This window comes from Mercenaria mercenaria, chromosome 1 (assembly GCF_021730395.1).
Source record: "Mercenaria mercenaria strain notata chromosome 1, MADL_Memer_1, whole genome shotgun sequence".
In the NCBI taxonomy this organism is placed as follows: Eukaryota; Metazoa; Mollusca; class Bivalvia; order Venerida; family Veneridae; genus Mercenaria; species Mercenaria mercenaria.
This window is the reverse complement of record NC_069361.1, coordinates 87,505,564-87,649,742: the sequence shown is the minus strand read 5'-3', so window position 1 is coordinate 87,649,742 and position 144,179 is coordinate 87,505,564. Positions and strand designations below refer to the sequence as shown.

Here is a 144,179-nt window from a genome sequence, read left to right as displayed (position 1 = left end):
TACTTCATTTATTCAGAGTAGTTTGCATGCTATACAAAGAACCAAAGGCAATATCTTCGAAATTGTTTTTACACTCAAACTAGATGACCTTGGGCAACATGTCGAGCCCGCCAGGTGTCAAAAGGACTAACAGCACCAAGTTTTGACCTTTGACCTCTAAGTATAACTTTGACCTTTGAGGTAGGGGTCTGGGAGTTGCACGCGACACTGTCTCATTGAGGCAAACATTTATGCCAAATAGAAAGATTGCATTATGCATGACAAAGTTACAACCCGGACAAGATCTGACATGACCTTTGACCTCCAACTGTGACCTAGCTTAACCTTTGAGATAGGAATCTGGGGTTTGCGCAGGACACTCCGTCTCACTGAGGTTAACATTCAAAGCTGAAACAGCAAATGACAATATCATAATGCTGACAAAAATGTAAAAAGGACCTTGAACCAAAAGGTTAACATTCCTAAAAATACCTTTCATTATATGATTTAAAATATTCAAGAAAGCCAAGAAACTGCGAGCTGGCTGCCAACCCTAACTTTACCCTCATCTTTTCACTTATTTTTATGTTTGTATTTTTTGGAGAGCAAGGTTGAGGGGGGGGGGGGGGGGGGTAGTGGATTCCGAATGCTGCAAACAGAAGGGTGTCCCCACCGCTAAACGTTTTGATTTTTAATGTACTAACTTTACTCTGATCACAATTTTAAATTGATATGTATATACACACGTATTAATGTTAAATTGCTGTATATACCAGTGAAATGTTGCACAATCTAAAGCATACACCTCTTATATTAGAAAGCAAAACACTACTATGTAATCCAGGCAACAATAGTAACAAACATATTTCTGTCTTAGATCCAATATAGATAGGGAAAAGTTTTGTTGCTATAAAGGAAAACATAAGTCTGGTGGGGCGGTAAAGGAGAAAAAAATATTAAACAATTAAAATGATACAAAATACAAATCCAAATAAACAAAATATTCCAATTCCAATTCTTTGTTTCCGCCAGCGCTTCCTGAATTGAATTCCGATGTAACGGTGTAACATTAAATTTTGACCCCGTTGAAAATTGACCCCATGCCAACATTTCAACTTTAAATTTTGATCAAAAAGTCGTTGTAGACCTGATCAGTCGTTAAATTTTGATCAGTAATGGGGTCATCTTTTAATGGTTAGTTAAATGTAAGTTAAAAACGTCGATAATCGTCTGTTAGTAGTAGAGAAACACACTGGAAAGAACCAGAAACTGTCGCAGGCTTGCTGGATAGCTTCTTCAAAAAATAATTTCACAAGGCCGAGCCCGGGCTCAAACTGACAACTTTGCCGAGGTAGGCGAGATCATCTATATGTTTGACAGGGAACTGTTAACGAAAGTTTAAGACAATGATTTTCGACAGGTGGTTGGGTGAGGCACATCGAGACATCACCTTTCCCGATCATAACAAGATATTTATAAGGAATATGTCTGTGAATTATAGTGATATCTCTGTAACACAAAGAGATGTTTTTTTTTACGTTGTAAAGATGTCTCTATGCGTCCTTATGCCAGGTTCGAAAATTTTTTTTATCTCATAATTAAGATTTCATTTTACAAATTTGTATAATCTACTGTTTTAATTCATTTACTATAGAATGTACAAATATAGCTTTTGGACATCTCTTATAATTCTGTATAAAAGGACCACATGCTTTGAATGGTTTTATATGGTGTGTATAAATTACTACAAATTTACCTGTACCCGTTAAGAAGATCTTTCCCGTTTGATGCTTTGCCCGCGTTTCAATTTGAACAACTTCAAACAAAAACAGCAATAGTTTGATATTGCCACAATACATACGTCACAGTTACTCTTGTAGGCCAATATAAAAATTAGTTGTGTGTTTTAATTTATGTGTTGGTTTCTAATCATATTCAACATTTCTATTGAACTTAAATTAACATTGTGCAGTGGGGTGGACGTGTTTTGCATTTTGCTGCTTTTTAGGCGAGGAAAATGCTGTTTGCAGTTCAAAATGGCGTTATTTGTTTACCTCTTGACCTAACAGAGGACAACACATTTTGAAGTGGTAAGTGTGTTTCAAACGATGACGCCCAGTCGGTGGCCATATAATTTATCTTCACTCGGCTTTTAGTCTTACATGTTTATCGTTGTTTGTTAAAAAGTTATTGAAGGTACAGTGCCAGTTTATAGTGACGAAAAAATCGTAGCCGTGCATGAAAAAGCAATTCCTGTACAAAACGAACTGTTTACGGGACTTTTATTGATTTGTACATATACATAAATTTATACTCCAATTTAAGATTTTTATCTGCTACTTCTAAAACCTTCCATTGCAAAAATATGTTGGTACAAGCAACAAAAGTAAGTTTTTCAATCCAATATAAAGATTGTCAATTAGAAATATTTAAGTCATATGTATAATACCAAAGAGCTATAAAACGAATAATTTATAGTTCTTTGATAATACTAACTCTAACGTGATTCTCACCGATACCAGTGAAAGCAACAAAAATATTATGCATTTCTCTAGACTTTTCGTACATATTTAATACCTCATATTGAAGATCAGTTAACTACTGTCGCCTGGTTTCACAGATAATTTCCAGAGTGTTTTTTTCTGAACTTCTCTATTGTATATCTTCAGGAATAATGTATCAATTTATGTCCCTGATATTTTCTAACAAGACCACTGACGTCATCTTTTCAAGAATGCGCAAAATGACGTGCCTGATTTAAATTAATTCAAATTTAGTTTTTCTTCTATTGCTGAATATAATGAAATGATAAAAAGAATTAAGTTGCTATTTCATAGCATTCTTTCATTAGACGAATGTTTTCGATATAAGCTCTCCTATACATGTCATACGCATAGTTACAGTATATGTGCGTGCTCACTGTCCAACAAGGGGCCTCCGTGGCCAAGTGATTAAGGTCACTGACTTCGAATCACTTGCCATACACCAATGTAGGTTCGAGCCTCACTCAGAGCGTTGAATTCTCGTATAATTTTATCGTAGATCTAGACTGGATGTGTTCCAAATCATAGTGTACTTTATATGAGTTTAGGGGCCTTAAATAATTAAAAGCCAGGGTGTTAGTTTTAGAAAATGTGTGCGTATTAGTGGTGGTATACTTAAATTTGCAAATGGCGTCAAGGCGGGTAGGTGAAGTTACTCTTAATGGAAAAAAAATGGTCAGTTAGAGTGACCTCCCCTTAACTTTGCAAATGCCGTCTGGGCGGGTAGGGGAAGGAACTCTTAATGGAATAAACCAAGGTCGGTTAGAATGACCTCCCCTTAACTTTGCAAATGCCGTTAAGGCGGATAGGGGAAGTAACACTTAATTTTAAAAGAAAACGTCGGTTACAGTGACCTCTCCTTAATTTTGCAAATGCCGTCAAGGCGGGTAGGGGAAGCAATTCTTAAAAGAAAAAAAAACAAGGTCGGTTAGAGTGACCTCCCCTTAATTATGCAAATGGCGTCAAGGCGGGTAGGGGAAGTAACTTTTAATGGAAAAAAGCAAAGGTCGGTTAGAGTGACCTCCCTTTGACTTTGCAAATAGCGTCAAGGTGGGTAGGGGAAGTAACTCTTAATGGAATAAAACCAAGGTCGGTTTGAGTGACCGCCCTTTGATTTTGCAAATGGCGTCAATACGGGTAGGGGAAGTAACTCTTAATGGAAAAAAGACAGGTCGGTTAGTGGCCTCCTCTTAATTTTGCAAATGGCGTGAAGGCGGGTAGGGGAAGTACCTCTTAATAGAAAAAACCAAGGTCGATTACAGTGACCTCCCCTTAATTTTGCAAATGGCGTGAAGGCGGGTAGGGGAAGTAACTCTTAATGGAATAAAACCAAGGTCGGTTAGAGTGACCTCCCTTTGATTTTGCAAATGGCGTCAAGGTGGGTAGGGGAAGTAACTTTTAATGGAAAAAAGCCAAGGTCGGTTAGAGTGACCTCCCTTTGATATTGCAAATGCCGTCAAGGCGGGTAGGGGAAGTAACTCTTAAAAGAAAAAAAAGCCAAGGTCGGTTAGAGTGACCTCCCCTTAATAATGCAAATGGCGTCAAGGCGGGTAGGGGAAGTAACTTTTAATGGAAAAAAACCAAGGTCGGTTAGAGTGACCTCCCTTTGATTTTGCAAATGGCGTCAACGTGGGTAGGGGAAGTAACTCTTATTGAAAAAAAAACAAGGTCGGTAAGAGTGACCTCCCCTTAATTTTGCAAATGGCGTCAAGGTGGGTAGGGGGAGTAACTCTTAATGGAAAAAAAAAAAAACCAAGGTCGGTTACAGTGACCTGCCCTTAATTTTGCAAATGGCGTCAATGCAGGTAGGGGAAGTAACTCTTAATGGAAAAATACCAATGTCGGTTACAGTGACCTCCCCTTTATTTTGCAAATAACGTCAAGGTGGGTAGGGGAAGTAACTCTTATTAAAAAAAACAGGTCGGTAAGAGTGACCTCCCCTTAATAATGCAAATGGCGTCAAGGCGGGTAGGGGAAGTAACTTTTAATGGAAAAAAGCCAAGGTCGGTTAGAGTGACCTCCCTTTGATTTTGCAAATGGCGTCAAGGCAGGTAAGGGAAGTAACTCTTAATGGAATAAAACCAAGGTCGGTTAGAGTGACCTCCCTTTGATCTTGCAAATGGCGTCAAAGCGGGTAGGGGAAGTAACTCTGATTAAAAAAACAGGTCGGTAAGAGTGACCTCCCCTTAATAATGCAAATGGCGTCAAGGCGGGTAGGGGAAGTTACTCTTAATGGAAAAAAAAACATGGTTGGTTAGAATGACCTCTCCTGAATTTTGCAAATGGCGTCAAGGTGGGTAGGGGAAGTAACTCTTAATGGAATAAAACCAAGGTCGGTTAGAGTGACCTCCCTTTGATTTTGCAAATGGCGTCAATGCTGGTAGGGGAGGTAACTATTAATGGAAAAAAATGAAGGTCGGTTACAGTGACCTCCCCTTAATTTTGCAAATGGCGTCATCGCGGGTAGGGGAAGTAACTCTTAATGGAAAAAAAACCCAAGGTCAGTTAGAGTGACCTCCCCTTAATTTTGCAAATGGCGTCAACGCGGGTAGGGGAAGACACTCTTAATGGAAAAAAAACCAAGGTAGGTTACAGTGACCTCCCCTTAATTTTGCAAATGGCGTCAACGCGGGTAGGGGAAATAACTCTTAATGGAAAAAACCCAAGGTCAGTTAGAGTGACCTCCCCTTAATTTTGCAAATGGCGTCAACGCGGGTAGGGGAAGTAACTCTTAATGGAAAAAAAACCAAGGTAGGTTACAGTGACCTCCCCTTAATTTTTGCAAATGGCGTCAACGCGGGTAGGGGAAATAACTCTTAATGGAAAAAACCCAAGGTCAGTTAGAGTGACCTCCCCTTAATTTTGCAAATGGCGTCAACGCGGGTAGGGGAAGTAACTCTTAATGGAAAAAAACCAAGGAAGGTAACAGTGACCTCCCCTTAATTTTGCAAATGGCGTCAACGCGGGTAGGGGAAGTAACTCTTAATGGAAAAAACCAAGGTCGGTTACAGTGACCTCCCCTTAATTTTGCAAATAGCGTCAACGCAGGTAGGGGAAGTAACTCTTAATGAAAAAAACCAAGGTCGGTTACAGTGATCTCCCCTTAATTTTGCAAATGGCGTCAAGATTGGTAGGGGAAGTAACTTTTAATTGAAAAAAGCCAAGGTCGGTTAGAGTGACCTCCCTTTGATTTTGCAAATGGCGTCAAGATTGGTAGGGGAAGTAACTTTTAATGGAAAAAAAGCCAAGCTCGGTTAGACTGACGTCCCTTTGATTTTGCAAATGGCGTCAAGGCAGGTAGGGGAAGTAACTCTTATTGAAAAAAAACAGGTTGGTAAGAGTGATCTCCCTTAATAATGCAAATGGCGTCAAGGCGGGTAGGGGAAGTAACTCTTAATGGAAAAAAACAAAGTCGGTTACTGTGACCTCCCCTTAATTTTGCAAATGGCGTCAAGGTTGGTAGGGGAAGTAACTCTTAATTGAAAAAAACCAAGGTCGGTTAGAGTGACCTCCCTTTGATTTTGCAAATGGCGTCAAGGTGGGTAGGGGAAGTAACTCTGATTAAAAAAAAAAAGGCCGGTTACAGTGACCTCCCCTTAATTTTGCAAATGGCGTCAACGCGGGTAGGGGAAGTAACTCTTAATGGAAAAAAAAACCAAGGTCGGTTACAGTGACCTCCCCTTAATTTTGCAAATGGCGTCAACGCGGGTAGGGGAAGTAAGTCTTAATGAAAAAAAAACAAGGTCGGTTACAGTGACCTCCCCTTAATTTTGCAAATGGCGTGAAGGCGGGTAGGGGAAGTAAGTCTTAATGGAATAAAACCAAGGTCGGTTAGAGTGACCTCCCTTTGATTTTGCAAATGGCGTCAAGATAGGTAGGGGAAGTAACTTTTAATGGAAAAAAGCCAAGGTCGGTTAGAGTGACCTCCCTTTGATTTTGCAAATGGCGTCAAGGCAGGTAGGGGAAGTAACTCTTATTGAAAAAAAACAGGTCGGTAAGAGTGACCTCCCTTAATAATGCAAATGGCGTCAAGGCGGGTAGGGGAAGTAACTTAATGGAAAAAAAACAAGGTAGGTTAGAGTGACCTCCCCTTAATTTTGCAAATGGCGTCAAGGTGGGTAGGGAAAGTAACTTTTAATGGAAAAAAATCCAAGGTCGGTTAGAGTGACCTCCCTTTGATTTTGCAAATGGCGTCAAGGCAGGTAGGGGAAGTAACTCTTAATGGATAAAAACAAGGTCGGTTACAGGGACCTCCCTTTAATTTTGCAAATGGCGTCAAGGTGGGTAGGGAATTTAACTCTTATTGAAAAAAAAAACAGGTCGGTAAGAGTGACCTCCCTTTAGTTTTGCAAATGGCATCAAGGTGGGTAGGGGAAGTAACTCTTAATGGAAAAAAACCAAGGTTGGTTAGAATGACCTCCCCTGAATTTTGCAAATGGCGTCAAGGTGGGTAGGGAAGTTACTCTTAATGGATAAAAACCAAGGTCGGTTAGTGACCTCCCTTTGATTTTGCAAATGGCGTCAATGTGGGTAGGGGAAGTAACTCTTAATGGAAAAAAAGACAGGTCGGTTGGTGTCCTCCCCTTAATTTTGCAAATGGCGTGAAGGCGGTTAGGGGAAGTAACTCTTAATGGAAAAAAGAAACCAAGGTCGGTTACAGTGACCTCCCCTTCATTTTGCGAATGGCGTCAACGCGGGTAGGGGAAGTAACTTAATGGAAAAAAGCCAAGGTCGGTTAGAGTGACCTCCCCTTAATTTTGCAAATGGCGTGAAGGCGGGTAGGTGAAATAACTCTTAATGAAAAAAAGGTCTGTTAGTGACCTCCCCTTAATTTTGCAAATGGCGTCAAGGTGGGTAGGGGAAGTAACTTAATGGAAAAAGCCAAGGTCGGTTACAGTGACCTCCCCTTAATTTTGCAAAAAGCGTCATGGGGGTTAAGGAAGTAACCTTTGATGGAGAAAAGGTCGTTGACCTCCCCTTAATTTTGCAAACGGCGACAGAGTGGTAGGGGAAGTAATTTCTAATAAAAAAAACAGGTTTTGCAAATCAAGGGGATAGGGAAAGTAACTTTGCATGGAAAAAGAGGTGTTAGTGCAACCTCCCATTTAGGAATAGCGTCTATTGGGTAAGGGAAGTAATTTTGGATGAAAAGTGTAAGTCAGTTAACCTCCCCTTTTATGGGAATAGATGTAACAGTATCTCCCCCATGATTTTGCAAATGCAGTACAACAAATTCCCTACAAATTACTAGGGGGTAAATAAAGAAGTTGTGGATAGAAAAGGTCGATATATATATCTTGATTGAAAAAGTAGGTTATGTAACCTTTCGTTTATAATGCACATGGTGTCAAAGGGGTAGGGCAAGTTCATATAAATGGAGGTATTTGCAGATGGCACCACTATGGGAAGGGTAAGTAATTGGATGACAGCGGACGAGTCGGGGTAATCTGACAGTACAAGGTAACAATTGTAACCTGCATTTAACAAATGGCGTCAATGAAAGAAAGGTAACTATTGATGACAAAGCGCTAGTTGTTAAGGATACTCTTCTCTTTACATGTATTTTGCAAATGACAAGGAAGTATGACCAATTGAGCACACCTGCATTTTGCAAATGGTATGAAGGAAATAAACCTATTAAAGGAAAGGAACATCAATAATCAATGCAACTGTATGTCCTATTTTATTTAAACAAAATAAACAACACAACTATATAGTATTTTATTCATTTCACAAGCTGCAATAAATAGCACATGTAGTCACAAATGACATTGTAAAGTATAACTAGAACTGTCACAGGAGTGACTCATACCCCCACCATACGGTCTTGTCACAGAAGAATGGCAACCATAAGGAATCTTAAAAATACTTTGGAGTACTTAATCCTGGGCTTCCACATATAAGTAATACTAGTATAATACTAGTATAGTAATACTAGTAAATATATTAAATCTCTAATATTAGAGATACACTAAAAGTGAATACAAAAGTGTCTTACCGACCCATGTTACCACGAAAATGTTTACTTTTTACATAGGACTTATAATAAAAAAAGTTAGAAAAATACCTAAAATATTGAAAATCTAAAAATAGGATTTCTAAAAATAGACTTATTCCTGGAATTTAAGGGGAAGAAACTCAGTACAAAGGATAAAAAAGGTTACTTCCCTTTGGCTCTAAGCCAATCAGAATGAGATATAGTGAAAATACATCAAAATTAACCTTAAATTCTAGGTAAAAGGGGACACAATTCAAGAAAAATAGTATCAGAGTTATGCACCTTGTGTCATATGATGTGGGTGATGAGGTGGAACATCTGTTTTAAGTCTGAATCAAATCCATTCAGTAGTAATTGAGATATAGTGAAAATACATCAAAATTAACCTTAAATTCTAAGTAAAAAGGGGCATAATTCATGAAAAATTGGTGTCAGAGTTATGCACCTTGTGTCACATGATGTGGGTGATGAGGTGGAACATCTATTTTAAGTTCGAATCAAATCCATTTTGTAATAATTGAGATATAGTGAAAATACATCAAAATCAACCTTAAATTTAAAGTAAAAGGGGACATAATTCATAAAAAATTTATGTCAGAGTTAAGCACCTTATGTCACATCATCTGGGTGATGAGGTGGAACAACTATTTTAAGTTTGAATCAAATCCATTTAGTAATAACTGAGATATAGTGAAAATACAACAAAATTAACCTTAAATTCTAAGTAAAAGGGGACATAATTCATGAAAACTTGGTGTCAGAGTTATGCACCTTGTGTCACATGATGTGGGCACATGATGTGGGTGATGAGGTGGAACATCTATCATAAGTTTGAATCAAATCCATTCAGTAGTAACTGAGATAAAGTGAAAATACATCAAAATCAACCTTAAATTCTAGGTAAAAAGGGGCATAATTCATAAAAAAATTGGTGTCAGAGTTATGCACCTTATGTCACATGATGTGGGTGATGAGGTGGAACATCTATTTTCAGTTTGAATCAAATCCATTTAGTAATAACTGAGATATAGTGAAAATACAACAAAATTAACTTTAAATTCTAAGTAAAAGGGGACATAATTCATGAAAACTTGGCGTCAAGAGTTATGCACCTTGTGTCACATGATGTGGGTGATAAGATGGAACATGTATTTTAAGTTTGAATCAAATCCATCTGGTAGTAACTGAGATAATAGATTTCGGGACGCGACGGGACGGGACGCGACGGGACGCGACAAAACTGACTCCTATATACCCCCCTCAAACATGTTTGGTGGGGGTATAATCATAATAAAAATATTCAATCTGAAGAATATTTTTAAAATTTAATACATTTACAATAAAATCATTGCTTTAAACTATGCTTTCACTAAAAACGTAACACTCCGTCAGAAAAAAATGTAATCGAAGGAATATATACAAAGTTTTGACTGTCATGAAACAACCAACAAGCAGAACTAGAACTGACATATAAGTGACGAATACCACCACAATACGGTCTTGTCACAGAAGAATGGCAATCATAAGAAAGTCATGGCCAAAAGAAGGTGCAATTTAAATCGAACTTGACCTGTATTTTATGATGTTACACCTGTGTACCAAAACCATTTATATCTGTCAAGAATATATGTTAAAAAATATCAAATTATAAGAGAGGTACAGATAAAGTGTATGAAAACACTATATAAGTATAATTCTAACCAAAAACGGGGGCATAATTCAGGAAATATTGGTACAAGAGTTATGCACCTTGTGTCATAAAATGTGGGTGATGATGTGGAACAACTACTTCAAGTTTGAATCAAATGCATTCCGTAATAACTGAGATATAGTGAAAATGCATCAAAATTGTATTTTATGATGTTAAACCTGTGTACCAAAAACATTTAAATCTGTCAAGAACTGTCACTGTAGTGTTTTATGACTCCAATGGTGGATAAATGTTGCAGAATAGCTTGAGTCTGTGTTAAAAATATCAAATTATAAGAGAGGTACAGATAATGTGTATCAAAACATGAAATAAGTAAAAATTTTACCAAAAAGGGGGCATAATTCTGGAAATATTGGTGCAAGGGTTATGCACCTTGTGTCATATAATGTGGGTGATGATGTGGAACGACTATTTTAAGTTTGAAAATGCATCAAAATTAACCTTAAATCCTAAGTAAAAGGGGACATAATTCATGAAAAATTTGTATCACATAATGTGGTTGATAAGGTGGAACATCTATTTTAAGTTTGAATCAAATCCATTTAGTAATAACTGAGAGTGAGCGTATAAAAACTTTAACCTTAAATTCTAGGTAAAAATGGAGTGATGGAGTGGAGGTGGGTGGGGGGGGGGGGAGGGGTGCATAAGTTATGAAATATTGGTGCAAGAGTTATGGACTTTGTGTCATATGATATGGGTGATGATGTTAAACAACTAGTTTAAGTTTGAATCAAATCCATTAAGTAATAAAACCCTTCTAGGCACAGAAGTTATGGATCAAAAACCAAATATCTGACCTTTGACCTTGAATTGTGACCTTTGGCCATCAGGCATAGGTGATGTGTTCAACATGTCATCTGGTCTTGAGGAATAATAGTGTGAAGTTAAATTTCTTCACGGGAATATCTTTGGAACATAAAACAAAAAATATCTAACAACAGTTAAAATGTTTTCAGTCCTAGGTTGTGTAACCTTACTTTTAAGCCGTACCTCCTCAAAATATGGATGTTTGTTACCTACTACTGCTGTAAAAATATATAGAAACGGGGCATGTGTTGGTTTCCGTATAAGATCGAAAATTCTTTCACCGAATAAACTGAAAACTGGTGTTCCCGAGTGAAAGTTAATTCGGCAGTACGTGAAAGTTGATTCATTATTATTATTATTATTGATATTATCATTATTATTATACCAGATTTATATATGTATATATGTATCGCATGTTCATTTTTATTCTTAATTTTTTATTAATTGAAAAACATATCTATTATCATTATCATCATCATCATCATTATTATTATTATTATTATTATTATACCAGATTTATATATGTATATATGTATTGCACGCTCATTTTAATTCTTAATTTTTAACTAATTGAAAAGCTCATCGCTTATTTTGTACCGCTTTATTATCTTGCAGAGTTAAAATAAATTTATCTCATGTTATCTTATTCAACCGCGCTGAGACCTGTGCTATGCGTAACGTCACGCTATATTTCATGACGGCACAATGCTGTTGGAAAAAGGTTAAATATGTCTACGCGATATACATGTTTCTTTTAGATTTTAATAGTTTGGCGTGTATTATTTTAGTGTTTTTGTAAGCAGTAGTATACATCTTTTTTTCTATTTGAAGCAAATTTCCAGTCCTTACATACAATTCATATCCTTTTGCGTTCAAGTGTTGTTCCGTACTAGTGAAAAAATCATATTTGGATTTCTCTCCGTTTGAAACAATGAGTTTATCATGTTATAATCTAACGTTATATTCCAGTAATTATTTAAAGCGAGGACTAAAAACCTAAAAGTTTGCCAACAATTCTACTAAATATTTGATCAGCTAATCTTTCTACCCATCGTTCTTAAAGATTTACCAGTTTAACACATTGTTTGATCTACTGATAATAGACAGAGTTGTTTTAAAAGTCATTTTAGCCCCACGAGTTAATGTTAGTGCATAAAGTTAGGTGTCGATTATGAGTTATACCAAACAGTGTAAAATTCAGTGAACAAGAAATGAGGCTAAAATTACTTAATACCAACCAGACAAAGTGCAGTAGAAAGTGTGTTTGAATAAATAAAAGAGCTATGATTTTATCGCTACATATTATAGTTTTATTAAATTTCTTGCCAAGTTTTCAGATATTGTTGAAATAAAACGATAGGTTATACCCTGATAAACCCACTGTTTCAGAAGTAAGAAATCCAAATACAGTATTCACTTGCACGCAACATCAATTTAACGCGAAAGAATATGAATTATAACGTTGCGCGTTGGGTGAGATGTTATATTTGTTAAATGTGTACAATTTAGTAAACATATATTTAATTGCATAATATAAAATTTCTTTGATTTATAGTACACATATATTTAATTGCATAATATAGTACACTTATATTTAATTGCATAATATAGAATTTCTTTGATTTATAGTACACTTATATTTAATTGCATAATATAAAATTTCTTTGATTTATAGTACACATATATTTAATTGCATAATATAAAATTTCTTTGATTTATAGTACACTTATATTTAATTGCACAATATAAAATTTCTTTGATTTATAGTACACATATATTTAATTGCACAATATAAAATTTCTTTGATTTATAGTACACTTATATTTAATTGCACAATATAAAATTTCTTTGATTTATAGTACACATATATTTAATTGCATACATAATATAAAATGTCTTTGATTTATAGTACACTTATATTTAATTGCATACTATAAAATTTCTTTGATTTATAGTACACATATATTTAACTGCATGATATAAAATTTCTTTGATTAATAGTACACATATATTTAATTGTATATTATAAAATTTCTTTGATTTATAGTAAAATCGATTATTTTTCACGCTTGAACACTAGAGTTTACATTTTCGCGAGATGTATTTAGAATGATTTGATCGATCTTACACTGAAACAAACAAGTATCTCCCGTCCTAAAATCAATTATTACATGGCAGTCTGAAAGACAGCTAAAACCCCCGTCACTGATATGGATAGTGAAAGGGTAACTTGAACCTTTGACCTTGCGCTGTGGCCTTAACCTTGAAATGACATGACTGACATGAATTCTGCACTTCATCTTGAGTTGATCATTTGACCAAAGTTTCATGAAAATCCTTCAAGGGGTTTAGGAGATACAGAGCTCAAACCTTTGACCTTGAGTTGTGACCTTGACCTTGAGTTGACATAGCTGAATCATGAGTTTTTGATGTGGTAATCATTTGGCCCAAGTTTAATGAAAATCCTTCAAGGGGTTTAGGAGGTACAAAGTGGACACAAAATGGAAGACTCAAACCTTTATGAACTTGACCTTGAGCCGGCATGGCTAACTCATATGTTCTGCACATCATCTTGATGAGGTGATCATTTGACCCAGGGTTCATGAAAGTCCTTCAAGGGGTTTAGGAGATACTGAGCGGACACAAAATGGAAGGCTCAAACCTTTGATCCTAAGTTGTGGCCTTGACCTTGAGCCAACATGGCTGACTCATGAGTTCTACACATCGTCTTGAGGAAGTGATAATTTGACCAAAGTTTCATGAAAATCTTTCAAGGGGTTTAGGAGATACAAAGCGGACACAAAATGGAAGGCTCAAACATTTAACCCTAAGTTGTGACCTTGTCCTTGAGCCGGCATGGCTGACTTATAAGTTCTGCACATCCTCTTGATGAGGTGATTATTTGACCTGAGTTTTATAAAATTCCTTCAAGAGGTTTAGGAGATAAAGAACGGACACGAAATGGAAGGCTAAAACCTTTGACCTTGAGTTGTGACCTTGACCTTGAGCCGACATGGCAAACTCATAAGTTCTGCACATCGTCTTGATGTGATCATCTGACCCAAGTTTCATGAAAATCCTTCAAGTGGTTTAGGAGATATGGACCGGACACGAAAGTGTTACGGACGGGCAGATTCCTATACCCTCCCCCCACCCCCAATAAAGCAAATGTTACACACTTATGACACTTACACCTGATCAACTAAGGCTATCACTGAAGTCGATTAATACCCCCAGACCTCACTTTGATAAAGGGAAAGTAAAATGTTGTCATCATGACTTTTGATTTTTAGGTGTGACCTTGACCTTGGACCTAGTGATCTGAGTTAATTGTGTCTGCTCGACTATAAGAAAAATGTTTAACAAGATATTGTTATTATTATAAGTAAGTGTGGGAGATCGAAAAGGAGTTTTTTATCCTTCTTATGGAGTGGGCGGGGGTTAGGGGCGAGGGTAAAGGTTCGGTGAAATGGGGTGGAGGAGGTAGGTAAGACAGCGGAGTAGGGGAGTTGATGGAAACATGAAAATGAAAAGATTTAATATATGTTTTTGTATGGAACGCATTTTTGGGTGGGTGTCGGGAGGAACGTAGATGAAGTGTGGGTATAGCTAAAAAGGATAGGACATGAGGGATACCAGTTCTAGGAAACGTTATGAGATATAAGTCAAATTGAGAAATGTGCCACAAGACTTTAACCAACACTGTTACAAAATCTGACCCCAGTAACCTTGACCTTTGAGCAACCTGACCCTAAACAAAAAGATTTCTGCCACGTTTTAAGATCAATCCTTATGTGAGGTTATATTTTGAAATTGAGAAGCTTATCATGAAACTTTAACCAGCACTATCACAATATTTAAGACAGTGACTTCGACATTTAGGATACTTGTTCCTAAACTAATACATGTAGATGTCTTTCCCTTACCAAGACCAACACTTATGTGAAGTTTGATGTTAATAAGGGCAGTAGTAAGAAGATTTATAGTGACACTGAGAAGCTTGTCCTAAAATTTTAACTTTCAATGCAACGGTGACAGTGACACAGACGCCAAGGCAAGTACAGTAATCCTCCTTATTCTTCAAACAGTCAAGCTAAATATTTTCAAAGCCGTTTAGACAATATTGAGCGGACATGAAGCTAAGCTATTTGACCTTTGACCTCCACGAGTAACCTTGACCTTGGGCCTTGTGACCTAGATTGAGCGTTCTGTACATCATCTTGATGTGGTTTATAATTTATGTCAGTTTTATGAAAATCATCCCAGCGGCCATGGTGGACAAATGAACGGAAGGACGGATAGACTGGACATGCGTGACTCCAACATAGCCCAATATACTTTGTACGTTGGGGTATAATTATATACATGTTAGCTTATGCCTAATTTGTTTAACTATGCTTTTGTCATGGAGGCTGTAGTGGTGTCATGCTGTATGCTTGTGCCAGGTATGTCGTGGATCTATCATACTTGGTTCTTTCTTCTGCATATATTTCTCACTAGAGTGTTTGAAATCAGTCTGAAAATGATGACAAATAATTAGGATAAAAATACTTCAAGATGTAACTTAAAGGAAAAATAAATTTAAACCGAATTTTCCTTTTTTCTTTCTTCTTAGAATATCTGAAGAACTTTTCCCATCCCCCCTTTCCTTTACAGGAAAAAAAACCCTTGCCAAACCCTGTAAAGGAACAGCCCCGGGCTCGCCTATTTTGTGCTCATAGTCCCAACGGGGAAACATCTGGGGAAAGCGGGACTGCACGGGATTTTTTAAAATATTTCCAATGGGGGGATGTGGGTATTGCACAATAGCTTGGGGCCCTGGGGGCCAAAATTCAAGTGATAAAAAAAAACCGATAAATTGTATCAAAACACTAAAAAATTTTAAAATTTAAAAACCCCCCCCCCCCCCCCCCCAAAAAGGGGGATAATTATAAAAATTGGTGCAAGGGTTTCCCCTTGGGGGTCATTAGGGTTTGGGTTGTTTTTGGGGTTTTAAAAGGGTCGCCCCGGGACAAAATTTGGGGTCATTTTGGCGTTTTTCCCCCCAGCTTTTGATGGTGGGGGAAAGGGCCCCCGGGGCCCCCCCGTCCCTTAAATTCATTGAGGGGGCCCCTGGGGGGGGAAAAAAACCCAACTGACCTTCCTAAGCCAACGGGAAATGTTTTTCCCTCACATAAAGGGAAATTCGACGCCCCGAGTAAAGGCTCGAACCCCCCTCGATGAGGGCAAGGGGATTTTTTCAGCGACCCTTAAACCCAAATGGGGCCAACGGGGGCCCCCGTATAATGGGGGTGTTTAGGTGTTAATTATTTTAAAGTTTTAATAAAATTTTTTTAGTAAAAAACGGAAAAGGGGTAAATTTGTACCAAAACTTTAAACCCCTAAAATTCTAAGTAAAAGGGGGGAAATAATTCATGAAATTTTCCTGGTTTTGGGTTTTAATGCCCCTTGTGCCCTACGATGTCGATAAATAAGGTAGACAAACTATTTTAAGTTTAAATCAAACCCCCTTTAGTAATAACGGAGATAGATTGATATGCCCAAAATTTTAACCTAAATTTTTCTAATAAAGGGGGGGTTTAATTCTTAAATATTGGTCCCCCAAAATTTGGACCTTGTTTCTATGATTTTGGAGATTATGGGGGACAACGGCTTTCAGTCTGAATCAAATCCATGAAGAAATTTGTTTAAAGATATATTTGAAAGTGCTCAAAATTTTAATTTCCTAAATAAGGGGGATAATTCATGAAATTTTGGTGTGGGGAGTTATGGCCTTGGGCCATTTGATGTGGGGTGAAAATGGGGGATAACTATTTTTAAGTTTTGAAACAAATCCATCATGTATTTACATTTGAAAAAAGAAAAGGGGGATGAAGTGTAAAAAAAATTTTAACCAAAGGGGTGGGGACGGGGAAGGGCCCGACCCGGGGGTTGAGTAGGTTTAGCTCTCAGAAATACTTGGGTATAGGCCGAGCAAAAAGTGGGGATAGGATTTTTGGCAAAAGCCCAGCATTAAAAACCCACAAACAATTTGACAAAAAGTAAGCAAAACAACTAGTCACAAGTGTGCCCCCTCCCCCCTGGCGTCCCCTTTTAAAGTTTTTCTAGTTTCACTAAAAAGGCCCTCTTCGTTGTAATTATTTGGCAAGCGCCTTTGTCAAATTTTTTTCTTTTTTTAAACCCGAAATTTTTTTAAAAGAGCCTGCAAAAATTTCAACAAAAGGGCGGAAAAAATAAATTTAAACCAAACGCCAAAACTATAACCCCCCCCAATTTCCCGGCAAGGGAAAATAAACAAAAAGCTTCTGAGGACAGCAACGTTTTATCTCTTAAACAGCGTTATCACTAAAGCCAAGTACATTTTCGTAAGGGGGTCGCATTTTTCTAAAAACGATTTTAAAATTTGGGGTCTGCTATTTCTGACAAAAAACCTTTTTTGGAATCAAAAAAAAAATTTAATTTAAAAACCTTTTTTGGTAAAAGTCCCCCAAGGCCCATTTGTTTTAAGTTTTTTAAAAATCAACCAGCTTTTCATACCCCTATTTATTATGGGAAAAGTGACCACCCCCCAGGGCCCGCCTTTTTTTAATTAAAAGGGAAAAAAATTTGAAAATCTTTTTAGAGAGTACTTTAAGGACATTTGTGGGGAAACTTCTTTCAAAACCCAAAACCAGGGGTTTTTGGGGGTTTGGTTTGAAGTTTAAATTCAAATTGTTAACTCGGGTTTCCTAGGGAAACCCTTTTAAACCATTTTGGAAAGGACTAATAAAGAAACACCCAGGTCAATTTAAACCTCAAAACCCAAATTTAGGGGTTTTTGGAGAAAAACTTTTCCTTTTCTTTAGCGGGCCCCGGTTTTAGAACCATGACCTTCCGAAAGCCGCTGGATGGCTCCCCTCACATAAAAATTCCAAACCCCCCGATTTAAGCCAAACCCAAACCCTCGGGGTTTCCCCAAAACTGGGACAATAAAATGCTAAAAAAAACCCAATCCAAAAAATCCAAACCCAAAATGCACACCCACTTGATTTTGTGACGTTCCCAAAGTTTGTTTGAATTGATATAAAGGTACAAAAATTAAAACATTTTTTGTGAAATAAAAAAAAAAAAAAAATAAAAAAATAATGGGCAAAAAAAGTCCGACTATAATTAGCCACGAAACCTTCAGGGGTTTAAAAATCAAGTTGTTTTAAAGGGGGGGGGTATATAATACACATTTACAAATGGTAATACTGAATTTTAAAAACGGGGGCTCGCCAAAAAAACTTTATGGACTTAAAAATGGGGGAGGGGGGAAAAACGATAAAAAACCCGCCATGTTAAATTTTTAATTGTACCAATTTTTGTTTGAATTTAAGGAAAAATTTGTACAAGGGGTTGAATGCTAAAACCCTTTTTAGCTGTTTTTGGGAAAATTCCAAAAAAAAAAAGATGTCCATTGGTGACAAATCCCCCAAAGCGGGCCCAAAAATTTCCACAGCTGTTTTCCCAAAAAAAAAATCCAACCCTTTTTTGTGACCTTAAACCAAAAAAGGGGCCCCTCGGTCATAAGTTGGAAAAACATTTTTTCAATAGGGTTTTAACTTTTTGTTAAAACCCCTTGAAAAGGGCAGAGTTAGGGACCGACAAAACTCATTTGACTTCTAATTGCCCCTTGACCTTGGACTGGGGGGTCGGGGTTTTTGCACATGACACCCTCTTTTTTTAAAAGGGAACTTTTATGCCAATTAATTTAAAAATCTTTTCATAAATTTGGCAAATTTTAGGGAAACGGACAAAAAACAGACTATTTTAAACCCTTTTGACCTCTAATGTGACCGGGTCTTGAATTTTGGGTTCTGGGTTTTCCCTCTTTGGCACTCATCCCCCATTTGGTAAACTTTTTGGGCCAAAGAATTTCAAAATCCCTTCGAAATGGCAGAGTTATGGACCGGACCCCAAAAACATCCCCCGGTTTAACCTTTGCCCTTGAAAGTGCCCCTTGACCTTGGAGCTGGGGGTTTGGGGGTTTTGGGCCATGCCCAGGGTCCGTCCCCTTAAAGGGAAAAAACTTTATGCCAATTTCTTTCAAAATCCCTTCAGGGAGGGATTTACCCCCGGGAACAAGAATTTCCCGGGACCCAAGAAAGGGGACGGCGGACAAACAGTGCGTTTTTTAATATGCCCACCTTCGTGGGCTTTAAAAAGGGAAAGCATAGTATAGACAACATAAAAGCCCTAAAAAGGGCCCGGTGGGTGTTTAATGCTGTTTAATCCCTGGGCTTCATCTAAATTGGGTACACAGGTACAAGGTAGTTTGTCTTTGGAAGCCCAAAAAAAGTTTCATTTGTTTCGAAGGGAACTCCCGGAGGAGAAAAATTTTAAAAAAGTGGGACATACGGACAGTTCAAATTATATCTGCCCCCCGGGGTTTCTTCGACAGGGGGGGCAAAAGAAAAATTACAAAAACGATGAGGCATTTTTTTGACGATTAGTCCCCGGGAAACCTTTGATGTGATGTTTTGGGTTTGAGCCACAAATGAGTTTAAACTTTAACCCAAGAGCTTTTTCGAACAGCGCGCTCCACTTTCGGGATTTGAAGAAAAAGGGAAATATATTCTCAAAAAGAGACCTCTACTTTAAAAAAAAAGGATAAAAGGGGCCAAAATTTGGGGGTCAAAAACCCAAAAAATTTAGAGTTTTTTGGGATTTTTTACCACACATGCAGTTTATGATGGTAAAAATTTTTTTGGAGTTTCACGCCCTTATAAAAATGTAGTATCAAAGTTTTTCCCCAAAAACGAAGATTGTAAAAAAATTTTTAAAAGTATAAAGGGGTTTAATTTTGGAAAAAAAATACAATCAGAGTTAGGGGGTTGTTCCCCACTCTTGCAATGATAATGATAAAGACACTTTTCCCAAGTTTAAAGCCCTTTATCTTATATTGTTTTTTACAGTAACATCAAAAAAAGCAAAAGGATTTGCCAAAAAAAATAGTATAAAAGGGTCATAATTCTGAAAAAAATTAAAATTAAGTTATGGGGATTGTAAACCCCCATTTTTAAAAAAATTTTTTTAAATTTTAAAACCCTTTTATCTTTTAAAAAAACCCAAAAGATATTCTATAAACAAAGCTTTAAAAAAAAATTTAACATAAAATTTTTTTCCCCAAAAAAAAACACTGTCCTTAATTTTGGGAAATAAGGGGCCCCCCCCTGCCATACTTTGTTTTTTTATGTTGGACAATGTTTGTGTGAACTTACGAAAGATATAAGCAATAGTAACACGAAAATAACAGGGAAAAAAAAAGGGTTTCCTAAAAATTTTTTAAACCCTTTAAAAAAAAACCTAAGTATCAACCCTTGATGCCCTTTGATTTGGGTATTAGGGGCCCAGTCCTTTGGCCCTATTTTGGGTTTTTTCCTGGGACAATTTTTTAATGAAATTTTTTACAGTAAATATAAGCAGATTTCCAAAAAATTACGGAAAAAAGGTTGCCAAAAAAAACTTTGACCTTAAAAAAAAACTTAAGTATAAAAAAACTTGGGTCCTTGCCCTTGGGGGTTTTAAGGGGCCCAGCCCCTGCACCAACTTTTTTTGTATGCTGGACAATGGTATGTAAAGTTACAGTAAGATATAAGAATAGAAACCCAAAAGATATTACAGAAAAACAAAGGTTCCCAAAAAAATTTTAACCTTTAAAAAATAATTAATTTAAAAAATTTTGGGTTGTCCTTGCCCTTGGGGTATAAGGGCCAAACCCCTGCATATCTTTGTTTTTTATGCTGGAAAAATTTATGTGAAGTAACAGAAAGTTTAAAAGCAATAGTAACAAAGATATGCCCCAAAAAAGAGCTGTCCCAAATGGTGACAAATCCCCCCCGCAGCCCCTTTGGGGCCCCTTTGATTTTTTCCCCCCTTGACCTTTGCCCTGGTGCCCCCAAAGTCAGTAGGGTTTGGGTGTACTCAATAATATACCCAGAATTTTAAGTTTGGAGGTCCGGGGTAAAGTTTCGCAAATTTAAAGTGCCTTTATGAAAAAATTTAAAAGGGTTGGGCCCCTGTGATTTTTAGCCCTTTTGGCCCGGGTGACTCCAAAAGTCGTGGGGGTATTATACTAATAATTACTTCAGCACGTAAAGTTTGAAGGTCCTGGGTACAGGGGTTTCGCGAGTAAATTGGGCCTTAAAATGAAAAAAGTTAACGTTGGCCCCTGGGCCCCTTGGGCCCTTTTGCCCGGGTTACCCCAACCCTAGGGTGGTATACTCAAAAAGTACTATCAGCTTGGAATTTTTAAGGGTTTCGGGGTGAAGTGGTTCGCAGTAAAAGTGCCCTTTATGCCCAAAAAATTAACTTGTGATGGGAAAAACGAAATAAAAAGAACAAACGGACCCGGGCCTTGAAAAAATAATATGCCTCCCCTTTGGGGGATAAAAAAAAGGGGCCCAAAAAAATTTTTACCAAGAAAGCTCAATTTGAACCGGGCCGGGCGGGCCCGGGGGGGTAGAAAGCCCCCCCCCCCCCCCCCCCCTATTTCCGATTAGAGAAACTAAAAATGAAAAAAAAAAAATTTTGCTAAGAAAATAGCAAATGGGGCCCCCCCGGGCGCCCGGGAGGTTAGCCCCCCCCCCCTACATATTTTTATAATTGTTTTAAAAAAAGGGTATTTCAGAAAAAAATGGTACAAAATTTTAATTTTAAACCCTTTTTTTCCGATTGATCTGGCCTGGGACCGGGCTCTCCCCTAACTTCGAAAAAAACAAACCCCCGGGCGGGCCCCTTTGGGGAAACGATTCTTTTTCTTTGTCTTTTAAAAAGGGGAAAAAAACTGCTTCCTGTGTTTTAAAAAACCCGAAAAAAAAATTCCCTACTTAAAAACGTAACAAACGAAATTGATGCAATTTAATGAAAATATGCTTCTAAACGCTTAAAAAAATTTGGGAATTGCACATATCTGCGTGGGTTCAAGTCTCGCTCGGGTCTTTAATTCTTTTACTTCCAAAGGGGAAAAGGTTTTTGGGGAAAGTCGGGGGGCCAAAATTTAAAAATTAATTACTTGACAATAAGGGAGGGGGGAAATTTTGGTTATAACATTTTTTTCCCCCCCCCAAAAAAGGCCTATATCCAAGGGCAGAAATTTTAATGACTACAAAAAAGAAACATTTTTTAAATTCGTCATTTTTCCCGTTTTTACAAAGGGAAAGTTGACTCCAGTAATTTAGAAATCCGTTCAGTTTTTTTTAAACTCACATGTCTTAAGGGATGCTAAAGGAAACATTTTAAAATTTAATTTGAAAAAACCCATATTGCAACCCTTTTTTTTTTAAAATAAAAATTGGGGGTTTTAAACCCCGGGTTTTGTGATAAAGTCCCCGTAAAATGATAAACCCCACTGAAAAAAGTCCCCTTTCGCAATGTTTACTGTGAAATACTAGTTTCACGCCAAAAATTTCCCTTTTGTAAAAAGTGTTTCTTTTTTTCCAGACATGGGGTAAAGATTCATCATTACAAAAACAAAATTTCCCCCAAGGGCCAAACCCAAACCCCCGCTTTAAAAACTGATAAAAAATCAAACAATGAAAAAGTATAAATGGTTTTCGAATAAAATTTCTGTCGTCAGTAAAGTCTAAGAGAAAAAAATTGATATCCAATTTTTTAAGCACTTACCCCTGAAAATATTCGATAGAAACTGCTAAGAATTTGAAAGGAGGCAAAACCCCAAAAAACATCGGACACCAATTCCGAAAAAAAAACAAAAATTTTTGAAATTTTTCAGTAATGTTTTCAAAGTTTCATTTTTGGGTGTTTGGGCTTAAGTACATAAAGTTTTCTAAAAGTAGTTGTAAAAAATTTTGACCTCCGAAACGGGTCAAAAACTCAGCAGAAAAAACAAATGGAATTTTTGATAAAACCAAATCCACTTCAGGGTTTCGTTTAAAATTTGGGGAGAAAACGCCCCCGATTTTTTGGGTAAAAACAAGTCCCGATATAGAAGGGAACATTTCCCCCGTCCGTAAAAAAAGGGGCCCTTACCCCCCCAAAAATTAATGAATATGCCTTTCCCAATTTTAAAAGGTGGGATACCAAGTATATTTCAGTTACAATTTAAAATGTAAGAAACAGTTGAGTTAAAACAAGAAAGGGGCAAAGGACTGAACGGACGGACTATTTTTAAAAACTTTTTACACCGTGGTAAAAAAATATATCTATAAATTTTCCCTCGTATCAAAATTTTCCCCAAAAAAGAGGGCCCAAAAGATTATTTTCCAAGTCCATCTGAAAGTTTTTTTAGAGGTGAACCAAATTTTCAAATAAAAAAAGTGTTATTTCCCTTGGGCATCCTTTGGTGACCTAAATCCCAAAAAAGGGGCTGAATTTCAGGTGACTTGCTCGCAATTTTAAATTCTTTTTGTTAAACAGAAAATTTTTTTAACAGATTCATGGGGAAAAATAAATTTTTTAAAAATGTTTATTTTCATGTTTTTCAGGGTTTCTAACTTTACCCCCGCACCTCATCAAAAACGCGGTTTAAGTTCTGTCCCCCAAAACGGGATTTTTAATCAGCCCCACTCAAAACAAGGGTTCCCAAATGATCTACAAATTTACCGGGGGAGCACCCATGTCCCGGAAATTTTTTGGCCAAAAAAATTTTTTAAAAACTCCCTCCGAAGAATTGTTTTTCCGCAATCCAGTTTATGGGAAACCCAATTTCATCATCTGCTACAAAGCAGATAAAAAAAACTTTCAAAAAATAAAAGAAAAAAAAAAAGTTAGAAGTAAACATTTTCTTTTCCTGAATAAATTCGTCGCCTACCCCGCGGGTTCTGATATGTGCAAAGAAACTGTGGAAAGCCTCACTAAACACCAGGACAGGGCAAATACAGGGCGATTGTCCATCAAAAAAGGGGTGAAATTTCCCCCTAAAACCTCTATCTTTACCAATCGAACAGGCTGAAACCTTTTTTTTACATACTCAAAATTTTTTACTTTGTTATAAACTCCGTTAAAACGTCAATATTTTTTTTTCATTTCCCCGTCGAATGGTGGCGTCATTTGTGATGTAAAAATTTTTTTTATCGTCGCATTTTAAAAAGTTCCCTTTAAAGACGATTTAAAATTAATTTTTCTCATGTTTAAAAATAATTCTTTGTTTATATAATATTATTACTTTTGATGCGTATGTAATATGCACTCGTTCTTTCGCGAAATATTGCGCCCTGAGTCGCCAATAATTTCCCCGGCCCTAACTCCTTCATTTTCTCGATACAAATCTAAAACCCATAAGTCCTACCCTTTTATAAGTTTTAATTTTTCACTATTAAAAGGGCAGTATTTCCAATAATTATTTTTTTAGGTTTTTAATTTTTGAAACAAATCGACCCTGATTTGCAAAATTATACCCCTCTTTATTTTAAAGGGTTTTATTTTTTTTTATTTCCCGGGAAAAAAACCTCATAAATGCATCGCCTTTAGGGTCTGCAAGTTTACAAGCCGGTATCCATTTTCATTTAAAGACGACAAAAAAAGTTGAAAAAATTTTATGGAAAATTTTTTTCTGGAAAGTATACGACAAAAAAAAAATTCAAATATTTTTTCCAAAATTTTTTCTGCCCAAAAATACTCCGGGGGATCGGGTTTCCCCTTTTTCCCCATGGCTTCGTTTTGGTGAAGCCAAGTGTCGTCTGGCTAGATAAAATTTGGGGAAATAACTGGGCCCCCCCTTGGGTTTTAATCCTTTTTATTACATATGGATACATAAAACCTTAAATTTAGTTTTCCGAAATTTTTTTTTGTAAAATTTTTAAAAAACTACCTGCGTTACATAAATTTACAAATCCTTTAAAATTTTTAGAAAAAAGGAAATTTGGGTTTTTTTCAAAAAACCCAAAGTCACAATAGCTTTTTGCGTGCCTGTTCCCCATTTTAAAATTGTTTCCCTATAAGTCAGAAAACCCTTTATGTAATACCAAAAGCGTAAATAGGGAATTCAAAGTGATTTAGTAGCCTACTTTTTCGAGGAAAAAGTTGATTACTATTTTTACATTGGGGGGCCCAAAAAACCTTGAGAGCAAAATCGATTGGTTGCCAGTTTCCCCTTTGGGTTTTCAGCCTCTTTTTAGTACCAGCAAGGCCCAATTTTTTACGAAAACCTGTATAGTTTTTCCCTCAACTAAATTTTTTTTCCCGTTTTAAACAATTTAAAAAAAACAGCCACCCTGGGTTTTTAGGGTTTCCAACACTTTACACCAAAATCACCCTATGAAAAATAGTTTTTCCCCTTTTCTTTTACTAAAAGAAAAAAAAAGTTTTTTTTAAAAAATTTGATACGTTTTTAAAAAGGGAAAAAGGGTTTTTTAAAATCACACAAACCCAAAATCATGAAATTTGAAACCCCCTCTCGGGCTTATCGGTGCAAACGCTTTCCTTTTAGACCCCAACCCCAGCAAAGAGCCCACGTACAAAAATTTCACCAATCATGAAAACTACTTGGGGTAATTAAACGATTTAAAACCCACCCATTTCAAAATGCAATTTTAAAAAAATAAAGGGAAAATCCCCTTTCGTGATGGTTTCAGGAAAGCTTCTTGTTTAATAGGGTTTGGGTTCCCCGGGTTTATAGCCCGAAGGGTTTCTCATCGAATAGTTTTTATTTCTTGTCCGATCTTCGAGTTTTTTCTTTTCCCCAAAACCAGAAGTCGAATGCACATTTTCCCCCCGCCCAGATTACTCAGAAATTTTAAATAGGGTTTTAAAATTTGCCCTGCTTTAAACTTAACTGGGAGTCATTATCTAGCAAATTTAAAAGTTTAAAGATTAAAAAAAAATTTTAAAAAAAAAAATTTAAACCCCTGGCACCATATATAAACCCGACAAAATAAATTTTAAGAAAATTTTTAAAATGAAAATGAATGTGGTAAATTGCATAAAACCCGCCCAAAAACTATCAAAGAAATTTCTAATTTACTTGTCAGAAAAATTTTCATACCCTTTGAAAAAGGATCAAGTTGGGAGCATTCCCCTTTTCCCCCTGTGGGAAAACTCAACAGGGCATCCACGCAGTGCTTTTAAACAAAATTTTGTACCCAGCTGCAAACCCTCCCCTAAACCATTGCATTGTCTTTCAAAATTATTCCCCCGTGCCTGTAAACATCAGCCACCCGGTTGAAAAATGCCTACCAAAAAGGGTAAAAATAAGTAGCCCAAAATACATACCCCCGTTTTATTTTTAAAGGAAAAAGGGGACATTTTGGGTTGGCTGTATCCCTGTCCGCTGCCCTTTTTTTCTGCAAGTAACATACCCCCCTTCTAGTAGAAAAAGAAACACAAAACAAAACAAAGTAAAACCCAGAAATAAAAAAAACAAATTTTGGGGCGTTCAACCCCAAACTCGTCTGCCCCCCATTTTCTGTCGTCTTTCATATTTTATGGTTTCTTTTTCAGCCCTTTTGCGCGTTAAACCCGATCTCGCCGCACCCCTTTTCTGTCGTCTGCAAATTTTTATGACATGTCTTTGCTCATCTAAAAACTGATGGGAAAGTAAAACAAATTTAAACCGCGCAATTTTTTTTTGTAAAAGAATAAAAACTAGTCATTTTAAGGGACTGCTAATGGCAAAAAAAATTCACCTTCCGCTTTAACGGACGAACGATGAAAAACCAAATTCGACAGGGAAATTTGCACCCAAAAGCCCCTTTTAACCCAAAAAAACCCCCAAAAGATCAATACAAACCTGAAACCCCTTGGAAGACAAACCAAAAAAAACAACAAAAAACCCAAAAAAAACCCCCCAAACACCCCAACAAAAACCAAAAACCCCCCAAACACCCTCAAATAGCCAAAAAATCCCTGACAAAAAAGCAAAAAACCGAAAAACCAAAATTTCGCAGCCAAAAAAACCCCTTCAAAAGGGATTGAAGTTTTTAATAAACCCCACATATTATCCCGAGTTTGTTTTTTATTAATTTTTTCCCGAAAATTTATTTACGGGTCCCAGCAAACTTAGCCCATTCAAAACTAAGCGGTTTTTCACCCTGATCGTTATCGGTTGCGGATTTCTCTCACTGCTTTTTTTTTAGATATGGACGGGGGTTTATCCTTTATACCCTTTTCCAAAATGGGAATGTTAGTTTCCCTGGTTAAACCGTTGTGTTTAAATACAGCGGGGCATTTTAAAATGAAAAAAAATATTGCAAAATACATCAAAAAAAGAAAAGTAATCATACACCCTTTTATGCTCTAAAAAACTGCTTTTATGACTTTGTACATCTGAACGTTGCTCATCCAATATACCATTGCCTTAGCCCTAGATATTGAGGTACGTTTCCATGGTAACCCTATTAAAGTTGAATGTATAAATACAGAAAGGCATGTGTAAAAACAAAAACAAATGTATCAAAGCGCTGCCACATATAAGGAAAAGCAGACATACATGTACTAACCGTATATGCTCTAAAATCTGCTCATCTGAACGCCAGTCAATGTCTATATGTGTTTTGTAGCGGTACTTTCCCATGGTGACCCTGTTGCGTGTATACATACAGAGAGGAATGTGTAAAAAGAGAAACAAATATATCGAAGTGTTGCCACATGTAAGAAAAAGTAATCATACACACCCTATATGCTCCAAAATCGTTGTAAAATTTTGAACATCTAAACGTCGGTCATCCATACACACAAAATGTGGTGGTAAGTGTTCACGGTAATCCTGTTGAATGTATAGATACAGGGAGGCATGTGTAAAAAGAGAAACAAGTATATCAAATTTGTTGCCACAAAAAAATAACAATAGGGCCATGATGGCCCTGTATCGCTCACCTGAGTACCATTGCTCAAAATGATATGATCATGTTTGGACATGGAGCACATAGGCATACACATTAAATATTATCAGGATAAACATTTTCTTGTAACAGTCCCTTTTGACCTAGTCAGGCTCAAATGCTGCATTTTTGTACTAACATGACTATTCCTTACCCTGGAAGACTTAAATAACATATATTCGTTTACATAAAATAAAAGGAGGTAATCTGTCATAAATTCAGTCAAATGTTATCTACCCTGAATCAGTATCTTCATTGGTTATTGAGATACACCCATTTTAATTTGAAACAAAGGGAGGTAATTTGACATAAAATCAGTCCATAGCTACCTACCCTGATTGCCTCAGTCCAACTATAATGAAATTTCAAATGAGTTCTATAAATATTTAACGAGATAAATCCATTTTTATTAAAATCAGGGGAGGTAATCATGCATTGGTATATGCATGTAGAAGATACAGAGTACAAGCCTATACAACAATATATTAATAAAGTATTCATATCGATAAATGTTATATCAAGAGTTATCTAATATGACTATTTCTTACCATGGAAGACATAAATAACGTTTCAAAACAATCTCATTAGAAGCTGCTAAGATGTATTCATTTAGATAAAAATAAAATGAGGTAATTTGTCATAAATTCATTCAATATGTATCTTCACTGATTGTCCAAGTCCATCTGTTGACATAAATGAAATTTCAGTTCAGTATCTTCATTAGTTAGGAAGATATACCCATTTTAATTTGAAATAAAGGGAGGTAATTTGATATAAAGCAGTCCATAGTTATCTACCCTGATTGTCTCTGTCCAACTAATGACAATAATGAAATTTCAAATAAGTCCTATAAGTACTTACTGATATAAATCCATTTTAATTACAATCAGGGGAGGTAATCAGATATAAAATAACTGGAACCTACGATTGGATCTGATAGATTCGTCATGGAATCCATGATTTATTGTTGTTGAAGATATTTTGGAAGTTTGTATCAAATCAAACCATAAATGAAGTCTCTATATGGCTGCAAAAGCCAAAATAGCAAAGTTTGGACCTTTAAGGGGCATAACTCTGGAACCCATGATGGAATCTGGCCAGTTGAAGAAAGGAACCAAGATCTTGTGGTGATACTAGTTGTGTGCAAGTTTGGTTAAAATAAAATCATATATGAAACCACTATCGTGCAGATAAGGTTATAATAGCTAATTTTGGCCCTTTCAGGGGCCATAACTCTGGAACAAATGATGGGATCTGGCCGGTTCAAGAAAGGAACCGATATCTTATGGTAAGTATATAAGTTTTGTGCAAGTTTGGTAAAAATCAAATCATAAATGAAGCCGCTATTGTGCAGACAATGTAAAAATAGCTAATTCTGGTCCTTTCAGGGGCCATAACTCTGAAACCCATAATGGAATCTGGCCAGTTCAAGAAAGGAGCCAAGATCTTATGGTGATACAAGTTGTGTGCAAGTTTGGTTAAAATTAAATCATAAATGAAGCTGGTATTGTGCAGACAATGTCAAAATTGCTAATTCTAGAACCCAAAATGGAATCTGGCCAGTTCAAGAAAGGAGCCTAGATCTTGTGGTGATACAAGTCGTGTGCGAGTTTGGCAAAAATAAAATCATAAATGAAACCACTATCGTGCAGACAGGAAATTGTTGACGCACGAACGCACGCACGGACGGACGACGGACGAAGGGTGATCACAAAAGCTCACCTTGTCACTGTGTGAAAGGTGAGCTAAAACGTAAACATACACACCCTATATGTTCCAAACTCTGAACGTGGGTCATGCATTATACCAATGCCTAGAGACACGTTTCCATGAAGCCCCTGTTGCAGTTGTGTGTATAGATACAAAAGGCATGTGCAAAACAAAAAAAAAAACAACAAATGTATCAAAGTGTTCCCACAAAAAAAGAAAAAGTAAACATACATGTACACTCCCGGTATTTTCCAAAATCTGCGGTATAACATTGTAGATCTGAACAGCTGCCATCCATTTATTTCATTGCCTAGACGTATGTTTCCGTGGCTACCCATTTTAGTATTTAGGAAAAAACAGAAAGTTGTGTTAAAACAGAAACCTGTTAGTTCTAGGGGTACCTTAGGGGTACCTTAGACATTCCAGACAAAGAAAATATGAAAACATACACACCATTTATGCTTCAGATCTGGCAATACCTTAGTCCATGATCTGTATGTACACACGGTCACCTAATAATGATAAACAAATGTGCAAAGATTCAAAGCTGTAGCTCGTATAGTTTTAAGAAAAGGTGGACCAAAACAAAAGTTTTAACCATGAAACTCAAATTTTCGAAGTACAAAAAGGGCCATAATTCTGACAAAGGCATACCAGAGTTATGTTATGATTCTTGGCCTACACACGATCACCTAATGATGATAAACAAATGTGCAAAGATTCAAAGCTGTAGTTCGTACAGTTTTAAGAAAAGGGGGACCTAAACAAAAATTTTAACCAAGAAATTCAAATTTTCTAAATACAAAAAGGGCCATAATTTTGACAAAATGCATATCACAGCTGTGGTTCTTGGCCTACACAGTCACCTAATGATGACAAACAAGTGCGCAAAGTTTCAAAGCTGTAGCTCTTATGGTTTACCAGAAAAAGCGGGCCTAAACAAAAAATTTAACAAACGCCGACGCCGACAATGAAGTGACGACAATACCGCGTAGACTTTTTCTCAAAAATCCGACAAGCTAAAAACTTCAAACAAAAAGGAAAAAATACACACTCTTACTGCTCTAAATCTGAAACCACGTCAGTAGATGCTGTGTATGAATCATGGATTGTCTCTCATCTATGCAATAATGCCACCATAGCAACCTGCAAAACTGCAAAAAATAAAACATGATTTGTTAAACGTAAATGTCTCACTTGCAGTTAAAGCTATGAAGGCAATTTTAAAATATTTGTTTATACTTGCATGATACTTTGCAATCGATAGAAAGACCCGGAATCTGTATTTCAGGATATGATTAACGTTAAAAGTTGGCCCTAAAATAAACCAATTAACGATTATCTGTCTATAATGGTTTGACAACATATGGTGTAATAGAACAGTATATAACTTTATTTTAAATCAATATTTTCAAATTAATTTTCAATTTAAATGGTAGAGCGGAAGTCTGTTGTAAGACACGCCATGCGTCCTTTTTTGCACAATTTTTCATGGATGCCAAGTTGTTGTCACAGTCAAATAAATAAGACTTAAAACATGTTCCCAGTAAAATACGTGCACAATACATAATTTGATTGTTTCCATAGAAACCGTTCATTTAAAGCAATAGCAAAAAGTACAGGCAAAAATTCCATCATCTGATCATACCTATCTAGTTTGTGCATAATAATGGCATCGGTCCCTATACGGAATGAATGCGTGCTGAAAAAATCTCGAGAACGATGGCTTTTCACCCCAGAATTTAAAATACATTAAAGCTAATGAATATTCTTTGGAATCAATCTTTATAATGAGTGTAAAGAAAACAAACTGTTGTATCAGATATTTCTCTAGAAGTAGTTTCTTGCGTTTACAGGAATTTGAATGATAATCACAGGTAAAGATGGGCGAAAACCACAAAATGAATCATTTACACGTTTAACGGAAGAAATGAGAAAAGAAATAACGACAGCAATAGAAAGAAAATAGAAAAGAAAACAGAGAATAAAAAAATTACATACCATTTTGTTGACTCGCCTCTCTGAAAACCCGGACTTGCTATAACAATAACAATATGTTGTCACGAAAGTCACGTGCTAAGTGAACTGAGCATAAACAGTGCCTTGTGAATAACGCGTTGATTAAATCACAAAGGCTGAGTGAATTGTGTAAGACTGTGTCAAACATGTTTTGTACGAGTTCAATTAAGTTGCCGGGTCATTGCGCCGCACTACTGTTCTAAGTAGCAATATATGATATACATTCCGAAATGAGATCAAGTTGAGATTTTTGCATGTTACATTATTTTTTTGGGAAAGTTCACACAAATGCCGATTAAATCCCATGACTGATAAACTTTGACCTTAGTTGCGTTTCGGACTCGTTTGCTGTATCTCATATGACAATACCTTTGACCTGTGCCGGTGTAATGAAGTATTTCGACCCCCATAGAATAACGACCCCCGGTCTTTATTCTATAGAAAATGTGACTCCTTTCCTATAAAATATTGACTCCCCTTATAAATCAAAGCGCTCAAAGCGCTGATGGTGGCTGCTAATCAATGTGTAAAATATTGCAAATAAAGTGACATTTGAGGAATTCTTGATATAAACCAGAAGAACTTTTTTTTTTTTTTTGGGGGGGGGGGGGGGGGGGGGGCAAAATATTCAGCTTTGGTTTCAAAATTAATCCTTTTTTCATTGCCAGTCATTGTTTACATACACACTGATTCTGTCTTTAACGAATAGTTTTGATCCTTTTTGATTATTTGTGACGAAAACAACAACTTAAATTATTTTACTGTAAATAAACAATATAAGCTTTTTTTACAAACCATTCAGCTTTTAAGATTTCTTTCTAAAGCTTTTGGACAGTGCCTGTCATTAATTATATACACACTGGTTTAATCCTTATGGGATAACTTTGATTTTCATGAGATTTTTGTGGAAGAAAACAGCATAAAACATGCTACAAAAATGCACCTCAGAATTTCAGTTCTGCAGCCAGTGTATTTAAGAGGCGCATTAATTATCACTCCATCTGTTATACCGGTACTCAAAAGTCCGCTAGACATAACAGCAGGCTTCGCAAAAAATGTTGGACATTTAAGTCAGACAAACTTACAACTTTAGTCAGATCGAGAAAAAAATCGAAAAATAAATTATGTTACTGGCGAAACGAAACTGTTTTAATTTTTAAACATATTTGTATCAATCCAGATATTTTGAGCCGCACCATGAGATATCCAACAAGTGCGTTTGTGATCAGCATGGGTCCAGACCAGCCTGTGCATCCGTGCAGTCTGGTCAGGATCCATGCTGTTCGCTTTCAAAGCCTATTGCAACTAGAGAAACCGTTAGCGAATAGCGCATGGATCCTGACCAGACTGTGCGGATCCGCAGGTCCATGCTGGTCACAAATGCACTATGTTAGCTTACTCTTGGTGCGACTGAAGTGAGCCGAATCTGTCTTAAAACAATTCAATTTTTAAGTTGGTCAAATCTGTTATCCGATGACTTGCTACAGTCTGACATATTGCCGTTTCAAAAAGGCGAGTATGCGCCTGTTGATAATTCGTGTCTTGTTAGACGGAATTGTACCGAATACATGTGTTTCTATGCATTAATATAGTATCTTCTGTTGTTCATTTGCTGAAGGAAGATTATCCGTGAGGGAATATTATTTAGAAAACATACATGTCTTTGATTCTCATGGCAGGTCACATTGCAAACAATATTGAATGAATTTTAACTGAATATTCTTTTGTTTTGCTCACTCTCGTATTGCAAAGCATGTTTAATTATATTTTGTTCTTAATATAACGATGAAGATGAAATGTACATGTTTAAGCTATATCAATAAATTACTGTCCTGTTCTGTTCTGTTCATAAATCATCTTACTAAATTAGTGCGCTAATTAGTGTTAATTGGCAGTAGCAACGCCTGAGGAAATCTGTATCACTGCTGATTATCGATTTTCTATAAATAGCCTAATTAACATGTGGTCATATTTTCGAGTGTTTGAAACGACAACGAGACAATACTGTCTAAAATTCGGTAACATTCTTAGATCACTAGGGTTGCATTAATATAATATCTTATAATTTGACAGCTATGATTGACGAACATTTAAGTTTATTCTGACATACTTGAAAATTGTTACAAGTTTCTGGAAAAGCTATGGTAGGTACAAACTGGTATTGTCTATGGACCGGAAATGTTCGGAAACTTTTCCGTTGAAAATGAAATTCCGTTTCTATTTTTAGCCGTGGATTATCTGTAGATGTATATAATCTATAGATTATTGCTATTAGAAGTCATCGTTCTTTATCAAGTACAGTCTTATATTTCGGGAGTTATACATGTGACAATGCGGTTAGGAAGCATGTTTGAATTGTCAGTCTGGATTACCGGCTAGGTTTCTACCTTTTCTACGTTATAAGTTACGTGACCTCTAGGGCAGTACTATTCAATAGCTAATCAATATCATTGCTCAGTTCAGGTGACATGAGGTCAACGTTTATTCAAGTGATCATAAATTTGCATATTTGTATTCATACACGTGGTTGTTTTAATTAAAATGTTGACTTTAGTTTTTATTGATTTTAGTTGCCGAATTTACATTAAAAATGGTATTAAGGCATATATTGTAGCATTGCATATTCTGCACGTTGTGTAGATAATTGTTTCCCTGGAAAGCCTGGAACTATTTTTGGTTGTGTTGTTAGGATGGTCTTAAGAACTGACAAGGTTTCTCAAACAGAGTATTCTTTTTAACACTGGTGGCAGCAGCCACCAAAAACTGACTCCCTTTGAAAACTCTATAGAATAACGACCCCCGGTCATGATTCTATAGAAAAACTGACCCCTCCAAGTAAAATACTGACTCCCTAAAGATGAATCCCTTCGAATCTCATAGAATAACGACCCCGGTTATTATTCTATAGAAAAAGTGACCCCTTCCATGTAAAATACTCACTGCCGAAATTACTACATTCGAACTCTCATACAATATCGATTCCCGGACATTATTCTGTTTAAAAAAGTTACTCTTTCCGTGTAAAACACCGGCTCTTAAAAAGACTTTTGACGATAATATCTATTAAAAAGTAACCTAACGGACAATTTTACTAGATCTACAACTCTAATACCCTCTTTTGCCAATAGTTAACATTTTGATTGTACTACTACTACTGGTGCCGCTATTTCTATTGCTATTACTACATCGTCATGTCAGCGCAATAACTCAATAAGTGCTTATATAATATATATGCACTTATTGAGTTATTGCACTGACATGACGACATGTACTTCTTCTTCTTCTACTACTACTACTACTACTTCTTCTACTACTACTACTAACTGCTACTACTGATACTACTACAACTGCTACTACTGATACTACTATACCTGCTTCCACTAATACGTCTTGTACATCTACCTCTTCTTCTCCTGCTGCTGTTGTTGCTGTCACTTATTCCTCTGCTGCTGCTACTGCAACTGCAACTGCCACTAACACTGCCACTACTACTACTACTACTACTACTACTACTACTACTACTACTTTCTATTGTTGCCGCTACCGTACTTTACTGCCACTGCTAAATATTGCAACTTCTATTAATACCAAGTTCTATGCTAGCAGTTTCTTGTGCAGTTTTCTTCTGAAGAATTACTTCATACCGAAGTTTGCAGGGATTATTGACACTGGTGTGTTTTGTGAACGTATTGTGAATTGTTATTTTCCTGAAAAAAATGTATACACCAAGATACAGCGTCTAGAAATAGAATCCCTTTTCCCGTTGCGGAATGCTCTGATTTCTGTGTCAAGTGATGGTATCTGGGGCTAATGGTCAAACGGAAGGACGGACGGACGGATGGACGGATGGACGGACAAGGGCAAATCTATATGCCCCCCCTCCCCCGAGTGGGGGCATAAAATGCAGCAACTAGGCCTTAGATACAAGAGTTATCACTAAATTTGACCAAATGACCGGGGGTCGTTTTTTTATGGGAGTCAATATTCTTCGTGAGGTTCAGTTTACTTCACGTGGGGGAGTCATAGTACTATGATCTGGAGGTCATAATACTATGACCGGGGAGTCACTTTTTCTATAGAATAATGACCGGGGGGTCATTATTCTATGGGGGTCGAAATACTTCATTACACGGCCTATGCGACCAGTATAGTTCCACTTTCGAGCTATTTTATAGTCTGTTCCACTGATCTGTCTAACAATACATGGATTACAAGCATCTAATCTAAAAATAGCCATGCATGAAGCATAATATAAACCTTGTCCCATTTAAATACACAACTGATATTTAAAGCGCAGATAATTCCGGTAACTTACTATATAAATCATTCTCTATGTATTTTTAGAGAGAAAAAAATTCAATCGCTAATTTAGCGCGAAGAAGATCATTTCAAATATTCTATTACCTTAAAAATATGCGAAATTCACAGATATAACTATCAAATAAATTGGATAAAGTGTTTAACTAGAGGACCCTTGACCAGTCTACAAAATGGGGAAAAGTTCTTTTACGATTGTTGCTGACAATTTATAGTTATAATTATGATTATATACCTGCATTAAAAAGAAACTGAATGATTTAAAAAAAAAATTAATTTGTTCTTCTTATATACAATTTTTGTAGTAATACAACAGTTGATCCTAAATTAATGATGTCATCTCCATATGAGAAAATTTTAAGCGTTCATAGGCGGCTTCCAATAACTTCCAGCATATCAGATGCAATATTTTCACCTGATAATGCCATTTTGATTTGGTATGTGAAAGATTGTTTGGTCCTTCTTGTAAAACAAACACATTTTCTGTTTACTTCATGCCATTTACAGTTTTTGTCTAACTTAACAAAACTGACACGTGTTGAAAATCAATGAAATCTATAGATAAAATACATTGTAAGAATGGTGTCTTGATGAATTTGGGTCACTTGCACCTCACCCCAGTGTGCTGGAGCCATTGGATTTGTCTTCATGATCTTGTTCACTGAGCGCGTTGAATATGTTAGATTTTCACTGAAGATGATTTTGATAGATGCTGTGGCATAAGCATAAACTTGCTATACTTTCCCTATGGAATAATTTGAATATTTTAATAAGAGTATTACACTTGTCAATATTTGCATAAACATATTTTATGTAGCTGAAATTTGAAATGCCATTTTGTGTAGTGATTATTACCTCCATTTGACTATCTTACGAAACAAGCGTAATTTGGAAATATGCATCCCGAAGCTACGAGCATTTTTAAAACTTTTGGTTCAGAATGTTGAAATACCCGATATCTAAATGACCAAACAGGGATGTAAATATAGAAAATTATACTAAAATAAAAAAAAAACTCAGCTTTTTATACATTTTAATGTTAAACGATAATTAATGGACATTTTTTGTTCCTTAAACAAGTCTCCAAAAGAATAAATGAAAAGCGAAACAATCTCATAAAATGGTGCTTAAATAAGACTGAACTCATATTAAACAACTTATATTTCACTCGCGAAATCTTAATTGTAATTAATGAACGTCACTTTGAACTCAGCTCTGTGTTGGAGCCCTGCTTACGACGTCGTATGAGGAAGATTTCTTCATGAGTAACGGAGGGGCAGCTGAGGTCTTCATCTACCATTAAAAACTGACAGTATGACAAAAAGAAAAAAAAAGAAAAGAAAAGAAAAGAAAAACACACACACAAACTCATGTACAGTTTTGTGAAGATAAATGTGTATTCTGTGTCCTTTAAAGGAATCATGTACAACCAAAGCTTTTTTTATCAATGGCAAAAAATGTCAATGACATATTAATACGTTAATTTAAGAAAAGAAAATCGCGATTTATCAGGGTCTTATCAATATGTATACATTGGCGTGTTTTGGAGCTTACATCAACCTGTATTAAATTGTGGAGTAGAATGTTTTGCAAAATATCAAAATATATAGAAAAGCATCAGACATATATACAGAACAGAACAGAGAACGTAACAGAAGTTTTTCTCTGAAGTCTCCTGTCTTTGCAAATATTTACTACATAATATTACTTTTTCTGAAATTTTGAATGGTTCTCCACAAAGGGCTGGACACTACAGGTTAAAAGTAATGGTTTTTACCTTTTATGTATTTAGTAAGATCTTATTCGACACGTTATGATAAGCTAGAGGTAATAGACGTCAAAGTAGAATTTAAGTCTAAAATGGCTTTTTATATAACGTAAGCTCTAGTTTTATTAAATGAGAACAGTTTCTACTGTTTACTTGAATGGAATGTACATTATCTTTAAAATAAGTACGCTCCCTTTATTCACTAACTGCATTTGGGCGATTAGAGGTTTATTTTCAAATTGTCTCTATAATAATAAGTAGAGTTAAGGATTACATGGTGTAATAGCCATATTTCATATCTTGTAACTGGATGGTAATATTTCAATGAAATTTGGTCACTTTAAAGACATTCAAAATTAAAAACGTTTCACCGAGAGATTTTTCAAATTTTATCATTTTTGGGGGAGATAATCGGTATTGAAGTTAACATTGATGCCTATGGGAAATATATAATTCCTTTGATAATAAGAATCTAAACTTGAATTTCCAGAACATTTTGCGGTAGAAAGCTGCATTATATGATTCGGATACAAATATCAAAAAGAAATCTAAAATTACTTGTAGGGAAAAGGGGAAAATTATATTTTCTAGTTTTCAGGGGAGATAACTCATGAAAAACCAGAATTATCAGGGGAGGTAATCTAAAGGAAATTTTTGAGAATTCTGTCACTATATAACTTGCCAATATGCACCTTATTTCTATCGTTTGACATTTTCAAAGCTTACATTATCAAGTTGTATGAACGCTTTTTGTGAAATTGAGGCCTATTACGGGTAGTCATCCTTAAAAGCTTTACCTTACAGTCGCCGAAAGGGTTTAATCAAAAACTGTCTTTGAAATCCACTTGCGTTTATTTTAAAATGAAGAAGCGTTCGTTTTCTGGAAACTGAATTAATCTTCTGAAGGAAGTAGATGCATAAAAAGAAAGATCAACAATTATCTATTTGTAATGGATAATTTTTTTATGCGCTACACTGGGTACTGTAGGCGCATCAAGATCTTACACGTGCATTTCTTGTACAACAAATATAAGGCATACATTGTATTCATAAGAAAGTAAAATAAGTCTAAATCCTGTTCAACTTTTTAAGTCAAGGCATTCTTACTCGTAGACGTGTAAGCATAAGATCTCAATATTTTTAGTTATTTGGGAAGCAGCCATGAACGTTATATTAACTGGTTATGTGGTTTTCGTATCGAGTACTTAATTAAGTGTGAAATAAAGAAGGAAATGAATTAGTATTATGTATTAGGGAGGAGTTGTTTACTTCTGTTGCAAATGATATTTCGAGCAAATGATATTTCGAGGAAATGAATTAATATAAGTTTTCGCTGAAAACTTGTTTTCAGATCCTTTACATCATTTTGATTGTAAATGTTACTGTATATATTTGTGTACATGATATATCTAATAAATACTGTTTAAACTAAATGATATTTAAGAAGCCACAGAGTTCAAGCATCGCATACATAGTATGAGATAGTCTTTTATTTTGTCAAGCTATCTGTTCGATGCAATTTTGAAGAAAACTGAATACAATGTATAATTATTTCCCCTAGGAATCATTTCAGTACCTGCCGGGCCTACATTATATACTTTTCATATAAAAAGTGTTTTTCGTGATGAAAATAATCGCATTGTAAAGTGGTTTCCTGCAAAGTTTATGTCTAACTTGTTTAGAGATTTTTTTTCTCTACCAGACAAATTCATAGGGCTTATCAAATGATAATAATAAAAAAACAATAATAACAATAAAAATAATGATGATGATGATGATGATGAAAATAATACAAATAATTACTTATCCGTTTAATAAGCAATACTGCTGCAGCATACAATGAATAAAATTATTTCATCTACTATGTCAAGCTGTGTATCCTTTGTACGGTATTTTGTCAATATTTTTAGCAAGCAAATAAATATACCGGTTTGCTTCGTTTCCTTTACAGCATAAAGTGACTTGTTGATCTAATGTGAATATAGCAGTCTTTAAAAATCCCTACTCTAAATGTTGAAATCTAGTCATTTGTTATACTATGTATTTTACGAGGATGTTTGCAAGCGGTTTCATCAAAATGTGAAAACCTTTCCTTTTGTCGTTTTACTTCATGTCACGCAATCAAGAAAACGAACTGTCGAACTTCATATAAGGTATTGTTATGTGACTATCGTTTCTCTTTACTTGCAGTAGTGTTACATGCTTAGATTCATATTCCTCAATAATTCACTATATACGTTCCACTTTGGCGGCAAAGGCAAAGATATGTTTGGCAATCTCTTTCCGGAGATCTTCTTTTGACGCTTTTGGGTTTTCATTGACATATTTAACAATTGCTGCAATAGTCTGTGCCTTGAGAGCTTCCACTTCCCTTCCACCACTCATCCGCTGGTAAATCTCATACCTGAAGTGAAGATATGATAGATTATCACAACGAATACATTAATATCAGGTTTGTCTATGACAAGCTTAGTTAAAGGACATTGCATTCACAGCTTCAGCTTGAAGAATAAAAAACGAAACTGTCTTTTAAAACTACACACCAACAAGACATACATACACTTTAAAATGATCGTTAGAGATAGTTATTCGGCAATCTAGGGTGTCTGTATTAACGGGCGAGAATATGCTGTTCTTCGTACACTAGTAAACACATGGTGGATATATGTAAGACTCTATCTGGGTAGAAGCTGTCAACTGACCTTGCACAATGTCATAGCAAATTAATACCCTTTTATTTGGCTGACAATGTATAGTTCTTTTCGTAAGAGGCAAAGCAAGCCAGTTTAGTTTGTTACATTGAAATTCACTCGATTAAGAAATCACTCCCCTTTCGGATTTTACATTTTTCAGAATCCAACGATGAATATGGACGATTTCCACTGACTACCTCTATTCTGTTCACAGGCATATAGCTCATTTTTATATAACAAAACACTAGGATGTTATGTGTATCTAATTTTCTTTACTTTTGACTGAATCAATGATGCCACGATCGTAAAAAGCCAGTTAGTACTTAAGCAAGCCCCCTAATTACAATAGTTTGGAAACCCTACTCAGATAAAGAATAACAGATATAAGTTACCCGAGCTAACCCGTAACTTAACTGTACTTATCAACTCACCCAAGCCTGAACATGGCTACTTTTTCACTCATAGCCGAATCTCCATAAATCCACTGCAAAGTAGCAATTGTTTGAAGTACATCAGCATTTCCTAAAGCACAGTCACTTAAATCCATTTTCTATCCTTGATGCAGTAGAAAAAATAGTGCATGTATTTCTGTAAACAAGGACAATCAATATTGAATGAACACTTGTTCTGATCAATATATCTACGCCAGATGGAAAGCAATACCATAATACCAATGCCTGTAGTTCTGTGATGACTGTGTCTGTATCAATATTACATTCTCTATGAGTGAGTGCCTATTGGTTAATTTTATTATACGTACCTCCTTTTCAAGAAATAACTCTTCATATTGAGCCATTTTATACAAAACATTATGTGAATGCTGAATACTATGTACTTTTAACTTGATGGAATTCTTCGTGAACGATGTTAGTAACAATCAACGCACCTCCCACCTCACCCCATTCAAACAAAGAGGGCTCGCGGTCTAAGACCTTCTTATGGCGTCCTTATATCCTGCACAGGATAATGAAACCTCTTTAACACCACGTTTAAAATTGCCGGATACTATTCTAAATTTATGTTCATCTATCGTCTAAATATTAATCTCCCAATAGAGTTTAGTAGTGATTGGACCATTAGGTTTTCTTGGTACTACATGCCTTGGAATTCAATTTTAACTTGATATTTGTATCTATACCGTTTATTTGTTCAGTGAATTCTTGCCCACTATTAGTTTGGTGTGCGTTTATTCAACGTATATAATCCATCAATCCATCAATCCATCAAGCCGGTGTATGTAATGTTGTAGGTGTGATGGCAGTGTTCTAATAATATTTATAATATTTCATGCATACTTTGCGCACAAAACAGGGGCAGTAGTAACTCATATGGCCACACCGTGGAGTTGGAGATAGAAAGTACAATAAAATGTAAAGTAAGTGCAGTCCAGACAAATCTCAGTCAAGTTTGGTAACCTGTTCCGCTGAGACTGGGGTACGTTGAAGTAATATTGATTAGATAGAACTGTGTCGTATATGTCAGTTAGCGTCCCCTCCATGTGAGATTTCAGACTGTGCACTCACTTTGTTCAGAATTATCCGCACCAAGTGGGTTTCTTACAATTTAACAGTAACAAAAGACACGATATGAAAAAAAAAAAAAAAAAAAAACAGAAATGAGCATGCGAATAATATACTCAATGATTTTGCAAAATGCGGAACGAGGACAAAGCTATTCAGTCCCAATGGGCTTTGAGCACTGTCCTACGGCATCATGTCAGACACAAAGAGAAAAACTCGCAATAGTTTGGTCATAATTTCACTGAGATCATGACTGAATCTGGCTCTTTCGAGGTATTACAACAGTTTTGTGGGCTTCAAGGGGCCGTTTTTTGATGTCAAAGTGTAACATATTCATGCAAACTGGAAATGGTATAAATTTATCACATTGCTGAATTAGAGGAGCCAGGGTAATTAGTATCAAATGCATAAAGATGTATTTTACATCTAAGACTGGGAGACCGCGTTTACGGTATAATTAATTCAGCAGGATATTTAATAAGGTCAAGTGTCCTCAAATTCACCTTCTTTGAAAATATGTCAGACCAGTTGTGCGCGCATGCATGTGTGTTTGCGTGTGCGTGTATGCGTTGAATAAATGTCACTGACTACCTAACGACTTTCTGTAAGGACTTATGATATGTTTGTAGGAAACGGTTACTTTTTGTTTGAACACTAATATATTTACCTCAAACGCCTAATTCGGAGTTCCGCAGGTGATAGACTGACAAAGTTTGGAATGCATGAAATGCAAAACCATAAAGTAAGAAACAAACTACTTCCTCGACTTCGATGATATCCTCTCCAACGCCTCTGTGGACATCTACTGGAGAGGGTTAAAAACTGCGCATGGCAAAGTGAGGAACGCGCCAAAATGGCTTATGCTAAACGTATATATACACTGTACAGTCTATTTTTCACCTAAGCAACTACATAGAAGTGTGGTGATTACGACTGTAATGAAAAAGGAAAAGGGTAAAGTTCAGTAGGTTAGTTAACTATTTTATAAATACATTGTACATACATCTTTATGATGGAGGACGACGGATGCAACTTGGAACTCTTTCCGAAATGCAGTTTTCGGAACATAAAGAAATTACGATTTTTTCCATATGCGGAACTCTAGACTGCCTAAAACGATCATACAGCCTATAAATTAGAGATAAAAAATTTAATGACATTTTCCTGCATATACCAAAAAACAACTAAAGAACATCTGATGCATACATAATTAGGACAAAAGCTGTCGGTAATGTTATAAAACGAGAGACATGCCACTCAATAATAATAATTAACCTGAATACACTATCAAAATTTGAGCCGCACCATGAGAAAACCAACATAGTGCGTTTGCGACCAGCATGGATCCAGACCAGCCTGGGCATTCGCGCAGTCTGGTCAGGATCCATGCTGTTCGCTAATGGTTTCTCTAATTGCAATAGTATTTGAAAGCGAACAGCATGGATCTGGATCCATGCTGGTCGCAAACGCACTATGTTGGTTTTCACATGTGCGGCTCATTTTACCATTTCCTCGGCTACGATGTTTTACAACCAAAATTACGTGTGCTCATTGTTCTGGAAGCGCTAACATTTCATTTTGATGTGACAGAGATATGTTTTACCATTGGCTGTTATTGCATTACGTCTTAATTTGTTAATTTATTGTGGTTTTCATTGCATGTCATGGCTGTTATGAGGTAGCAAAAAGTGGGCCAGTAATATTGAAGCTTTTAATTAATTGTGGTCGTCAACTTAACATGCACTCGATGAGATTGGCTTTTTTAAATCCAGTGGACCCATAATGACAGGCAGTAATTTCCGTCAAATTTTCTTCCTGTGTGATTTCGGCATTTTCCGGTTGTCGTGGAAACCATTGTCCGCACTGGCTACCTGTACGACCAAAGAATGCCGGAATAACGGACGTACCGGACGATAATACGAAATCGCACTGGAATTACTGCAAATTATGTTAAGAATGCATTTTATTAGCGTTATTAACACATCCTTTTTCAACATTATTTAAAAGTAATTCTATAAACTTATTATGGATATATAATTTCGCAACTGAAAAAAATAGAAGTTGATCGACTGACTTTGAAAAATTTATTCAAAGTGTCCTTTTCATTTGATCAGCACGGTAAAAGAGGCTGAAAAACCAGGGATGAAAATAATACAAGGTCACAGTTTCATGAATATGACCCTGCCCGATCTGCACTGAAAGAAATACAAAGTTGTACTTCCTAGTTGAGCTGGTAAACTACAAGTATACGAGTATAATTATATATAATATCCACAGCTATTTTTATAACATTTATCACTCTGTTAGACTTGTTCAGAATACAACAGAAAGAGCAGCAGCAGCAGCAGCAACAACAACAACAACACGTCAGGCTTGTGTATTTTCATAATGAATCTGTTAGAACAATATTTGCAAATATGATATATGCTAAAGGGAGGTAATTACCATATGGAATTGAAGAGAGTATCTTCAAAATGAGCAATTAACCACACTCTCAATTTCTTTAGGAACATCTCATGATTCCATATAGATATTCGAAAATTTTTATGGCTATATGCAAAATGTTTAGTCGTTTATAAAACTAGATATAATGCAAACATCTGTTTATCTCACCTTCCTGTAAACCATTGGGAAAGGCCTTTGTTATTTGCAAGGCCTTTCTATTTCTCTCTAATTTCTGAATACGAGTGTTAACATTGAATTTGTTTCAACAGGAACTACTTTTCTACACACACTTTACTAGGGAGCAAACTATTCCCATGGACAGTACTTTACTGTTTGAAGTTTGATACAAGATCACAGTTTCATAAATATGACTGAAAAGACTAAATCCTGACTGGTCTGAAACAAGGTCACAAATACAGTTGGAGAAACTGAATCCTGACCGATCTAATACAAGGGTTTCTGTTGTATAAATATGATGAAAAAGGCTGTATCCTGGCGGAGTTGCTGCAAGGCCACAGTTCCACATACAAGCTCATAGTTTCATAATAAGTTCGAAGAGGCTGTATCCTGATGGATCTGATGAAAGGTCACAGTTCCACAGATATCTGACGAAGGGTCCAAGTTTCTCGCGCTTAGTGCGGACCGATCTCATTTAAAAAAATTGATTAAGTAAACAGTTTCACAAACATGATAACAGAGGCTGAATTCTAACAGTCACAGCTGTAGAGACTGTGTCCTGACCTATGTCAAGAAATGCTGAAACATGACAGATTTGATACAAAGAAGTCGTTGAACAATGTTGTCAAAACATGCATTTAGGTCAATGGGACTTTGGTTTAGATCCATAAATTACCGCACAACCATGCATAAAACTGTTAAAACTTACATTTATGACTATAACAGAATGCAGCATTCAGTAATAAACAAAAGTTTCATTGATTCTTAGGCCCATATATTCATTAGATGTCATGGACAGAAATTAACAGTTCAGCATTTCTGACAAATGTGTTCTTCTAAAGGTAGGTTTAAAATGAACATTTTCATAGGATTTTAAACGGTCTAATTTATGTCCTTCATGCTCCGTATCAGCTTGCTGAACCTCTTACATGCAGTACTAGTGCCTACGTGGATTTCTAATATAGAGATTCCAACTACGACCTCCGACCTCCGGGTTGGCAATCCATCCCCATATTTTCAAATGTCCAAAATGTAATGACATAATTATAGCCAGAAGTTTGAAACTGATGCCTTCACACTAGCGTGCAAGTGTTTGTGAAATTACTATATTTCGTCGCGTGTATGTTGTGCTTGGCCCTTCATGGAGTGAGTTAAACATAATTCTACACTGGAGACGGTGTGGTGGTGGGTTAAGTACTTGTCGCTCACCCCAGTGGCTTTGCCTCCGCAGAGTGCTTGACAGTCAAGCGAAATAAAGTTGGAATCTGTTAAATACAAGAAACTTCCCAGCTGTGTCACAACACTAAATTTACAGCCGCGACTTACAACAGGCTGATTTAATTAGTAATTTTATTCTAATTTAGAAAGCGAGGCGGCATTTGGGGGCATAAGAAAAATCTCCCACTAAAAAGCTATGGTAGTATCTGCTTCATGAAGATTTGTTTACGTTCATTTAAGAAAACCTCAAGGTGTCAGTGGGTTCTAAATGGGTTCCTTATCGGAAACTCTTCAAATAACAACGTCACGTATATACGACTCGACTTATACTGAACGTATATATTTTATGTACAGGATTACGGCTGTCAGCAGTACACGTACTTAAACACAGTATGGTAGATTGTAATACGTTTAGTATAATCCAATGGTCGTGTTAGTCATTGTTACTTCTTGTCAAAAATAGCATGTTTATGATCTAAATTTGTTAAAATATTGTTTTTACCTCGTGACATTTCCTTCTTATCATTTTAGAAGACAAGCTCGTGTACAATATGATATTTCACTTTTTGTCTCAAGATTTTTTTTTAAATTATCAGTTTTCCACATTTAAAGTATATTTACTTTAAATATAGTTAGTTGCTTCTTTTTGTTGGATTTCAGATCTTTTGAAATCGAAGTAAGTATGGAGACCTCCCTTCTTAATCAAGACAAACTGTGTCCCAGCCTTGTCCCCTTTCAAAACTGACATTATAACAACACATATATACATATCCATTAAAAAAGATAATGAATTGTAAATCAACTCTAAAAAAAATATGTTAGTTCTTTTATACGTGTAAAAGCAGTGAACTACCCGGAACTTTTGATACTTTGATTTATGTGGGCATTTGAAGTACCGTCGTACTATGACTACAGCTATACCGTCGCAGTATTTGTCTTTATTTGTTTTAATGACACACATACATCTAAATGTACTTTCTTGATGAAAAATCTCAAATATACGTGTAAATACATGATCCAATTACCATGGTATTTTAGTGTTCATTCAAGTGATTGAAAACTATTTCTCTAAATACAAGAATTTGGTAAAAACGATATGTAGAGCATAACATGTCTGCTTGCGGAAATAACTTAATAATTATGGAAGAAAAAGAGGTTCTAAGACCATAATTCCGCAGGAAATCGATCATCCGGTAGCTAACTGATATATTAAACTAGTACTTGATTAGTGCACCCTTATTACAAGCCTGAATGTAGAAATAATGCATGGTGGAAGAAAAAGCGAAACCCAGCAAACTTTCAATAAGACTCCAGTGCCATAATTTCGCAGAAACGCGAAGTAAATTTCCAATTTTACACCTGCAGGCAGCTCAATACTTGTATCTCAGTATCTCAACCCTTAGAGCATAAACAGGTGCGAACTATGAAAAAGATGAAATCACCAACCCTTTAATTCATATGTTGCATTTCTTTCAGAACTTAGTTACTCTAAGTTCATCTACTGGTCTAACATGTTAAGTGCGAAATTTTGCTGTTTCATGTTTCAAAATGATATGAAAACCATATTTTACGCGGATCATAAATTTCAGCCTAATTGGGTAGGATATTTAGCGATGTTCGTATACAGGGTAACTGACCTTTATAAAGATTGCTATTTATAGCAAAATCCTATTTCTCGCAATTTTGCATCTTTTGTTTGAAGTTGGTAAACAACTATTATGACAGAAAAACAGATTAAAAACCTTAAAATAGAGAAGAAAAGAGTGAAGAAAATATGTAAACTGTCATTGTTCTTTCTGTTATTTACTTCCGATCTGTGCGGATAGTTTTAGAGGACTGCAACTTACACATACAGAGTTATCTTTTTTAAATTATGTAGTTTTTTTTGTTTATTAGCCTTTGCCTATGGTATCAATATTTATTATAACATTATTGTATTCGAGTTGATTTGCGCTCCCTCCTCGCGTCATCGTGTCCTTTAAAAATTCACGACAGCCGACAATACCCCAGGCTTGAAATAAAGAACTATTTGTTAACCGAATCAAGAAGTCCAGGCTAAGGCAACCTCCAGAGAGCTGGGAAACTATCTTCACGAGAAGCCTGTTAAGTTTCTAAATCAAAGCAGCACTTTCCCAGGTAAAAAATACGGATTTCGAATTCTGTTGATTAATATTTTTTGTGAAACACATGCCGTTTGTTTTCCGGAATATCTATCATATATAATAAAATCATATCCAATGAATCAGACTGCATATTGAAAACGGTAAACAAACAATGTATGATGAAAATGTCTTAGTTTGTTTCCATCCAAGGCACTTTATATAATAGTTTTGCACGTGTATGTCAATTTCATTTCATATTGTCAAAGTTAGTTGATACTTACTTTTAGATTTCCCCCAGAAAGTCCGATGTGGGGATCAAATCCGGGGCCTATTCCACGCCTTCTTATGTGTTGCATGTCAAAACAGGAACCCCCTACATCTTTCAATAGTTTGGACAATGACGTATAATTAAACTATGGAATGCAGATTGCATGGGACATGCATTGTTTTTGCTTAATGCTATTTGGCACCTGCTAATTGCTGACTGTCATTCCTTGTTAAATTCTATTTGCAGAATGGTAAATACTTCAAAGAGGAGTCAAAATCTATGTAATACTAAAACAAAGTAGAAAATAAAACAAAGTAAAGAATGAAATAGAGAAAAATGAAAAGATAACAATATATATTAACCTACACGATTCTCACACAGTATAGTATATCATTTTTGCCAATTAAGCTATACTTCTTTTGAACTCTACCGACATGGATAATTAAATTTGTTAAATATATTATATGGCACTGTTCACCCGCGTTTAACCTTTCAATATACATCTTAAGGTCTTATTTTTATGTAAGTTGTTTACGAGTTTTTCTTTCGTTTCAATTGAGAGCAAGGTCAGTGGAAGCCAAGGCCAACACCTATTATCATAATCTCCGGGAAATATTCATATAGATTCTAAAAATATAGAAATTTGACCCTCTTATGGTTATATAAGCGTAATTTCAAAGGTAATATATATATTTTTAATAATGCGCATAAAGTTCATGACTGTAGATAAATTAAATCGCTTTTTCGACATTAATGAGAAGTCCCCAGATGAACGACCCCATGATTTGGACTTCGATAGTTACCTATTTTCATGCATACTTAACTTTCACATGATTTTGTAAGTGGAGATAAATTTTGATAAGAGTCTGATTGGTCATTATGGACGTCACAGTGGACAGGGTCAAGCATATTTCAGTAACTGATAAATACAATAGTCAATAATTGGGGCATGATCATGTACGCTGGTCATTGCGAGTGTCTGAAATCAAGGCCACATACCAACCGTATTTAATAAACTCATCTATATTTGTTCATTTCATTTGATGTTTACGGCACCTTCATGGAAGAATTCGTGATCAACTGTTTACTGGAAAAAGTGCAAATTATACATTCACTGTTTCTTTTGCGTACCAATTTTAAAACACCGACGTAGTCTCAGGTGTGCAATATCGTAATCGGAAGAATGTTAATTGCTCTGAATCACCATTGGAAAGCTTCGGACGGACAGGCAGACGGAAATGGACCAGCGTATACAGCATCTTATGATTTTTGTCTGTCACCAACTGTCTAACTCAAATGTGATGCTGTTCTTCCTGAATCTAAGTTCATCACTTGATCAAGCAATTTAAGTGCAAAATTATGCTGTTTCATGTTTCTAAATAATATAAAGCCATAATAATTTATGCGGATCATAAATTTTAACCTGGTCATTTAAGGAGCGTTAGATTTTTCACGCAGTCGCCGTGAAATATCAGCACGGTCGTTTAAGGAGGACCGATAATTATTACTGTGAAAAAAAAATCTGAATTTCGTATGGTACTCTCGCAAGTAAACATGTTTTTAAACACAGTAAAAACTAATAGGCTGCTAATAGATGCTGTGATGCTGAAACAAATAGGGATAGTTATTAGGCAAAGAGTAAATAAATAAACATTTAAGGCAAGCTCTATCTTTTTATATAAGAATTAAAAAGTGGTTTTATATAGCTATTTTAATCTTTATGCGATTTTTACTTTAAAAAGTCATGGTTAATCTTCAGTTTTTTGAAACTCTGAACTTGTAAACACGATGTGTCCAGGTGTTTATCATGTTGATATGTAACCTGTGAAATCATTAATATTCGTGGGGGACTAATTTTCGTGGATTTCGTGTTTGAGTCAATCCACGAAATTTAATCCCAACGAAAAAGTAAAATTTCCATTCATTTTATATTCAAAATTTGAAATCCACGAATTCATATCCCCACGAAATTGCAGTTTTGACCAAAACCACGAAATTTGATGCCCACGAAATTAAATGATTTTACAGTATTAAGTGCAATGCCGTTGAATGCCAGTAATTATTTTTGTCCTTATTCACAAAGACATCAACTTTTAGTCTTTTTTAATAAATGCTTTAAAATACTGTTACAAGGACAAGTTTGTGCAACAGCAAAACTCTTTAATTATGAAAAATATCATGCGCAATTTAGCGCAACTTACTTAAGCGATGACAAAATTAGAAGGTGCATACTAAAGCATGTGCAATAACTACACTGCGTGAAAATGCATGTAAAGAAAAGATGAAAGAGCTCAACATTTAATGACAACATCTTGTAATCACGCACGCTTCTACCATTTTGCTCATCATTTGCAACATTAACTGTCATTTTAAAGTCATTAAACAGACAAAATATCAAACGACAATTATTTCTAACATGTAATTAGCCGGCGTACTTCAATGTTTCACTGGTTTGACTCCTTTGGTGCTTGCATGCCGTCAAAAACTTGCCACAAGAGAGAATCAGATTCGCTTGTTTTAACTCTTTTACCGCTCGTTCTTTGTTAAGTACTCGCTGCAGGAGAAGCGTATCATGACTAGAATGAGAAATAGCTCCGTGTCTCACATGGGGTCAGTTTGTTATCTGTATACCGATATGTTCATATGATACCTACGGTATGCAACGTGATCATTCGAACAAACAATTAAACTAACATAATCATTTGATTAAACAATACCTGATTGTCGTTTGAGGTATTTACATTAGGTATATTAGTAGACAGTGGTATTTTTGACATGTAAGCCTGGAAGTTTAAATTGGTGTCACAATAAAGTTTATATGAGCCGTGCCATGAGAAAATCAACATAGTGGGTATGCGACCAGCATGGATCCAGACCAGCCTGCGCATCCGCGCAGTCTGGTCAGGCTCCATGCTGTTCGCTTTTAAAGCCTACTGGAATTGGAGAAACTGTTAGCGAACAGCATGGATCCTGACCAGACTGCGCGGATGCGCAGGCTGGTCTGGATCCTTGCTGGTCGCAAAGCCACTATGTTGGTTTTCTCATGGCACGGCTCAATTATATTTCTCACGCGTTGTCTGATTCACACAGACGGAGACTGGACGTAATTAGTACTTCATATATTGTTATATGTTCTTATATATAAAGAACAGTAAGGGTCATAAGATAAGCATTTCAACTGACTGCGTGTTCTATGGTGAAACACCGCAAAAATTATCAATAGATTGTATAGACAAAAATAAATGCACTGGCATATCATGTACGTGCTTACTCCATCACCCCACCCGATTGCTTCTTTTTATGATTAATTAAAAGATACAATTTGTCGCTAAAGAAATAGAAGAATAATCCATCCGTTAGATATTAGATACGAGAATAAATTGTCTGACCACAAACATGACCGTCCAAATGTTTTAAGTACATCCCACGGAAGAATTAGTACGGCGGCATACAGACTTGTGCAACTATTGTTAAAAACAAAAAAGATACACCGACACACGAAATAGTCGAGATTTAAAAGATTTGGCAAACAATACGAACAAAAAATTCCTATTACTATCGTGACTTAACTAAATGCAGCCGTTTGTAAAAATTGAAATGAATGGGGAATTAAAATGGTAAACAAATGACATGTTGGCATGACGCGACAGTTTCATATTAACACAGCTACTCTTTTTAGAGTAAACAAAGGCGAAGGAAGGTGTACCTAATGTCCTCCTCCTCGGCTTCAGTGTTTTTACTTGATGAACTACCGAAGAACAGCAACCTTTTTAAAAATTACGTTGATGTTTCTAATTATCAACGAACACGTTTTACTTCAGCATTGTTGTGTGGAAGTCTGTGTTTGCGGATTGTCACCTTATATCTCTTTAAGTAGCTTAGGTCAACTTTAAAACATAAACCCGACTTCTCTAGCAGATTTATATCTTAAGTATTGATACTTTAACGTAACTCTTTGCATTGATATTCTTTGATCTGGTTATAATAAATATGATACTGTGAAAGTGAAACCATTTCTAAATTTTGTTAAAACAACAACCGTTAAAAAAGGTGTGGGTATTTTAAGATTTATCAAGATCGTTATCTTCGGCATTTTTTGTTTTACATCTGCAGACAAAAGGAGATATATTTTCATAATAATAATGAGAGATTGATTGATTGTGGACTTAAGATGGTGGTTTCAGAATGACAGTAAGAATGGTACGCAGTCTTACAAACGTTAAGTGGAATGGTTGGAATTCCATTCTGGATTGATGATAGTTTAGTAGTTGTATAGAAGACAATAGTAAATCATTGCAGTCCATGTTTTACAAAATAGATGTCATTAACTGTGTCAGTTTAAAGTCAAATGTTATTAATTATATAACAGGTAATAACAATCTGAGGTATGTTTAATTGTCAAGTTTGACACTGTAATAATTCGCTCCCGTAAAATTCTATTTAAGAATTTAAAAGGTTTTACTGCTTTTTGCCATATAAAAGTGACTTCTAAAAAAATACACAAACGCACATTATACGTTCTTCCTGCAGACGATTAAAAAGGCGGTATAAAAGTTGAAAAGTCGTCTGACTGCTGTTTCCGGTTTCGCGATATTTCTTTGTTTCAACTTACTTTATAACAAATGTTTTAATATTCCAGTGGATTTTATGACCGAATATAATGACATGACTGAGGGAGTTCACTCTATTCCGTCATAACTTTAACACTTTATGTTTCCATTCATACCTTTTCCTGGTTTCCATTTAAGACTTGACAGGAGAAAAGCCTATACTAATCGGCAGGTGCACTTCTTTTGCATACTAAGTTTTGCTTCGAATAATGAATAGAGAGCAAAGAAAATAAAATATTAAAGGCTGAAAATATGCATGTATATCCAACTATTTATGAACTGGGTCAGTAGGTTGGACATAATATTCTTCCGTAAGGACAGTAGAAAGAAAGTCTCGAAACAATTAATGATTTGCAACAATGTCATGTGTTAGAATTACCCTTTCTATCATTACAAAACCTAAATAAACTTTAAAGCTTGAGAAATGTGAGTATCTAACCTGAGAGACAGTACTTGATCTTCAGGGGCTGAAACTGCGACTTTTGTTAATTCCTAAATTTAAGACAAAAGTAGATCTTTAGCCAGGAGGTAAAATAGACACATCTATAGACTCCTGTGTGTATGTTATATATCGACGCTAATGTGTTATAAAAAGGGCATTAACTGACTTAATTTTTAGAAATGCAAATGTTTCGGAATAGTGCGCTCGAATTATAGAAGTTTTTTTTCCACATGGCATTTTAACGTGCAAGGTATAAAGCACCAACGAGGTGACTCGGTTTTAAGACTCCAAGGAGCAACGGAACGGAGGTCCCGTGGTTTTGCAATCCGGCTTCTTTTTTTTTTTTTTTTTTTTCGTTTTTTTAGTAGATAAAAGCTTTATGTCTTTTGATTCATTATACTACAATCATCAAACTCTTCGATTCTGAACCAGCACGATTTCCATGTCATCCTGTACTGAACTTCGGAGTTCGTCCTTATCTACGTTATACTGAAATGAACTGTTTAATTCTAAATCACTTTTATTACAATATTTTTCTATACGACACGTCCATAGGATTAATCTTCTGAAGTGTCCTTAAATCGCGCTTGGCAGGAGGCCGGTTGTTTGATAGTATTTCATAGGACACAGTCAGCTGTTAGCGAGGTGATCGGGTATAATCTTCGTAATCTCCTACCGCATGTGTCATGTGACCAGGTTTACCTTTATAAATACCGCGTTCAGGTAACGTGCTATCATTGTCGTCTGTAAAGCGTTCATAGTACAACTGTTTAATCAGCTGACTACAAGTAGTGCGTTTAAAGATTTAATTTGAATCGGACTTATTGTTTTAATTGGACTTAATTAATTTTAAACATGGTTGTGAAAACTGCAAAATCTGAAGAATCCAGAAATATGATCCAGTGTACTGTCGTCGGGGATGGAATGGTCGGCAAGACATGTCTGTCACTGGCTTTCTCCAAATTGTCTGCACCACATGACTATGTTGCTACAGTATTTGACAATTATGCAGGCAAAACTAACGTGAACGGGGATGAATACACTGTCAGCATCTTTGACTCGGCCGGACAAGTAAGTTTAAATCTTTTCTTTAGAATTTTAATGTGATTATTATTATATGAATAAATATGTTATGCAAAATCTAACACGTTTAGCAAGTAGATATGTACAATATAGATAAAATAATTGTTATTCTGTTATTATCTTTATTATTATTACTGAAAAATAGAAAAATTATTGCAATGTTCGGATAAACTGATAAGCCAATTTACTTAAGAAGTCATTGTGATATTATTACACATTTGGTTATTCATCTTCATGTATACATACATTACATTATTGTGTTAGAGCTTTTAAACTATAAAATCATATTTTACATTGTTCTACTTTCTCTTTTTTTCAGCATGACTATGCCAGTCTGCGACAGTTCACGTACGAGGACAGCGAAGTTTTTGTCGTCTGCTTCTCCGCTGTGGACAGAGATTCCTTCGAGAGTGTCAAGGAATTCTGGGTACCAGAGATGAAACCAAACATGACAAGGAAAAAGCCTATAGTCCTTGTAGCCACTCAGACCGACCTGCGTAACACAGCTGGGTACGACTCCGACATGCCGGTCTCTAAAACGGAAGGGGAAAGTTTAGCTAAAGCGATAGGAGCAGTCACTTACGTTGAATGCTCCATCCAGCATCACCAATCCGTCAAAAAGCTTTTCTCAGAAGTCGCCCAGGCGGCGCTCAAGTACAGGAAGAAGAAAACCAACATTGTAAACAAACTTCTTGGCAGGTGAACATTAGATCATGACATTCATTTTCCATAATTCTGTATCCCAAACAGAATGAAATCGGCACGTCTCTGACGTCATTTCGGAGGAACCTCGTGCGTTGACGGCGAGGAAGTTTGTTGGTGTGGTCACGATATGGAACTTACGTACAATACGGAATAACAAATATTTGGACATTAACTTTCACTGATTAGTTAAAATCGTTCGAGAGACATGATTAATGTCAAGGAAAAGAGACATACGGTTTGCACCGTTTATTTCGTGAACCGTTGTAAGGGTCGCTGTCGTATTTTGGACTTCACTGTGTGCTGTGATTGTAAGGACATGGACTTGACGTGCTGTCAGTGCTAGTCATTAACTCCCAATCAAGATCATATTGTTCAATACACTAAATTAACTGGTCATTAATTGGTCATTAGTAGAATAAATATTGATGAGATAATTAGTGTGACAAGTGTATGCCGCTTGAAATATCGAACTGAAATGAGCCGCATTAAGTTGTCTAAATGGAGAATAAAGACTTCAACATCTATTGACAGCCAGAGTTTATATATCGGACATGTGATATACGTCTGTAGTACAATGTACTAAGTAACTGCTTAGAGTTGCGTGACTTTTGGGTGACTAAATCTGAGGAATGCGATTAGGGAAAGAAGAAAATTTTGTTAATTGAATCAGACTGTTGTTTAATAAACTAAACATAAGCTTTTAATTCGACTGGTCATTGCGTGATAAATTGTTTTGTATATTTTCTAAGGTGACTGTACTTTTTATGACATTTTCATCACCCACACATAGCTCACAATGTGAGTAACTGCGGCATAGTAAAATGCTGGTCATTTCACGAGAACAAGCAACTGCTGTCTTTTTATACGTCAGAATGTTTATGAACTTTTATTTAATTAGGATAACGGTCAAAATTGTTCATGCATTGGACTTATTACTCATTATGTGTTCGCAGTTTCATTTACATTTTGTTTAGTCATAAATTTGCATGTTTTACCGATGTATCGTTTCTGATGTATTAAAGCCTTTTGTTTTGTAATAAAATAAAGAAAAGATTAAAGATGATACATGTTGTTTTATTACGAGTACAACAATGACAAAGTGATGTTAACTTGTCTCTGCTTTTACACACACTTCTGAGTCATCTCATTAAATTAAGACCATCTGATGAGCGACTTTTTGCTTTATAATTTAAATAATTATCTATTGTCAAAAATAAAACGCTTCGTGTAACTTCATATTCCCAAACAATTATGTAAGTGCCACATGCATATGAATAAACTATATGAATGCACCTGAAAACTTTTTTTTCTAGAATTAAAAAGGGCCTGCTACGTTGGCATAAAGGTGATATGTGAATTTATTTTTAGCGAAGCCAAACACAGTTGTTCGTGTATTTTTAGCAAACAAAAACCACGAAAAAAAAACAACCCCAAAACAACAACAACAAAAAACCCAACAATTTTTCGCAAAATAAATAAATCGGTTTTCTCTCGCAATTTAAAAATTAGAAAAAGGGTGAAAAAGTGAACTTTGTTTGGCGTCACGATTTTTTTGTTTGGCAAATTGAAAGTTCGCATGTCACAATCATGCCACCGCTACCTGCAGTAGTCTAAATTAGCTGGCCCCTTTTTACGTGATGACACACATAATAATAATTACCGTGGAATAACTTTAGTGAGTAACCTTGGAAAACTATATACAAGTGTTCTTACATCCCGTGTGGAAAAATGGTTTGACGACAACAATTTATTGTCTGATGCCCAATTCGGGTTCAGAAAAGGGTGCAGTACGGTCGATGCTGTATATATACTGCATAATCTAATTAACCATATGCTTCATCAAAATGTCCGACTTCCGGTTGCATTTATTGACCTGAAGAAAGCTTTTGATTCAGTGTACCGGAATGCTCTGTGGTATAAATTATTTAACATGGGGTTAGATGGGAAAATACTTCAATCATTTAAATCTATGTATACTATAGTGAAATCATGCATTAAACACTGCTCTGGTTATTCAGATTTTTTTGAGTTATCAATCGGCTTAAGGCAGGGTTTGAACAACTCACCAGCACTTTTTGCTCTATTCCTAGAGGATCTTGAAGTTTTCTTGCAAGAAAAACCAGGTTGTGGTATCTCTTTCTACGAACTATATATAATAGTCCTCTTGTTCGCCGATGACATGGTAATAATAGGTAAAACGATTGATGATTTACAAAATAGTTTAAACAGATTACATGAAAGTAATTGGAGCCTTGAGGTAAACACGTCTAAAACCAAAGTAGTTGTTTTCCGCAAAAGAGGGCCGTTACTCCAACACGAACAGTGGTACTACAATGGAGTACCATTAGATGTAGTCGATGATTTTAACTATCTAGGAGTCGTGTTTAACTATACAGGCACATTTGTACTTAATAATCAGTATATTGTTGGTAAGGCTCTCCGCGCAATGAACCTGTTACTTATTAATGTTAAAAAATACGAAGTAAACACGCGCATCGCACTACAACTATTTGATACTTTTGTTGGGTCTATAATGAATTATGCCTGTATGATTTGGGGCTTCTCAAAATCAAAAGAGCTAGAAAGAATTCACTTGAAGTACTGCAAAGCTATATTAGGTGTAAAAGTCAGTGCATGTAACGCTGCCGTCTATGGCGAATTAGACCGCTATCCTTTATACGTAAACCGATACACACAGATTATCAAATACTGGTTAAAACTAATACATACCAGAAATATTATTTTAGATACGGTCTACAAAAATGCCGTCGAACAGTATTATTAACATAAAACAAAAAATTGGGTGTACAACGTAAAGGCATTGCTAGATGAATATGGGTTCTCAGAAGTATGGCTGTACCCCGATAACGTAGACCCAAGGATTTTTCTCCCAGTTTTTAAAAATAGAGTAATTGACTGTTATAAGCAACCGTGGATTGCAGACCTAAACAGAAATAATACATTAAATACCCTATACGTACATATAAAAAGTGACTTAAAAATTGAACCATATTTGGAAATTGTCTGGCAAAACAGTTTAAAATCATTACTTACAAAATTAAGAATTTCAGCACATAATTTGCGAATCGAAAAAGATAGATACGGTCGAAACAGAATCCCAAGAAATGAACGTATATGTGTTTTATGCAATACTAACGATATAGAAGACGAATTTCATTTTGTGCTCAAATGTGAAGTCTTCTCCGATATACGCCGAGACCATATAGAAAAATATTATCGAGTACGTCCGAGTATGTTCAAGTTTGTGGAACTACTTAAATGTGATAAAAAAATCCACCATAATCAGACTCGCTAAATTCTTAAAACTTGCCACAACACGAAGAAATAATCTAATGTCAACTCGCAACACGTTTTAATACACCTTTATTCCTTAATTTTATTTTACATTGTTGCTGCCATCATAATATGTCTTTATTTCCCTGTATTTTTCAGTAAAATGCATAACATGTACAATGCTCACTTTCTGATTTTTTAATCTGTGTATGACAAAATTTGGTAACATAAGATATATTCATGTTGCTAAGAATTAAGCCCTTTTTTCCCGCATTTTTTCCCTTTATATACATGTATAACATGTACAATGTACATATACTGATTCTTAATTTTGCGTAAGGCTTACTTTGATAGCTTATTCTAATCATACATGTTTCAATGTATATCTATGTTGCTAACAGTAATATCATTATTTTCTTCTTTTTCATTTATGTACATGTGTAATCTCATTCTCCTGTTAACAGTACCTTATCTACCTGTATTCATTTTCTTTTTCTTTTTTCCCACTTTTTTAGTAGAATGAATAACCTTTATGTAACCAACCATGTAAGCTGTAAAATTGTTTACCAATAACTATGTACACAATGTTGTATACGTTATCTAATAAACATTCTGTTCTGTTCTGTTCATATACACGTTACAGGAATTTCGTGGAGGATCATTAATGAAGTAAACGGAGATTCTGTGTTCCTGACAAGCCCATTTCCATTTATATCAAGCTTCGTTGCGTGATAAAGTTGCATATAGGACGGTAAGACGCCTGCGTTGCCTTATTAAGAATTACGTTCCATGTCAACTTTGTCACGTGACAAAAAGAATCAAACTGTATGCCCTAATTGAAATATAATACTATTCTAAACAAAGCACAACCCTTCCCTTCTAAAACAAAATACAGGTTTAGTAAATTGGATGGATGGACAAATTTTACCTCCTATTTCTTCCGGACACCCCTTGGGATTCATTCAAATAATATCTTTGTATTAAACAAGAAATTTCAACAGAACATAAATCCATTGAGAGCGAAAAAGGGGTACACAGATTATCTCAACTTTAGCCGCAAATAATTCGCACCTCGGCGCTCGGCGTTAAAGTATATCCGTAATCAATCTCTTAATAAAGAATTGTTTTGACAGTAATCATAAAACATCAATCGAAATCAAAGCGGATATAAACAATGACCAAATGGCTTTGTATAAATAAGAGTTTCCATATCAGTTCCAGCTAATAATCTACCTTTTTGCGATTACAACGAAGCCAAAAAAAAAAAAAAAAAAAAAAAAATGAAGGAAAATTGTATATTCTAAAAATAGGTATTGTCAACTATTTTAAAAATTCTAAATACGCCGTAACATATGCAAACAATACATTAGAAATTAGCATTGACCTACTGTAATGACAATTTTATGACGACCGTAACCTAGTTTTTTTAAAATTAGAACTGTAATTATCAAATTTTCTATAATTCAGGGGACACATTTTAAATTTTTCTTTTGTGATTTAAACAGACAAATTTCAAACTTTTGAACGCCTTTGAGATTATTGTAAAGGTGAGATTTTTACAGTGCGCGATTATAAAATAGTCAAAGTGTTTTAACAGGTGTTTTTCTTTGCAGAAGAAAATAATTAATGTTTATTAAATCCCTTAAACGAAAAAGACCATTTTGTCACTAGAATATTTTTAGCATAAAATTCTCTTTATATCGTAGGCTTGTATTGTGCTTAAGAGTGGTTAAAGTACAAAAACAAATCCTGGAGAAAACAAGAGCACCGCCTTGCGGGTGCTGACGCTCATCTGATTTTTTTTTGTATAATAGAAATATTGTCCTACCCATGATTTTCTAAGTCTAAAAAGGGCCATCATTCTTGCAAAAAGCAGGATAGAGTTATGTTTCTTGATGTACAGTGTCCACTTATGATGGTGAAAAACTGTTGCAAGTTTTAAAGCAATAGCTTTGATAGTTTATGAGAAAAGTTGCCTTAAACATAATACTCAACCAAGAAAATGATTTTCTAAGTCCAAAAGGGGCAATAATTATTGCAAAAAGCAGGATGGAGTTATGTTGCTTGCTGTACAGGGTCAGCTTATGATGGTGAACAAGTGTTGCAAGTTTCAAAGCAATAGCTTTGATAGTTTAAGAGAAAAAGTTGACCTAAACATAAAACTTAACCAAGAAATCTGATATTTTCTAAGTCCAAAAGGGGCCATAAATCTTGCAAAAAGCAGGATGGAGTTATGTTTCTTGCTGTACAGGGTCAGCTTATGATGGTGAACAAGTGTTGCAAGTTTTAAAGCAATAGCTTTGATAGTTTAGGATAAAAGCTGACCTAAACATAAAACTTAACCAAGAAAACTGATTTTCTAAGTCCAAAAGGGGCAATAATTCTTGCAAAAAGCAAGATGGAGTTATGTTTCTTGATGTACAGGGTCTGCTTATGATGGTGAACAAGTATTCCAAGTTTCAAAGCAATAGCTTTGATAGTTTAGGAGAAAAGTTGACCTAAACATAAAACTTAACCAAGAAATCTGATATTTTCTAAGTACAAAAGGGGCCATAAATCTTGCAAAAAGCAAGATGGAGTTATGTTTCTTGCTATACAGGGTCCGCTTATGATGGTGAACAAGTCTTCCAAGTTTCAAAGCAATAGCTTTGATAGTTTAGGAGAAAAGCTGACCTAAACATAAAACTTAACCAGGCAACGCCGACGCAGACGCCGACGCCGACGCCGACGCCGACAACCGCTCAAGTGATGACAATAACTCATCATTTTTTTTCAAAAAATCAGATGAGCTAAAAAAGAAAAAGAAAAAAAAAAAACTCACAAAACAAAAAGCGCGCACGCACGCACGCACGCACGCAGCAACGATAACAAATACATAAACTGCTTTGGCTTTTTCCTTTATAAAAATGTATTGACACTGTTATATCAAATTATAATTGATTTATAAAACAAAATATGTTATAAATGATATCATGTCATATTATTGTCATGAATATTTATTTTTGGAATAAATTTATCTCATTTCGTATTAAATTATGTCCAATTAAAACATGCGGTTTTATTGTATGAAATTGCCAAATTAAATCTTATTATCTGCGTTTGATTTATGTCACTTAAAATTATTGCCCGTTAAATAAATGACATAAGGAAACGACAGCAATATTCGCCAATTATCCAGTCGACTTTCAAATATAGACCACGTGTGAAATTAAAATTCCAAATTAATGTTGTAATTTGCCATGTCATCTTTAATTTCCTCATTAAATCCTACTTTATTCAGACATTTGACCTATATGTACATGCGTTTGATTAAGAATAGAACATGTGGTGAAAAGTGTTTTTGCTTTACCCAGGTGTAGAATTCTCCACACAGCTTTCGTAGGCCGTCACGCAAGCCCTGCACATTCACGTTAACGTGCACCAGGACGTCGGGAAACAATGTTTTATGTCATAAATTGACGGAAATAATGTAGATTACTTTGATAATAAAAAGGATCAACAGGATTCCAGTTATACAACAAGATCAGTTAACGTATGCAGGTGTGTGACTGCATATCGAAGTTTTTATAGAAGCAATTTTAGATCTGCGACCCAAAAGGCCCAGTGAGGGGACATTTGGAATGAAAGCGGCGCAACAGTCCAACTGACCCAACGGTACTATGACAGAAGAATTTTACAATATTCCTCAGGACACTGTGAATTTGGTGTCTGAGTGGCCAAAGAGCCATTGACATCTAGTTCCTAGAAAATGACAGAAGTCAAATTCGTACAGCGAATGTATCCGTATTAAAAGAGTGCAACAAAAATTCCAGTCCAGTTATAGTGTATATACTGATAGCAGAATCAGATCTAGTTACCATAGCAATGAACAAAATTAAAAAAAAACAAACAAAAAAAAAAAACAAAAAAAAAAAAAAAAAAAAAAAAAAACAGACGCAATATTAAAACAATCCGTTAAATTATGTCATATTTCGCTAATCAGATGTTTTGTACTTTACCAAATACTAGTATTTGCTATATCCCGGCAAAACAATCGAATTTATAATGAAACTAGATCGATGTTTAGATTACAATTCTCCAGCCATACTTTTTTGTTCGTTTCAACCTGTATGTACTGTATTTAACAACTATTTTAGCTACGACAGCCAAGATGTTGACTAAATATCATGTATTATGTACAAACAATTTATGTAACCCAGTAAATACCATATCCCATCATGTGATAAATTCCACATTCATTTAGGTATCATAAAAACAGATGGATTGAGAGGTAGACAGACAGATATGTCAATTTAACACTAGCAGACAGACAGGCAAACAAACAAACAAACAAACAAACAGACAGAGAAATGTCGTAAAACGCAACATAAAATCAGTGCAATTAAGCTTGCACGAGTTCCGTCCCTTGATTTATCAGTTTTATATAGTAGAGGTATGCTTGCTATTTCTTATTCTATCTCTTATTGCTGCCTCACGGCCTTCACGTGTAAAAACATCCCACTTTAACTTGTATCAACATTCTAGCTTATTCTGAAATCGCACACAACAGTAAACCTGAAGTTCTAATGCAACTGCTGACATTGACAGACTGATGCGCATTTCTCTCTCACAGGTGGTAAACGCGCAATCCAATTCCCGCTGGGTGTTGCGCGTCAAAATATATAATATCGGGGTAGGTGGGTTTTTAGATAATGGCACATTTAAGAGTGTTTTCGCAGAATACAAAATGCTATCCGACACAAATATAAATATAGATTATATGTGTGGATTACCAGATTATTAATTTAAGAATCAGCCCTGTTATCACGAAAACTCTGATGGCTCGAACTGTCAAAAAAGTATGGAATCATGAAAAAGGCGAATTTTCTAACTCTTGTGCCTTCTTTCTGGAAATGTGACGCTACTAATGATTAAACAGGTGTAAAACAGTCATGAATATTACATGTACTTGAATAAAAAGTCGTTTTTGGAATAAAAGACCGGGAATGGGGTTGCGCCCCGGGAATGGAGATGCTCGTATATATTATATAATCAAATAATCATTTTTACTACTTGTTTCCTTCTTATATTATTTTTATCTATTTAGTTTTTGGCAAGAAAACTCTTTTGTAGTCAGTGTCCTTGTTGTTGTGGTTGTTGTATAATAGCAGTTAACAGTCAACGCTAGGCTGAAAGTAAACTGCTATTATAAGGACACTGACTACAAAAGAGTTTTCTTGCCAAAAACTAAATGAATAGAAGAATGTTTGCACAAAGACTAACTAACGCAGACTCTAAGTATTTGCTGTTCATATTGAGGTTAAAACAAGTGTAACATTTGTTCAAGGAATTTGACTTATGCCTAATCTGAGGACATTTGATGCTTTTTATGATAACTCAACTGTTATAAAGTAAAGAATATCAAAATTATTTGCTTACGGGGACATAATTGACAAAAAAAAAATAACTAACGCAGACTCTAAGTATTTCCTGTTCATATTGAGGTTAAAACAAGTGTAACATTTGTTCATGGAATTTGACTTAAACAGTCTTAATCGACATTAGAGCAGAAAACCTGATGTTTGGTTTTTGGGTTTAGCGCCGTTTTCAACTGTGTTTCAGTTGAGGTCGGGTGGGCAGTTAACAAGGCCAGAGATTCGGTACCCGTAGTGACCTGTTTTCCGTATGTGCCAACTTCTCCACATCACTATAATCAGAATTGGAGGACAAATGATTTCAGACTCGAAGTCTTTTATCATAGCGGAGACCATACGCCTCACCCGAGGATCGAACTCATAACCCTGCGATATGTAGATCTGCTCTCTCCCTGATTATTGCTGTTTTGTATACATGCGACCTGTGTAGCAACATTTCAGCAGGAAGACATCTTAATTCTTGCAACAGCAATACTCCGACAGAAGAGTGTCCAAAAATGCTGAGAAACTTCACTAGCAGCATTCCTTGACCATGGAATATTAATTTGTGTAAATGCAGTCGACGGCATTTGGTCAATGTTAGTCCAGAATTGAAAGCGTTGAACATTTGATTGTCTGCTAATTGCCATGTAATTATGCAAGTGATATAGACAATCATGATTTAGCGCGGTTTAATATATAGTACTTATGCATGTTACACTAACATTTCTAAGGTCCACTGTACCATTGGTACGTACAATGATACAATGCGTATGTTTCTTTATCTCCGATGGAAACCAAATCAATGTCCCATTTTTCTTGAAATAATTCAGGCAGTTATTTCCATTGAAACGCTAATACAGTTATACGTACATATGTAGTGCAGTCAAATACGTGACAGAAAAATTTGACTTCATGGTGTATACGAGCAACTCCATTCCCGTGGCGCAACTCCATTCCCGATGATTTTTGTCAATTATGTCCCCGTAAGCATGATTTGAAGCAAATAAATATGATATTCGCTACTTTATTACAGTAAGTTTATCATTCAAAGCGTCAGATGTCCTCAGATTAGGCATATGAGGTTAGAAACTTCCATTTTTGTTGATTTCATACTTTTTTCACGCTTCGTGTCGCCAGAGTTTTTTTAATAATAGAGCCGAATAAAAAATTACAGATAGTTTGCATATATGGTGTATTATCATATTTGTGTCGAATAGCATTTTGCCTTTCTCGAGAAAGTTTATTATAGTCTCATACTGAGCAAAATCATGACTTCACATACCTCAATTTCGTGTTTTTACGCCACGGAAGGTAAACGCGCAATCCAATTCCCGCTGGGAATACGCTTAAAATGGGTTGCGCAACGCCCGGTGCTAGTGTTGCGCGTTAAAAAAAGACGAAATTGAGGTATGGGAAGTTATGATTTTGCTTAGTATGAGACAAGAATAAATTTTCTCGAAAAAAGCAAAATGCTATTCGACACAAATATGATAATACATCATATGTGTAAAATATCTGGTTTGTAAGTTATGATTCGGCTCTATTATCACAAAAACTCAGGCGACAAGAAGCGTGAAAAAAGTACGAAATCAACAAAAATGGACGTTTCTGACCTCATATGCCTAATCTGAGGACATTTGATGCTTTTTATGATAACTCAACTGTTATAAAGTAAAGAATATCAAAATTATTTGCTTCAAATCCTGCTTACGGGGACATAATTGACAAAAAAAAAAAAAAATAAAAAAAATCGGGAATGGGGTTGCGCACCGGGAATGGAGTTGCTCTTATACATCATAATGTATAATAATGTACACGCGCAACTCCATTCCCGGGGCGCAACCCCATTCCCGATTATTTTTTTGCCAATCTTTCCCCCAAAAGCAACATTTCATTTAAGTATATGTATATTCATGACTGTTTTACACGTGTTTGATCATTAGAAGCGTCACCTTTCCAGAAAGAAGGCACAAGAGCTAGAAAATTGGCATTTTTCATGATTTCATGCTTTTTTGACAGTTCTAGCCAGCAGAGTTTTCGTGATAACAGAGCTGATTCTAAAATTAATAAGTTGGTATTTCACACATATGATCTTTATTAATTTTTGTGTCGAATAGCATTTTGCTTTTTTCGAAAACATTCGTAAATGTGTCATTATTTACAAAAACAAAAACCCACCTACCTCGATTTTGTATATATTGATGCGCAACTCCAGCACCGGAAGTCGCGCAACCCATTTTTAGCGTATTCTCAGTGGGAATTGGATTGCGCGTTTACCCGTGTACGCGCAACACCAGAACCGGACGTCGCGCAGGGCGTGAAGTGGTTGCACACTTTGTTCAAGCGAGCGAAACGGTTGCAAACTAACAAAATGGCGGATATTTTCTGAAATGATAGCGTGTTCGCTTCCTTTTTTATCAGGTAAGTGGGTTTCTATGGTATTTTGGACTCTATGGATATGTGCATGCATCAGTTCTATGTCTACGTCACACCGGTTTTGTGTTTCAGCGTCGTAGATTTCGAATTCTCGAAGTTTTTGAAGTTATAAAAAGGTCATGTCCATGTTTTGATATTTGAATGGCGTCGTTTCTTGCCGTTTTTTTTTTACATTCTAATGATCAAACTAGCCTGTTTTGGGGCCCTTAAACGAGACAAAACAACTAATTGTGAAGAATTCTATAAACGTTTGGCTCTGCATGTTTTAGGGATAGTGCTATACCAAAATAAATCTTGTTCAAGCTCTTTTTTTTGTTGCAAATTTTTTCTGGAAAAACGGTGTCTAACTCTCGGAGAATGTTTATAATGCAACTGGTTGAAGAGGCAAATCATGATTTTTTTCAAAGTTGCAGCAGACAGCGCGGAATTTCATAATTCTATTTCTAATCACGTATAACAGGACAGCAGATTTATTTTTGGGGCAGAAAACAGACTTTTTTTTTTTTTAGCTTTTGGTGACTTTGGAAGATCAGTGAAATAATATGGTCGATGTTTTGCTATGGTGTGCATTAGCCTTGTGTGTATCTTACCCAAGGAAATTACTTAATGCAAACCGTGCAATCTGACGAGTTCTCGATTCAATTCTTAGTCCCAATTCTAAATTCCCATCTTCATTGACCCTGCATTTTTAATTGACAGAAAATTTGTTAAAAATATTTTACGTAAAAGAAATACAATGTATTATAATCGAGCTAATATATATCAAACTTGTGTTTTAATTTCAATAGATCTGAAATCTACAGTATTGCATTTCCTTGTTCAGTTTATTTTACAGGCAAAAATGCAAGACTGAGACAGCCATGGGAATTCTCCTCTGGAATATGGTATTTGCGAAAAGAAATTCCGTTCAAGGTTTGGGCTTCAAAGTCATTTGTCGTCACATGAAACAACAAACTACCAGGATATACATGATGTATTCATAAAAACTGTTGTTTTTTTTTTTCTCAAAATAATTGTACACTTATATCTGAAACATTTGGAACAAATTAACTTAATTCGTTTAGAATACAGTTGGGTTTTTTTTTGTGTGTAAAATATTAGTACATGTAGTTTTGATAGAAAAAACAACATTTGTGTACAACAGTGATGTAATAACATAATGACATAAATGCATATGTTATGTTTCATTTCTATGATACATGTACAAAAATATATCCCAGTCTTTAGATATGATTATGAGTTTTAACGTTTTGAACTCATTAGAAGTTATAGTTGTTGTTTATCCGCCTGCGCAATCTTGTGTCGATATTACATGATCATAATACGGGCACGAAACAATGCTATTGAGTGTTGTGATAAGATACATGTGAAATACCCCTTTACGGACATGCGGCACAGTTCATATTTTGTTTCTGAAACATAAATCGTCGTCTTTGAATATCTTATAAGACATAGGTACCGTGAATCAAAACAATGAATAAATCGATACTAACACTAAAACACATGGACGCTGTACAATGAGAGTAAAACTGAGATAAAATGTTTAACTCACCTTAGTTACAGTGTAACATCTGCAGAAAAATGAATGTAGTTCCCATCATTTTATCACGTGCTTGATTTTCTGATTGGATAACTGAAAGGTTTTAAACGGAAAGAAGAAGTACCACATGCAACTTCGGAAAATGCAAAAACCAAAGTGTTTCAAAGGATGGTAGCGAAGTACCCGTATTTTATCACGTGTTTCGTTTCATTGTTGTTGATTGGATAGCTTAATTTAACTGTCCAAAAAGATGTAATTAGGACACACGCAACTTTATTAAGGCAAAATTGAAAACAGTAGAGCTGGCATTTAAACTTGTGGTGGCAATCAACAGAAAACATCATATGTTTGTTCATTTTCAGAGAAGACGGATTTAATCGCAGCCGAACATTTTCTTGTTATAGTTTATCAACTTCGATCCACTGAATACAGCGTAACTGTTGCGCTGTATTTTACTTTGTGAGTTCGCTCAAAATATAGTATTAGTGGACTCATCAACTTTGTAATGTGACCTAATTGGTTGAATACACTGTGCGTTTGTTTTGATTCTAACAATTAAAGTAAATTTTGCAAGTAAACGGCATTTCAATGTTTGTCCTTGCCATTCGTTTCTGTAGCAATACTTATACGTCTTCTGTATTATGGCAATATACCGCAATTAATTTACTTTTCATTACTGGTTGGTAACCAACATTGCTTGTGTGCACTATAATATTATGCAAAAAAAATGTATCTGACTTTAGGTTGCTAAAAGTATTGGTTCAGAATAGGAATAGAAAATAAGAGTAGGCTTACAAAATTTTATAAATTGTCTTTGATACCAATAACACTTATCTAACGGTTATTTCTGATATACGTGTTAGCGTAGTTTGTTCAACTAATGAAGATTCAAGTTCATGCTCTCGGGTCATAATAGCGTCTGGTGTTCATAGCATCTAGACCTGAAAAGATCTGAAAGAAAAAAATTGCAAGTTAAAGTCGTTGTCTGCATAGTGTGTATAGCTGGACAAGATCCAAAAGACAAAATGTACCGAGACAATTAATGTCTCCGAAAGTTTAGTTTTATTTCTCCTTGCAATCTAGACAGCTGAATCTATAAACAGGGAATATGTTAAAATTGTGTAGGAACACTAACACTTATCCTACCAGGTTTCATGAAAATATGATAAGTTTTTTTTTTATCAACATTTATATTAAAATATCAAAGGGTCGTTTTTGATGCTGTAAAAATGTACGACCCTAAACAGGAAAAAAATGTACCACGAATTGCACAATACACATTCTCCGAGAGTCGGGCACAATTTTTTCAGAAAAGTTTGCGTCAGAAATTGCTTGAAGTACAAGTTTGCAACAAAAAAGAGCTTGAACAAGATTTATTTTGGTATAGCACTATCCCTTAAACATGCAGAGCCAAACGTTTATAGAATTCTTCACAATTAGTTGTTTTTTCTCATTTAAGGGTCCTAAAACAGGCTAGTTTGATCGTTAGAATGTAAAAAAGGCAAGAAACGACGCCATTCAAAAATCAAAACATGGGCATGACCATATTATAACTTCAGTAACTTCGAGAATTCGAAATCTACGACACTGAAACGCAAAACCGAGTGTGACGTGAACTGGTGTATGCACATACCTGTAGATTTCAAAATAGTGTGTGTGTGTGTAGATCGTATTCCGCTAGAAACCCACTTACCTGATAAAAAAGGAAGCCAACACGCTATCATTTAAGGCCTAACTAAACTAAAGGAACCAGCGTGGGAGCCATCTGGTCTACGCGTAATGGCTGCCAGGTATTTGAACACTAATTTTTCACTTGGCATGGCAACAGAGGTCTAAATTGGGGCTAGTTTTTGTTTAAATTTCATTGTGGATGTATTGTTGACATTTTGGTAGGAAAAATGGGAGAGCAGGTTGTATTTGGTGAAGTCAAGCTCAATTTTAGTATGAGTAGTACTTCCAGGTCACAGCAGTGTGATTTTGATGTCAGTTTACAGTAAGTAAATGTGACCAGAGAAATCTCTCTTAGAAGAAATATGACCCCTACTTTTCTCTTCATTGTACCCCCCGACAACAAAGTTGTAAGGGGGGGGGTGGTATACTGGTTTCAGGTTGTCTGTCTGTCTGTCTGTCTGTCCGTCTGGTCGTCTGTCCGTCTGTCCGTAGACGCAATCTTGTGCGCACCATCTCTCCTTATCCCCTTGACAGAATTTAATGAAACTTCACACAAGTGATCAGTACCAACAGTAGTTGTGCATAGGGCATGTTAGGTTCTTTAAGAAAAAAAATTTGCAGAGTTATGGGACTTTGTTTTTTTGTTACTTTACTATATACATAGACACACAATCTTGTGCGCACCATCTCTCCTCATCCCCTTGACACAATTTAATGAAACTTCACACAAGTGATCAGTACCAACAGTAGTTGTGCATGGGGCATGTTAGGTTCTTTTAGAAAAAAAATTTGCAGAGTTATGGGACTTTGTTTTTTTGTTACTATTCTATATACATAGACACAATCTTGTGCGCACCATCTCTCCTCATCCCCTTGACACAATTTAATGAAACTTCACACAACTGATCAGTAACAACAGTAGTTGTGCATGGGGCATGTTAGGTTCTTTCAGAAAAAATTTTTGCAGAGTTATGGGACTTTGTTTTTTTGTTACTATACTATATACATAGACACAATCTTGTGCGCACCATCTCTCCTCATCCCCTTGACACAATTTAATGAAACTTCACACAACTGATCAGTAACAACAGTAGTTGTGCATGGGGCATGTTAGGTTCTTTCAGCGACAAAAATTGCAGAGTTATGGGACTTTGTTTCTTGTTAACATACTATGTACATACAGTCTGCATATGCAATCTTGTGTGTGCCTAATCTACCAAACCCTTGCACACAATTTAATGAAACTTCACACAAGTAATCAGTACCAACCCTAGTTATGCATGGTGCATGTTACATTCTTTTAGATAAATATTCTGCATAGTTATGGGACTTTGTTTTTTGTTACTATACTGTATACATACAGTCTATATACATACAGTCCACATAATTATGCAGTCTTGTGTGTGTCAAATTGCAATGTACTGTGTCAGTGCATGCGGGGGGTTCATTCATCACCTTTAGTGATAGCTCTAGTTTTATATCAGTTTTATCATAACTCTTTAAAATGAGGTAAGGATTTGTTCTCTAAAATGGGTCTAGCTATGTTTGGTAGCTCTTTGAAAAAGGTCAGTTTTATATAGAATATATAGGGAAAACTATTTAGGCTATTGTGACCTATAAGAAAATGTGGGTAAAAATTAAGATTTGTCCAGATATTGATATAAATGAACTAGTTTGGTCAGATTTTGGTTAAAAATGAGCATTTCATTGAAATTTTGCTGCAAAAATTGATAAAACCCCAAAAAAATCACATTTTCACTGTTTTGGGGGTATTTTTAAAAACAAATGCAAATTTGCACTCTAAATTATGCCCATCTATACCTTTCAGAGGGGACATTTGGTATATTTCAAAGTGTTAATGTGTAATTTACTTGCAAATTATGGTGAAAATTTATGAAATAGGGCAAAAACCAGCTCTGGCTAGAAGAACTGGTTAAAAATTATGTTGCGACATCAGTTTTGAAGGAAAATTGGCACAGGGACCCGCGTTACTGAAAATGCCATAAAACCTGGAAAACTGATTTAATGAAGCTGAAACTTGGTATTTTTCATGCAGATGTGTTACTGGTACTATACAAATGAAATTGAGACTATTACAGAAAAACAGTTTTTCTTATAGGCCTAACTAAACTAAAGGAACCAGCGTGGGAGCCATCTGGTCTACGCGTAATGGCTGCCAGGTATTTGAACACTAATTTTTCACTTGGCATGGCAACAGAGGTCTAAATTGAGGCTAGTTTTTTGTTTAAATTTCATTGTGGATGTATTGTTGACATTTTGGTAGGAAAAATGGGAGAGCAGGTTGTGTTTGGTGAAGTCAAGCTCAATTTTAGTATGAGTAGTACTTCCAGGTCACAGCAGTGTGATTTTGATGTCAGTTTACAGTAAGTAAATGTGACCAGAGAAATCTCTCTTAGAAGATACATGACCCCTACTTTTCTCTTCATTTTATATCAGTTTTATCACAACTCTTTAAAATGAGGTAAGGATTTGTTCTCTGAAATGGGTCTAGCTATGTTTGGTAGCTCTTTGAAAAAGGTCAGTTTTATATAGAATATATAGGGAAAACTATTTAGGCTATTGTGACCTTAAGAAAATATCCGCCATTTTGTAAGTTTGCAACCGTTCCGCTCGCTTGAACCAAGTGTGCAACCACTTCACGTCCTGCCCCTTGCATTTTAAGCGTCGGGAAATAGCTTTAAGCTAATGTTATTTGTTATATATAATATCCGACGCTAAATAAAGTTTCTTGTATCTTGTATCGTATTCCCAGCGGGAATTGGATTGCGCGTTTACCACCCGTGTCTCTCAATTTTATTTATTTCGGGTAATTTACTTTTGGTTGGGTCAATTAATTTGTTGATGTTAAAACCCACATTTTGATTGGTCAATCGAAATATTGTAAGCCAATCATATTTCACCTTAGATCCAGGTCATCCAAAATGGACGACAGAGAGACGGATGAAAACTTACGTGTCAAATTTTTAGTCGACAAACACATATCTACTATTGCTTAGCTTTATATGTGCAAATAAATAAAGAGTTATACATTAAGTTACAGGAAAATCACACTGACATTTCTGGTAAGTGGATTTGTCAAGACGCAGGATCGAAATCGTAAAGGATAAAAAAGACACCAGGCCAAGTGACACTAGCTAAAAAAATTGGCCCCAAAGTACAATTAATTTCCCATAGGGTTACAAACAAATATATCAATGCAAGGTTTTGACACAATGTTCTGAAGACAAATGCAAATATCTTCTCTTTAGAAATCTATCCGAGAGAAACGCAAAAATCACTTTGAAGTGACCTGTTGACCTGCTACTTTTCTCCTCACATCTGTCAGAATAAATAGTGTATTGCATTTTTACAAAGTGAAGCGGTCCAGCCTACTTTTTGTACAAATCCGCAGACAGTCATTTGCACAAGAAACCATGTTTTTCCAGAAATGTTTTACCCCTTTCTCTTCAAGATCTATAAAATTTGGCTACTTTCAGAATCTCAGAATATCTATTTACAATCAAATCCATCATGAAATGAGGGACCTCTTCTCTCGGATACACTTCCTTTAGTTGGGTAACGAAGGGCAAGTAACTGTACTTTGTTACCAATTCAGCTCAGAGATGTTTATATGCTGTTACGGATCTCTGCGCTGAAACGAATCCCGTACTGAAACCTAACCAGGAATCGTGCCAGAAGTCTGGCGCGCTATAATTTCATCAAATGAAATGCAATGAACTCGCCTTTTATTTTAAAATATTTCTAATTCATTTTTTTTTGGATCTGGCATAAAATAGTTCATGCAACATAATTTGAACACAAGTTATACACACAAGTTTCAAATTGGTACCCCTGTCTGCAATATTGTGTCCGCCATAGCAGTTGTCACCTGATCAGGGTACTCTTCATTTGAAAACCAATAGGCGGTATAGAATTGTTAAACTTTCTAGGGTATGTTTTTTATGAATTTTATTGAAATTGGTTATGTTTATGATTAAAATAAATTCATTAATAAGTGAAATTTTGATCTTGATTTTCAAAAATAACCACGTGCTCTGAACTGTTGCATGACGTCATCCGTTTCTCACGAGAGAATGATAGGACGTTTCGGGACAACGTGATAACTTTGACTCTCGCTGTCCCGCTGTAATTTCATCAAATCAAATGCCAAAGACTTGCTTTTATTTTAAGTATTTCCAATCCATTTTTCTTTTGATTTGACATAAAATGAACCAGGCAGCACCATTTAAAAACGAGTTGTACACAAAAATTTCAAATGGGTATCACTGTTGACAATATTTTGCCCACCATTGCAGTTGTCACGTAATCAAGCTACTCCTTCATTTTAAAAACAGTTCATGCGGTGAATAATTGTTATTTATGGAAAATTTTATGAATTTAAACTTTCTGATCTATCATGTTTTCATGATAAACTTTAAAAATGCTTATATTAATTTAAAAGTCAGTTAAATTCATTTAATGTAATATATGTTGATCCTGATATTCACAATTTACCATGTGCTACGAACTTTGCATGATGTCAGATGTTGCGGTTCGACCTAGTTAGGTAAATGAATGGGGTTACACAATAACTAAATGGACGCACCCATCAGAATATAAAGATAGCGTCAGTTAAGTTATAGTAACCAGAATTAAGTAACGATGCACATAAGAATTTTTACAACCATTAAAACATTTCATAAAAATAATTGAAATTTTAAACTTTGTTTTCTTATATTTCACGCATCTTTCATCATTCTGGTTTATTTATACGATTAACTTTCTGTTGATGTTTTCTAAAACAGCTTCGTGACATATGCAGGTAAACAAATATGGCCGAAAGGAAAGAGTGAAACAACATACTTGATTGGTTTATTTATTTTCACGCCTTGTGTAACCAGTACATCGAAAATCCTGACAACGGGTCGTTGTAGATTTCCTCAATGTACTTTAGTAGATTTATTTCATTAAATATCAGGGGGCCTCTGTGGCCGAATGGTTAAGGACGCTGGCTTCAAATCACTTGCCCTGCACCGATGTGGGTTTGAGCCTCACTATGGGCGTTGAATTCTTCATGTGAGAAAGCCGTCCAGCTGGCTTAAGGAAGGTAAATGATGGTTCTACCTAGGTGCTTGCTTGTGATGAAAAATGCACGGAGGGGCACCTGAGGCCTTCCTCCACCACCAAAGCGGGAAAGTCACCATATAACCTATAATTGTGTTGATGCGAAGTTAAACCCAACAGATCATTAAATGTCAATGAATATGATATAGAGAGAGAGAATGAAGAGTTGTTTGGGATATATATTTTCGTAAACAGAAATTAAAATTTGATTATCTTTCATCTTAATTCATTTATCCCAGATTAAATTTCTTATGAACTTAAAGAGTTTTGCAGTATACTTGATTAATTTATACAAATTATGATTTGCTGTGAAATGTCATATTACATCAGTTTTAGAGTTTTGATGATGTGCACACTTTTGCAATAGTCCTTATACAATGTAGCATAACTTCAATAATTTTAGCTGTTCATGTTATTTCATATTTTTCAGGTTGTAATCGTTTTTCAGCCCAAGACAAAAGTAGCAGAATGACAGTAGTAAATACAACTGGAGTATTTATATTATTAACTTGTCTTTTAATTTGTGACATAAGATGTCTTGGAAATACTGGCGATTTGTTTCAATCCAGCGAAAAGGATAGCAAAGTATCACAGCACGAAAAAGATGGGGGAAATAAAGTCATTGTAGATAATACAGGTATAAATGTTGATCAGAAATCCCTCATTGATAATGTAAATGTTAAGCATGCTTCTTCTTCTCATGAAAATGAGCAGCTGTTAGACTCTCTCTCTGGTCAGGGTAATGGGCAAGCTAGCAGTAAATCCCAGTCAGTAAATAATCAAGTTCCCCCTAACCACAATACTCCTCTCTCACATGCAACTTCTGAATCTGGTAGTACTGATAAACTTGTAATTGATGATTATGGGGAAGGTAATAAGCTAGTTTTTGAAGAGTCTGGTGATCCTGATGAACCTTTGGTAGATCAGATGAAAAGATTAAGTGAAAAAATTAAACAAAGTCAAAAGAAGAAAAAAGTTGAATTTGAATTTCCCGATGAAAAGGTAGACCCAGAGAATTATGAAAGTGAAATGCTCTCAGAGCATGTTGCAGATCATACAGTACCAGACAATGCTGCTTTTAATAGTGATTTAAAAACAAAACTTGAGACAGAACATGTTCTTGATCATGAGGATTTTAAAACAGAATCCAAAATTTTTGAAAGAAGTAGTGTTGAAAATGAAAAGGATTTAGAGATACAGGAGAAATCCATTAGGGCAATTCTTGAGGTTGAACAAAATGTTAAAGAGGGTAAAAAAGAGACACTTATAGAACAAATGCAAAACATGGAGAAAAAGTTAAATGAAGGAGAACTAGATACTCTATCATATGATAATGAAGATGACTGGCCAAGTGATGAAGAGCTTGAGAAACTAGTGAAAAATGATAAAGACATGCCATCGGAATATCTAGATAACAGAATGAAGTCTGAACACAAATCTAATGAGCCCAGTTTAGAATTTGTTATAGACAACACCCATCCACCTGCTTCAGACATATTACCATCAAAAACACTGCACCAAATTAATAAATATCACAACAAACAAACTGATGATCAAATAAGATTAAGAGCAACTCCTAGTTTAGAAAATGTCAGGTCAACAGTGCATACTTTGTCTCAGACAGATGTGATTGAACAAATTGAGCCAACAGCTAAGATGGACATGAAATCAACAAAGAAATACTTAAGTGGGCAAGAGAGAAAGCAAATGAGACTAGAAAGAAACAAAAAGCAACCGGATACTATTTCTGGCAATAAACGTATTCCTGCTCATATTAAAACTGTTGTTAAGCCAATGCCCACTCATATGGTAGCTACAGATACAGTTCAACATAAAATGATGGAAAAACAAATGACTGCAGCGGTAGATGAAAACTCTAGATTTTCTGCAACCAAGCTAGACAATATTAAACCTGAAGCAGGTGATATAGAATTGTCTGAAGATAAAGTTACAGGAACAATGTATGACACTAATGCTTTTAAAGAAGCAGTTGTTCAAGAAACATTTATTGACAAGAATACAGAAAAGACTGAGAACTTAGCACCAACTACTGCAACAGGTAAAGAGGGAAGCATTTAATAATAATACCATAGACAGCTGGGATTTATGCTGTGTAGATTCACTTACTGCTTATTGTACTTGTGGGATTTGGGCACCGTCACTAACACCATTTTTCATTGTAATAGAGGCTTGGCAGGCACAGCAAAAATGATTCAGTGTTTTCTTGTTAATGCTACCAAATAAAGTAAGTAATATGCAAAGATAAACCATATTAGCATATTATTTGAAGAATAGGTGCATTTTTGGTGTGATCTGTTATCTCATTCAGCATCATAAATTGTTATTTTAACTCATTTAAGTGAGAAAGTTATGGAATATTGGAAAATTGCTGTCCTCTGACAACTCTTGTTAAAAGAAATTGCATTGAATAACTTCCATGACTTCATGTCAGTTAGGTGGTGACTAGAAAGGATGCTGATATGATCTTGACACTAATGTTTAGTCGGCACCAGACAAACAGTTTGGAATGAGTGCATCGTTACAGCACTGAAACTTCTTTTGTGCCTGCTTGGAAGATCATATATGTAATTAATATCTTTTAATAGAACAGTACACTTCCTAAGAAATATCTCTGAATGCATGCTTGTATTTGTTTGTTTATATTTTCTTGTGGAGCAAAGTTTTAAAAAGTCACGAGTCTGGTAAGGTAGTAATTGGCTTAATATATACATTTGAAAAAGAAAACAGTTCTGAGGTTTGCCAGGATCATTTCACCATAGGAATTACTTGTACAGTTTACTTTGTGGAGCTGTTGCTAAAACAGAAGTTTTAACAAATTGACCCATTTAAAACTTTTGCAAAATGTTCATAATGACTAATTAAGATTTCTTTTGAACAAAATATGACAAGAAATCAAGTAAAACATGTACGAAAAAAGAGACTTAGTAAGGCAGAGATATTTCTTATTTTGGGAACTACACATTTCTTTATTATTAACCTCTTTTATTATTTAACCTGCCAGAGCTAATGCTCATGAGAGGGATTATGGTCATTTCCTGTCTGCCCATCTATTGGACTTCAGCATTTTGGGTTTGATAAATTTACAGAGAAGAAATTGCAGAGATGTAATTTTTTTTGTCCAAGATATAGAAGATATTACACACGTGTCTTTTCTTGATGAATTGATTAAACTAGTTGAATAAAATGATAAAATGCGAGGCCGTGGTGATTGTCTTTGTTGATGAATTTATTCAAGAAGTTTAATAAATTATAAAATGTGAGGCTGTGGTGAATATTTTATCATTTTTAGCTCCACTATTCGGAGAATAGGGGGGCTATTCTACTCGCCCTGGCGTCGGCGTGAGCTTTCTTGGTTAAAGTTTTTCGGCAACCTTTGATTTTCTGTCATATCTTTGTTACTATTGCTTATATCTTACTATAACTTCACATAAACATTGTCCAGCATACAGACAAAGTATATGCAGGGGCTGGGCCCATTATACCCAAGGTCAAGGTCACCAAGGTGTTATACTTTGGTTATTTTTAAGGTTAAAGTTTTTCAGCAACCTTTGTTTTTGTGTCATATCTTTTATGCTATTGCTTATATCTTACTGTAAGTTCACATAAACATTGTCCAGCATACAAAGTATGTGCAGGGGCTGGGCCCATTATACCAAAGGTCAAGGTCACCAGGGTGTTATACTTGGGTTATTTTTAAGGTTAAAGTTTTTCGGCAACCTTTGTTTTTGTGTCATATCTTTGTTGCTATTGCTTATATCTTACTGTAAGTTCACTTAAACATTGTCCAGCATACAAACAAAGTATGTGCAGGGGCTGGACCCATTATAACCAAGGTAAGGTCACAAAGGTGTTATACTTGGAATTATTTTCATGTTAAATTTTTTTGAAAGCTTTGTTTATAGACATATCTTTGGTTCTTCAAAAGATAATGACTTGAAATTAAAAATATATCTTTATAATGTGTGTTACAATCCCCATAACTCTTATTGTATTTTTGACAGAATTATGTCCCTTTCATACTTAAAATTTTTTGGCAATCTTTGCTTTCTTGATGTTACTTCAGTACAATATAAGATAAAGACTTGAAACTTGAAATGTGTCTTTATCATCATCATCTGCATGAGTGGTAACCATCACATTAACTGTGATTTGTATTTTTGACCAAATTATGCCCCTTTCATACTTAAATTTTTTGATAATCTTCGTTTCTGGACATAACTTTGATGCTATATAAGGTTATTACTTGAAACTCAAAATATATTTTTACCATCATCATCTTCATGTGTGGTAACAATTCCAATAACTCTAGTTTGTGTTCTTGACAGAAATATGCCCCTTGGTGTATCTTCCTTTTGAAGTAGTCTCTTATTGAGACATATATTCATTTTACTGTAAAATCCCCGAATAGTGGAGCGCACTGTCTTACGGACAGCTCTTGTTATTCAACAAATATATTAAATTCAGCATAGAAAGACACAGGTGTACTGTTATTATTCCTTTTTATCACATGTCAGCTTTGCTGAAATATCTAAATTTCTTTTTACTTTACTTTAAGTCAATTCTGCCAATGTCTCCTGTACTAGAATGACATCAACATCAAATTGTTGTCACACTAGTACCAAATTTATGTAATGTATTTATTTCACTTCAACAATGTTAAACATGTGATAAAGGAAGTTTAAGATTGTCAAGGTTTTGATTTATTTAAGAATTTTAATGTGAATATTGCATTATTTCAACACCAGAAATATGCATATGATATTGTTTATTTGATATATATGAAGTTTACTGATTTTGAAAAAACCAATTTTGACAGAGGTTTAATATTGAATTGACTAATATATGTGATGATTTATGTTAGTAATAGCTTAAGTAAAATATTTGCTCTTAAATACATATATAGAAATGCAACATTAATTTTTTAGCTTGCCTGAATCACAGGTGCAGGGTTAGCCATTAGTGTAGGCAGATGGTCAGGTGTTCTTCATCCATAATCAGCATTTTAAATTCAACTAACTACACTAGACTTGGTCTGTAGCATCCTGGCGAGGTATTCTCTCAAGTTTGTTCAAATTATTCCACTTTGTCCCCTTTGGGATGGCCATCAAAGGTAACTTAGAATCTTTAAACAACTTCTGTTGGTGAATTACTAGATGGATCTTCATCAAATTTGGTCTGTAGCATTCTTGTATGGTCCTCTGTCAACATTATCCAAACGACTCTGCTTGGCTCCTTTTAAGGGCCACCAGAACTAAAAATAGAAAAAAAAACTCCCTTAAAACAGCTTCTTCTCATGAATGTCTTAATGGATCTTCACCAAACATGGTTTGTAGCATCCTTGTGTAGTCTTCTTTTATTGTTTTCAAATGATTATGTTCTGTCCTATTTAAGGCCTGCCAGAGCTAAAAATAAAAATACCCTTATAAACTTGAAATCTTCACCAAATTTGATCTGTGGCATCATTGTTTAGTTCTTTCTCAGTTTTGTTTAAATGATTCTGCTTGGCTCTACTAGAACTTAATATAGAAAAAAACTTTAAACATCTTCTTCTGATAAACCACTAAGATGGATCTTCACCAGACTTCGTCTGTATGATCCTTGTATAGTCTTTTCTCATTTTTGTTCAAACATTGTTAGTTCCCTTTTGTTTTATTTTTAACAGTATTTCAGTTAACCTAATCAGTGTTCCTAATTCTATACCAGTACAAACCTGTTCTCTACAAGTAACTGCCAACTTTCCTGCTTGAATCAGAGGTGGAGGACAAATGATTTCAGACACAATTTCTTTTATTAAATCATCACTAAGAACATACACCTTGCCCGAGTATCGAACTCATGACCCTGTGATCCGTATATCTGCCTATGAGCTTAGTGGGTTCCACTTGACCCCTGTTAAAGGCTGCCAGTGCAAGAGATACCTTTAAATGACTTTCACTCATGAACCACTTGGTGGATCCAAAGAAGTATAAATACACAAAATCGCAGCTGGAGATAATCTCGCGTGGGCACATATCACCGTGTTAAACAGCGTTATCTTATTGAAGTGTTTGATCACTTGATCACCAGTTTCAAACAACCACTGTTGATTTCTCAGACTTCCAATCATAAATTCATTTCTTCCCCGTGTAAAAAATACTAACAACATTTAAAAAACACCATGAACATTATAAACAAACGACCTGATAGAAAATTTTTTCATGACACAAATTTTTATCCTTCTGTTGTCTGTTTCATGACACAAATTTTTATCCTTCTGCTGTCTGTTTCATACACGGTAAAACAAGATCTCATTCAGTTCCCACGTGATGTTTGCGTGATTTGCTCTCTATGCCTTTCAAGTTGCAAATCTATTTATTTTCTTTGGTGGATCTTACCAGACTTGGTCTGTAACAAGTTTTTTTTCTCAAATTTGTTCAGACAATTCTCCTTGAACAACCTGAAAGACTTTCAAACTTGGTCTGTACCATCCTTGTAAGGACCTGTCTACTTTGTTAAAATTGTTGCATGTGACCCCTTTAAGGGACTGTCGGAGCTAAAATAGTATATGCTTTACTTGGATGGACCTGTTCAACTGTTGGTGCTTGGCCCTTTAGGGGTCTCTGGAGATAAAAACCTCTGATCATGAAACAATTAACATGTTATGGATTTCCCACAAACTTTGTTTATTTAATCCTTAAATGCTCCATACAAGAGCTTTGTCACTTGGTCCCCTTTAGGTGCCACCAAAATGTAAATTCACTCTTTGCCTCTGATTCATGTGAGGAAGTTATCAGTTACTCAGGGAAAATAAGTAAGTACTGGTACTCAATCCAGTACCATTTTTGCATATCTGAAATACTGTTAATAAATGGCTTGAAACAAATCTCAACCACATAACTTTCTGCTTATGTCTTAACCTTATTTTATTTCAATTCTAAGTTTATTACTTTAAAGTGTAATTTAATAACCTTACATGCATATTCATATCATAAGTTTGATACATTGGAAAGTGGGGTGAACAAGTACTGCAGTTTGAAATATTCATGATAGAATTATGAATGAAATACAACAAGGAACATGAAGGAAATGAAATGAAGAATGCAATTTAAGAAATGGTAGCTTCTGAGTCTGTGAAATATTTTACACATCTGCAGTGGTTTGCTTATTATTTATTCAATATATCGTCGGCCTCAGTCGAAAAGGACGTACCTGCAAAATGCCAATTTTTCAGGAGATTCGAAAAAAAATCAGCTTTTCTGCAAATAGAAGTATACAATTTGAAAAAATCAGCATCTAAAAGACGTATATGCTAAAACTGTCTTAAAAACCAGACTATTCCGCTGCATGAATATGATTTAAAAGAATTCCAAAAAGCTTCATTTATTGCATTTTATTTTAACAAGCACTCAAAACTATGTCATTTGTGCAAAATGGCAATTTCATTGCAAATACATCTTTTTCGCATGTCGATGAAATTTATTATACATCCTTTCCTCACCTGACAATTTTTGACCTTTGTGATTGGCTGTTGTATCCAATATCTTTGCATAAGACATAGGAACACTTTACCTTTTCGAAAATGAATTAGAAATTAGTTCTCAAAAATGCAGGTCCGTCCTTTTCGAATGAGGCAGACGATAATTTATACAGTTGCTTAGCCTATTTCTTGGTAGGCAATTCATTCTTTCAAGGGGTGTAGTTGAGGAATTGAATTGTCAGCAAACAAAAAATTGTAGAACTCCAGTAAGCTACTAACAAGCTTTAAATTCTGTATTAGAGGATTAACCTTTATCATGCTGGATACAATTTATTCTGCCTTTGCAACCAGTCTGGATTATGCACTGTTCGCCATTCAGTTTTACAGTGTTAAGTTTGGTGGATTTCATGGTTGCTTCAGGCAACAAAATTAAATCACTGTTCACCATTTTCCCTTCTGTTGTCTTGATATGCTGATTCAGTGAAGTCCGTGAATTCATATCCCAGTGTTTTAGGAAAATCTACAAAAATTTATGCCCAAGAGATTGAATGATATCACAGTACCTGAGAGAAAAACATCTAAAACAAGTCTTGTAAAGGCCACTTTTTAATCTTTTGCTTATGTTACCTCTTCCTTTAAATATGTAACAGTATGTAACCTTTGCACAGAATTTGATTACCGTAAAAGATCGAATTGTTTATTTTTCTTTCAAACAAAATTAATTTCATATAAATTTAAAAGTATTTTGACGAAAGAAATGTTTACAAATCACAAAAATTATGATACTAATTAAAGATCGAGAATTATCTTTAGTTGAGATCAAACTGTGAACAACATAATTGACACGAGGTGACACGTTAATTGCCGGTAATTACTGGCTTTATGATGGTGACAAAAAACTATCACACCTTTTGTTATCAGTTTGAATTGAGAAGCTCATGTCATTTTGAAAGATACCATTCCGAAATATTGAATCAGCTGCTATTTATTTATTCAAAATAGTGAATTAAAAAATGTAAAACAACAAATATAACAATAATTTACTGGTTTTATTTTCAAGAAAACAAAAATCGATAGTACCGTGAGACCGATGCTGCTCTCCGCCGCAGAGATAAAATTTATTACCGGTGTCGATGTAAACTCTACTTTCGTTTTCCATCCACCTCAAAATTGACCAAAATTTTTTATTTATTTTTTTTCCCAAGGATTTTGGACTAAGATCGGGGGTGCGCATTATACACGGGTGCGCATTATACATGGGTATCTACGGTCTTACATGGTCATGGGTGCACTGTGTATGATTTTTCATTTGGGATTTATTGTGTATTAAAAGTCTTGTTTATATATGTATTTTGTTCAGTTGAAAATCAGCTTACTGTTGTAAAAAAAGGGAAACCTTTCTAGTAATTAGTAGTTTATCTGTGCTGTAGTTAATCTTTAAAGCTACTTGCCCACAGTTTGGGTTAAATTTTTCAACATGTTCATTTCCACCAAGTTTGGCATAGAATGTATACATGACCTGATAAATGATAAAGTGGGTAAAAATAAAAATTAGATATTGGTAAAAATGCTAGGAGAATGTAAATTTTCCGCATTATTTTAAAAGCGTTTCAAAGGTTAACTACCTTCTGCACAACATTGTTATGTCTCCCCCCCCCCCCCCCCCCACTGGGGGAGACATATTGTTTTTGCCCTGTCCGTCCGTCCGTACGTCACACTTCATTTCTGATCAATAACTGGAGAACCATTTGACCTAGAACCTTCAAACTTCATAGGATGGCAGGACTTATGGAGTAGGCGACCCCTATTGTTTTTGGGGTCACTCCGTCAAAGGTCAAGGTCACAGGGGCCTGAACATGGAGAAACATTTCCGATCAATAACTTGAGAACCACTTGACCCAGAATGTTGAAACTTCATAGGATGATTGGTCATGCAGAATAGATGACCCCTATTGATTTTGGGGTCACTGCGTTAAAGGTCAGGGTCACAGGGGCCCGAACAAGGAAAACCATTTCCGGTCAGTAACTTGAGAAGCACTTGACCAAGAATGTTGAAACTTCAAAGGATGATTGGTCATGCAGAGGAGATGACCCCTATTGATTTTGGGGTCACTCTATTAAAGGTCAAGGTCACAGGGGCCTGAACATGAAAAACCATTTCCGATCAATAACTTGAGAACCACTTGACCAAGAATGTTGAAACTTCATAGGATGATTGGACATGCAGAGTAGATAACCCCTATTAATTTTGGGGTCACTGCATTAAATGTCAAGGTCACAGGGGCCCGAACAAGGAAAACCATTTCCGGTAACTTGAGAACCACTTGACCCAGAATGTTGAAACTTCATAGGATGATTGGTCATGCAGAGTAGATGACCCCTATTGATTTTAGGGCCACTCTTTTAAAGGTCAAGGTCACTTGGGCTTGAACATGAAAAACCATTTCCGATCAATAACTTGAGAACCACTTGACCAAGAATGTTGAAACTTCATAGGATGATTGGACATGCAGAGTAGATGACCCCTATTGATTTTGGGGTCACTTAGTTAAAGTTCAAGGTCACAGGAGTCTGAACATGGAAAACTGTTTCCGGTCAGTAACTTGAGAACCACCTGACCCAGAATGTTGAAACTTCATAGGGTGATTGGTCATGCAGAGGAGATGACCCCTATTTATTTTAGGGTCACTCTATTAAAGGTCAAGGTCACAGGGGGCTGAACATGGAAAACCATTTCCAGTCAGTAACTTGAGAACCACTTTACCCAGAATGTTGAAACTTCATAGGATGATTGGACATGCAGACTAGATTACCCTTATTGATTTTTGGGTCACTTGATCAAAGGTCAAAGTCACATGGGCCTGAACATTGAAAACAAATTCCATTCAGTAACTTGAGAACCACTTGACCCAGAATGTTGAAACTTCATAGGATGATTGGTCATGCAGAGGAGATGACCCCTATTGATTTTGGGGTCACTCCGTTAAAGGTCAAGGTCGCAGTGGACAGAAAATGGAAATCCATTTCCAGTTTATAACTTCAAAACCATTTGACCTAGAACCTTCAAACTTCATAGGGAGATAGGAATAACAGAGTAGGTGACCCCTATTGTTTTTGGGGGTCACTTCATCAAAGGTCAATGTCACAGGGGACTGAACATAGAAAACTTTCCAATCAATAACTTGAGAACCACTTGACCCAGAATGTTGAAACTTAATAGGATAATTAGACATGCAGAGTAAAAGACCCCAAATGATTTTGGGGTCACTTGATCAAAGGTCAAGGTCACAGCAGCCCAAACATGGAAAACTGTATCCAATTCATAACTTGAGAACCACTAGCCCCAGAATGTTGAAACTTAGTAGGATGATTGGACATGCCAAATAGGTGATCCCTATTGCAGCCAACCATCAGTGTCTCTTTGACTTTCGCTCTTCTCCCCTGTTGACTTCTTGCATATACGACTATGCAGTGGGGGAGACATGTGCTTTTTTACAAAAGCATCTTCTAGTTGGTTATTTATAACAACATCCTTCAAAAATCTTATGTCAGTAAGTTTGTCACTAGTCACTTCCACAGTACTCACTTTTTATGGATTTTTGAAAATTATTTTTTTCGCAATGTATGGGTCAGTCCCTTTAACACAATAGATACAGAAACACATTACAGGTTTAAAATCTTTGATCTGGACTATCAACTATCAGCAAGGTGTACAACTTCTTGGAGCAGTAGCCAGTCAGTGTAGTTGATAATTTCTGTTCTAGTTTAACTATAATAAACTGTAATAGCCTTGCTTAGAGGTAATTCACAGAGGGACAATGTTCACTTAAGCCTAAAAAATGGCCTATGCAATCTTAAAAATTTTCAAACTGGTAAATGAAAAAATATGTATTGTTGCCTACCAGATTTTTTATCTTCAGTTTACTGATTTTTTTAAACAGAATTATTATTTTCTTCAAAAGTATGTTGTTTGATAATTTCAGAAATCACTGATTTTAAAGACAGTAGACATTGTTTCGATAGATATTTAGGTGATTTATTTGGAAATGTTTCAAGTAGCAAGTACAAGCACATTCAAGAACTATTTTGACCATAGGTCCAGCTTCTTTCACAGAATTTATGGTATTTTTTTAGCTGTGGTAGCCATCCATTCTTTTATTAAAAAAATCAGATTTGTTCAAAGAAAATTCATAATCATAAAAGTGTTTTATTTATGTCAGATACTTTTTACATGTTGTTTAATGAAACAATTGTTCTTGCTCATAGGACACTTAATTAAGAGACTCAGTTTTAAGGTCATTTTGGAGCAGAATTGAACTTTGTCATCTCATAGATCTATATATACCGTAATTGTGTTTAGTCTTTTCTTGCCTCATGTTCCCCATACAAGTTCATCAAAAGTAGTGAAAAAAATGAATAACACATTTCGGGATGAGAAGAAATTTTGATGGTGTAGAATTTTGTTGTATGGGGTTCAAAATATCTTTATGTTACTTACACATGTTATTAAGTTATCAATTTTAAAGACTATTCTTTTATTCCTTAGCTTAAATGTCTCTGAATTGTTCACATCTTGAAGGCCATCAGAACAAAATGCTTTCACTATTTATAGAAGATAAAGTTCCAGTCGTGTCCGAGACTTTACCTCCACATGGTGAAGATAGCGATAGACAGTCTCAGGAACAACAGTCATCATCATCATCATCATCTGAGGAAACTCAAGAGGAAAAGGAGAAAAAAGCTCAAGGTAGTTTCATTATGATTATATTATTTAGTTGATTTACTCTGCAAGCACAAAAAATCATGGTGCAGACAACTTCACCACTTTTAAACTTATTATGCATGAAGTTTAGATGTACATAAATGAGGTCGAACCAGGCATTGCAGAGTTAAGTGCCCTTGAACAAACTTGCTTCAGCATAATTTCAGTTATGTAGTGGAGCAGCCAATAGCTTGACAGGATGTTCTAATTTTAGTTATGTGGTGGAGCAGCCGTTAGCTTGACAGGATAATGTCCTTAATTCCATTCCTGTATTGATCTGTATCTGTAAATAATTGACCACTTCCCCACATGGAGTACAAAAGACAGTGTGCATATTTTAGTCTTTGTTAATATGTCAGAGTATAGTCACTTTGCCCAGAGATGGGGCTCAGAACCGTCAGTGGATGGTCATGTACTCTACCTGCCTCGTATTATGAACGTATGTAAATACTTTGTAAAATGTAATTTTATTTCTTGGTTTGTGAAATAAGCTCACAAGACTTTCATTGACAATAATCTATTTACTTTTCCAATTGGAGATAAATTTTGATTATAATTCTGAATGCTGTAGAATTCTAATCAATTATATTAAAGTAACACTTTTGCAAGATGATTATTTTCTGCTGTACAAAAATTGTAACAGATTGTAAATTAACTATGTATTTATTCACAGATTGAATTATTTTCATTTCACAAGAAGAATGTTGCAGAATTTTAATGGGCATCCGGAGATTGATGTTGCCAGGTTTTACGTTTTGAATAACTTCCTTTAACAATTTTTCAGCCCAACAGTATTTCGAGGAGGGTGAAAAGTTGATAAACAACTCTTACAAAAAGGATTACATGCAGTAAGTAATTGATTAAATGAGCCGCGTCATGAGAAAACCAAGATAGTGCGTGTGCGACCAGCATGGATCCAGACCAGCCTGCGCATCTGCGCAGTCTGGTCAGGATCCATACTGTTCGCTAACAGTTTCTCTAATTGCAATAGGCTTTGCAAACGAACAGCATGGATCCTGACCAGACTGCGCAAATGCGCAGGCTGGTCTGGGTCCATGCTGGTCGCAAAGCATATGTTGGTTTTCCTATGGCACGGCTCAAATAATGATTTTTTTAACCTTTCTAACAGATGATTAATTATATCACTGTAATAACAGTATATTTGATTTAAATATTTAAGGAATTTAGCTGCGGAAATTAAGTAATAAAGTAGACATGTTACGGATTTGATGTTGGTTTTGATTGATGGGTGTTATTGTAGTTTCATAGATTTATACTGTCCTAATGTGCTTCTGCACGATTGAAACAAATATTGTTCTACAACATAGAATTTTATTTAACCATATATTTTCAAAGGGTCATTTCATCTGAAGGAAATTCTGCTGATAAAAATGGAATAGTGGTGTGCTTGATTTTTCGTTAGGCCTATTAGAAAATATTGATCCTCCAGTCAGTTTTCTCAGTGGGCTTCTATGGGAAACAAAATTTTCACATTGGACTTCTGTGGGAAAATTGCATGTTCGATAATATTTTCATGTTAAGACATTGTTCCAGAATGTAAATTTTAATGAAACTTTTAATAGTTGTACATTAACTGGTTTCCAGTCATATGGCCAAATAAAATGTTTTGGTCTGTGTGCTTAATTTTTCATAATTGCCAATTAATCAACGAAGTCCTTAGTTGCTAACTGAATAATAATACTATGCATTGGCCAACACATGTCAAACTACATATGATGATTACCTTTGGTCAGTAGATGACCCCTATTGTTTCGGGGGTCATTAGGTCAAAGGGCAATGTCAAAGTGATCTCAAAACTGAAGTTCCCCTGTCAGTGACTTCAGACTTTAGGAACCTTAGCTGCAATCAAACTTTGTAAGATGATTGTTTATGGTCAGTATATTATCCCTGTGGTTTTCAGGGTCATTAGGTCAAAGGACAAGGACTGAAAGAAAATGGTTTTTCACTCAGTAACTGAGGAACACTTGAGCCTACTGCCTTCAGACTTCGTAGGATTATTGTCTGTAGTCAGTAGATGACCTTTATTGTTTTAGGGGTCAGTAGGTCAAAGGTCATAAAGATCTTGGGAGTGAAAATGGGAAAGGGCCATCATTGAGGGATACCTGTTTTACAAATAACTCTAGTTCCGAATTATTTTACATCAAAACCTATCTGTTATCAAAATAAACCTTGAGAAAGACAGAAATGCTGTGTGTATAGCACTTTATACACGTGATAAAATAGATTTCCATCAACATTTATGCTGCCGATATAATAGCATCTAGGCATTATCCTAGGTTTTCAGGATAATGTTATGATGTCACTTTTGGGTAATCAGTCAAGTGGAACTACCTTAAAATGCAGCATACATTGTATATATATATATATACCATTCTCATGTCAGTATACAATGAAGTACAGTTGAACCGTGAGGTAATGACATCTCTGCTGAATTCATTATCATCATCTTCATCATTTATAGTAATGGCAAACGTTCAGTATTGATACATTATGGCCATGCGTGGGGGGTTAGTGAAAGTAAAAGACTGTCAGGTTTCCTAGGCTACTCAATCCACCTAGTGCTTCCATCGAATTAACACGACTCTACAAAGGCACATATTTTGTGCTGTGACTAAACATATATTGCCTTATAATTTTACAGAGCTTATGAGTACTTCAAGCTTGCTGCAGATCTGGGTCATACAAAAGCTCTGGAACATCTTGGATTTGGACATCTTTTAGGGGATTATGTAACACATGACCCTGCTAAAGCCCTCAAGATTTTTCAGGATCTCAGTGAAAAAGGATCACCTAAAGGACAGTTGGTAAATATCTTTAATCTTTGTCATAGATTTGGTACACTATAGATAATCATACATTGTTACAACAGATAATGTATTCAGATTGTCTTTAATAAACTTTTATATTTTGTAATGGTCTTGTCAAAGTCATACTCGTCTAATTAAATTTTGATAACTTTGAAAGGTTAAGCAAACATATTAAAATTCCTGAAATAGTTTGAAACACAGCTTTTTCATGTTACATAGTGTGAACTAAATACAGGACAGTAAATGAAGATGCTTTTGTCAATTCTATTATTTTATTGTTATTATTTTTCAGGGACTTGGCTTCTCATACAGCTCTGGTCTCGCAGTAAACTCTAGTCAAGCAAAAGTATGTTGTCTTAACAGTGGCATTTATTGAATGTTTCTTTTATTTGGTTAAACGCTTTTTTCAACAATGTATGTTGTACATAGTGGTCTGTTTGCCTGTCAGTGTTTCTTGATATCATACAAGCAAGAACTTTTTCACTGTGTGTATACTGCTCTCTGTATTTAGTCAGAGATTGAGGGCAATGGTCTATATACATGTTGCCTTTAGTCATTTTTAAATGGCACTAGGGGATCACAGCCCTGTACACTGGTAGTCATGTGCCCTCACTGCTGAGCTGACAGACTAGTTTGCAATTAAATGTAGTCAATCACAGGCAATTTAGTGACCACATTATATCAGTACTTTGTTGTTTTGTGCTTTTTATTTTTCAAAAGCTATTAAATGCCATTCTTTTTGCTCTAGTTTACCAACTATTCAAACTAATGGGAAAATAAATAGACAGTTTACATTCAAAAAAGTTTTCTCAAATGAGCAGCAATATTAAAATTATTTTATTTACATTTGTATCTACTGTGAGCAGAATTGGTCAATAATGAATATTGAAATTTTAAATTTCAGGCATTAATATATTTTACTTTCGCTGCACTGGGTGGCGATCCTCTTGCTCAGATGGTACTGGTAAGTTCAGGCATTGATATATTTTACTTTTGCTGCACTGGGTGGTGACCCTCTCGCTCAGATGGTACTGGTAAGTTCAGGTATTGATATATTTTACTTTCGCTGCACGGGCTGGTGATCCTCCCGCTCAGATGGTACTGGTAAGTTCAGGCATTTTACTTTCGCTGCACGGGGTGGTGACCCTCTCACTCAGATGGTACTGGTAAGTGCAGGCATTGATATATTTTACTTTCGCTGCAAGGGGTGGTTATCCTCTTGCTCAGATGGTACTGGTAAGTTCAGGCATTGATATGTTTTACTTTCACTGCACGGGGTGGTTATCCTCTTGCTCAGACGGTACTGGTAAGTTCAGGCATTGATATGTTTTACTTTCGCTGCAAGGGGTGGTTATCCTCTTGCTCAGATGGTACTGGTAAGTTCAGGCATTGATATGTTTTACTTTCGTTGCACGGGGTGGTTATCCTCTTGCTCAGATGGTACTGGTAAGTTCAGGCATTGATATGTTTTACTTTCGTTGCACGGGGTGGTTATCCTCTTGCTCAGATGGTACTGGTAAGTTCAGGCATTGATATGTTTTACTTTCGTTGCACGGGGTGGTTATCCTCTTGCTCAGATGGTACTGGTAAGTTCAGGCATTGATACGTTTTACTTTCGCTGCACGGGGTGGTTATCCTCTTGCTCAGATGGTACTGGTAAGTTCAGGCATTGATATGTTTTACTTCCGCTGCAAGGGGTGGTTATCCTCTTGCTCAGATGGTACTGGTAAGTTAAGGCATTGATATGTTTTACTTACCCTGCACGGGGTGGTTATCCTCTTGCTCAGATGGTACTGGTAAGTTCAGGCATTGATATGTTTACTTTCGCTGCAAGGGGTGGTTATCCTCTTGCTCAGATGGTACTGGTAAGTTCAGGCATTGATATGCTTTACTTTCGCTGCAAGGCGTGGTTATCCTCTTGCTCAGATGGTACTGGTAAGTTCAGACATTGATATGCTTTACTTTCGCTGCACGGGGTGGTTATCCTCTTGCTCAGATGGTACTGGTAAGTTCAGGCATTGATATGTTTTACTTTCGTTGCACGGGGTGGTTATCCTCTTGCTCAGATGGTACTGGTAAGTTCAGGCATTGATATGTTCTACTTTCACTGCAAGGGGTGGTTATCCTCTTGCTCAGATGGTACTGGTAAGTTCAGGCATTGGTATGTTTTACTTTCGCTGCAAGGGGTGGTTATCCTCTTGCTCAGTTGGTACTAGCAAGTTCAGGCATTGATATGTTTTACTTTGGCTGTGTGGTTATCCTCTTGCTCAGATGGTACTGGCAAGTTCAGGCATTGATATGTTTTACTTTCGCTGCAAGGGGTGGTTATCCTCTTGCTCAGATGGTACTGGCAAGTTCAGGTATTGATATGTTTTACTTTCGCTGCACGGGGTGGTTATCCTCTTGCTCAGATGGTACTGGCAAGTTCAGGCATTGATATGTTTTACTTTCGCTGCAAGGGGTGGTTATCCTCTTGCTCAGATGGTACTGGCAAGTTCAGGCATTGATATGTTTTACTTTCGCTGCAAGGGGTGGTTATCCTCTTGCTCAGATGGTACTGGCAAGTTCAGGCATTGATATGTTTTACTTTCGCTGCAAGGGGTGGTTATCCTCTCGCTCAGATGGTACTGGTAAGTTCAGGCATTGATATGTTTTACTTTCGCTGCACGGGGTGGTTATCCTCGTGCTCAGGTGGTACTGGTAAGTTCAGGCATTGATATGTTTTACTTTCGCTGCAAGGGGTGGTTATCCTCTCACTCAGATGGTACTGGTAAGTTCAGGCATTGATATGTTTTACTTTCGCTGCAAGGGGTGGTTATCCTTGTGCTCAGGTGGTACTGGTAAGTTCAGGCATTGATATGTTTTACTTTCGCTGCACGGGGTGGTTATCCTCTTGCTCAGGTGGTACTGGTAAGTCCAGGCATTGATATGTTTTACTTTCACTGCAAGGGGTGGTTATCCTCTTGCTCAGGTGGTACTGGTAAGTCCAGGCATTGATATGTTTTACTTTCACTGCAAGGGGTGGTTATCCTCTTGCTCAGGTGGTACTGGTAAGTTCAGGCATTGATATGTTTTACTTTCGCTGCAATGGGTGGTTATCCTCGTGCTCAGGTGGTACTGGTAAGTTCAGGCATTGATATGTTTTACTTTCGCTGCAAGGGGTGGTTATCCTCTCGCTCAGATGGTACTGGTAAGTTCAGGCATTGATATGTTTTACTTTCGCTGCAAGGGGTGGTTATCCTCTTGCTCAGATGGTACTGGTAAGTTCAGGCATTGATATGTTTTACTTTTGCTGCACGGGGTGGTTATCCTCTTGCTCAGATGGTACTGGTAAGTTCAGGCATTGATATGTTTTACTTTCGCTGCAAGGGGTGGTTATCCTCTTGCTCAGATGGTACTGGTAAGTTCAGGCATTGATATGTTTTACTTTCGCTGCACGGGGTGGTTATCCTCTTGCTCAGATGGTACTGGTAAGTTCAGGCATTGATATGTTTTACTTTCGCTGCAAGGGGTGGTTATCCTCTTGCTCAGATGGTACTGGTAAGTTCAGGCACTGATATGTTTTACTTTCGCTGCACGGGGTGGTTATCCTCTTGCTCAGATGGTACTGGTAAGTTCAGGCATTGATATGTTTTACTTTCGCTGCACGGGGTGGTTATCCTCTTGCTCAGGTGGTACTGGTAGGTTCAGGATGTATCCGTTCCATTTTGAATTACTCTTGGAAGGATTAAGGTGTCGTGTGACTCTTTTGCTAAGATGGTATGCTTTCTGCTTCAATTAATATTTGATATATAATAGAAGGCATAAGGTCTTGTGTGAAATAAAGGACGTGGATATCAGCAGAATTCTGTGGCAGGGTTCTTGTAAATTGAAAATTATTATGACACAGCTATTGCAAAGGGAAGACATCTTTCTTCTGTTGTGAATAAAGTAATCCAACGTTCTGGTAGTACTTCATAGAATATTATTTAGAAGCAGAAAATTTATTTTCACATAATTTGACATGTAGTTCCAATAATACTACTTTCTCAGTAACCCTAATGTATTATTATTTTTTAAAAGTCCCATTTTCTAGTGCAATGCTTTTTTTGATTTAGCAAAAGGTTTCTTCATTATTTTAAGAAACTAATGGAAATAGCATGGAAGTCATTTTTAGGCTGCCCTATATAGTGCATCAGGCAGTGGCTTACTTTACCAGAGAGGTTCCAGATTGAATAAAATTAAAACAAATTTTCTTTTTAAGTAGATATTCAGTTTTAACAAAATTTGCTTCCGTCTCAAGATTTCTTTCACTCACTTGATTTGAAAGGAAATTATTTTCAGTGTTGCTGTGCCTAAAGATGTAATTTAGAGAAAATTACAGCTGAGATTCAATTAATTTCAGGGCTACAGATATTTGTCTGGTATCGGTGTTGAGTCAAAGTGTGAAACAGCTTTAACATATTACAGAAAGGTTGCAACTACAGGTATGTTACACATTTTTGTCTCATATTTACATACACTGCAACTATAGGTAGGTCATACAGTGTTGTCTCATTCTTGCATTCTAGTGTAATGAATTTCAAAACAACTGTAACTACAGTTAGGTCACACAGTTTCATGTAATTGTTGCCTGTCTTTAATAACAGTGTTTGCAAATAACAGGTAGACAGCATAGTTTTGTTTATTTATAAAGGAGAGATTGAATCTGCTATGGTTTAGTTTAAACAGATCACACATGATAGTATTTGGTTCAAACAGATATTGAAAGGTTTCTGCTTAAAGTTGACAAGTTTACTGCTAATAGTTGAAAGTTTCTGCTAAATGTTTTTAGCTCACATGTCACAAAGTGACAAGGTGAGCTTTTGTGATCACGCAGCGTCTGTCGTCCGTGCGTACGTGCGTGTGTCCGTACGTAAACTTCTGCTTGTGACCACTCTAGAGGTCACATTTTTCATGGGATCTTTATGAAAGTTGGTCAGAATGTTCATCTTGATGATATCTAGGTCAAGTTTGAAACTGGGTCACGTGCAGTCCAAAACTAGGTCAGTAGGTCTAAAAATAGAAAAACCTTGTGACCTGTCTAGAGGCCATACTTTTCAATGGATCTTCATGAAAATTAGAATGTTCACCTTGATGATATCTAGGTCAGGTTTGAAACTGGGTCACATGCCTTCAAAAACTAGGTCAGTAGGTCAAATAATAAAAAGACCTTGTGACCTCTCTAGAGGCCGTATTTTTCATGGGATCTGTATGAAAGTTGGTCTGAATGTTCATCTTGATGATATCTAGGTCAAGTTGGAAACTGGTTCACGTGCCTTCAAAAACTAGGTCATTAGGTACAAAAATAGAAAAACCTTGTGACCTCTCTAGAGGTCATATTTTTCATGAGATCTTCATGAAAATTGGTGAGAATGTTCACCTTGATGATATCTAGGTCAAGTTCAGAACTGGGTCACATGCCTTCAAAAACTAGGTCATTAGGTCAGATAATAGAAAAACCTTGTGACCTCTCTAGAGGCCATATTTTTCAATGGATCTTCACGCAAATTGGGCAGAATTTTTATCTTGATGATATCTAAGTCAAGTGCAAAACTGGCTCACATTAGCTCAAAAACTAGGTCACTATGTCAAATAATAGAAGAAAAACGACGTCATACTCAGTTCAAAACTAGGTCATGTAGGGACAGGTGAGCGATTCAAGACCATCATGGTCCTCTTGTTTGCTTATGTGTTTGAATTAAGCAGCTTTAACATAATATAATCTATGAAGTATTCCTGTAGTTTAGTACTGACCTTTCTGGTTTTCACCATAAGTTAGTTTAAAATTTTTATTATGGATAGTATAATATGCTTTCAGTTGCTGAGAATACGTCTTCTGGTAGTCCAGTAGTACAGAGAATACGGTTACATGAACAAGCAGAGAACAAGGACAGTGGTGTCGGGTCTATGATGGACGATGATCTTCTACAGTACTATGAATTCCTAGCTGATAAGGGAGATGTTCAAGCCCAGGTATGGGAATTAACTTTACATTCAGGGGTTTCATTAATTATTGAAGTAGAAGGAGGAAGTTTCAAAGTAGAGATGAAAGTTTTGGGGTCCGCCTATTAAAACCTTTAAGGAAAAGTAGCCAGGGCTTCAGACCACAATAGCACGGATATCCCCCAACCCCACCTCCCCAACCCCGAGATATTTCCTCTTAATTGTCTCCCACACCACTGGTGGGAGACATATTGATTTACTCCTATCTGTGTGTGTGTGTGTGTCTGTCTGTCACAAATCTTGTCGGCACTCTTTAAGTCGAACATTTTTCATCCAATCTTCACCAAACTTAAACAAAATGTGTTTGCCAATAAGTCCTCGGCCAAGTTCGATAACTAGCCAAAGACAGAGATAAAGCATTTTATACTTTTAAGCGAGATAAATGTGAAGCAAACTTTAAACACTTTAGGGCCATGAAGAATAAGGCAAATACTATTATTTTGAATGCTAAAAAGAATTTTTTCAAGTCATTATTGGAAAGTAATCATTCAGATTCTAAATCCTTGGGAAAAGTCTCAAAAAATTGGGTCTGCCAAGTAAGAAAGATCAGTGCTCAAGTAATATTGGTTTGAACATAGAAGGAGAAATATGTTTTGACAAATTGAAAATTGCTGAAAAATTTAATGATTTTTATACTACAGTTGCAGATAAGCTTGTTAGTAAACTACCTATGTGGTGAATAAGTTTAGAAGCAGTTTCATTTTTAGTTTTTATTCTTCCAAAGGTGTTAAACAAAACAGTTTTTCATTTTCTATTGTGCATGAAAGTAAAGTTTTTAAATACCTAAATAATCTTTGTACCAGCAAGGCAACAGGCTTAGATGGAATCCCTTCATGTTTTGTCAAAGACTCTGCTTCACTCATTTCTGGGCCACTCTCACATATTATTAACTTGTCGATTATACAAGGGGTGATTCCAGATGATTTGAAGTGTGCACAGGTAGTTCCCCTATTTAAAAAGAACGACAAGACTGATGTTGGGAATTACCGTCCTGTCTCGATTTTGAGTATTGCATCAAAAATTCTCGAGAGGGTTATTTTTGACCAGTTAGAGGAATATCTTGTTCAGAATAATCTTCTGTATGAGTTTCAATCAGGATTCAGACATGGTTTTTCAACTGATACTTGTCTCATCCACCTGTCAGATTATGTTCGTTTTGAGATGGATAAAGGTCACCTTGTTGGTATGGTCCTACTTGACCTACAAAAAGCCTTTGATACAGTCAACTATTCAATTCTCTTAATGAAATTAAAAGCCTTAGGTCTTGATGTTCCTACAGTTAGTTGGTTTTCATCTTATCTCTCTGACAGACATCAGTTAGTTGACATATCAGGTATATTGTCTACAAAAGCAAGTATTTCTTGTGGTGTTCCTCAGGGGTCAATATTAGGCCCTTTGCTCTTTTAAATTTATGTAAATGATATGTCTGCAGTTATTAAACATAAACTACTACTGTATGCAGATGACTCTGCAATCTTAGTCAGTGCCAAATATAAGAAAGGCATAGAATGTCTCTTGAGTGAGGACTTGAATAATGTTAGTGAGTGGCTTATTGCTAACAAACCTTCTTTGCACCTTGGTAAAACTGAAACCATCCTGTTTGGGTCTAAACAGAGGTTAAGGTCCCAGTCCCAGCTCAACATAAAATGCAAAGATCATAGCATTGAATCCAAAACTTCTGTCAAATATCTTGGTGCAACTCTAGATCAAAGTCTGTCTTTTGAAACTATGGCAAGGTGTATAATAAGAAAATCAAATACCAGGTTAAATTTTTTGTACAGGAAGTCAGTTCCTCACTCAGCATACAAAGAATTTCCTCATAGTGTCCCTCATAAAATGCCATTTTGATCATGCGTCTTCTGCTTGGTTCTATAGTTTAACTCAAGAGTTAAAACAGAAGTTACAGGTAACCCAGAACAAATTGATCAGATTTATTTTTAATTTAAACCCCAGGTCACATATTGATAAAGAACATTTTGCACGCCTGGTTACCTGTGGCAAGTAGGGTCAGTCAAATACCTCTATGTCATGTCTTTAAGATGCACTCTAACATTGCTCCTGCTTACATGAGAAAGCATTTTATTCCTGTTAGTGCAGTACATAAGTACCCCACAAGATTTAGTGTAAAAGTTAATTCTACTTTGGACAATATGGACAATGCTTATTCAGATAGTAAACGTTTTGCTATTCCAAAAGTGAAAGGCTTTGGTAAAAAATCTTTCGCATATAATGGCTGTAACCTGTGGAACAGCTTGCCACAAACTGTTAGGGATGCAACAGAAATTTCAACATTTAAGTCAAAGGTCAAAGATCACCTGATTAGTATTATCTGAATTTGTTTAAAATTGTTTTAATCATTTTTAAGGTTCCAGTATGATTTTATTCTGATAGATTTATTCTCTGCTAGTCATTGTTTGTCAGATGTTTCATTGCATGATTTTACCATAAAAAGTTTCATATCTTACATTCATAATTTAGCTTCAAGTTTTTCATAAGGTGCAGTACTGCGCGCTTGGACTGCCCAGGCAGCGTACTTGTTACCTTATTTTACCAGATAATTTAGCAATTTCAGTTACATAGAATAATATATAAGATGATAATATATAATACTCATTTTTTAATCCATCTATTGTGATAATGTTAGTTTTTTAGCTCCACTATTCGGAGAATAGGGGGGCTATTCTACTTGCCCCGGCATCAGCGTCGGCGTGACCTTTCTTGGTTAAAGTTTTTCGGCAACCTTTGTTTTTCTGTCATATCTCTGTTACTATTGCTTATATCTTACTGTAACTTCACATAAACATTGTCCATTATACAAACAAAGTATGTGTAGGGGCTGAGCCCATTATTCCCAAGGTCAAGGTCACCAAGGTGTTATACTTAGGTTATTTTCAAGGTTAAAGTTTTTCGGCAACCTTTGTTTTTCTGTCATAGCTTTGTTACTATTGCTATATCTTACTGTAACTTTACATAAACATTGTCCAGCATACAAACAAAGTGTGTACAGGGGCTGGGCCCATTATACCCAAGGTCAAAGTCACCAAGGTGTTATACTTAGGTTATTTTTAAGTTAAAGTTTTTCGGCAACCTTTGTTTTTCTGTTATATTTTTGTTACTATTGCTTATATGTTACTGTAAGTTCACATAAATATTGTTCAGCATACAAACAAAGTATGTGCAGGGGATGAGCCCATTATACCAAAGGTCATGGTCACACAGTTGTTATACTTGGAATTATTTTCATGTTAAATTTTTTCGAAAGCTTTGTTTATAGACATATCTTTGGTTCTTTAAAAGATAATGACTTGAAATTAAAAATATTTCTTTATAATCATCATCTGCATGTGTGGTTACAAACCCCATAACTCTTATTGTATTTTTGACAGAATTATGCCCCTTTTGTACTTAAAGTTTTTTTTTTGCAATCTTCGCTTTCTGGATATAACTTTAATGCAATATAAGATAAAGACTTGAAACTTAAAATGTATCTTTATCATCATCATCTGCATGTGTGGTAACAATCCCCATAACTCTGATTTGTATTTTTAACCAAATTATGCCCCTTTCATACTTAAATTTTTTAACAAACTATGTTTTCTGGACATAACTTTGGTACTATATAAGATAATGACTTGAAACTCAAAATATATCTTTACCATCATCATCTGCATGTGTGGTAACAATCCCAATAACTCTTATTTGTGTTCTTGACAGAGTTATGCCCCTTGGTGTATCTTCCTTTTGAAGTAGAGGTCTCTTATTGAGATATATATTCATTTTACTGTCAAATCGCCAAATAGTGGAGTGCGCTGTCTTACGGAAAGCTCTTGTTATAATTTTATATCTATGAATTGTGATAACCTAAGTCTTTCGTTTTTTTTTTCTGTGATATGTCTTCCCATGTCATACCATATTATACTACACAAGGACAACAATGGAAATAAGAGATGATTTCTATCTCTTTTTTGTGTCATCCTTTGTGTTATAATGTATATGACATGACTTTATTTAACATGCATACTTGTTCATTGTTATCTGTGTGTTGTTATTTATATTGCCATGAATATGTACATTGTACACAGAAATAAATCTATCTATCTAAATCTGCCCAGGCACTTCAGAATTATGGCCCTTGAATTACCGAAAATACTGATGCCAGTGATACAGGTCTTGGTGCATGGTTGACTCAGATACATAATGGAGAAGAAATGCCAATCTAGATGATTAGGCAGTTGTGGGAGACATGCGCTTTTCTCAAAAGCAGCTCTAGTTTCAATGTATTTTTGCTAAGTTTGGCACAAACCTCAAAACATTGTGAAATATTTTAAGTTTGGCAGATGCTGATCTGTCGTTATTAAATAGCACATATTGCGATGCAAGTTTGTATGTATAAGCCCGTCTACAGCAGCAGACAAATCAACAAAAATAAAGTAGAATATATTTACTGTAAACAAAGTGCAGGCAGATCAAATATTTGACATTCCTGAATGTACATCTTGCTTTCAGACTTTGAAACTGGATGGATATATACCTGTTAATTACTTTGTTAAAGTGTTTGTGCTGTACTTAATTCAGTTGTTTTTATTAGCTCACCTGTCACAAAGTGACAAGGTGAGCTTTTGTGATCGCGCGGTGTCCGTCGTCCGTCCATGCGTGCGTGCGTGCGTGCGTGCGTCAGTACGTAAACTTTTGCTTGTGACCACTCTAGAGGTCACATTTTTCATGGGATCTTTATGAAAGTTGGTCAGAATGTTCACCTTGATGATATCTAGGTCAAGTTCGAAACTGGGTCACGTGCCGTCAAAAACTAGGTCAGTAGGTCTAAAAATAGAAAAACCTTGTGACCTCTCTAGAGGCCATATATTTCACAAGATCTTCATGAAAATTGATCAGAACGTTCACCTTGATGATATCTAGGTCAAGTTCGAAACTGGGTCAATTGCCGTCAAAAACTAGGTCAGTAGGTCAAATAATAGAAAAACCTTGTGACCTCTCTAAAGGCCATATTTTTCATGGGATCTGTATGAAAGTTGGTCTGAATGTTCATCTTGATGATATCTAGGTCAAGTTCGAAAGTGGGTCACGTGCGGTCAAAAACTAGGTCAGTAGGTCTAAAAATAGAAAAACCTTGTGACCTCTCTAGAGGCCATATATTTCATGAGATCTTCATGAAAATTGGTCAGAATGTTCACCTTGATGATATCTAGGTCAAGTTCGAAAGTGGGTCACGTGCCGTCAAAAACTAGGTCATTAGGTCAAATAATAGAAAAACCTTGTGACCTCTCTAGAGGCCATATTTTTCATGGGATCTGTATGAAAGTTGGTCTGAATGTTCATCTTGATGATATCTAGGTCAAGTTCGAAAGTGGGTCACGTGCCGTCAAAAAATAGGTCAGTAGGTCAAATAATAGAAAAACCTTGTGACCTCTCTAAAGGCCATATTTTTCATGGGATCTATATGAAAGTTGGTCTGAATGTTCATCTTGATGATATCTAGGTCAAGTTCGAAACAGGGTCAAGTGCGGTCAAAAACTAGGTCAGTAGGTCTAAAAATAGAAAAACCTTGTGACCTCTCTAGAGGCCATACTTATGAATGGATCTCCATAAAAAGTTGGTCAGAATGTTCATCTTGATGATATCTAAGTCAAGTTCGAAAGTGGGTCACGTGCCATCAAAAAGTAGGTCAGTAGGTCAAATAATGAAAAAACGTTGTGACCTCTCTAGAGGCCATATTTTTCATGGGATCTGTATGAAAGTTGGTCTGAATGTTTATCTTGATGATATATAGGTCAAGTTTGAAACTGGGTCAACTGCGATCAAAAACTAGGTCAGTAGGTCTTGAAATAGAAAAACCTTGTGACCTCTCTAGAGGCCATACCCTTGAATGGATCTTCATGAAAATTGGTCAGAATGTTCACCTTGATGATATCTAGGTCAAGTTTGAAACTGGGTCACGTGCCATAAAAAACTAGGTCAGTAGGTCAAATAATAAAAAAACCTTGTGACCTCTGTAGAGGCCATACTTTTCATGGGATCTGTATGAAAGTTGGTCTGAATTTTCATCTTGATGATATCTAGGTCAGGTTTGAAACTGGGTCAACTGCGGTCAAAAACTAGGTCAGTAGGTCTAAAATTAGAAAAATCTTTTGACCTCTCAAGAGGCCATATTTTTCAATGGATCTTCATGAAAATTGATCTGAATGTTCACCTTGATGATATCTAGGTCAGTTTCGAAACTGGGTCACGTACAGTCAAAAACTAGGCCAGTAGGTATAAAAATAGAAAAACCTTGTGACCTCTCTAGAGGCCATATTTTTCATGAGATCTTCATGAAAATTAGTGAGAATGTTCACCTTGATATCTAGGTTAAGTTCAAAACAGGGTCACGTACCTTTGAAAACTAGGTCAATAGGTCAAATAATAGAAAAACCTTGTGACCTCTCTAGAGACCATATTTTTCAATGGATCTTCATGAAAATTGGTCAGAATTTTTATCTTGATAATATCTAGGTCAGGTTCAAAACTGGGTCACATGAGCTCAAAAACTAGGTCACTATGTCAAATAATAGAAAAAACGACGTCATACTCAAAACTGGGTCATATGGGAAGAGGTGAGCGATTCAGGACCATCATGGTCCTCTTGTATATGTATGTTTTACAGGTTGTGTTGGGTCAGTTGTATTACCAGGGTGGTAGAGGTGTTCCTGTGAACCATGAGGTATGCAAAGTTCATTACATCCATTATAATGTAAAGACAGAGTCTGTTTAAATGATATTGCTCAGTGTAGTATCCATCCTATTTGATGTTTTGATACTACTAATGGCGATATCTTGAAACAATTGTTACATATTCTTAGTAGATATAAAGCATCTGATAGATTTAATCTCCATTCCATCTCATCTAAAAAGAATGAAAGGCACATGTGCCCTTTAATGAGGCAGAATTTTAATGCTACTGTTACTTAAACAGATGATATTTGGAAATCTATCAGAAATAAGTATTTAAATGCAAAATTTGTTTTCTTTCAAAAGGCTGTTTTGCTTAAATGCTGTTTATATGTACTATGTGAAATTTTGGAAATTTTATAATTGTTTTTCAGCGGGCTCAGCATTACTTTTTAATGGCATCAGAATCTGGTAATGGAAATGCTTTCGCTTTTCTAGGAAAGGTAATGTTACAGTTGTTTAACCCTTACCCTGCTAAATTTCTAAAATGGACTGGTCCATCATTCAATTTGGGCAGTACCATTTATTAGCCCACCATCATCAGATGGTGGGCTATTCAAATCACTCTGCATCCGTGGTCCGTTGTCCTTCCGTCCGTCCGTCCGTCATTCCGTCCATCCGTCCTTCCGTTAACAGTTTCTCGTTATTGCATCTCCTCAGAAATTACCAGGGGGATTTTTACCAAACTTTGTCAGAATGATGTATTGGTACCCTAGTTGTGTCCCCCTTAAAATCCCACTGGTGCAACAATTTTTTAGTAAGTTATGGCCCTTTGTTTATTTCTATAATTTACATAGATATATATAGGGAAAAACTTTGAAAATCTTCTTGCCCAAAACCACAGAGCCTAGGGCTTTGATATTTGGTATGAAGCATCATCTAGTGGTCCTCTACCAAGATGATTCAAATTATTTCCCTTGGGTCTAATATGGCCCCGCCCCGGGGGTCACATGGTTTATATAGACTTATATAGGGAAAAACTTTGAAAAACCTCTTGTCCAAAACCACAGGGCCTAGGGCTTTGATATTTTGTATGTGACATCATCTAGTGGTCTTCTACTAAGATTGTTCAAATTATCCCCCTAGGGTCAAATACGGCGCCGCCCCGGGGGTCACATGGTTCATACAGATTTATATAGGGAAAAGTTTTTAAAAACTTCTTGTCAATAACCTACAACATTCAGATTTGGACCACATGTATGGTTTTGAGTGGCAAGATGAACCTTGACATGAGCTGACCTTGATTTTGACCTAGTGACCTACTTTCACATTTCTGTAGCCACAGCCTTCAAATTTGGACCACGTGCATAGTTTTGTGCACTGAAATAAACTTTGACCTTGACATTGACCTAGTGACCTACTTTCACATATTTGAAGGTACAGGCTTCAAATTTGAACCACATGCATAATTTCATGTTCCAAAATGGAATTTGACCTTGATTTTGACCCAGTGACCAACTTTCACATTTCTCAAGCTACAGCCTTCAAATTTGGATCACATGCATGGTTTTATGTACCGAAACAAACTTTCACCTTTACCTTGACCTAGTGACCTACTTTATCATTTTTGATGGTACAGGCTTCAAATTTTGACCACATGCATAGTTTTGTATTCCGAAATAAAATTTGACCTTCATTTTGACCTAGTGACCTACTTTCACATTTCTCAAGCTATAGCCTTCAAATTTGGACCACTTGCATAGTTTTGTTTACCGAAATGAACTTTGACCTTAAGATTGACCTAGTGACCTACTTTCACATATCTATAGCTACAGGCTTCAAATTTAGACCACATGAATAGGATTGTGTACCGAAACAAACTTTGACCTTTACATTGACCTAGTGACCTACTTTCACATTTTTGAAGGTACAGGCTTCAAATTTGGACCACATGCGTAGATTTGTGTTCTGAAGTGAAATTTGACCTTGATTTTGACCTAGTGACCTACTTTCACATTTCTCAAGCTACAGCCTTAAAATTTGGACCACTTGCATAGTTTTGTGTACCGAAATAAACTTTGATCTTAAGATTGACCTAGTGACCTACTTTCCAATTTCTCAAACTACAGTCTTCAAACTTGATGCACATGCATAGTTTTGTGTACAAATCACTTAGTCCTTGAAATTGATCTAGTGACCTACTTCCACATTTCTCAAGCTACAGCTTTGGGAATTTGGACCACATGCACAGTGTTGTGTACGGAAATGAAATTTGACCTTGAGCTAGTCAGTAAGTCTTGAAATTTGGAACACACAAAAATGGCACATTGGTGGGCGCCAAGATCACTCTGTGATCTCTTGTTATTCGAAGGGGTGTTCACTGAAAATTTACTAACTGAATAGCGGACAGTGCAGACCATGATCAACCTGATGTGCAGGCTGATCTTGGTCTGCACTAGTTGCAAAGGCAGAATCACTTGCCACAAGCAGGCTAAAGGTTAATTGAGAAAGGAGTTTCCTGGTGAAATTTCTTGTCCATAAATGTATATTTGATTGATAAGTCTTTAATTTATCCCCCCGCCAAAGGCGAAAGGGATATTAGAAATTCACTCCGTCCTTGCGTGCGTCTGTCCGTCCGTCCGCAACAATCTTTGTCCGGAGCATAACTCCAAAAGTACTGGAGGGATTTTCTTCAAACTTCATACACTGATAGAACACATTGGGAGGAAATGCAGTGTGCAAGAACAATAACTCTACCTTGCCTATTTTTTTTAGTTATTCCCCTTGATCTTATTTTCTTAAAAAATTTTGTCCGGAGCATAACTCCAAAAGTACTGGAGGGATTTTCTTCAAACTTCATACACTGATAGACCACATTGAGAGAAAGTGCAGTGTGCAAGAACAATAACTCTACCTTGCCTATTTTTTGAGTTATTCCCCTTTATCATATTTTCTTAAAAATATTTGTCCGGAGCATATCTTCTTCATGCATTGAGGGATTTTGATATATCTTGGCACAAATGTTCACCACTACGAGGCGGAGTGTCTTGCGCAAGAACCAGGTCCCTAGGTCTAAGGTCAAGGTCGCACTTAGAGGTCAAAGGATACAAGAATGAAAACCTTGTCCGGAGCATTTCTACTTCATGCATTGAGGGATTTTGATATAACTTGGCACAAATGTTCACCACCACGAGACAGAGTCTCATGCACAAGATCCAGGTCCCTAGGTCTAAGGTCAAGGTCACACTTAGAGGCCAAAGGTCAGATACAAGAATGACTTTGTCCGAAGCATTTCTTCTTCATGCATGGAGGGATTTTGATGTAACTTGGCACAATTATACACCATCATGAGACGAAGTGTCATGCGCAGTTCCCTTCTTTAGAATTACTTCCCTTTGTTGTTAAATAGCTTTTATTGTAACTTTTTCATTACTAGTCGTAGGGAAAAATCGAGACCACTTTTCTGTAGTACAACATGCATGCTACATCTAATTTTGAGGTGTATTTTGAGCTATCTCTACCTGGTAAAATTTTTGTGTGGACTTACAATTTTTTTTTTTTTTAAGATTAACTTCCCTTAGTTGTTACTATAAATAACTTATATTGTAACATTTTTATAATTGACCGTAAGGGAAAAACAAGACCACTTTTCTGTGGTACAACATAGATGTTACATTCCAATTTTAGGTGTATTTTAAGGTATCTCTACCTGGTAAGGAGTTTGTTTGTGGACTTAGAAAAACAAAAGACTTACAGTGATTACTAAATAAACACAAAATTAAAATTCAATTTGCAAATATAGCTGCTAGAGTAAAGAAATTTGCTGTGACGGGCGTATATTGTGATATTCTGGCACTCTTGTTCCCTGTTAGCTTTCCATTCCTTCTTTTTACAGTAGCCATATAGGAAAACATCATAGCTATACTGTTCATGAAAATTAATAAAATTTGGCAATAAACCACCTCACCACTGACTTATTCTTTCTTCCACATCTTTAAAACCCCTGATGCAGACCACAACTTAACGGTTCTTCAAAGCTTTCCCCAAAATTAATACTTTCAGACACTAACTTGCCAGGAACTTTAGCCTTTAGTTATAATATGCCCGGCGGGGGGATTAGCCATGTCTAACATGGCTCTTGTTATTATATGTTTTATAAAGTCCGTAATGTAAAAATTTGTCTCATACTGTATATGTAATCGGTTGATTGCTTAATTTATCACTCTTACAGTGAATATTTTGTTGCTCAGTAAGGTTTATTTCCCTTTATTTCAACTTTATGAAATAATGAAAATTCAGATATATTTCCAATATTGCAGATTTGATAAATTTGATATACCTCGATCTGTATTCATCAATTTCTTAGACCTTGAAATTCTAAATTTTGTTTGTGCTTCATTATTCTTTAATTAGCACAGAGTTTGATGAAACTTGGTTTGAATGTGTGTTTTGTAGCTACAGGCCTTACTATGAACAAATCTAAGGAAAACTGAGTATTTCGGACTTGAAATGTTGATGAATATTGATCCAGATTTTAAAATATGATTCTACTAGCCTGAGTACTGCGATTTTTCATGTCTGAATGGAACATAATCAGTACATGGTAACTCACAAATGCTTGCAATTAACTGATTACAAGTCAGTTAATTGGGAACTTTATTTTATTAGCTCACCTGTCACAAAGTGACAAGGTGAGCTTTTGTGATAGCGCGGTGTCCGTCGTCCGTTGTCCGTCCGTCCGTGCGTGCGTCCGTCCGTAAACTTTTGCTTGTGACCACTCTAGAGGTCACATTTTTCATGGGATCTTTATGAAAGTTGGTCAGAATGTTCATCTTGATGATATCTAGGTCAAGTTCGAAACTGGGTCACGTGCCTTCAAAAACTAGGTCAGTAGGTCTAAAAATAGAAAAACATTGTGACCTCTCTAGAGGCCATATATTTCACAAGATCTTCATGAAAATTGGTCAGAATGTTCATCTTGATGATATCTAGGTCAAGTTCAAAACTGGGTCACGTGCCATCAAAAACTAGGTCAGTAGGTCTATAAATAGAAAAACCTTGTGACCTCCTTAGAGGCCATATATTTCACAAGATCTTCATGAAAATTGGTCAGAACGTTCACCTTGATGTTATCTAGGTCAAGTTTGAAACTGGGTCACGTGCCCTCTAAAACTAGGTCAGTGGGTCAAATAATAGAAAAACCTTGTGACCTCTCTAAAGGCCATATTTTTCATGGGATCTGTATGAAAGTTGGTCTGAATGTTCATCTTGATGATATCTAGGTCAAGTTCGAAACTGGGTCACGTGCGGTCAAAAACTAGGTCAGTAGGTCTAAAAATAGAAAAACCTTGTGACCTCTCTAGAGGCCAAATATTTCATGAGATCTTCATGAAAATTGGTCAGAATGTTCACCTTGATGACATTTAGGTCAACTTTGAAAGTGGGTCACGTGCCTTCAAAAACTAGGTCAATAGGTCAAATAATAGAAAAACCTTGTGACCTCTCTAGAGGCCATAATTTTCATGGGATCTGTATGAAAATTGGTCTGAATGTTCATCTTGATGATCTCTAGGTCAAGTTCGAAAGTGGGTCACGTGCCGCCAAAAACTAGGTCAGTAGGTCAAATAATAGAAAAACCTTGTGACCTCTCTAAAGGCCATATTTTTCATGGGATCTGTATGAAAATTGGTCTGAATATTTACCTTGATGATATCTAGGTCAAGTTAGAAACAGGGTCATGTGCGGTCAAAAACTAGGTCAGTAGGTCTGAAAATAGAAAAACCTTGTCACCTCTCTAGAGGCCACACTTGTGAATGGATCTCCGTAAAAATTGGTCAGAATGTTCACCTTGATGATATCTAGGTCAAGTTTGAAACTGGATCACGTGCCTTCAAAAACTAGGTCAGTAGGTCAAATAATAAAAAAACCTTGTGACCTCTCTAGAGGCCATACTTTTCATGGGATTTGTATGAAAGTTGGTCTGAATGTTCATCTTGATGATATCTAGGTCAAATTTGAAACTGGGTCAACTGCGGTCAAAAACTAGGTCAGTAGGTCTAAAATTATTAATATCTTTTGACCTCTTTAGAGGCCATATTTCTCAATGGATCTTCCTGAAAATTGATCTGAATTTTCACCTTGATGATATCTAGATAAAGTTCAAAACAGGGTCACGTACCTTCGAAAACTAGGTCAATAGGTCAAATAATAGAAGAACTGTGTGACCTCTCTAGAGACCATATTTTTCAATGGATCTTCATGAAAATTGGTCAGAATTTTTATCTTGATTATATCTAGGTCAAGTTCAAAACTGGGTCACATGAGCTCAAAAACTAGGTCACTATGTCAAATAATAGAAAAAACGACGTCCTACTCAAAACTGGGTCATGTGGGAAGAGGTGAGCGATTCAGGACCATCATGGTCCTCTTGTATTTTCTTTCTATTAAAGCTAGCTAATGGAAGATTTTTTTTTTAAAGTTTGAAAATGTTTACATACATCTGGAGACATTTAGTTTTGGTTATACCTTGTATATTACAGATGCATTCCGAGGGAAGTCCAGTGGTGGCTCAAGATAATGACTTGGCATACCAGTACTATAAAAAGGCTGCTGATAAGGTATCATGTCACTGTAGCTTAAGTTTGGCTTAATTTAAATTAAACTTTACTGTTCAATTCTGATGAACCTGTTTAAAAATTGTTCACAATAAGGTCAGTTCAGTCAGTTTGTACATTACTTTCTTCACTTATTTGACGTATGTGCCAATAGTTGATTTTAAGGTTTTTCACAGTTTTTATTTTACAATAATCATTATCTTTAACTTTGTCAGGGCAAAAGAATCTTTCATACCAGGCATAAGTTACAGAAAATCTTTTAAAACTAGAGCTGCTTTTGAGAAAAGCGCATGTCTCCCACAACTGCCTAATCATCTGAATAGCAAGTCAGTCTTTATATACTGTTTACTCACTACAAAAATACCTTTGAAGAGTAAAAAGGCTGATTTTGGGTAATTCAAGGGCCATAATTCTGAAGTGCCTCGGGCGATTTGGCTAGTTAATGAACTTGGCTGAGGAGTTATGGTCAAACACATTTGGTTCAAGTTTGGTGAAGATCGGATGAGAAATGTTCGACTTAGAGCGCGGACAAGAGTAAAAAGGCTGATTTTCGGTAATTCAAGGGCCATAATTCTAAAGTGCCTGGGCCGATTTGGCTAGTTATCGAACTTGGCCGAAGTCTTATGGTCAAACACATTTTGTTCAAGTTTTGTGAAGATCGGATGAGAAATGTTCGACCTAGAGTGCGGACAAGATTTGTGACAGACAGACACAGACAGACCACTGTGTGGTGGGAGACATAATTACTTGGAGATGAAAGAAAAATGACCTATGTACTGCTGTTTACAATTAGAAATAGCAGTGTATTAACCTTTACCCTGCTAAATTTCTAAAATGGACTGGTCTAACTAAAAGGGGTGTTCACTGAAAATTTACTGACTGAACAGTGCAGACCAAAATCAGCTTGCATGTCTGTGCAAACTGATCTTGGTCAGCACTGGTCACAAAGGCAAAATCATTTGCCACAAGCAGGCTAAAGGTTAACTGATATTGACAGTGTTAAGTAATGTAATTTAATCTGTCTTGATTTTATAATAAACTAGTTGAAATTCTGTTTAGGTTTGCGAAATCATTTGTTGATGTATTTTGTGATTTCAGGGGAATCCTATAGGACAGTGTGGTCTAGGAATTATGCACCTGTATGGTAAAGGTATAGATAAGGTAATCCTTTAAATGTTTGATCTGTCTCCATTTTTTAGATATGATAGTTCTAATTAGGGCAAGTTTACTTTAAGGGGCCCCCATGGCTGAGTGGTTTAGGTTGTTGACTTCGAATCACTTGCCCCTAACCAATGTAGGTTCGAGCCTCACTCGGTATTGTATTCTTCTTTTGAGGAAGCCATCTGTCTGGCTTACAGAAGACATGTGGTTCTACCCAGGTGCCCGCTTGTGATGAAATAATGCAGGTCTCAATGTAGCAGTGTCTCATTGTCTCAAAGTATAAGTTTGTATCTATATTTCTGTATCTAATGTAGGGTAATAAGAGTATTAATAATGTTTTTGTTTAGGTGTGGTTTAATTTAAAAGTATTAACATTGTTTATGTCAGGTATAACAGTAGGGTATCATGTAATTAAGGAGAAAACAAAGATAATTAAATTGTGTATCTTGCGATCTTTTTCAGCTGAATGCCATATATGGAGAAGTCATTAATGGTTTTATTTCATCATAAATATGCTTAAGTGAGAGCGGTACAACCCACTTGTTTGTAATATTATATGAAGTGGTTTGGTTATTTATATAGAATGCTCTCAAATGATTTTAGTTCTATTTTAGGATTACCAAAAAGCCTTTAAGTATTTCACCCAGTCGTCAGACCAGGGATGGTCAGATGCTCAGCTTCATCTAGGAATAATGCACTTTGGTAAGTGAATTGTAAATCAGAAATATAATGGAAAAAACCCAAAAATTTACAGGATATTAATAACAGTAATTTATATAGAACGTGAATCAGGATGGGCTGTTATGAAATATTGTTTACATCTGTTAAGTTATATCAGTTTGTGGACAGCTATATATTCAGTCAATATGACTTGAGACAGCCTGTTTTTCCCCCAAAATGAATACCTAGTATACAGATAATAGTATTTAGAATTTCAGATACTGTAAAATCATTTAATTTCGTGAGCATGAAATTTCGTGGTTTTGGTCAAATCAGCAATTTCTTGGGGACATGAATTCGTGGATTTCAACTTTTGAACATAAAATGAATGGGAATTTTACTTGTTCGCTGGATTTACTCAACCACGAAATCCATGAAAATTAGTCCCCCACAAATATTAATGATTTCACAGTAACTGTTCTTTGAACTTTTTAATACCACTGAAAATGTAATAATTGGGGAGATTTGTAGATTTCATCTTAGTCTTTCATTGGTTTGTTGCACATTCACGTGGTCCTTGGCTTTTTCCACACTTGTAAAAGGATTCCAATAAAACTACATATATATTGCCATGAAGTGTAGTTTTGTGAGACATAGTTTTAGATCGGCTTTTCAAAAAATAGTGGCAGTATTCTTCTGTTCGGGGAATTGGTGTCGTACCTTGATTGAAGTTTCGTATTCAAGGTTAATCTCAGTAACCATTGCATGTATTGAATTGAAACTTTGTACAAGTCTTCCTAGTCCTCAAACTGTACTGAAATTACCAAGTAAGATAACTTTTGTTTGAATTTAATGTGAATTATTATCCTTTTTCCCCAGAAAAATTTGGTTGAAGTTTTGTGTGGACCTAATTATGTATTGGATTGAAACTTCATACAATTCTTCATAGTCATCAAATCTACTGAAATAAATAAGTAAGAGAACTCTCGGTAAAGTTTAATATATATTTCCCTTTTCCAATAGAAAATTTGGTTAAAGTATGTGAAGCTGTATCACAGTTATAATAATAACTTTTTTCGGCATATATGCAGTTTTACATGGTGTATCACAGACATTAGTTAAAAAAAAACCAATAAAATTCAATTTTGTCATGAAGTATGATGTTCTGACACACAAATAGAAATAGCTCAAATAAATCGATTTAGATAAAGGAGAGGAACTATGTCAGACAAACTCATACCAAGGATAACACAAAAAGAGGAACCCTCTTATTTCCATTGTTACAGATGTATGTGTTGGATTGAAATTTCACACAATGCTTCTCAGTGATCATACCAAGTAAAATAACTTAGATTGATAACTTTTGTTAGGTTTTAATGGAAATTATTGCCCATTTTTACTTAGAAAATTTGTTCTAAGTTTTACATGCAACCAGCTATCAGTTTGTATCTCATTAACTGCTACATAATTATGTTAGAATGCAACTTCACCTAAAACATTCTTCTCATCAAACCTACTTACTAATCTTAAAGTTAGAGAACTCTTGGTTGAAATTAATTCAAATTGTGGTCCTCATTTGCCTTAGAAAATTCAGTCGAAGTTTAACCTGCAATTTATTATCATTTTATGTTGTAGTAAAATGTAGTAGTATAACTTGTTTACATCTTGCCAAGTTAATGTCCCATGTTTGACTTAGAAGTTGTTGAATAGTCTAGCACTTTGTCCTGTGGATAGCTCCAGGCCTCCTAGCAGGCCTGAACAAAAATAAAGGTTTTTATAAAGGCTCCAATCTATGGAAATAAAGGCCTTTTAGTGTAAAATATTAAAAAATAAAGAGTAAATAAAGGCTATTTTTGTCGGAATTCTCGTTGAAAACATGTAATATATATAGGTATTTACTAAAAACATCTACATGTATGTGGTCTGGTGAACACAACAGCATTCTGAAAAACTCAAGATGAAAGATATACAAGCAGTATCCTAATAACAACACTTAAAAGTGGGGAAGAAACACAGTAGTATAACCATTACTTGCTTAAAACTGGCACGGCAAGCAGTCTGAACAAAAATATAGGTTTTGAGTGAAAATTACAGGCTATTTGGCCGTTTTAAAGGTTTTTTTTCAGAATATTTAAAGGTTTTAAAGGTTTGCTCTGAAATTAAAGGTTTTTAAAGGTTTCACTAGGAGGCCTGTAGCTCTTGTTCCAGTGTCAACAGAAGTATTACAATACCGGTAGGTAAAATGCAGGAAACAATACAAATGCAAGGCATGCATATTTAATTGTTGAAGTTATATAATTGTAGGTGGTAAAGGTGTACGAAGAGATTATAAAACTGCTGTGAAATACTTTAACTTGGCATCACAAGGTGGTCATGTGTTGGCATTCTATCATCTAGCACAGATGCATGCTACTGGAACAGGTTTACTCAGAAACTGCCATACTGCTGTAGAGGTGAGTATCTATTTAGAGACAATACAGTCAGCCATGTGTTGGCACCATCTAGCTTAACTGTATGCTAGGGATACAGAAAGTAATTACAAAGTAATTACCACAGTGCTGTAGAGGTAAGTATCTGTTTATGGACTGTACAAGTGGTCATGTGCTCGCATTCTTTTTTCTTGCACACATGCATGCTACTTGAATAGATTTACGAGGTAACTGCCATACTGCTGTAGAGGTGAGTATCTATGTGGAGACAATACAGTAAGTCGCATGTTGGTAAATGATCATTTAGCACAGATGCAAATTACAAGTATAGGTTTACTCAGGGACTGCTATACAGCTGAAAAGGTAAGTATTTATTCATAGACTGTACAGGTATTCATGTACAGGCATAGATACATATTGCAGATACAGGTTTACTGAGTAACTGTCGGTACTATAGAGGCAAATATTCAAGTTGTTGCTGAAAGTTATGTTCAAGTTACAAAATGTTTTTTTATGAGACCATTAACATATAATATTGAAAATGAAGTGAAGCCTTGCAAAGTAGGTTGAAAAGTTCTCCTGAAATTGATGCTTCACTTATGTAGTAATTACCACTTTTCGTAGTGTGGTTTCAGTCTTCTCAAGATAAAGTAATGATATTTTTTAGGGTAGTACACTTAGGTAGGATTTCACAGAATAGTTACAAAATTCTCCTATCCCATTAAGTTCATTGATTAGTTGAGGTGCATGGCAGAGAAAAACCAGAAAGCCTTTTCTGTTGTGTAATTTAATTGAAAACTTTGGAGACACTGTGCACTTGAAAACCTTTAAGTTACTAACAGGAACTAAAAATATCATTAACAAGATCAGTAGTAACAGTTTCTTTTGGTTTTAAGAAATTATGTATCATTACTTATATTTGAGCTGCACCATAAGAAAGCCAACGTAGTGCATTCGCGACCAGCATGGATCCAGACCAGCCTGTGCATCCGTGCAGTCTGGTCAGGATCCATGCTGTCCGCTGTTTCTCCAATTGCAATAGATTTTGAAAGCGAACAGCATGGATCTTGTCCAGACTGCGAGGATGCGCAAGCTGGTCTGGATCCATGCTGGTCGCAAAGGCACTATGTTGATTTTCTAATGGTGCCGCTCATTTTTAGTTGAAATTTTAGTGTGAGGAGTTTTATTTCAGTTGTACAAGAATGTAGCTGAGCGTGGAAAGTGGGCAAGCATGTTGATGGAAGCTCATGAGTTGTATAAGAATGGCAATGTAAATGAAGCTCTCCTTAAGTACACGTTTCTTGCTGAGATGGGATATGAAGTGGCACAGACTAATGTTGCTTATATACTAGACAATGGTAAGCTATGAAACTCTCTTCCAACAGAGTAGAGATGAGAAACTTTTATGGATTTCATGGTTTTTATAGAGTTCATGTTTTTATAGATTTCATGGTTTTATGGATTCCATGTTTTTTATGGATTTAGCAGTTGTGTCTGTCGATTAAACGAAAGCCTTGCAAACAAATTAAACTCCAATGTTTTACCTTTAAAATTTCATATCCAGTAATTCATAAAAGCAATGAAATCAATAAAAACCATGAAATCCAGAAAACCATGAAGTTGTCCAAACCCATGAAATCAGTTAAAACCATGAAATCCATGAAATTCATGAAAAACCACAAAATCTGTAAGAAACAATAAAATCCTTAAAAATTGTCTCTGACATGTATTAATGTTTATGTAGAATATAAAATAACAGGTAGGTTTGTTTATTTTCATAGCAGTAAATTTTTCATTATGATGATACTTTAGAATATTTCTTTTTTCCAGTAATTTAGATGTTTTGTATATTTCAGGGGAGAGCTCTTTGTTTGACCAGACAGAAACTTACCAGAGAGCACTGTTACATTGGACACGTGCAGCTTCACAAGGCAGTATAATATATTTTCCTATGTTATAGATTTGTTATTTTCATTGTTGCAGTCGAAAACCTAACTGATCTTAAACAGTTATGATTATATTCAATCAAAGCAGATAGAATAGTTGAAGCTTAACATCTTTTGTTTTGTTCACCAGCTTATGACATGATAGAATTAAGTTTATTAAAGGAAAGATTGTTTTCATTCTGTAGCCATGTCATAGATTTATGGTATGTACTTGTACATCAAGCCTTCTGTGAAGTTAAAGCAAAAAGAAAGAAGTTTGTTTGGTTTAGTTCTGATTGCTTCTGTTTATTAATGCATGTACCTCCTAGAAACAGTTATGACTGCTTTAAGCTATTAGTAGATATTTACTTTTTATACTCCCTATTTTCAGTGTTTAAAAGCTTGGTTGAAAGTCATACATTTTTACTGCTTATAGGTTCTACAGTGGCTCGGTTGAAGATGGGTGACTACCATTACTATGGTTACGGTACAGACATTGACTATGAAACTGCAGCTACACATTATAGATTAGCAACAGAACAACAACATAATGCTCAGGCCATGTTTAATCTTGGATATATGCATGAAAATGGTCTGGGACTGAAGCAGGTAAATGACACTCTCCACACTGGTACTGACAAATGAGTAATAACATTATAAAACATTATATGTTCATCAAAAGCAGCAAGAGACAGTGTATTAGGATGTGATGGTTTAGGGGACCGATTTAGTTTCCAAAATTTCTGAAGCTATATGTATAGACATATGTTAACTGGAAGCTGTCTATCAAATAGTTAATAAATATTTCCTGTCTTGTTGTTTATTAGCTTGATTGCCAGTGTTTGTTAAAATTTTTCTTTAGGTCCACCTTTTCTCAAAAATTGAAAGAGCTAAAGCTTTGAAACTTTGCAGTCTTGTTTATCATCATTAGATAACTGTGTAAGCCATGAACCATAACTCTGATTTGCATTTTGTCAGAATTATGTCCCTTTTTTTACTTAGAAAAATTTAGTTTATTGGTTATAATTTTTGTTTAGTTCCACTTTTTCCCCAATAATATAAGAGCTACAGCTTTGAAACTTTGCACTCTTGTGTATCATCATCAGATGAGTAATTAGACAAAGAACCATAACTCTAACCTGTATTTGTCCAGCAATTGCTGACGAGGAATGGCATCCGCATGTGGTGCTCTTGTTTTTAAAATAAAGGTCAGATATATATTTGTATAATTTGCTTGTCACTTTTCTTAGAACAGCAATGAAGCAGTCAGATACCTGTTCTGATGCCACTTCCCTTTGGCTTGATTACTGCCTCTGTTAATATTTGTTAATGACATATTTATATTGCATGCTTCCTGATCTTTCTATGTTAGTTGCTTCTTGTATGGTGTTTGCGATTCCTTTAAATATTACATATCAAATATTTGTTCTTCTAGGATGTTCACTTGGCAAAGAGGTTCTATGACATGGCAGCCGAGACAAGTGGAGATGCCTATGTTCCAGTGACCTTGGCATTGTTTAAGCTTGGCATGTTTTATGGAACTGATGTTTTTAACAAGGAGGTTAGTTGGCAGTACTTAATTGATATGAGCCGCACCATATTGATATGAGAAAACCAACATAGTACGTTTGCGACCAGCATGGATCCAGACCAGCCTGCGCATCCGCGCAGTCTGGTCAGGATCCATGCTGTTTGCTTTCAAAGCCTATTGCAATTAGAGAAACTGTTAGCGAACAGCATGGATCCTGACCAGACTGCGCACTATATTGGTTTTCTCATGACTCGGCTCATATTCTTTTTGCTGGATTTAGTCATGAAACATTTTTGAGGCTAAATAAGGTAAGTAATGTACAAGGAAAATAACCAGCTAAAATCCACTTTTGCCACATACCTGTTAGGAGTTGGTTAGAAATCAGGTTATTTTGCTGCTGGTGTTCACCGAGATACTGTTGAGAAACTCCTGTTAACTTTTTTGATTACAGTAGGTTAAAAACATTTTCTAAGATATTCTTAGAAATTCTTAATTTTGTTACTATAGATGATAAACCTCATGTAGATCTAGGCTTCAATGTTATAAAATTCAGTTTGGAGGCCAGTGTTGCATTGCAACCTTGCCATTGGTCGATTTCAGTCAGACGCTTCTTAGAACTCAGTTCAGTAATGTAGGTACCAGATGTGCAGGAGATGAACACTCTTTAATGCATAAATGAAAAAGGGTTTGACACAATATTCTCTTCTAGTGCAGGAAGCATCAATGGTATGCAAGTGGAAAAATAAACTGAAAATTCATTTTAAAGAATACAGTAAGATAACAAATGCTGAGAGTACAAATTGCACATATTTCTACATTCTATTGAATTGTTTCTATTTATATTTCAGATGGAGAGTTATTACACATTTTTCAATAAGTTGGATATACGTTACCAGCTAGGGCCATACTGGGACATTTACCTGGCGACATTTTTAGCAATAGTTCTTGGAATATGTGTTGTGGTGTTTCGGCAGCAGCGGTAGCTAGGACTTCATGTGTACGATCGCCACTTCATATCTTCAGTCGTCAGTCAGAACTCTGCCATTGTTGTTATTTATTGTTGATTTTTAGCTCACCTGTCACAAAGTGACAAGGTGAGCTTTTGTGATCGCGCGGTGTCCGTCGTCCGTCCGTGCGTGCGTGCGTGCGTCCGTAAACTTTTGCTTGTGACCACTCTAGAGGTCACATTTTTCATGGGATCTTTATGAAAATTGGTCAGAATGTTCATCTTGATGATATCTAGGTCAAGTTCGAAACTGGGTTACGTGCCATCAAAAACTAGGTCAGTAGGTCTAAAAATAGAAAAACCTTGTGACCTCTCTAGAGGCCATATATTTCACAAGATCTTCATGAAAATTGCTCAGAATGTTCACCTTGATGATATCTAGGTCAAGTTTGAAACTGGGTCACGTGCCATAAAAAACTAGGTCAGTAGGTCTAAAAATAGAAAAACCTTGTGACCTCTATAGAGGCCATATATTTCACAAGATCTTCATGAAAATTGGTCAGAACATTCACTTTGATGATATCTAGGTCAAGTTCGAAACTGGATCACGTGCCATCAAAAACTAGGTCAGTAGGTCTAAAAATAGAAAAACCTTGTGACCTCTCTAGAGGCCATATTTTTCATGGGATCTTCATGAAAATTGATCAGAACATTCACCATGATGATATCTAGATCAAGTTCGAAACTGGGTCACGTGCCTTCAAAAACTAGGTCAGTAGGTCAAATAATAGAAAAACCTTGTGACCTCTCTTAAGGCCATATTTTTCATGGGATCTGTATGAAAGTTGGTCTGAATGTTCATCTTGATAATATCTAGGTCAAGTTTGAAACTGGGTCACGTCCGGTCAAAAACTAGGTCAGTAGGTCTAAAAATAGAAAAAGTTTGTGACCTCTCTAGAGGCCATATATTTCATGAGATCTTCATGAAAATTGGTCAGAATGTTCACCTTGATGATATCTAGGTCAAGTTCGAAAGTGGGTCACGTGCCTTCAAAAACTAGGTCAATAGGTCAAATAATAGAAAAACCTTGTGACCTCTCTAGAGGCCATATTTTTCATGGGATCTGTATGAAAGTTGGTCTGAATGTTCGTCTTGATGATATCTAGATCAAGTTCGAAAGTGGGTCACGTGCCGTCAAAAACTAGGTCAGCAGGTCAGATAATGGAAAAAACTTTGTGACCTCTCTAAAGGCCATATTTTTCATGGGATCTGTATGAAAATTGGTCTGAATGTTCATCTTGATGGTATTTAGGTCAAGTTCGAAACAGGGTCATGTGCGGTCAAAAACTAGGTCAGTAGGTCTAAAAATAGAAAAACCTTGTGACCCCTGTAGAGGCCATACTTGTGAATGGATCTCCATAAAAATTGGTCAGAATGTTCACCTTGATGATATCTAGATCAAGTTCGAAACTGGGTCACGTGCCTTAAAAAACTAGGTCAGTAGGTCAAATAATAAAAAAAACCTTGTGACCTCTCTAGAGACCATACTTTTCATGGGATCTGTATGAAAGTTGGTCTGAATGTTCATCTTGATGATATCTAGGTCAAGTTTGAAACTGGGTCAACTGCAGTCAAAAACTAGGTCAGTAGGTCTAAAATTATTAAAATCTTTTGACCTCTCTAGAGGCCATATTTTTCAATGGATCTTCATGGAAATTGATCTGAATGTTCACCTTGATGATATCTAGGTCAGTTTCGAAACTGGGTCATGTGCGGTCAAAAACTAGGCCAGTAGGTATAAAGATAGAAAAACATTGTGACCTCTCTAGAGGCCATGTTTTTCATGAGATCTTCATGAAAATAGTGAGAATGTTCACCTTGATGATATCTAGATAAAGGTCAAAACAGGGTCACGTACCTTCGAAAACTAGGTCAATAGGTCAAATAATAGAAAAACCTTGTGACCTCTCTAGAGACCATATTTTTCAATGGATCTTCATGAAAATTGGTCAGAATTTTTATCTTGATAATATCTAGGTCAAGTTCAAAACTGGGTCACATGAGCTGAAAAACTAGGTCACTATGTCAAATAATAGAAAAAACGACGTCGTACTCAAAACTGGGTCATGTGGGAAGAGGTGAGCGATTCAGGACCATCATGGTCCTCTTGTTTTAACAAAGTGATTTTTTAGTTTTCTCTAATAAATGATAAATTGTTTCTTACAATTCAAAGTTACGTTGTTTTCTTTCAGTTTAGGATATTTTAAATTTTGAGTACTGTTTTAAGACACAGTCTGTTTAGTCTGTAAGTGCAATTAATGGTTTTTTTTCTCACATTGCGTAAAATTATTGATATTAGCAGATTTATGTTTCTATGATTAGTATACAGTGTTGTCTATGCTTCATGTAATATCCAAACTAAAAATGTTTTTGAAAAAAGCAAAACAGATTTTTACAGGAATTTCTGGCAGTTCTGTTTGTTGAACATTAAGATGAGCATAAAGAAACATGGTGAACAAATTAAAAGTCAGTCAGACTGCATACTTGAAAATTTAATGACTAGCGGACTTGTTATAGTTTTGAACTCAGACAGGGGTCAATAGTATATTGTTCAGGATTTGCTCAGAATATTACTTAATCATGAAAATCCAGAGTGACGTGTATATAATGTGTGCATAGAATGACTGTTACATATAAGATTGAAAAAAAAAATCATGAAAGAAAAGTGGGTAGTGTGTTTCAGTTTGCAAACTAGTAACTTATAGTAATCATAAACATATATGTAGGATCAAATAACATAGACTACATATCAGCTACTTTCTGTATCTTGTAGATTATCTATTTTTAAGTGGTTTCATTTTTGAGGATTTTCTGTGAAATTTGCCTTTGCAACAATTTGTCCGTGTTGCATAACTGCTAGTATTTACATAAATTGCCATTCGTTGTAAAGACTGCATTTAAACAATATAGAAGGATAGATTAGAAATGTTTTAATTGACCTTGTTCCTTGTACAGTGGAACCTGTCTAATCCGAACATGCTCGGACCAGAAAAAAAGATCTGATTAGAGGGGTTTTCGAATGAAAAATTATCCTATTTGTTACACATGATATGTGGATTCATATTTTTTGTGAAGAGACTAATTCAAAATAATTAAATTATAAGCAACGTGTAGATTGCTTTAATGTAATGTAATATTCATGTTAATTCAACTTCTCAATATCACTTGTAAACATTTTTTTCACCACTCCTACATTCCCAGAAGGTAGCCAAAAGTAGAATATTTTACTTGTCCTGTTATTGTAATGATCAGATTTAGCACCACTTTCAGGGAATGATTCAATCAATTTCCTGCTTTAAATGAACAGATTGCAAAAAGATATGTGAGGAAGATACAGATTAATAAGGTACTTATTGCACATATGTCTATTCTTACAAATTTTTGTTCAAACAAACTACTTGTACCTGCTTCTTTCACACCAGTGCTCATTGCATGCATCTACAAAGCAAAAATCTGACGTGACATTTAATTACCAGTGTTGAAGACTATTGCTGTTGACACCTTTATAAAGAGTAATAGTTAAAATTGTAAATAGACTGAAAAATGTCAAAAGTGAGCAAGATTTACATCAGAGATATTGACTAAGGTTCGGATTAGAAGGTTAGATTTTAATGTAATTAGATATAAAAATCTCAAAAGTTTGTTTGGTTTTTGGAGTAGAGAGGTTTCAGATTGCAAGGGTATTTTTTACAATAGAGAATGAATAAGAAAAAATAAAACCAAACAATTCATTCAGTTTAGAGAGGTTTTCGGTTTAGAGGGGTTCGGATTAGGGAGGTTCCACTGTATTTTGTGTTTTTATGTCAGTTTTTTGTAGTAGTTTAAAATGAAGCTGAAAATAATTAGTAAAGTATATTTGAAAGGTGTCTTTGTAAATATAGTATATTTTATATATTGGTGTAAATATTGTACATAATATGTTGGATAGATTTCATAAACTAGATAAATTATCGAATATGGAATTAAGAAGCCATAGATTCATAAAATCACCATCTTTTCATTGAATGGGGTATGTCATTTGTTGTACATTTTGCCATATCTGTAGATTTGTAAATAGTGAAATGAATAATTGTCTCCTTAACTCGTGAGAAGTCTAGAAAGTCGGTTTATGCATTTAAGACATTATAGTTACCTTCATTTTTAGCTCATCTGATTTTTTGAAAAAAAATGATGAGTTATTGTCATCACTTGAGCGGTTGTCGGCGTCGGCGTCGGCGTTGCCTGGTTAAGTTTTATGTTTAGGTCAGCTTTTCTCCTAAACTATCAAAGCTATTGCTTTGAAACTTGGAATAATTGTTCACCATCATAAACTGACCCTGTATAGCAAGAAACATAACTCCATCTTGCTTTTTGCAAGATTTATGGCCCCTTTTGTACTTAGAAAATATCAGATTTCTTGGTTAAGTTTTATGTTTAGGTCAACTTTTCTCCTAAACTATCAAAGCTATTGCTTTGAAACTTGGAATACTTGTTTACCATCATAAGCAGACCCTGTACATCAAGAAACATAACTCCATCTTTCTTTTTGCAAGAATTATTGCCCCTTTTGGACTTAGAAAATCAGTTTTCTTGGTTAAGTTTTATGTTTAGGTCAGCTTTAATCCTAAACTATCAAAGCTATTGCTTTAAAACTTGCAACACTTGTTCACCATCATAAGCTGACCCTGTACAGCAAGAAACATAACTCCATCCTGCTTTTTGCAAGATTTATGGCCCCTTTTGGACTTAGAAAATATCAGATTTCTTGGTTAAGTTTTATGTTTAGGTGAACTTTTTCTCTTAAACTATCAAAGCTATTGCTTTGAAACTTGCAACACTTGTTCACCATCATAAGCTGACCCTGTACAGCAAGCAACATAACTCCATCCTGCTTTTTGCAATAATTATTGCCCCTTTTGGACTTAGAAAATCATTTTCTTGGTTGAGTATTATGTTTAAGTATACTTTTCTCATAAACTATCAAAGCTATTGCTTTAAAACTTGCAACAGTTTTTCACCATCATAAGTGGACACTGTACATCAAGAAACATAACTCTATCCTGCTTTTTGCAAGAATGATGGCCCTTTTTATACTTAGAAAATCATGGGTAGGACAATAGTTCTATTATACAAAAAAAATCAGATGAGCGTCAGCACCCGCACGGCGGTGCTCTTGTCAAGCTTGATTTTACTATTTAGGTATACCCATCTCGTGAACAGACTCGGCTAAAGTTAACCCAAAGGTATTTGTTTGCTTGGTTGTTTCTTTGCTTGCAGAAGATCTTCTTACATATTTAAAAGAGAGATTGGTTATGTGATTATGTGGAACGAATCCTTCCATTCTGCTTGTAATTGTGACGAAAGAGTACTCTACAAATTATGTAATGAAATAAGTTATTTGACAAATAGTTTTTTTACTAGACCATGCTAATTTAAAGTCAGCTCAACTTACCTTGTTTTACAAATAATACATCATTCCCAATATTGAGACAGTCTTAAGTTCTGTTTTCATTAACTGCTTTATGTATATAATGTACAAAATTCTCTGCTAGGTGTACTTGTGTAGTTCATGTATGCTATAGAATGTATAATTGTGTACATTTGCTGACAAGTTGGGTGCATAATTGTATGTGTTTATGCTTAGATTGAATGTTTGCCGTGCAAGAACATAATCTCTATTAATTCTAATTGATACTGTATGCTGTAAGGGGAGGTAAGCCTATTTATTAACTTGTCAGCAGGATATATATTCTGAATTTTTTTATTATGGTTTTGTTTGTTGCAAAATGTTTAAGAGTCATGTCAGTCTTTTTAAATCATTTTTTGCCAATTGAAATTAAATACATTATTGTACTTAAATTGTACAAAAAGAAATGTCATAATTTTGCTGTTTTTCCTCCAGTAACAAAATGGAAATAGGTAAAAATAGTTTTTAATTTAAGCTTGTAGCTTAACCTTCAGTCCTGAGGCATTGGTCTATGCTTGTAAAGTTGAATGCATATTTGGAAATATTGTTTTAACTAACAAAAAAAGATGTTTGAACTGGAAACACAGGTTCATAAATATTATACAAGTTTGTTAATCTTATGGTCTGTTTACAGGCTGTGTGACAGGTTATTATATATTTTACACTCTGATTAGAAGTTGTAATGTGTAATGCTTGTGATATTTCTGCATGAGTGAACACATGCAGAATATTGTTACACATATATGATATGCAGTAATAAAAAATATTGAAATGATTGTTGTGTTTTACTTCAGTTGTAACAACAGCATATTATTATGCCCCCCTTCGAAGAAGGAGGGGTATATTGTTTTGCAGATGTCGGTCGGTACGTCGGTCAGTCGGTCTGTCGGTCAGAATGTAGACCAATCCATTTCCGGATGATAACTCAAGAACGCTTGGGCCTAGGATCATGAAAGTTGATAGGGAGATTGGTCATCACCAGCAGATGACCCCTATTGATTTTGAGATCTGTATGTCAAAGGTCAAGGTCACAGTGACCCTGATTAGTAAAACGGTTTCCGGATGATAACTCAAGAACGCTTGGGCCTAGGATCATGAAAGTTGATAGGGAGGTTGGTCATCACCAGCAGATGACCCCTATTGATTTTGAGGGCAGTATGTCAAAGGTCAAAGTGATCCTGAACAGTTGAACAGTTTCAGGAAGATAACTCAAGAATGCTTAGGCCAAGGGTCATGAAAGTTAATAGGGCTGTTGGTCATGACCAGCAGATGAGCCCTATTGATTTTGAGATCAGTATGTCAAAGGTCAAAGTCACAGTGACCAGGAACAGTAAAATGGTTTCCGGGCAATAACTCAAGAACGCTTGGGTCTAGTTTCAGGTAAATTGATAATGAGGTTGGTCATGACCAGCAGATGACCTCTATTGATTTTGATGTCATTAGGTCAAAGGTCAAGATCACATTGGCAAGGAACAGTTTAACGGTTTCTGATCTTCTTGTCCAAAACCACAGGGCCTAGGGCTTTGATATTGGGTATGTAGCAAAATCTAGTGGTCCTTTAGCAAGATTGTTCAGATTATTTCCCTGGGGTCTATTTGGCCCCACCCCGGGGGTCACATTGTTTATATAGACTTATATAGGAAAAAACTTTGAAAAACCTCTTGTCCAAAACCACAGGTCCAAGGGCTTTGATATTTGGTATATAACATCATCTAGTGGTCCTCTACTAAGACTTTCCAAATTATTCCCCTAGGGTCATTTATGGCCCCGCCCTGGGGGTCACACGGTTTACATAGACTTATATAGGAAAACACTTTGAAAATCTTCATGTCCAAACCACAAAGACTTGGGCTTTGAGATTTGTAATGTAGCATCATCTAGTGGTTCTCTACCAAGTTTGTTCAAATTATCCCTCTAGGATCAAATATGGCCTCACCCCGGGGGTCAGATGGTTAATATAGACTTATATAGGGAAAAACTTAGAATCTTCATGTCTGTGACCTATATCATTCAAATTTGGACCACATGTATTGTTTTGAGTGGCAAGATGAACCTTGACATGAGTTGACCTTGATCTTGACCTAGTGACCTACTTTCTCATTTCTGTAGCTACAGCCTTCAAATTTGGACCACATGCATAGGTTTGTATACTGAAACAAACTTTGACCTTGTTATTGACCAAGTGACCTACTTTCACATTTTTGAAAGTACAGGCTTCAAATTTGGACCACATGGATAGTTTTGTTCTCCGAAATGAAATTTGACCTTGATTTTGACCTAGTGACCTACTTTCACATTTCTCAAGCTTCAGCCTTCAAATTTAGACCACATGCATAGTTTTATGTACCAAAATGAACTTTGACCTTGAAATTGATCTAGTGACCTACTTTCACATTTCTGAAGCCACAGCTTTCAAATTTGGACCACATGCACAGTGTTTTGTACTGAATAAAATTTGACCTTGATATTGACCTTGAGCTAGTCTTGAAATTTGAAACGTTCAAAAATGGCTCAGTGGTGGGTGACAAGATCACTCTGTGATCACTTGTTAGGTTAATAGGTTAAAGGTCAATCTCAGATTGAACCAGAATGGTAGAACTTTTGTTTACAGTGAGCATACAATTTCTGTGCCTTGTGCAATTACTGAATGCATCAAGGGGGGCATTTCGTGTTCGACGAGCTCTTGTTAAGGTAAAGATTTAACACTAAAAATGTGCTCCAAGATTGGACTGTACATTTTGTTCAGTACATACAAACTCCCAGATTAACTCCCATCATGCTGGACACGATTGATTCTGCCTTTGCGACCAGTGTAGATCATGATCAGCCTGCACATCCGTGCAGTCTGATCATGATCTCCACTGGTCGCCATTCAGTCAGTATCATTTTGGTAAGCACCCCTTTTAACAGTTAATGGTAGTGTCTAAATTGAAAGTTGGGCAAGTTCATTATAGAAATTTAGCAGGGTAAGGGTTAAGCAATTAGGTAAAAATAATGACATATACATCTCACATTAGCCTCCCCACTCCATTTAAGATTTCTTATGCTTCATGTCTCTAGGTATCTTGTCACCCCACCAATTATACAAATCTCAACCATTTATTTTAGCTTCATTTATTTATGATCTCTCTCTCTTCCTCTCTGTCTCTCTCTCCTCTCTCTCTCTCTCCTCTGTCTCTCTGTCTCTCTCTCCTCTCTCCCTCTCCCTCCCTCTCTCTCCTCTCTCTCTCTCTCTCTCTCTCTCTCTCTCTCCCTCTCTCTCTCTCTCTCCTCTCTCTCTCTCTCTCCCCCTCTCCTCTCTCTCTCTCTCTCTCTCTCTCTCTCTCTCTCTCTCTCTCTCTCTCTCTCTCTCTCTCTCTCTCTCTCTCTCTCTCTCTCTCTCTCTCTCTCTCTCTCTCTCTCTCTCTCTCTCTCTCTCTCTCTCTGTCTCTCTCTCTCTCTCTCTCTCTCTCGGTCTCACTTGCATTGCCCTCAGTTTCGAGTGTTATATATGCAGTAATCATGTGAGTCTGTGCGCAAAATTTAAAAGAAGTTCTATACAGGAGGGCAAAAGTAATACGAACTTGCAAAGGCTGCGAGGCCAAAGCTGATAGTGTTTGCTAAAACAACGGAATATGCAGTTAAAAACATTTTCTATGTCATTGTGGGCAAATGTGGTCTCGCGTCTGATTTTTTACGGGTTCGAAAGTGGATCTAGTGAAACAAAATTGATTTAATGTAAGTGGGCACTGGCACTGCAGCTAATGCATGTTTTAATCTTATGGAACATGAGAAGTCTGGCATAAGATCTCCTATTTTTCAGGGAATACCAACCTGTGGGAAACACTGCCATATGTGAACTAGCCCTTTTACCTCAGTGCAAAAACAGGGGTAGTGCTTCTTTGTGTCAATGCAGTTATCCAGTGACGGAATCGTGCAATTCTACGCTGGATCATTTCAGTCTTGTGAATGTTTCTGCTGACTGTATGGACATCAGAGCTGGAATATTTAAGCTGGTGTCTAACCAGTTTTTGTAGGCAAATGCTCTTATGCTTGAATTTTTGAAGGGGGTATTTTTAAGGAAGTTTAGAGTCTGACTGTAGTCTGGTGGTAAACTGGTTGTCATGTTCATTTAAATATCTGAGGAATTGTGAAAGCGAGGTACTTTACAGCATTAACTGTCTCAAGATGTTGGCAATGAAGCGAATATTTTGACTGAAATGAGCACTTTGACTTTGTGATGATTAACAGTGTCCCTTTGTTTTCCTGAAGTTACAACTTGTTAAGATTTTGCTGTATAATCTATTCTTAGCTTTATTGCACTTTTGGTCTATAACTCTGTTATTACTAAATAGATTTGATTGAAGTCATTGTTGCACATCATCACCCACTACATACGAAAATGGTGCATTACTCTGGTATGACCTATATACCTAGAAATTCTTTTTAATGTTTTCATGCTCTCTCCCCCTCCCCCACTCTTTCTCTCTCTCTGTTACTACTTACTGAATTTGACTCGACAAACGTAACCTCCTGCTTCGGGTCGTGGGTTCGCTTCCTGTCGTACTAAAAACGGGGAAAATGGTACTAATAACTTACTCTTCTAGTACTGTTAAATTAGGTGTCGGTATAATGTGACTGGGTGGTGTATCATATCACGTGTCTACGGCATGATATTCCAGTTAGGCAGCACTATGAAACTGGACATTGTGCTCACTGCTATAAAACGACACCGTCGCTCATATTGAAAGACGCTAAACCCAAACATTCACACACACTCATCATCCACATCGGTGGTATAAATCACTCTGGACAGTGATGGCTCTTGCCTTGTTTTCAAGTGACAGCTCTTGCCTTGTTTCTCAATCCAGCATCGAAATAGCTGGTAGCGCTGTCTACTCTGACAGTTCTTGTTTATTTTTCATTTTATTGTATTTCTCCGTATAGTTTCGTACCAAGCCAACCATAACCCACCAAACATTACCCCCTCAAAATATCCCACTTCAGAATATGCTCTTGTGAAACCTTTTCATCTTTTGCGACGAGCATCGTTGTCTGCTGATAACTAGTTGCCATGTTCCTCAATTTTAGATGACTTATTCATTAATATTAAAATGGCCAAGACCCAATATTAGCGGATTCAGAATTTATTTGTAGAGGGGTATGGCTCCTTACATAGGCAACGGGATAACGTTGCACATATTATTTTGTTTTGTCATTTAACGCAATTTTGGTGTTAAAATTTATTAAAGGTCTTACCACATTTAGGCTTAACAAATCAAAGAGCATTCCAACTGCCCATGTCGCTCAGGTGCTAGTCCAATACTATAACCATTGTGCCAAAAATAGTCTACTCTGGCGCAGTTGCCAGAGATTGGCTTTAAACGTACAGGCTATGCCTGAGCGACCGTAACACTTCCCCTCTTTAAGCGGGCGATCAGGGTTCGAATCCCGCCACAGACAGTTGGGATTTTTCGTCTAAAAATGCTATGCTCTTTGATTTGTTACGGTTAAAAGTCGTAAGATGGGGGCTTGTCCGGGATTACGGACATTATCTCTTGCCGAAAATGGCACTTTCTTTCCAAAGTGGTTTTCGCGAATGATGACTTCTTTGAAGAGAAAAGTGTTACGGTCGTTTACGCATAACCTACACGTTTAAAGTCAGTCTCTGACAACTGCGTCAGGGAGTGACTCTTCGGCTCAGTGGTTAGAGCATTTGACTAGCAACCGAGCGACCCGGATTTGAATCCCGCCATAGGCAGTAGAGATGTAAAGTCTGTTCCATTCCAAAGGTTTACCCCAACTTTGGAGTCATATGACAAAACTACGACAATTACCGGCAAAGTAAACATGGTTTGATAAACTAAAAAAAAGTCACCCTCGAGAAATTTAACGATTTTTTTCTGCTTTGCCAAATATCCAAATAAATGACAAATTTATATTTTCAACGGCAGTCTCCCATTGTAATTTCTTGTCGCCATTGGAGTTTGCTCTCTAAATTTGAAGTATTGAGGGAAAATTCTCGTGAATTTTATCGGGAGCGACTCAAAACTCATTTCGTTCACAATTCCCTACAAGTGAATGCATGAGTGAAATGAAATTTTGTGTTTAAAAAACATGTTATTTAGATCTAGAAAAAATGTAAATTGACTCACTTTTAACCTATCAAAGTTGTAAACACTCCAAAATTCTTCCAAGTCTTGAATACCTCTATCCAATCCTCAATGAATCAGTTGTAAACAAACAAGCTCTTTTACACATCGATGAAATTCAGGCATCAATCGCACCATGCCGTTGAAACGATGACTTGTTCAATTTAACATCATTTCCAAACGCATGGTTCAAAGATAACCTGTATTTTAGCATCCTTAATGAAGTATTTACAGTCCGCCACATATCCAATTTCTTTCACAATGAACACAATATTCACCCTATCGAGTCCCGGTTGTGTATGCTTCTTTTCTTTGAAAGAAACTTATGACGTATGAGATAAATGACGTAGTATTGCTGGCACTATGCAGATTTATATGAGGCGCACAAGGGAAAATTTACATAGGTGTACAATCAGCCGATAGAAGATAGAAATCTTGACGTGTGTCATGCTACACACTGGTTATTCGGGTACCTACTCGTGTGAGCGATACCGCCCTCGTGTGATTAATGTACATGTTGGTGAACAGGAAATTCACACCTATGACAGGTAATTATTCCGTATTTTACTGAAGATTTGAAAAGGTTTAGTATTAAATGTGTAAGATCATACCTTAACTATATCCATGTCAAATATCTATCTCATATGATCTGAATAACTGTGAAAAAATACGGTTTTTGTCGGGGAAATAAAGATATTTTAAGGCGATGGTGAAAGCGAAATCGGATCGTGAACCCATTCTCTGTTTTTATTAAATTATTATTATTATCTTTATTATGCCAGATTTACATTTGACTTAAATAACTGGTAAAAAGTCCAGAGAGCAGTCATAGAACGTAAAATATTGTTATTCATAACCGCCGATTTCAATTATAAAAAATATCCCCGAACTATCATTTATCAACTTTTATTGTCCATCAGAGCTACGATGTCCAGAAACAGATTTAAACATTTAGGCCTACAAACTATTTTCAAATCATTCATGAATAATTGACGCTAATGCAAGCTGAAACTTGTTTTCTTTCCGTTAAAGTTTTGCTTTAGTCTTACATTAGTATTTTTTTTAGTAGTGTGCGTAATACCTGCCAACTGCTTTTCAGGCTGATGAATGATTTGTTCTTTGATGACGCCAAGCCCTATACGAAACAACTGCTTTGCAGGGTTACGAACGGTTCTTTGAACATGCGATAAATATGAGGGCTGATGAACTGTTCTTTGATTGTACCAATAATGTTTGAAAGCATATTGTAATAGCATGTTAATATCCAAACAAAAGAACTGACATTTTTTTACACAAAGTTCAACAGACACAGTTACTGTAGCAGTTTCTAATTTTCTAAGTTAGTACGTGTATTTCGGACATAATCATTTCAATAATTGAATGTCTAATATAAAGAACAGACAGATCAGTTCAGTTCTCAATATGTAGCAATTCAATGAAAAAATAGCTTATTTCAGAAAACAGTTCGCCGGAAAATCGGCTTTTTATTTTTTGCTTCAATTTGGCGGCAATTTTCTCAGTATAAGATTTTCAGCAACACTCATTAATGGCACAGCAGGAAGTATAAACAATTCTTAAATTGACAGAAAATGGTAAAGTTTGCATTTATTTCCAAGTTTGATTGACAAATGTTAAAGCATGAGTTTCGATTATGATGTTATAGAGAGAAAAAAAGTTATAAAGAGGAATTTTATCGTAATTAAATATGTTTAAAATCCTTTGTATAAAAAATAGACATGCTTATTTCGTTGAAAATCGAATTTGAAAATATCATAAAATTCACAAAAATAAGTCTAATCATATGATTGAAGATGTGGAATAACGGACACTAGCAATGATACCATATAAAACCAATGTACAAGCAGTGTTTAAAATAAAGAAAATCGTATTCTTTACAACCACCTCTAGTTATATTTTTGAACAATCTTGTACAAAACAAATTACCAGTATCAAATCCAGACTTGAGGGAGAAAAAAGCTTTTCCGAAGATTGCACCAGATTTCATTGAATTTTTCTTAATCATAGTAGTTTTTGTTTATTTTCCTCTTTAACAGCTGTTGTTTTCTTTTTAAGTTGTCTGTAAGATTCAAATCAGTGATTTTTTAAAAATCTTTTTCGTGACGGACCTTTTACAGATTTACAGTTCGAAAGTTTTCAAATAGTAGAGCTTTTGAAATCACCTTTTCGTCGGCGTCGGCATCGGCGTCCGCGTCACAAATGTTCAGATTAAGGTTTTGCATGTAAACAGGTGTTTCAGAAACTACTGGGCCAAATGTTTTCAACCTTCACACATGTCTTCAACATCATGAGATAACCTCCTTGGACAAGTAGCATAACTCTAGCTGTTAATTTTTCAAGATAATTCCCATTTTCGACTTAGAATTTCAGTTTAAAGTTTTGCATGTAAGGTTTCTCAGAAAATAGTTTGCCAAACTTTCGAACTTCACACATGTCTTCGACAACATGAGATGACCTCCCATAACTCTAGCTGTTATTTTATCAAAATTAAGTCCCTTTTTAACCAAACTTCGAGTTAAAGTTTTGCATGCAAGAAGATCTCTCAGAAACTACAAGGTCAAATGCTTTCAAACCACACATATGTCTTTGGCATCATGACATGACCCTCCAGTACAAGTTACAAAAATCTAGAGTATATTTTGTTAAAATTATGCCCCATTTTAGCTTAGAATTTCAGGTTAAGCTAAGAAACTTCAAGGTCAAATGCTTTCAAACTTGCTTCACGTTCTTCGGCATCATAAGGTGATCGTACGGAGCAAGTTACATAACTCTAGTTTTTATTTTGTCAAAATTATGCCGCTTTTTAACATAGAAATTTTGTGACAGCTTTTGCATGTCAAAGGATACTAAGATGTTGAAACTTCGAAACACGAAACAATGTTGAAACTGAGTCGAAAGTACGATGATGAAAGTATAAAATATTTTCAACCTTTCATTATCGTTATTTCGTTGCTTCGACTTTTCACCGTCGTAGTTTCGTGGTTCCGACTTTAAGCTATTTTAGTTTCGTTATTTCGACATTTAAACATCGCAGTTTCGTTCGTTCATTGTTTCGGGCTCACGGTATGCCGCGATGGCCCTAACGGGTCACCGTACGAGTGATGTAATAATACGCAATGATTTTAATCAAAAACATATCACGGATTAAAATATATTATAGAGTCGATTTTATCACGTTATCAATGTTTATTATGTACAATCTTGACGACAAACATTTGCCTGTTTTGTGTGGATTGTATCAGCGTAAGCATGCCATAATAACTACCACGTAGATTCCCTACAGTTTGTTAACACAGCGCCGGGTATATAGTGATGAGTAAAGCCAGTCTACCTACCCGTCTACCTATCGGTTTCTTTGTTATTTCTCTGACCCGTGACATTCCGAAATATAACATCACTGAATACACTCAAATAAATTGCCTAACGGTCACGTCTTTACTCAGGAAAGATTCGATTTGTACTCATAAAGGTAAGTGACAGTCGAGTCAACTCCCAAGAGTAAGTGAATGTTGAGGGAGGTCCTGGGGACACTTGAGTGTTTCTCAAGGTCTCATAATGTAAGTTTAGATGATCAATTTACAATATTTTATTAATTTGGATAACAGTGTCGTGTATGTATTTAAAGCGAAAATTCATATTTGTGCAAGGTATTTTGGTAAAATATATGTTCTTTTTAATACATGTTGTTGAGCACGATGAAAACGCAAAAAGACACAACAAATTTAAAAACAGTAAATTGATGCAAACAGTAAAAAATAGATATAGATACACCAACAATTAATGGCAGAGTTAAAAATTCAGTTGTTATAAGTTCAATTTCAGCGAAAATTAAACTCGTGTATTTTAAGTATAAATTTTATTCTACTAATACAGATGAGTAGACTGACTGACGGACGGACGGACGAACGGACGAAAGGAAGTTTTATAAAACAAATAGACTGGTGGACGGACAAACATACAGACAAGCAATAAGATGACAACTTCCGACTACAAAAAAAATGATTAGCACTTTTGCATAACTTTGATGTTATTGTCATATAAACCGTTATAATCCGCTAAATCCATTTTGTACAATGAAACCATTACTCGAGTTGTCCTTCCGAACGATTAAGACTGAGTGGGATTTATGAATATGACTTTCGAACTCTACTCACACTCTCGTAGGTTCTATTTGAGGCCCACTTGAGTGATACTTACCCAAGTTTTAGTCTAGTATGAGTTTGAGTAACGACTATGAATATAGCCCATAGACTTGTCATAGTACGCTTATCAGCGACCACTACTGCAGGAAATATAAAGTGGTAGTATTGGACTGGGAATTCATGACATTTATCAATATTATATTTATTTTAAATACAGATGTAATACGAACAGTAAATAAGTAAATAAAACAGAATAAGGCAAGAACAATTAAAAGTTCAAGAATAGTTCATTTTCCCTATAACAGTTCATTCAGTAGTTTTAACCAAATATAACTGACAGAGTATTATATTTCATTTTGACAGTAACCTAAGCCAATCTCTACCCTTTCTCTCTTCATACGTTGGTAACTTCAACGATGGAAAAGCTGGCCAAATGTTATTGAAGAGAGCATCTCCAGAATCCTGACGTCTCCCATTAACCGTTCCAAACGCTGCGGAGACATCACCGAGTGAAGAACCTTTGCGGAGAAACATTCCTGGCGACGTAGGGCACATCGGACGAAATTCCTCATTGACCTCTGCAAGGTTGGTCAAGATGATATCGGAGTTTTTGTCAAAAGCCTCCACAACTCCATGCAGTAAATGCTGCCGTTGTAAGAGACTGTCGTCTGCAGCATAACAGTTGCATGTCTGCTTTGTGCGACAAGTCGCACAGTTCTTTTGTGTCTGGTACATTGTCTATTCGCACATGTATACGATAATTCAAGTAATCCAGAAAGTAGGTATTAATGTAGAATTTGAAAATATCACCTTTTAACATCATATTTTAAAATGTAGCAGATTTGTTACATGCTTTAGCAAACAGTTGTAGAAATGTTAAGGGATGAATAAACAGCTCTTACCTTTTTAGGCCCAATAATCCTTTTGGCGTAGGCATCGGGAAATTCGTCGGCCTGGTCCCATAGGCTTTGGTCTTCTTGTTCTTTCTCCGTAAGCAGAACCGCTGGCTTGGTATTCTTGCGAAGGGCATTCAAAACACTTTCCGATGCAGACATTCCATATTAACCGGCCCAATCATTGCGGAGACATCAACGTGTGAAGAACCTTTGCGGAGAAATATTCGTGGCGATGCAGGGCACATTGCAAAAAAAGCCTCATTGACCTCTGCAGAAACAATATGGCCATAAGGTTGTCGTTCAAGATGATATCGTAGTTTATGTCAAAGGCCTTTCCAAACCAATGCTGTTAATGCTGACATTGCAGGTAATTGTCGTCGGCACCATATCAGTATTTTAGCGTATTTTGTAATGCAGTAGATTTAATATTTTCTTAAGCAAAGAGTTGTAGAAATGTTTGGGGATGAATAAAAGCCCCGACAATTTTATGCCCAGTAATCCTCTTAGCGATATAGGCTTCAGGAAATCCGTCATTACAGCCTTAGAGGTTGTTAATAAACATTTTAACGTACAATTCACGAGCACTGAAATACTAAAATCAAGTCAATTTGTGTTACTACTGCTAGATGAATTACTTACCTTTGAACCTGAACCTTTTTTTTGAGCTACAAAAATATAGCCCGTTTATTCAAAACTTGACACACACATAACATATACATGTATACATATATAGATACATATTTCTAAATAGATCAGTGAACATAGAGAATAAATAAAAACAACAAAAAACAAAAACAACAATCAAATATACATCTGTACGTAATTCAATATATGATACTTTGTTATGAGGTAAGAGTCTAAAGACGACAGAGAGTTAGAGTACGAGTGGAAAAAGATAATTCAAGAAAAAAAGTGAACTTGAACCTGCCCAAAACTTCTGTATTTGTTTTGTTGTTTATTTTTTGAATGCTAGTGAAGATGTAATGCCATCCACGGAAGGAGTTGCCTTTTATTACAAATGACAGGCAATTTAAATGCTACCGGTATCTCTACGATATTTGTGCAAAAGCTCAAAATTATAAAATTACTGTAGCTGTCGACATTTGTGTCACGCCGTTTAAAAATCCTAATTACACTTAAAATATCTGGTAATCTGATCATAAGCGATATTTAGATATTTAATTTATTATCATGTTTTGATTTAGTCAAATAAGTAATTAATACTTATAGATACTTTAGATGCGCCTGTCGGAACACCAGAAGCGTTTTAGACTAAGCCTAATTTATAAATCTTTTTTACTGTTTTCTTGACGAAGAAAATAATTCAACTGACTTGTCTTAGAGACAGTTCGATATTGTTTTCAAGTTTTGTTATGCAATAAGAGAATCACTAAGTAATACATTGTATATTATTACGCCGGCCAATCAGAATGTCAGTATGATTTAGTTCCGAATAAGGAAAAATTCCTTGTCACGTAGTTTACAAAATTATGTGATTAAATCGCCTATTTTATTCCTCCATGAAATTAACATAAAGCTCATAAAGTTCACGAGTCTCTAGAAGTAAGAGTTTCTTTGATGACAGAAATTGCAATTAGCGGTTAAAAAGAAGATTTTTTTAAAAAAGTATGAAATAACGCTGTGGATAAGATTTCATTTATTTGCAGATCATTCAGATACAGGAAGTTGGAATTAAGATATTGATAGACATTTAGGTCTGTTGCTTTTTTGCCTGGTTGGCGTATTTTCCCCACAAGTCCCAAGAACGTTGAAAACAGCCAATACTTAGGGTAACTTTGACAGAAAAAAACCCAAACAGAATTAATAACACCTTTACTTGCCCGAAAATACTCGCTGTAAATTTATGGTAGTTTGCCATGTGACAAAGAAAGTCGTATAAACTAAATTTTAGAACATCAAATGGTGCATAACCCTGATATATCAGATGCAACTGTAGGTCAAACACACATAAAATAGTTAGCAGTTATCGCATGGTAAAACTATGCGTAAAAATATGATTTTTGTGGGGCTGTGACCTCACGCCTCGCTTACACACAAGCGCACATCGTAGCAACTGCACCATGTAAACCAGAATTTACCCAGTCGAATAATGATTCTTGTATAATTTTTGGAGTTCTTATCAACTAAGGTAAGCCAAAGGCATTTTAAGCTTTGAATCTTTCTTTTACTTTTTCCTACACAGATGCAAGTATTTTTTTTTTACGCCAGACTAGTATTTTTGTGCTGTAATGTTATGTCACGGATGTTGTTGTTGAGGACGCATTGCTGTGAGGTCCGAAATGCTGATGAAATCACTTTTTACTGGGCGCCGTCGTTTTAATTTCTAAGGTAGAATGTAGTTCTTTTCGGGTAACCGCCCTTTTAACTTGATCTGACATATATGCCAGGGTATTTGTGGCATCCAATTCACATCGTTTACAGATACGGTTACAGATACAACTTACGTTCTTATTAACTGAACAAATGTAACTTGAAGGTTTTATTGTAACATTCCATAACTTTATTGTAACATTCCAAGTTTCAAAGTACTGTAACATTCCGTAACGCTGACACTTTCCATTAAAACCATCACAATCCCACCACGATAGTCTGATTCTGAACAGTTTTAGCTCGTCTTACAGACAAATTGAATTGCTTTTGTGCAACTTTGGAAAATGTTTCTGAAAACAATTAAACAACGAGGAAATACCAAAGGTAGATTTACCTCGTTTGAAAACATCTTTCATCTCTTAAAAGCAATAGAACTTTGCTGTATAACAAACAATCATTGTTTCAAAGTTTTCCATCACAAATCAGTGTCCTGAAACTTTTAAATGCGAAAATTTAAATGAGGAAACGAACATAGAATATAATTCCACGCGTTGTACTTTGTCTTATCTGCTCTTATGCATTTATATGCAGGTCTATTCCTCTATGAAAATACCTCTTGACTGAGAAATAAACTCATGTATACATTATTTTGTAAATTTGAAATAGATTTTCAGGATGAATTTTATAAAATTCCTGTTTCTGAAGATTTTCAAATCAAAGATTTTCAGTTTGTAAAATGATATATATCTACATTGTGACTTATAAATTTATAAAAATGTAACAGTGTACTAAAATTGTACAAAAATCATCAACACTTACATAATTTTTCAACGTAAAAACAGTCTAAAATAGTAAGGTGTTTATTTTAGAAGCACATTATTGTTTCGAAAAACTTTTATATCACATTGGCGAGATACTGCATAATTATGTTGTTACACGAAAACAAACGTGTGTTAATGCTGTTTCCGCTTACAACACAATAATGTGCTGGAAATGTCGAAAAGACTCCAGCCTTTTTTGTTTTATTTATGCAGTTCCAGGGCCGCAGTAAAACATTTCGAGTGGACATTTATAAGTATAATATATTTTCAATTATGGTAATTTCTTATGAAATTTATGTAAAGTAAGTGCTACTCCCCCTCTTTGATGTAATCGGCACACAACGAAATCTTTAGTGTCTGTACACAACGTACATGTGCCACGAGGTGCCGACAGACAACCATTCAGTCCCTTACACCTAAAACTGTTTACTCAAGCATTATTGTTTAATAGAAATCGATACACGTGTACTTTCTTTATATCATCAAAAACGAAATCTCTAGGCCTATTTATTTTGTATCTCAAAGTAGAAAATTTTGCATCCCACTTCGTCTCGATTGAAGTCTGATAAACCTAAAAATTTGAATTTTCCAAACATAGAAGCATCTCAGACTTGCGATTTATAGATTTAAACATAGTTGGTGGGATCTAGAAATAAATAAAAAAAATATTAAATGAATACCTCCTGTTCATCAATTGTTCTAGAACTATGTACAAATCCTTCAAACTTACCCATATGAAAAAAGAGCCAAACAAAAAACTATGACTAAATACTAATTCTGTAGGGATAGAATTAGTGCCAATTTTATCATGCAAATGAGTTAATGCAACACTAAAAAAACAGAAAAAGTGGAAACTCCACAGGTCGCTCAACACAACAAAAACGAAAATGTTACAGGTTCGGTTTGATTGAGCCTGTTCATGGACGGTAGTGGAAATGCATGCTACCGTCCACGCCCTCTAGCCCCGGGTTGAGCAGAACTCAACATTTACACATGCTAAAAGTACAAAAAACAATTTAGAGACATCCGCAGATGTGTTCATACGGCGGTGCACATGGAACCTTCAATGCTACACTAGTGTGTAATTCCATGAAAAGCGGCGTATGGTCCCCAGTTAAAATAATGGGTTTGCCCTAAAGGAGAAAACAATGAGCAGAACTAAACAAACTGGAATTTAGAAAGGGGATCTGAGGTTATGGAGCCTGCATATCACAGGAACTGCCAAAAGACAAAATTAAAACGCAGGCACCATATCCAAGGGGTGATTAAACAATACCCAAAGCTATGAAAGCGAGAGTATTGGAACCACCCAGGCCGAAATGTTCATGCTGAGAAACTAAACAGTACCAGTAACACGACATAAAAGTCGTGCTGAACAATCTGAGAAGATCGAAATATAACAGCCCTGATAACCATAATAGAATACAGCAACAAAACATCAAAAAATCATTTGCAAATGAAAGGGGTGCCAATACATACTAATGCTGTTCTTCTGGAAATAAATACTAGTTCTATACTATAGAAAATAAAATACAAATACTATATCAAAAGAAATGAAAATACTTATGCTGTACTTATTTACAGGAAGTCATTATTGCATGGTAAAAATTTAAATCAGCTTGTATTTGTTATAATTCTAGTGAATATTTAGAGAAAAGACAAATCTTTGTAAAACAGACTCAACTACCTTTTCCAAGCAAGACACCTATGTAGATTAATATATCGTTGCTGTTCTTTTGTATGCAATCATTTATTCGTGCATTTCAACAGCATTTACTCCCTTAAAATATTTGCGAAAAACGCCAGCATTTTATCGTGAGAAACTCCAGAATTCTACATGTTGATATTGGTCAGCAAACACAATCAATTTATTGTATCTCCTAAATGAAATAATTTATTCCAGACTTATATATTAATGTCAAAAATATTCCTACAAAAATTAGAGACTTACCCTAAGCCTTCTTTACGCAAGGAAAACAATCTAATTATATAGTGAAATTGTTGAGTGAACACCGTTTCTTAATCCTGCCCATGTTATATCAGTGCAAAGGAAAAGTAACCTATCTATGATAAATGCCATGTATGATTACACAGTTATGCATCTAACAGTCTTGAAATTGATTTCTTCGATTTTCTCATATTTCTAGATATTTTTCCCATACTTTGACACATATGTATGGGTAGTTGAGATTGTTCTCTTTCCAGCAGTAGCCTTTTCAACATATTTCACCTTGTGAAAATTCTGTGGGTTTTGACTTTTTAAAAAAATCGTCTCTTTGTTGACAAATTTCACCGCAAAAATGTCCTATTTTCCCCAGGGCAATCAATTATTTGATCTTTACATAGTTTTGTATTCCGGTTGCTAATCCATGTGGCAAGTTTGCATGCTTTTTTCATGATTAGAGGTAAAAAGTGGGTAGTTTGCATGAGGTACTAGGTCAATTGTCACCTAAGCCTATCATAAAGTCTTTGCGGAGTTGTCTCATTTTTTCCAAATATTTTACCCGGTATCATTTTCTTCAGCTCAAATAACTCTTTTTCAGGAAACGATATTTTAATAATTTTTTCAGTCCTTGTATTCTGATGCTGTTAACTTCACATACATATAATATAGATAGCTCCTACTTGAAGTTTGTATTTTCAGTTACAATGCCTACAAAAATGCAAACTACTGTATATACAAGAGGATCAAATGGACCAAATTCGCTCACCTGAACAGGACCTCATTTGTTGTGACACTCCCAAAATGATAACCTTTAGAACAAACTTCATAATGCGAAGTTGTATATTCCCCAACCCCCGATTTCCAAGCGGAGCCATTACAATGATGCTACAGACCAAGTTTGATGAAAATCCATCATGCGGTTTATCAAAAGTCATTTAATATCATTTCTTTTTTTATAGTTTAAGCGGTTTCTAAAAGGGGCAAAGTGTCCCCATTTGAAACTTGGGAAGACCTTATAATGATGCCACAGACTAATTTTGACGAAGATCCATCCAGCGGTTTTATTTTAGCTCTAGCGGCTTCTTCAAGAGGCTTATGTTTACTTTGTGCGTAGGTCATGATTGGGGAAACTTAGGTTAAAGTGACATTGCATTGCTACTCCCTGATATGATATGTCTGAGGAAGTAAAATACTCATGTAGCATAACACTTTTTATGTTTTGAATAATTCATTTTTATTGTAACTACCTTTTTCGAACAGAAACAAATGAACTGTATTTATCTATTTCTAAAAATGAGCCCACGACTCAAGAAAAACCAACGACACAACAGTGAACCATCACTACTGACAGTTGGTTAGATGAAACATATTTTAAAGTTTTGCATATCACAAAATTAAATTAAAAAACAAAATTGTATTTTTTCTAAAAGTTGTTTGGCTAGCATTTTCAGAGATTAAATCGCGACGTGTAAACTTGCTAAAAGATTCAGACACGAGCAGTAGTACACCGACATGGAACGTTAGTGCAATCCAGTATCGAGAAAGTAAGCATTTATTGCTAGTCTATAAAATAAAGTCATGCTGAAAAATATTTTTTTGTGTGAAAAAGCAGATGAAAAGATTTCATTAGTTTTGTACAGTTCGACTTCGGCCAGAGCTGATTCGGCGTACGTTATTTGTTCAGGTTGTATATATATATATATATATATATATATTACGACCTTGTTCTAAAATGTAAGTCTAGAAATGATGCAGAAAAAAATCGTGTTTCAACGTTATGAATACACGGAAAAATGTCCACAGAATATAATTTCATGAGGGCATAGCCCGAGTGAATTATTCTGGAGACATATAACCGATTTTGAGTAGATTTCTTTATTTATTTAAATAAAATACGATTTTGCTATAACCTACATTGTTTCGTTTGTAGGATGCCCTTTATTTAAAACAGAAACTAAAAAATAGTAGCGCTCTTTCTTGGTCGCAACAAAAAAATGATGTCGTCGCTCTTAAGCGTAACGTCATTTTAGCATGAGCGTTTTTTTTTAAGAAACAAGCATATTAGAACTTTAAAAAGCATGATAAACTTGATTAAACTAACGCTGCTTTAGAATTATTTTCACTGCTATACCGACGTTGCTTTAGCATTATTTTTCAGCAATGAAACTTTTATCACGTAGGCCTAAGAGGTAATGAATCGGACTGATGTATCTTACCGACACAGAAGGGGGCAATAATGACAAATATTTTATTCTTAACCATCACTGTTTTATGTTAATGTCTTTAAACATCATTTGGTAATACTGAAATTTTCCATTAAGACAGTCAATAATCTATTTGTAATGTCGCATATGTACAGTTTTACATCAAATTCCAGACTAAAAGGAAAGTTCGGAAACTAATTACAAGTGCAGATAACAGTGGTATACAACAGGTACCTTGTTTAAAACATTGGAACTTCGTTATAAGTACCTAAATTGCTTGTCTCTGTCACAAATCAGTGTCCTGACACTTGGTAATGTGAATTGTATTCGTATTTTATGGTTATATTTGCTAAATTACGGATTTCTCCACGGATTTATATGGTTTTGTTGCATTCTATGCTTCGAAATGATCTTCTTATAGATTTTATCGTATATCACAATTAGCAGGCTTTAAGTGGTGTATGGCGCTAATAAAAATATTCCCGTACTTAGTCTTAATGTTGCTATTTGTTTCGTCCTTTGGAATCATAGAGTACGTAACTCTTTTTTTTGTACATTTTATTAGTCTACCTCTTATAGACATATTCAAACCAAGCCTGTGATTATTTTGCTTGGTTGCGGGCTAAGCCTCCAAAGGATCTTGTAACAACTTTTTTTGCTGTGATGTTTTCATGGCAATATTCATTTCATTTCCATCAGGGTGTTGGATAGTGTCAGTATGATAGCTGTGATTGCTACATTTGATCCAGTTTAGTTTTAATTATAGCGAACATTTTTTGATATAGATCTATTGTTTGATTTGATCCAATCAATTTTTTGATGACTGAAATCACCCCCCAACTGAAGGCGAGTGATTGGTCTGGCTGAGTTGAATAACTTCCCCTCACCGTTGTAGGTTCAACACCTCACTTAGGGTGTAGAATGTGTCTAGTGTAGGAAGAAAAGCAGCTGGCATACGGAAGGTCACATGCCTACCTCTGCATGGAAGCCTGGAAGGGCACAATGTCTTCTTCAACTATAAAAACTGGGAAATCGCCATATGATCAACATATTATATCCAACAAAACAAACAAATATACTAGTAGGTATTTAGAACCGCTCAATTCATAGATCGAATCCAGTGAGGCCAGGAAAGCGGGGTTACATATGTGTTATAGAGTTTTATCCGAATCAACTGGCTTTAACACAATGCGGTTGAAAGCATCCGGAAAAATACTTTTTTTTGTACGCACGTGCGTCCAATACGGTAATATATTTACGGCCACGAGTTGCAAGTAAACGTCCACGATTTGATAAATAAAATACATATGGAATAATCGTATACATTTTATGTATTCTAATACAGATACCATTATTTTTTTTGTCTCGTTTAATTGTCGGAATGTTTAATTGTCAGTGTTCAAAATGTACAATTTAAGATACAGTTTATATATTTTTTTTCAAGAATTCATTATATAAAGCACCTAAATGATGCAATATTCGTCGCCACTACCAAAATTTTAATTGATTTTGATCAATTCCATATTATTAGTCAGTTAAATTCTCTTTAGGCTATTAGGGGGTGTTAGTCTTGATTGCGTTCTACGCTTCCAAAATGTCTTCTTACAGATTTTATAACAAATAATAAACTTTTTTTCTGATTTTGTAGAAGGATGGTCTTCGGCCCTGTATGGTTTTAGATTTCTTATTTTCAAACGTTGTCAATTTTGAATGTTTTGTGATGCTTGATATTTATAATTCGTTACTTTGTATAATAAATTGTAAAACTGCTTAAGCGTGTACATGTAAACCCGCTTATTGGTGAGAAGTTTATTGTTACGCGTGCTATATTAAAATATGCTTAAAGCTACTCTCCCACAGATTTGGGGGAAATTTTCAGAACGTCCATTTCAACCCAGTTTGGCATAGAACGTATAATTATATGACACTTAAAAATGTTGAATTGGGGGTAAATAAAAGTTAGATATTGGAAAAACTGCAAGAAGATTGTAAATACAGTGGAACTTCCGAAAACTGGACCTTTTAAAAACTGGAAACCTTTGAAATCAAGTGACCAGTTAAATTGCCTGAAATCCAGACTTTCTGTGTTTGGTTTTATTTTCAAGGCGCAACAATAGACTAAAATTATATGAAACGTTGCATTGTTTCTTTTACAAAATGTTTTTAATGGATTAAACACAAGTATTTAGAAGTTTTTGTATATTTAAATAGGCTGCTTATTCTCTATAGTGGCCGGAAGATCTGTCATTTACAAGTCCCATGTTACTGACTGAAGTTTATTTGTTTTATTTATTGATATTTTGTGACAAAAATGCAAAAAAACATTTAAGAAACTGCATATTAAGTATTGTTTTGGTAAAAATGACTTTTTTTTATTTCATATATATTTATTCTTTTATTTACGTCTCATCTGTATACATCATATACATAGAACATAGACAATTATTTAACAAATAAAAAGTACACAGCCGCTCTATACAGAGCTACAAGAGACAATGCATAATTAAAACCTATCAGTAAATTTAAAACTATTAACACAATGTTGATAAAATACCTGGAATTAAAATACACATAAAATACAGAATAAAAAAACCCCAAAAAACAGGAGCTGCCAATGGACAACATGCTTGACTATTCTCAGTGCCTGATAGTATAATATAAGCTACGAGTAAAACTTCAATATGACAAAAAGCATATTCTAAGTCGAACAGGGGCCCTAGTTCAGTCAAAATGTTTGATAGAGTTGCCTCCTCCTTTTACTGGCTGGGGTCAAGATGGTTAATAAG

General features: G+C 35.7%; 2 protein-coding genes and 1 long non-coding RNA gene across 3 annotated transcripts; 2 read left to right on the top strand and 1 right to left on the bottom strand.

Annotated features, from left to right (window-relative positions):
• The first annotated feature begins 53,857 nt into the window (after window positions 1-53,857).
• LOC123531506 (cell division control protein 42 homolog) lies at window positions 53,858-55,977 on the top strand. The gene is made up of 2 exons (XM_045312549.2): window positions 53,858-54,197; window positions 54,529-55,977. The coding sequence occupies exons 1-2, from the start codon at window positions 53,982-53,984 to the stop codon at window positions 54,910-54,912; spliced, it is 600 nt and encodes a 199-aa protein (XP_045168484.1). The 5' UTR covers window positions 53,858-53,981; the 3' UTR covers window positions 54,913-55,977.
• An 11,425-nt stretch (window positions 55,978-67,402) lies between these two features.
• LOC128555296 (uncharacterized) lies at window positions 67,403-69,348 on the bottom strand. Its single transcript, XR_008369956.1, has 3 exons — window positions 69,274-69,348; window positions 68,376-68,531; window positions 67,403-67,673 (listed from the first exon to the last, which is right to left on the bottom strand). It is a non-coding gene; the product is annotated as an uncharacterized LOC128555296 (long non-coding RNA).
• A 5,495-nt stretch (window positions 69,349-74,843) lies between these two features.
• On the top strand, window positions 74,844-123,681 carry LOC123564555 (protein sel-1 homolog 1-like). The gene is made up of 19 exons (XM_053522676.1): window positions 74,844-76,434; window positions 86,465-86,599; window positions 87,399-87,462; window positions 89,277-89,439; window positions 89,735-89,788; window positions 90,347-90,406; window positions 93,827-93,908; window positions 95,282-95,436; window positions 102,128-102,184; window positions 102,567-102,635; window positions 108,672-108,749; window positions 109,845-109,907; window positions 110,522-110,609; window positions 112,872-113,020; window positions 114,189-114,354; window positions 114,853-114,930; window positions 115,358-115,530; window positions 116,357-116,482; window positions 117,301-123,681. Exons 1-19 carry the CDS (start codon window positions 74,844-74,846, stop codon window positions 117,433-117,435), a joined length of 3,486 nt encoding a protein of 1,161 aa, XP_053378651.1. The 3' UTR covers window positions 117,436-123,681.
• The last annotated feature ends 20,498 nt before the right edge of the window (window positions 123,682-144,179 follow it).

Excerpts from the sequence above, each read along its gene's own strand:
- LOC123531506 (XM_045312549.2), top strand. The coding sequence starts at position 53,982 with ATGGTTGTGAAAACTGCAAAATCTGAAGAATCCAGAAATATGATCCAG. Across the intron at positions 54,198-54,528 it reads TCTTTGACTCGGCCGGACAA|CATGACTATGCCAGTCTGCG; the intron begins GTAAGTTTAAAT and ends TCTTTTTTTCAG.
- LOC123564555 (XM_053522676.1), top strand. The coding sequence starts at position 74,844 with ATGACAGTAGTAAATACAACTGGAGTATTTATATTATTAACTTGTCTT. Across the intron at positions 87,463-89,276 it reads TACAAAAAGGATTACATGCA|AGCTTATGAGTACTTCAAGC; the intron begins GTAAGTAATTGA and ends ATAATTTTACAG. Across the intron at positions 95,437-102,127 it reads AGGGAGATGTTCAAGCCCAG|GTTGTGTTGGGTCAGTTGTA; the intron begins GTATGGGAATTA and ends TATGTTTTACAG.